At 40.5% G+C, this 101,428-nt stretch overlaps 5 protein-coding genes across 13 annotated transcripts; 3 read left to right on the plus strand and 2 right to left on the minus strand.

Moving 5' to 3' along the window:
- The first annotated feature begins 2,892 nt into the window (after positions 1 to 2,892).
- On the plus strand, positions 2,893 to 19,725 carry esrra (estrogen-related receptor alpha). Of its 7 annotated transcripts, XM_071461351.1 has the most exons (10): positions 2,893 to 3,171; positions 4,896 to 4,997; positions 8,269 to 8,367; positions 8,456 to 8,570; positions 11,857 to 12,240; positions 12,827 to 12,943; positions 13,097 to 13,210; positions 14,072 to 14,239; positions 14,617 to 14,886; positions 16,346 to 19,725. In XM_071461351.1, exons 5-10 carry the CDS (start codon positions 11,862 to 11,864, stop codon positions 16,597 to 16,599), a joined length of 1,302 nt encoding a protein of 433 aa, XP_071317452.1. In that variant the 5' UTR covers positions 2,893 to 3,171; positions 4,896 to 4,997; positions 8,269 to 8,367; positions 8,456 to 8,570; positions 11,857 to 11,861; the 3' UTR covers positions 16,600 to 19,725. The 7 variants fall into 7 exon arrangements, with proteins under 7 accessions (XP_071317452.1, XP_071317449.1, XP_071317455.1 ...); XM_071461348.1 differs by lacking the exon at positions 8,456 to 8,570 and having other exon boundaries at positions 8,269 to 8,396; XM_071461354.1 differs by lacking the exon at positions 8,269 to 8,367.
- Positions 19,726 to 20,319: 594 nt separating this feature from the next.
- prdx5 (peroxiredoxin 5) lies at positions 20,320 to 24,437 on the plus strand. The gene is made up of 6 exons (XM_071461355.1): positions 20,320 to 20,772; positions 22,022 to 22,156; positions 22,243 to 22,374; positions 23,561 to 23,599; positions 23,687 to 23,751; positions 24,073 to 24,437. Exons 1-6 carry the CDS (start codon positions 20,677 to 20,679, stop codon positions 24,176 to 24,178), a joined length of 573 nt encoding a protein of 190 aa, XP_071317456.1. The 5' UTR covers positions 20,320 to 20,676; the 3' UTR covers positions 24,179 to 24,437.
- Positions 24,438 to 25,399: 962 nt separating this feature from the next.
- On the plus strand, positions 25,400 to 30,500 carry banf1 (barrier to autointegration nuclear assembly factor 1). The gene is made up of 3 exons (XM_071461356.1): positions 25,400 to 25,550; positions 27,304 to 27,468; positions 28,288 to 30,500. Exons 2-3 carry the CDS (start codon positions 27,343 to 27,345, stop codon positions 28,432 to 28,434), a joined length of 273 nt encoding a protein of 90 aa, XP_071317457.1. The 5' UTR covers positions 25,400 to 25,550; positions 27,304 to 27,342; the 3' UTR covers positions 28,435 to 30,500.
- Positions 30,501 to 30,579: 79 nt separating this feature from the next.
- Positions 30,580 to 65,968, minus strand: LOC139608123 (uncharacterized). Its single transcript, XM_071461608.1, has 6 exons — positions 65,671 to 65,968; positions 48,938 to 51,051; positions 48,022 to 48,324; positions 46,510 to 46,771; positions 34,012 to 34,111; positions 30,580 to 32,334 (listed from the first exon to the last, which is right to left on the minus strand). Exons 2-6 carry the CDS (start codon positions 51,033 to 51,035, stop codon positions 32,206 to 32,208), a joined length of 2,892 nt encoding a protein of 963 aa, XP_071317709.1. The 5' UTR covers positions 51,036 to 51,051; positions 65,671 to 65,968; the 3' UTR covers positions 30,580 to 32,205.
- Positions 65,969 to 74,191: 8,223 nt separating this feature from the next.
- slc8a4a (solute carrier family 8 member 4a) lies at positions 74,192 to 95,335 on the minus strand. 3 transcript variants are annotated; one of them, XM_071461308.1, is made up of 9 exons: positions 93,448 to 95,335; positions 93,020 to 93,095; positions 89,242 to 90,654; positions 88,593 to 89,110; positions 81,149 to 81,255; positions 79,761 to 79,879; positions 78,577 to 78,676; positions 77,286 to 77,558; positions 74,192 to 75,990 (listed from the first exon to the last, which is right to left on the minus strand). In XM_071461308.1, the coding sequence occupies exons 3-9, from the start codon at positions 90,583 to 90,585 to the stop codon at positions 75,611 to 75,613; spliced, it is 2,841 nt and encodes a 946-aa protein (XP_071317409.1). In that variant the 5' UTR covers positions 90,586 to 90,654; positions 93,020 to 93,095; positions 93,448 to 95,335; the 3' UTR covers positions 74,192 to 75,610. The 3 variants fall into 3 exon arrangements, with proteins under 3 accessions (XP_071317409.1, XP_071317411.1, XP_071317412.1); XM_071461310.1 differs by lacking the exons at positions 93,020 to 93,095; positions 93,448 to 95,335 and adding exons at positions 91,492 to 91,580; positions 91,695 to 91,825; XM_071461311.1 differs by lacking the exons at positions 93,020 to 93,095; positions 93,448 to 95,335 and adding an exon at positions 91,492 to 91,770.
- Between the last annotated feature and the right edge of the window lie 6,093 nt (positions 95,336 to 101,428).

A 101,428-nucleotide genomic window follows, 5' to 3' on the forward strand; every position in this document is an offset into this window, starting at 1 on the left:
TTCATCTGGCCTTTGGAAATCTGACACGTTTCTGCAGGAAATGTGAAAAGAAAAGGCAGCGCTCTGGCTTTGCGATCAGGAAGTCAGCAGGCAGTGATGATGTGCAGTGGCAGTGGGTGACCTTTTACTGGAGGACACAAGCTCAGCTGCTATAACGTCATCACCACCGCTGCTGCAGTTGCCTGTGCTGCCACTAGAGGGCAAATAATTGGCAGTGTTTGTATGTGCTGATGTAGATTACACTCCTGACTTGGAGTTAAAGGGAAAATCCATCCTGAAATAGAATTCAAACATGTTATTACTACAATATTGAATTCTGGGTTTGAACAAGGTTCAGGTGAACAGCAGAGACACAGACTGCAGTGATCATGTTATTTTTAAAAAAACATACTGGAGCTGATCCATAATGGAGACATTTCCTCATTCACAGATGGGCACTCTGCCTGCGAATCAAACTGAGCTGCATGCAACACCTTAAACAAAACCTCTATAAGCTCATGGAGTCATCTCAGTGGACTGATGCTCCCACAAATGTAACCTGGTGACATTATCACTTCTTGATGCTCGGATATCCAATTGTCCATATATATATATATATATATATATTGACCTTATTATGGGTAATTATTATACTATAAAATATTCTAAATCCTATTTTTTGGGCAAATGTACCCTTTAAATTTCATATAAACATGGTAAGTAATCCGAACATGTGTAAATGTTCCAACTATGACATTAAGCTTTTGTAAGAAATGATATTTTCCATTGTGCTCCATTCATTTTCTGTCTGCTGTCACCTGTTCACCCATTTGTCAAGTCCTGTCCTTGTTCAGCTGTTTGGACCAGGACTAAATACTTAAAGCCAATACTACACTGTGTATAGTCCAGTCAAAGTGATTACATGCTGATCACGACGTTTATAGTATAGGTGGAGACTGTTCTCTATCAGTGGTGCTATCTATGACTCAGTGCATGTGCTGCACTGATACAGTGCCCCATACTTTTTGTGTATCACAGGCACAAAAGCTTCTTGGTATTTACGTAGCCTATCAGCTTACACCTGTCTGAGGTCACGGCCTGCTGTAAGACGCACCCTAGGGACCCCAGCTGGTATTCATAGCGTCAGTCAACTGGTTCACTCCTCATAGTTTCTCATCGGCAACACAATCGTGTCTTAGGCAGCTGCACTCACGGTGTTATATCTCAGCAGCCTAGATCTCAAAACATAAAGTATTTCCAACAAATCCAATTTCCCGCTGTCCGGGTGAACCCAGTGAACATAGCACGGCCGCTTTCGCCTCTAACCGGGTGATAATGCAGACTCTGCACCAGCATGATGCAGCCCCGCAGAGTTGCAGTGTCTGCAGCAGAGACGGAGTGACCTTGCTTCAAGGTCGCAGTGACACCGCCGTCAGTTTTTCCTCTCGTGCGCGCACCACGGAAATCCTGTCCCGAGCCCGCTGCACACACGGATCACATCAAGACATAAACACACAGTTGTCCTGCTCCTCTGACACGGAGAGGGGAACGCAAGCGAGGCTTTAGCTTATTGGTTTAACAGACTAGACTAACGTTTAATAGTCTATAATTAGTGCTAGGTGATTCTGGGGTCTTTTTTTTTTGGGGGGGGGGGGGGGGGGGGGGGGTGCGCAGTTGTCCAAATCATACTCCGGCTTCTGTATTTTCTTTGTATCCATCGCCCTGACCATTATTCTTTATTATTTTAAATCAGTGCACAATGTTGTTAGATCTTGTCACAACTCCTCTCCCCTCTGTGCCAGCTGCTGCCGGGCATGTTGGAGAGAGCAGGGGCAGCAGGCTACAAAGTTAGACAGGAAAACCGCTGAATTGTTATTATCTGTGTGTGTTAAACGGAGCCTACACAAAGGATCTCCGAGACATCTTTGTTGGCATCACTTTTGCTATGAACGCATCTGGCACTGTGTAGCAGGTTGCTGGTTTTTTTCCCCAAACTGAAATCCCTTGATTATTTGCCTTTCTCATGCCATTACACTGATCTCCTGATCTCCTCCTCCTTGGCAGCTGCCCAGTGTAGTGGTGGAGGGAGCAGGGTCAGTGTCACAAGACCGACAGCATGACTACATTTTCCATAGAGGTGTGCCGGTCTTTCAGCAAGAGTCCCCTAAAGCTTTTGTCATAATCTATCTCATTTTGAACTGTATGGTAAAACATTTTCAAGTTAAAATACCACAACAAAACGCCCATACGTTATAAGTGGGCAACACGCACAATAAAGTCAAGAGAAATATTTAAATATTATTTGTAAGTCCCACTGGGAATTTCATAATTTGTCATTTTTCTGTGGGGGAGGGTTCGGTTTCGCAAGGATATCCAGATTGTGGAGTTGCACGGCCTAACATCTGTATAAAACTGATCTGAAGGCAGCACTCTTTCAGCCTCAGATAAATTAATTCAGCATACTTCGACTACATTGGGATTAATGTAGACTGGGTCATATTTTTTTTTTCACGACCAGCAGGCCATTATTATAATGCTGCTGACGCTGGTAGAAGGTGCGTACCGACGTAACGGAGACACATCGGACGCAAATTGGAGAGAGGGAGGAGGAAAGGCACGGGATAGAGACCTACGTCACTGCCCTGCGTCAAGTTACCAAGGGACACATCAGGAGGAGCCGGAAGCCGTACAGTTTGAGCTTCTTAAAAATAAAAGCGTTATTTGTATTAATTTCAGTAACATTGTGATTCTGAAGAGTATGTGGCATATTTTAGCAGTAGATTGTGAGTCTTTAATATTTCGCTCCGTTCCGCTCTTGGACGTTGTTTAGCTCGAGACAATTTAGTGTTATACGAGTCGATATAGTTTTATTGTGAAACTTTTTTTTTCTTACCGGAAATTCTGTTTTTCTTCTTTAAGTCTTGACGTTAATATCCAACTACAACCTCAGTTGTGGTAGCCGAAGACGAAAAATTATAACAGCAGGGTACGGAACCGAACAGGCGGATAAGACAGTGTGTCGCCGGTTGTTGCTGCCGCCTCATGACGCGGTAACGTAGGGATGCGATGTGAGACACCCGGCGAGCCTTTGACAGCGCCATTAAACCGGTTAAACCGACGGTGGACTTGCCAGCCGCGAAGACTTGACTGACTTCAGATAAAAACAACCCTGCGATGTTTCTACATTTCACAGTAAGTAGCCTTTCTTAGCTGAGACTGCGGAGCCTGAGCGCAGAGTGGTTGAGGCTGTCACCGTGGAGCTGCCGTTGGCCTGATGTGCATGCACGGCTCGCCTGGCAGAGCGGGGGTCTTGTGGCCACGTTATTGGGGGCAGGGGGCTGGATAAACAGTTAGTGCACTGTGGATTTATGTGCAGTACAAGCTTCACGTCCAGCTCAAATACGCCATTCATACGTTAGCCCCTGGCTGATTCACGCCTAAATAAATGCCTAACTCTGTAACGGTGAATGCTGTAGTCGCCTGTAAAATAGCCACAACATTTCTTCACTAAACGAGATGCATGGCCTTTTATTGAAGAGTGCAGGAACATGGCGAAAATGGATGAGGCGCATAATTGTAGTCGTATGGCTCACCGCATGTCCTCACTTAAAAGACAAGTCCTGCATGGGCAAATAACACACTTCTTCAACTGTGCACACTTTACCCCCCCACCACCTACACACACACACACACACACACACACACACAGACAGACAGACAGAGTTATTCTTCTTTCTGTGTTAACACACTGAACTATGCAAGTCACCGAGCCTGCTGGACCAGGATTGAGATCACTGATCTTAAGTCATAATCCACTTTGGCAATTAACCTTTCACCGGTCCGAGATCAGTAGGCAAGGTCACCCCTGGGTGCTGTTCTCGCCGTCTCCACAGTGCGCCGCATTTAAAAGCCTCAAACTGAGTTTTATGTACAGTCAGTGTGATGCATTGTGAGTGACAAAGGCCACTGGTGCCCCCTAACAAAACTAAGATAAGCAGCTTTCAGGACTGATTCATGTGCTGATATGTGACTTTTGATGCTTATGGGGGGAAGGTGTACACAGAAATAACATTTAATACAAGGTATTATTTGAGTTTATGCCAGTTACTGGTTTATTTAACAATCTGATATGATTAAAATCTAAAGTTACATCATTAATTTGAATTCCTTCTCTTCTTCTTTGAAATGTCACTTTAAAAAATTAAGTTATCAGTTCTGATCACTTCCGAAGAATATGACTAAGGCATCACAGTTTGTTTCCACATATAACAGCCTTGTTGCTCAAGGTTAAAGTCCTTGGAATAAACTGAAGTCCCCTTTGCTGCAATTTGATATTTAATGTTGTTGACTTTTTAAATGTCCACAGGCAGAGTCATGTTTACACTTTAAAGACTAACTAAAATGTTTTTTCATGTAATGTTTTAAAAAAAAATTAAAACTAGCCTCTTTAATTATTTACAGAGAGTTATCACCAAACTTCAGCTTATGACTTTGAGTAAGAGACAAGGTGTTGGCTTTACTCTGTCTGTCCTTCAAGCATTCCTGTGGCTGTGACCTTTGGAGTGTGTCACGCAGTGTAAGGGGGAGGGTACTCCAGCAGCGTGCAGAAGTCTGGGTAGATACAGTGCGTTATGTATTTTGGGAAGGAAAAGTCATTGTTACCTGTATACACAACTTACCATAGAGGTAACAAAACTATTGCCAATGCACATGTTTCCTCTGGCACATGTGCACATTGGCACTGCTATTATTAATAGCTTTTTAATAATATAATATATACAGCTACTTCTCAGACATCATGGTCGTTATTAGATTGGCCATTAAAATCACAAATGGGAGGTTAACATGAAAAGTAACCGCCTTGGCTTATCCATGGGTTCTGTGCCGTCATTAATAAACCTTTGCTTATTTTGCAGGCGTCCTGAAAACTGCAGACTTCAACCCAAGCAATAGCACTTTGTTAAGCTACTGCCAGGAGTGAGGGATATATAGGCTTCAAACTACAGTTCACCAAACAGGTAATTTGTTCTCACTTCACCTTTTATGCTGATGGAATATTACTCTATTATGCTATGCCTCAAAAGGGATTATATCTGTTATTTGTATTCTGCAGCCAGGTGCCTCACTTCCCTCTCTGTTTGTTCTTATAACAAGGCTGTAATGGACTGGCAATGTTAATGTCTTCTTTAGAAAAACTCTGATTAGATGTAGCATAATGCAGCTCAAGCAGTAGAGAATGGTTTTAAAGGTGTTGGCCTCCCGTGTCACATCCACAACATTAAGAGCGGCCAGTGGTAGAATATAACATGATTTTATTGCAATCAAGATATTCACAGGACATGTTCCTGTTTGAGAAGAGCAGGACCAGTCAGCTGCAACACAGATATGAGGAGTGTGAGGAGAACGGAGCAATTAAAGTATCAGTCCAAAGAGCTCAGTGATGCCATAACTTTGAGGTTCTTGGTTTTTGGGATGCTGTGTACAGCGTAGGGAAATAATACAATCTTTCTGCAGCAAGTTTTTATTAATGAGCAGAGTCAAAATTTGTGCCTAACACAACGTAAAGCCTGATAGCTGCAATTTCATAATTTGCAGTGCAAAAAACAACTATAAAATGAATACACTCAGTGGTTACATGTGAATCCGACTTCCATTCATCATGAGGACTCTTGCATTCTGTCAAGTAAAAAGTTGATACTTTGGATTAAGGGCTAATTTTCTGATAGCAAAGTTATTCACACCATGCTTAATATAGGCATATATCAAGTTTACAACTGGGAACGAACATATTTCTCCAATATCACTTTTTAACAAATACCTGTGATGATGTTCCTCCATCATGAGAGAGAATGAGTAGGCTGCTATTTTTTATTTCTGTGTGTGTGAGATTGTGTGAAGTCAGTATTCATTCAAAGCCATGTAAACAAATAAATCTCCACTAAAAGCTAGTTATTTTTACCAGTTAAATAATGCAGCCCGCAGAGTGCTCCTGGCACTAATGTGTTTTAGCTACAGTGTCCATCCTTTATCATTTCCCAGCTGTTGAGGAAAGCCGATTGTAGCCCGGCCCATCTCCACACACAGCCAACACGAGCTAGCGGGCGCTGGCAGCCTGGAAACTGATTTTTTTTGTCAGATCTGTGCCATGTTATCACACCGTGGAGAGACTCAAGTGCCGTACTAGTCACCGTTGTCAGGTAAGATGCAGCCTAGCCCGGGTTAGAGCGACGAAAATAAACCTCGGCCCCAGGAGGAGAGAGCTGGTCAGTCAGGATTAACGCTAGCTACTGCTAGCTTAGTTAGCTAAGGGGAGGGCTAACCTACACTTATCATAATGTGTTCGCGGTTAAAGCTAATGCTAACGCTAGTCCAAACATGCTGCCACATCAGGTTAAAGTACACACGACACGTTTCTGTGCAGGGTTACGGACAAACCAAGCAGTTGAGCCAGTCTCACCTGGTTTTACGCACACTTTAATCTGCTTTCATCTAACGAGCAAGAAGCCATATAGCTATCCTCGTTTGTGCTTCAACACTTTATTCACTGAGTCCCTTGTTCCTCATTCGCCAAAGCAGATGTCGAACTGGCCAGCGGTGCACATGGCGCATACAGGGGTCCTTGCTGGTCTTAAAGTCTGAGCAAACTGAGTCACATAGTTTATTATCCGGCCTCATGTATTATTAGTCCCAGTGACACTGGCTGAGCCATTCACAGAGCTTGTAAACTCAGTCCAAGTAAGATAAACTTTAGACAGGTTACTGTGACGTCCTTGCTGCTTGCCAAAGAGTGTTACAATCAGGTCCAGAGGGGACAAACTCCAAAGAAAGTATAGGACTACCAGCTACTATAGGACTGGGTTATTTGCTGTAGCAATACATTTCATAAAGGCATACTGGGTTTGTAATTAATGATATCTGGAGCAAGTATTACGGTCTTTGCTCAGTGTCTTGAACCCAGGATGTAAGGTCAAAAAAGTCTTTATCTATAACCGTATTTCATTTTATTACACAGTGTATGTGTAAAGCACATACACAGTGAGATTTTGTTTGCAGGCTGATATTCAGGGGCTTAGTTTTCCTCACTGTCAAAGCATTGAGAGCCTCTGCCCTCTTCTTTTTCCTCAGTGGGTCTTGAACCTTGTTTATATTGAACAGCTATGATTGTCTTTCAGATAGAAGATGATGATAAAGGCACTTTTTGATGTGAAGTGTATCTGAATGTAAAAATGTCAGTGGAAGGCTGGTCATTATAGATATATACAATGAATTAGTAATTCTGCAAACTCACATAAATTAACAGCACACAGCACATGTTGGGACTGAGTTCTTATTGAATATATGCCATAAACACAGATAGTTGATTGATAGTTTTGCAGTCAGAGTAAATAAAACAGAAAATCTGGCCACATTACTCAACAAACCCCCCCCCCCCAAATATTGAAATTTAATCATATCTCTATATACACACCATGAAGTCAACACAATGATAAGAGCCTTTTATTAATTATGCCGAACACCCATAGGTTTATTTAATTAGGCCAAACCAGTGTGTACTGAGCACACATGCACGTAATATAGTCATTGTGGGCAGGGTGAGGGACTAGAGCAGTGAGCAATGCATTTTCAATATTGCAACACTTTATATAGGCTGCAGCTGAATTATCAGCCCAACTAATGAACAACTAGACAAGGTCAAAACCTAGTATATAGCTGGAGCGGGTATGATCAATGTGCAGAATTGAGGATGTAGTTGAAAACTGTTGTTTAACCGCTGTAAACAACTGCTTTCAATCGAAAGTAGCTAAAACCTGCTGGAAAAGTCACTAAATGTCGGTAGATGACGTGATACCCTAATTGGTACATTAATGATGTCATTGTGGTATTTGTATTCTGCCTAATGTCAACTGGTTTCAGCCCTTTATCCGTTAGCTTCTTTCCTACTCTCTGTGCTCACATATGCAGTATTTTAATACAGCTGAATTCCCAATAAAGCTGTTCTTATTTTCATTTACACGTTTTCTGTTTCTGTTGTCACACAACAGAACAAGTGTGAAACAGTAACTGAGAAGTGGCACATTAAGACTACATGTTAACCAGCAGTCACTTCCAAGCCATTTCCAAGCTGCTGTCCTGCTGCTGAAATCCTGATTTTATAACCACAACTTCATCTGTCAAAATCATTAAACACATGAGCTAAAGACAACGCCTGTCTCGGCTACTTGTAAAATGATCACTCAGAGAGAAAGGTAGTAGCGCCAGAATATCTTTCTTATTTTGTCTCTCACCCAGTGCACAGCTGAGTAACAAACTGCTGCTCCACCTCGCTGTCTCTCACTGAACAAAGTAGACCCAGAGAGAGGTGTCCCTCTCGCTCGTGGGCCAGAACTGGTGACTATCTTCTATGGAAAATTGCAAAGGTTTGTTTAAAAAGTCGCTAGATTTGTTGCTACATGTTTTTTTTTTTTTTTTGAAAAAGAAAGGTGCTGAAAGACTAGACGACCATGGTGTAACTCACTCACTCACTCGCTCACTGACATTCAGGGATGTATTGCTGGACCGTGGCAGGTCCAGCCACAAAGGGAAAAAAAAAGGTTAGTGATTGCAGTGGATTGCCACTATGTATGCATGACAAAATCACAAGTCACTTTCAGGTCTTAACTGGATTGAGACTATTTAGGCTGCACAGATCCCATCTCATTGTCCTCAAGCAGTGATCTATTAAGGTGGAACAAGAGCACAATCGTTCAAGTAAAGCTCAGCATTAATGTATCCACTGATGAGTTGATGCCCAGAGGCAGACACGGCACACGCTACAATTTATGCTCCTACTCCGTTGATCCCCTTTTCACCCATTTTTCTGATCCATGAAGTGTTGTTGATAAAGTCAACAACAGTGGAGGCTACATTTACAAGTGAGCCTCAGACAGTATGATGACACATGAACAATTTGTCTTTGTTTGGCTATTCAGTGTACCTTTATAGGGATGCAATTACAGAAGTGGTACACCTAAAGAAGAGTCTGAATTAATCACCCTGGTTTTGGCAGTAAAGAACAGTGGTCACTTTGCTCACACAAACATTCACCCACCTGCCTGTTCAGTTGCTTTAATGCAAGAAACCGCCCGTGTCAGAGAGGTCAGACTGCTCTTAGGCTAATTGTCTTATACAAAATGGACACAATGTATGATTGACATTAAGGGTCCAGACATTTGGCATTAGAAGTAAGTTACTGAGAGCTGAGTAACAACTTAAAAGCATGAAACACAATTATTCATGGTGATCTAACCATACATTTACGCTCTGGGCTAACAGTCGGACGTGGAGGTGGTGGAACAGTACACTCAACTGAGAAATAAAATCTTTTCTTTTAAGTATCATGATGTATTTTTGTCATAAGTTTTACTTTTAGGCAGTATTTCAGATGAATTCAATGTAATTAGAGCCTCTCTGTATCTTAGTATTGCTCTTAGATTTTCACATTTTTGGCAGTCTTGACCTTATCTATATAAGAAATCTGTTGTGTGAGAGAGTTTGTTTTTAAAGGAGCTATGTGTAAGCTTTGCTATTGCTAAAGGCCAACGTTAGTATTAAAAGATGTTTAGTTAGTAGTCATGCCAAGAACTTAAGTCATCATAGCATTTACAGGAGGTTATCATATGTCCTCTAAGCAGCCCTGCTTCTCCAGTGCAAATTGGATGCTGCAGTGACCTGACTTGAAACAGGCCAACAGGGCCAGGCTAGTTGGTTAGCATGCTAACTTTAGTGGAAGAAAAAAGTGATAGAAATAGAAGCTAAACAGAAGAATTGTTTTCCAGTGCTGGAGACAGCTCTTGGAGAATAAAGGAATGAGATGTGATGCTGAAACCAACATTTGTTCTAGACTAGTAAGTAAACAGCTGTTAATGCCAACGTTGGCTATGTAGCAATAGCAAAACTTAGATATAGCTCCTTTAAGTATTTTCTGTATTCTCAGGAATATTTGTTTGTAGTATGTTGTTGTCATTTCTATTGAGGCTACAAAACTGTAATATTTATTAAGCGATTAAATGTAAAATCATCTCTGGTGAGATGATCGGAAAGTGGCAGTGGTCTCCTGCGGTCTGCAGTGCTGAAATTGTGCCAAGATTTTCTTCTTCTAAGACGTTATGGCTAAAATCTATAATAACCATCATTTTGGACCCATGATTCCATTCTTTGTTTGTATTTGGATTGTTCTGATAATTGATTAATTAAAAGATAGTAAAACAATGCTAAATATTTTTAGCTACCAGCCTCTCAAATGAGACGATTTCCTGCTTTTCTTTCCCATGTATCATAGTAAACTAAGTAATTTTCAGGTATTTCGACTTTTGGTGGAAAAAAAGTTAATCTTAGTAATTTGAAGACATAATGTTCAGCTCTGAAGTTGTGATGCATAATGGCAATTTTGTAATGTTAAAAAACTATTTAGCAGATTAATCGATAATGTGAATAGCTGCTAATTTCACCCCTAATTTGGAATCATAAACATATTTTTCATTTCATCATCAGCAATATTTACTGTGATTGCTTTCTTTGTGCTTGTTTATTTGTGGTAGATGGCCATAGTTTATGTAATTAAAGGGAGAAGTTCAGCAGCTATGTTAAGTTGGCAGGCCGACAGTTTGCTGCAGCACTCGAACATTACTTATGTGTCTGAACTGGGAAGCGCCGGCAGTTTATGAGCAGAGCAACCTCCATCTGGTCACCTTGGCTATTTTAATGTGTAGAAATGTCACAGACAAAGACTTCACACTGTGGAGATGATTCAAGTACTGTATAATTTTATTTTAGGCATGAAAGGTCCTGGTTTGGTGAATCTAAGGGTTTTTTTGATCGTTTAAAAAGCCTAGCTGAGGAAAAAATAGCACAAAACAACACAGGGACTAAGTTCTGCTCAAGAGCAAGAGAGGGAACAAGCAGGCCCTTTGTGATGTTAATACAAAATTTGAGTGCTTTTCACAGTCCATGCCTTCAGGAAAGTAAAGTGACCACAATTTTAATGTGATGTAACCAGGATACTTGGATTTAAATAACATTTACACTTCAGGTCGAATTGGAGTTGAGATTTTTTTTCCTTTTATGTTTCCTGTTTCCTTCTGATTCCTGTGTTTACACTCAAACCAATGCAAAAAGTGTTAAGTGCAAACAGTAAAGGTTAGTGTAAACACTTGGAGACAGGTTTTTGGTTGTAGGGTCATGTTGCCCACGATGGGGCACCACTGGCACTTCTCCACTCTCTTAGCTGGAAGATGCCAAAGGAGAAAAAAAATCCAGACACAAATAAGTGAATTTCATGGATTTTGATTATGAGAATGCTAATTTGTGTTGAGATAAAAGAAAAATTGTATTGAAAAAATCTGACTCCCATAACATTTATTTCAACTTAAAAAAAGAATTCAAAAACAGTCTGAAGGCTTTGCAATATCTGAACTCAGTTTAATTCTATTTATTTTTATATATTGATTGGGTCTCTCTTTCTTAGTTTTGTTCTTGTACTATTGTTTTTGATGGGCTGCATTCAACAAGCACATCTGGATTATATATACTTCTATGAACTTTTGTGTCCTTGACGCATGGTTAAGAAGGCCTTATCTCAGTTACTTGTATCCCTCCCCCAGGGTGTGTATGTGAGTGTGGTAGAGGTTATGTTAAAGTTGGGTTTTGGGCATGGGTTTTTATGTGGTTTATATGTTGTTATAAAAATTATGTCAATAAAAATCAAGAAAAGTAAGCAGAGCAGAAAATGTTAGTCTGTCATTTTATCTGGTGGCATGAAGATGGCTGAAAAGACAAAGATGTGAGCTTGTGTTCCTTTATTTACTTGACCTTTCTTTGTTGTTTATTCTTCCCCTCTAGACATCATGTCCTCCAGGGAGCGTCGGTCGGACGTCTACATAAAGGCAGAACCAAGTAGTCCAGAGGGAGGTGGGGGAGGTCGGACCAGCCCCGGCGGCGCCTCCTCAGACTCCTCTCAAAGTGGAGGTGGAGGAACCAGAGGAGACAGCACTAAACGTTACTCCCCGCCCCTCTACACACCTGCTCTGCGTTGCCACTTCAAAGACGAAGGTGGTGATGGGGCAGAGGAGGGCTCCACTGGAAATGGAGCAGGGCGATGCAAGTATGCCCTGAGCACACTACCCAAAAGGCTCTGTTTAGTATGTGGAGATGTGGCTTCAGGTTACCACTATGGTGTGGCATCATGTGAGGCCTGCAAGGCATTCTTCAAGAGAACCATCCAAGGTGTGTATTGTGGTGAAATTTAAGTGTTTGCATAGTAGAACAACCAGTTTACAGCTGATGTTTTTCTCTGACACCTTCTGTAATGTAACGATTTGATGGGATTTTCATACATCAAATGTGGTCCTGGAGACATCAACTGTAGCAAGAACTACCACAGAGGCAGTTTTGAGTACTTTGGCAAATGTTCATAATGTCTGTGGACAAATTGTGTCACAGTGATAGCGTCTAAGTTATGCAAGATACAGTTGTGTACTTTACATCAAAATGAAGGCCGAGTTTGAACGTGTGTGTGGTGTGATTTAATGTAGTAATGACTACAGAGTACTCGTGGGCCAGTACATCTATATACAGTATTTCAGTGAAGAGCCACATGTTGTTTTTGTAAATTGATTAGGTTTAATGAAACTGGCAAAATATACCTTCATCAGCTCTGATCTGGAACAGTTTGAGGTATCTCTAGTCGCTATAGTGGTTAAAATATTTGAGGAAATCCAGGAATGGACCAATGCAACAGTATCCTATCACCACAACCACTGCATCTGGTTTATACTGGGTTTTTTAATACTGGTATTTTTTTCCCATAAAGGTAACATTGAATACAGCTGTCCAGCTTCAAATGAGTGTGAGATCACCAAAAGGCGCAGAAAGGCTTGCCAGGCATGCCGCTTCACTAAGTGCCTCAAAGTAGGCATGCTCAAAGAGGGTGAGTGTTTATGTTGTGCAGAGGCTGTGTAGCCAGTCTGTCATACTACATCTTAAGAGTCATTGTACTGATCTTTTAAACATGGTATGTTTGTTCTGTGTTTATTTTCGCGGCATTACTTATACAGTAACTACTTTATGTTTCACCATGTAGGAGTTCGTCTCGACAGGGTCCGAGGTGGAAGACAGAAGTACAAAAGGCGCCCAGAAGTGGAGAATGCAACATACCAGAATGCCCCTCTACCACTGACAAAGGAGAGTGAAAAAGGTGGGTTTTATATTCCTGTCTTGCCATTAGCTCAGTGGTTCAATGGTGACTATCAGCCCGAGCTAAAAGACTGCAGGTGCCACGTTTCTGTAGCAACTCTGTAAAGGTGCAGCCAGCTCACACATTCACTATATTTGACATTGGCCTCTGATTAATGAGAAAGGGTTTTGCTTTTATTGGCAGTGAAAGATGTCCCGCTGCCGCTAGGCAACGCATTAGAGGCTGTTGATCAACCCTTTGCTGGCAAAATACATGTATGTGGCAATGTTCAGTCAATTAAAAACAGTAATAATGAGCAAATCTAAGCTTTGGGTGGTCAGTTTATTCGGAAGGTCCCTCCTTTGGCGATTCAGACATAGATAGTGCCGCTCAAAACATGTGAGATACGATGGATAGGTAAACCATGAGGTGTCCTGAGCATTCAGGCAACACACAAAACACTTTAGAGCCATTGGAATTGATTAGTAAATAGCGCCCTCTACTGACAGAAAAATAACACACTGAGTTCCTTACTTTTCAGTCAGCAGTGCAAGAGTGAAGTAATGTAAGTGTGATAATTTGCACAAATTTAGATGAACTTACTTGGAGCTCTTGATTCTTATAAATCTGGCTGAGCAGTTAAACAAAACTTTCATTTGCAGTCATAGAAAATAAAGAAATGTGTCTATTAATAAAACTTGCATTATGAGCACAGCGTGGTGTATAACACAGTGCAGATCAACATGTTGCATGAATTTCATGTATTAGTTTAGATAATGACAGATTTGTTATTTTGGGGATCAGTATATCCATGAACGTATGCTACAGTTTTTATTTGTGCATCATATTAATTCACTGTTTTGTGTATATTCTGCGACATAGGTTCCTCCAACATCATTGTGTCCCACCTCCTAGTGGCAGAGCCAGAAAAATTATTTGCCATGCCCGACCCTCTGCAGCCCGACACAGCCCAGCGGACGCTCACCACTCTTTGTGACCTTGCTGACCGTGAGCTGGTTGTCATCATTGGCTGGGCCAAACACATTCCAGGTAAGGGATTCACAGAGGATAAGGGAGGAGAGGAGAGGTAATGACAGCATGGCAACAGTGGAAGAGATGGAGTGGTCCAGTCCCACTGGCCAGGAAACTTGCGTCAAAAGAAATTAAAGTAACTGGTGTGTATGGTGTGTTCGGAAGAAGACACTGAACCTCTGCTAACAGTGAAACTGAACTGATGTAGTTCTGTATTACAAGCTAGTGTTGGGTCACCAGCTGCCAACAGTATGTAGCTCATTATTTGGCCACTATAAAGACATGGGTCCTGTGTTTGCTGTGTCAGTTGACGCCATAAATGTGAACACGTGGCCAGTTTGCCTGCTCTGCATTTAAATTCCTCTCTCTCTCTCTCTCTGTCTGTTCCCCTGCAGGCTTTCTGTCGCTGTCCCTCGCAGACCAGATGTCTGTGCTGCAGTCAGTGTGGCTGGAGGTGCTGGTGCTGGGTGTAGCGTACCGCTCACTTGGCTGTGAGGATGAGGTGGTGTTTGCAGAGGATTTTGTCCTTGATGAGGAGATGTCACGTGTTGCAGGACTGACAGAGCTAAATGCAGCAATTAGTCAACTTGCTCGCCGTTTCCGTGCACTAAATGTGGACCGGGAGGAATTTGTTATGCTAAAAGCCATCGCACTCACTAACTCAGGTACTTATTGTTGTATAGTTGAACAATTATGCAGGCATATAGATTATACTCAGTATTTTGACCACCTAACATTTACACAACTATTATCGGTGCTGAACTGTATGTTGCAGGTTTTCATATTACTTTCGGTGATTAGACCAAACAGAAACTACTGAAAGTGTTCTCTAGTGGTATTACTTAACAAATCAGGCTTTTCTGCAGCTTCTTATGATGGAGTCACCCCATCTAACCTGAAATTAAGAGTGACTCTGCTAATGTCAGAGGAAATTAGCATTTTTCTGAAATGTCTGAAATGTGATATTAGGCTTTTCATAGCTGAGTGCCCACCACCTCCGCTAACCAATTGCTTGTGGGGAACCTTGCATATAGTTAAGTGTAAAGCTCATCAACTACATTGAGTCACAAGTTTCTTAGGTACATTATTAGGTAATTTATTAGCTAAAACTAAGGCAGACTAATATAACAGGCCTTCATTGAATTCTTCCCTCATTAACTTTTTGTTCAAACTGTTGTAGACTAGTTTTTTGTCGCTCAACTGCATTATCATTTTAGAGTCTGCAGTTTGTGGTACTGTTAAAATACAACACCTTCGAATATGCACTCTACCTTTGCTGATTTAATCTTAGTGCAGTGCAATATAATTCAAAAGAACTACAAACCACAATCACCAAAATTACCAGAAAAAACTGAACAGTTCTAACAAAGCGAACCGTCATAAAAGTAGGATTTACTGCAGGGTCGTTGTGTTAGATTTCATTAGTTTTAGCTAGGTGTACATAATAAAGGTGGCAACTAAACGTATGTTTCCATGTCTTAATCATACGTCTTTATCATATCATATTATCATATTAATTAGGTCTAAAACTGTGGGATTGGATGTAGTGTATTGTGGCATATGTCAGTTGGTTAATCAGTTCATTAGTCCTCTGCTAAGTATGACATTGGTACCATAACAATAGATTAGCTGTGAGGGGGGCACGCTGGCTGTTTTCCGGGTTTTTAGCCTGATGGGATTATGTGCACGTCAGCAGCCAAAGGTCCTTGACAACAGGAGAATGACTGTACTACCAGTGTAGGTGCAGTGGAGGTTTTTTTCTGGGTGGATGACTACTGCAAAAATTATATATATCTAACGATCTTCTAGTCTTTGGCATTCAGATCTACCAAGGCAGAAACATACTGTGCAGAACAGAAATGAGTCTAATGGTTGTGGCAAGTTTATCCCACTCATAACCTTTATGTAGACATCCCTCAGAGAGCCACTCAAGATTACTGTCAACAGCAGGTCATCTATCATGTCCTGCTTGGGCTACAGAGCCACTGTTTGTTTTGTAAATAAAAGCTGTCATTAGTTTGTATTTGTGGTAAGTTAGTGTGCCACATTTTTCTGTGACAAAAGCTGACAAAATCTAAACGCCCTACACACTGGCTTACCATGTGCTCCCTGCTGTTCTGTCAGACTCCGTTTACATCGAGGACATGGAGGCTGTGCAAAAGCTACGGGACCTTCTCCACCAGGCCCTGCTGGAGCTGGAATGTCAGCGGCGCCCAGACGACCCCCAGCGGGCAGGACGTCTCCTTTTAACATTGCCTCTCCTCCGACAGACTGCTGGTCGTGCTCTTACCACCTTTTACAGCATCAAGACCCGTGGAGGTGTACCCATGCACAAACTATTCCTGGAGATGCTGGAAGCCATGATGGACTCTCCGTAGAGCAGAAAGCAGCAGAAGTAAAGAGGATGCGGAGAAAGACCCAACAGTGATCTCGTCTTCAAGAGTGGATGAGAGGTTTATGAGAAAGGAAACTTTTTGTTATAGAATTAATAATGAGGAAAATGGTCCTTTTACCCTTTAGGCTACATGAAGAAAGAAAAAGAATATGACTAAAGAAAAACCTCATGTATTGTCTCTGTGGGAATGCTTACAGTAAGATGTAAACTGCCAAACTTCAGTTTTAAGGCTTCAAGATCCAAGAGTGAAAACATTTAACATGAATGCCAGAATACTTTCAACTATTTTCATGGTGTGTTCCTTCACAGCATTATCCTGCAGTTGCATAACCACTGAAGAACAACTTTTAGGTACTCAAGAACAGACTGCAATCATGTGGCTCTTGAACTTTTTAAAATAATGCAACATCTACTTATGAAAGCCATTATAAAATATCTGGCAAAAGACTTGAGGGTCCAGTGTACGGTCAGATTGACATGCACATGGAGTGCTTGTATTCACTATAGTTTAGTGTGCCGTTGTAGGCAAATTCATAGGAATTACTTGCAATATGTTAAAAGCAATATAATGACTCGATTATTGTCTGTCACATTTAAAATATGGAGAAAATGGTGAGACATCTAGTTATGTGTGTATAACAGTAGTTCTCCACTCTCAGGACCCCAGGTGCTGATTTTAAAATTCTAGCTTCTAGTTGAGCCTGGTTTGGGTTGGAGATGCCAGATGAGTAGATCTAGGAACCTGGCGGGAGAGAAAACCAGCAGCACTTTTTGGGGTTATATACTGGACTTGGGAACCACTGGTGTACATAGTAGGTGCAGGATTCTTTATAAAAAAAAAAGGGTGTGCAATTGATTTGTGGTCCAGGAGAGGTGCCCATGAAGATTGTGTGCTGATAAAATGCTCAACTTGGAGGGTAATGAATATGTTCAGTGTTGTATGTAAATCCTATTGGCACACAAAGAACTGGCTTCCAATACAAGCAAACGTGTGTGTACATGTGCAGTCAAAACCAATGAGCTACACTGAGATCAGGGAAGAACACAGCTCTGACATTAAAGCCAGTGTGGCAACATCAGTGGTTAGAAAAGAAATGCATATGCCTCATCTGCTTTTTTTATGCTATCCTCCTAGACCTAACCACTACTTTGTCTTCAGCAGCTGTAATGGTCTGACCCGTTTTGACCCGTTTTATTTGTGGGCTATAATGTATAACACTAACCCGTATGTATGATTGATAGGTTTTTGATGAGATTTTGCTGCATTTTCTGCAGTGGTGAAGAGCGCTGCATAAAAGATCTCAACTGCTCCAATGCAAGGTCCCTCCTCTGTGTACGTACATCTGTTAAACTTAAACTTGTAAGCGCCCGTAAAGGGCTCAGGGCAACAAGAAATGCAACATATGCAACATCTTCCTTTTGGATGTTGAAACCTTGTCTGACAACATCCTGAAAGTCCTACTCATTGTTCAGCAGGTTTGTATACTTACAATATAAATGATCATTATAATAAGCTTTATGTGCAATGCGAAGCTACAGTATCTGATGTCAAAATCAGATCCCTAAAAATAATAATTAGTGGCCAAAGCGCCATTAACCTTTTAGCCATGTACAGTTCCATTTAAATAAAAAGAATCATGCAATTTATAGAGGAAGATAAGAAAGCCAGCAAATGTGATACAAATTCCCCATTACAATTATATTTGTGCAGCTCACAGTGTACTGAAATTTGTAAAGACTTGAAAACTCCTTTTTCATACATTTTCCTTTCTAGGATTTAAGGGTATTTTATTTACATTGTGACAGACTGTTGGGGGTTTGGTATTGGAACGAAGCTTCAATTCATGATATTCTTAATGCTAATTGTTTGGGGTTTTTTTTTTTTGGTTCTTTTTATGTATGCAGTTGTGTGTTTTCTAAAGCTGATTGTCATTTAGGGATCAATTTACATGGCTCTATAGATCCAGCAGCGTGGTGAGGCTACAGAGGGCTACCTCAGGAGGCAGAGCAAGCCAGATGGCCAGATAACTGTGGAGACGCATGTAATTCTCGATCTTTTGACGCGCAAATTAATTTTGAATATTAGGTATGTTGAATGTCCTGCAGTTGTGCAAACACCTGAGATCACGTTTTCTTTGTTTTCATAACTCTGAGGTGTATATGGCTCATTAATCATGCTTTACAAGATGGTGCTCCATGGTACAAAGTATCTCACGCTGGGGGGCAAGCCTACAGTTCATATGGTTTCACAGGATTCATGGTGGAGCTTGAAAACACCGAAGGCCAGTTCAAATTGAAAACAGCTCATCTTGTAACACACAGGTGTTGCCACAGCTAGCACTGTGGAGCAGGGATTGATATATCTGGCAAAATGTGACTCTGATTCACCCGTTTGTTTTTCTTTTAATAGGTTACAGCTTACATGTTCATGTCATCTAAGAAGTTTTTGCTCTGTGATTTGTTTACTAACCTAATTTCTTCAATAGTGATCAGATTTCTGAAGCAAACAAATAAATATAGATGCCTGGGTCGAACTAGAGCTTTTAAAACTTTGTCATTTACCTAAAGGTAATTCTTTTCATTAGCATTCAAATGTTTTAGGTACGGTGGGTTAGGGTGAAGGCAGGGTCATTTGCAGTGTCACTGTTAAAATTATACAGTCATTTGTAGTTTCTATTAAATATGTGTGCATTAATATAAATGAGCAATACAATAAATTACCAAACCTCACACATTTCCTTGTATAGCCACAGTGTACATTTAACATTGCCAGTTATAATAAAGAATAGCTACTAAACGTTATATTATTTAGAGGTTCAAATCAATGTTTGTATTTTGAAAGACTATTTAAATGATTAAATTCTATTTTTTACTCAATTTACTGTTGTTTGTTGACACTGCTTTATTTTTGTGTGTGATATTGGCTGTGAATTTCTGTGTGTAGTTTTTTTTTCCCATTTAGATAAAAAAAGTTTAATGTCCTTGTCTAAACATGTCCACATAAAAATCACTGTGAAAAGAGTGAGATCTTCCACTGCCTGATGCAACAGGGAGTGGATTATTGTAGGTGCTTTGTGTTGTGTAATAAAACGGACACACCACCACCGCATATCATTGGTCTCATCTCTCCCTTGTGGATGTTTATGTGTGTGCATTTGTGTGTGTGGTTGTGTATTAGATGGGGGTGAAGACTACTGTTGAAACTTTCCACTTCATGATTTACATGTTTTCAGATTTAGACACATTTAAGTGAGGATTAGAGACACTCCATCAAAGTGTGTGCAGACCCTAATCACTGAACAGACTACACAAGCAGTTACTGAGCATGAAAAATTTATACTTCAGAATAAAGCAACACATGGATGATAAAAAAAGAATGTATAAACATAAACAGTTTGCCTCTGTGTGTTTGTGCACTGATTTTGCCCATCGCCTTTGCCTGCAGCTTCACTTTTAGGGGCCACATTATCCAATGTAAACTTTTTAGGGCTGTAAATGAATGTGCTTAAATTAGGGCATTGGATAGGCCCAGAATAAGCCAACAAGGGTTTGCAATTAGCAATAACACAACTACAGCTTATGATGTAACTGTTTTTTTTTTTTTTTTTTTTTACATGCCCACTAATGTAGGTTCACATGGCCACATATATGGACGGACGAGCAGATGTTTGCATGTCTTGGGGAGTTTATTTAACCAGGCTGCCATGTCACCGCCTGCAGTTTCTAAGTCATGTTAAACGGTTTGGCCGCAGTCCACAAAGTTATCAACCAGTCTAACAAATACTACATTAGACATGCGGCTTCTTGCTAGCAGATGGCGCAGTAAATACAACGATTTAGCAGGCCCAAATCTGGAAGCTAGGTTAAATCCCCACAGCCAAACTCAACGTAGGACGCTGCTGTAGGTATCTGGAGTAAGTTGGAGTGAAAAAAAAACAAAAACGCTAAGTCAGTGTGTGAGTGTGTGTGAGGAAGCAGACACGCAACTTGCGACACACCACGTCCCACAAACCTCACGTAAGACTGTACCCGGGGCTAGCTGGTTGACCAGCGGGCTGAAATGCTTCCTATCGCTGCCTCCCTCATCAACAGCAGCCGTGTTGTCCAGTGCGTCCGGCGGCTCCACGTCTCTCCTATCGCCAAGATGCCGATTCAGGTGAGACTTACGGAAGTTTAGCGAACCTTAGCTGTAAATGCTACATGCCTTGTGGCTGAGACGTGAAGGTGTTGATGTTTTTTTTGTTTTGTTTTGTTTTTTTACTGTAAAGTAGCTAAACTACGCAGTATGTAGTCGGCCCTGTGCTATCTGTGCTAGCCGTCGCCATGACAGCCGTTGGCGGGGCAGTCGTTTGTTTACCTTGACCGTCCTGTCGCCGCTGGACCCGCAGCCTCCTCAGCACCTGCAGGACCCGATTTCAGCATGAAGCAGCCTGTCAATGATTATATTAGCTGTTGACCACCTACTGTCAAACATAGCTACTGACCTGACTTTAAAACCTTTTGGAAGGCCTGTGTAGTAAATATTAAAGTTGCTGCCACGTCTCTGTGCCCTAATATAGCGTGAAATGTAATAATGCATGTGTAAGCACAACTTTGTCCTTCAAATAACAAATGAACTTACAGTCGCCTGGAAAGCGAGCGCTGTCGCTCAGACAGTAGTTTATTAAAATATCCCCATGACAGTGGGAGCCCTGTCCAGTGTCTGCGTGGCAGTAAATGTTAAATATATATTTGATAGAGCTTGTTGGAGCGAGTGGTACATGTCTTATTAAACCGTCATTGTCACTCTTACATTTAGAGAGACACTCGGCCATTTTACCGAGACATGAGTCTGAAAGTGTAGCTGTGTCGCCCTCCAGTGGCCACCGCCCTATAAATATCAATCCTGTGAAGATTATCTGATTATCTCTGCATCGTTTGCTACAAACACCATGCTCTAATCTAAACATTAATGGACGCCTTACTGGAGACTTGTATAGTTTAGTGACCCCTGTGGTTAAGTTGAGAAAATGTGAGATATTTTCATATATGTTCTGTGCATATCTTTACTGCGCGTTCAGTCCTTTGTGATTGTGCATGATAAAACGAGTCCTAACTTTGGTTTGCTCTTTACAACAAGCATTGTTTTCTACAAAGCTCAGCAACAGTGCTGCATGCAGTACATAAAGTCGTCTATACAAAACGCTACCCATGGTGAAGTCCACAGTAACAGTACTGTTGAGAACATACAGAGTTTGCATCATTTAAGATGCCCCGAGCAGAAAGCAATGTCTCGAACACATACTGCCAGTGAGGAAAGCAATGCTTTCAGTGCCGATAGGGACAAAAATATTGGTATCGTTAGCTGTAGTAATTCGAAAATGCAAGTCCACTTACTTCTGCATTGCCGTCTCAATCTCCACCAGGTTGGTGAAACTCTCCCCGCAGTCGAGGTCCATGAGGGGGAGCCAGGAAATAAGGTGGCGATGGATCAGCTCTTTAAGGGGAAGAAAGGAGTCCTCTTTGCTGTACCTGGAGCTTTTACCCCAGGTTGTTCCAAGGTGAGCCCACACTGTCAACTCTGCTGCTGTCTTGTGCACAATGATCTTTGCACCAGATGACCATATATTTGTTTTGTTGCTTTCAGACTCATCTCCCAGGTTTTGTGCAGCAAGCTGAGGACTTGAAGAGTAAAGGTATACAGGAGGTCGCATGCATTTCTGTCAATGACGCATTCGTCATGGCTGCGTGGGGAAAGGAGCACGGAGCGGATGGCAAGGTATGGATTACAGCTTTTGTATGTGAGCAATTTCTGTGAAATATCATCAGACCACATATTGTCATCATTCAGAGTAATAATAATACTAAATATACTATAATATACATATATAATATACTATTGCTCACTTATCTTAGATATTAATCTAGGCAATTCCTTCCTTCTCTTTTCAGGCCCACTTCAGTTTGTAGTCCCAGCAATCTGCTGAACATTATCACACAATAGAAGCATTTTTGAATCACACTCTCAATCTCACTGATATTGTCTTTGTGTTTGTGATGTCAATTTAGGATGTTGGAGAACAGTGCATTGGGAAGGTATTCAGACCCTTTGTTCACATTTTGTTATGGTGCAGCCTTATGCTAAAATTGTTTAAATTAGTTTTTTCCCGCATGAATCTACACTCAATGCGCCATGTTGATAAAACAAACTGAATTTTTGAACATTTGCAAACTTATTAAAAAAGGAAAAAACTGAAATAGCACATGTTATGACACTTGACATGCAGCTCAGTTATCTCCACATTTCTCTTGATCAACTTTGAGATGTTTCTACACCTTGATTGGAGTCCACTTGTTATTCAGGTGACTGGACATGATTTGATAAGGCACACACTTGTCTACATAAGGTCTCACAGATGACAATGCATATCAGAGCAAAAACCAAGTCATGAGAAGGAAGGAACCGCCTGCAGAGCTCAGAGACTGGATTGTGTCAAGGCACAGATCCGTGGAAGGCTATAAAAAATCTGCTGCACTGATGGTTCCCAAGAGCACATTGGCTTTCATAATTCTTAAATGGAAGAAGTTTGGACCAATAATGAATCTCCTTAAAGTGGGCTGCCCAGCCAAACTGAGCAATTTGGGGAGAAGGGCCTTGGTAAAAGAGTTGACCAAGAACCTGATGGTCACTCTTCCTGAGTTCCAGTGATCCTGTGTGGAAGAGACTTCCAGAGGGACAGCCGTCACTGCGGGCCTTCACTGATCTGGACTTAACGGCAGAGTGGCCACACAGAAGCCTTTCCTCAGTGAAAGACACATGAAAGCCGCTTGGAGTTTGCAAAAACGCACCTAACGGAAAATATGAAAAGAGGGATCTGAATACTTTAAGGATGCACTGTACATGAAATACACCATGGTAGCTCAGATCTTGGGAATACTGAGCTTACTGCTACTTTCTTCTGCAGGTTCGAATGCTGGCTGATCCCACTGGAGCGTTTACAAAGGTAAAGCTAAATGTCTGGTGTATTTTGGTTCTGTTTAAAATATTGTGACTGTGTGTACTCATGAGTCTTTTTCTGTCTGCTTTGTAGGCAGTTGACCTGTTACTTGACAGTGATCAGATTGTGCAGGTACTTGGGAACAAGCGATCTAAGAGGTAATGATTGTTTTGTCTATTTTGGTTTTGCAGTAATGGATTGATAGCATGTGTTAAAGATTGTACGTGAGTGGGTCATTAATGGAGTGATACTGAGGTGATCACATAAAGACTTGATTAGATTCATGACATTATCAGTCAAGTTTCTAGGCAAAAAGGTTTGCTCTAAGGTGATTACTATATTGGACTCAAAATCATAATCCACAAATAAATCTTTTATTTGATCAATCTAAAGCAGTTGAATGGGTCTGAGTCAGTCTGGCTTTTACCATTATAGTTCAAGTTCATAGTTGTAAATGAGTGTGCACTTCTTTATTTCAGATATTCCATGTTGGTTGAAGATGGAGTTGTAAAGAAAGTCAACGTGGAGCCTGATGGCACTGGGCTGACCTGCAGTCTGGCTTCCAATGTTCTGTCTGAGCTGTAGACTTATTCAGAGCTGAAGAAACGTAACTGCAAACCTGTTACTGTTAAAGTTGCACGAACAAACCCAGTCCCAACTCCTTCAAGCTTCCTATTTTTCCCAAAGATGGATGCAAGTGTCATGTGGATGCTTGTGTCAAAAAACACAGCTGGAAAGTAATTAATGCGCACAACTATGACATGAACGGCAATCGAAAGGACCTTGCGTCAACCTCTGTATACTATTACTTGTGACTAAATAAAATTCACCCTGAAAGCAATAATTAAGGTTTTCTTCTGTGGTTCATAATGTAAGTTATTTAGTGAGAAAAATGCCCAGTGTTATATTCTTTAGGACTTTTTAACCTTAAGTAAGGATGCATGGAATATAAAAATCAAGTACAACAACCACAGTGGTCATCATTGGCCATCTGAAAACAAACTATTAATGGACTAATTGTGAACAATATTGAAAAACACTGAGTTTGATACATCCTACACACTGTGCAAAGCTGAATTTTAAGAAGTATATTGCCGCCATCATTTCTTGATACAAACTAGGGATGAACAATTAATCTTAAATATCAAAATTGCAATATGGCCAAGTGCAATATCCAAATTTTTGCTAAATTGCGTCACAGCATACCATAAATGAAGCATTGTGGTGCTACAGAGATGCAACGGCGAACAAATCGTACTCCGAAGACATAAAGGAACATGCTTGTTTGGTACAAGACCCGACAAAAATCATCAACATTTTTTATATTTTTTCAGTTAAAATAAAATACAAAAGTAACAATTTCAACTGAAATCCTGACTCATATCACAATCACAATAATAATAAAAGATTTTTTTTGCATATCATTCAGCCATAAGGCAAACTGTATCTCTCACTGCATTAGGACTTCTGAAGATTGGCAGTACACATTTGCTGAAATGCTTATTGACTCATTTGCAAATTTGCTGTATTTAACTATAGAAGGTTAATCTTTGATATGTTCATTGTAGTTTCCAACACAATTTGGATAATTGTATTTATCTGAATGCCACTGATCTATGTGGATGTCATAGGCAGAGCTAGGCAGCTTCTGTATATGTAAGATCTTCAAATCAGTTGTTGTAATTACTCAATATAACTTGATTTGCTGTAATGTTGAGCAGCTGTAAAGCCACTGTTTGTGCTGAGGGCTGGTTTGTTTATCCTGTAAGTCCTTTTTGTAAATCCTGTAAGTCCACGATGAGGGGAAGAAAGCCGCTCTACGTCACCCTATGACGTAAGGCGCAAGAGGCAGGCGCATTGCATTGTGGTCGCTGCCGGCAGCTGGACAGAAACAGAAACTACACGGTGGCTCTTCGGCTTAGCACGACAATACTCAGCCTGGATAAAACATTAAAGGGTAAGTTAATACACAGTGTAAGTAGCTAAAAATATACTGTGAGCAGAACGTAGCGTAACACAATAACCAGTGGTAAATTTTATGCGTGGTTAGCCAAGCAACGTTGAAGCTACATTAGCTTTAAGTTAAGTCGAAGGCGCCTACATTTTGAGCCGCTACTCTCCATCTATCTTCATAGCGCTGATTGCATAGATTGTGCTGCGGCGAAGCATGTTTGAGGAATGCGTGATCTAGAAAGCCGGCGACCCCTCAGAGTTACTCGTAGGGAAACAGGCGGTCCGGCAGTCTGAGGCTGAGGTTAGCTTGTTGTGCTAAAGCTGTTAGCACTGGAAGGTATTGCGCGCGTAATTCAATACTGGGAGCGTATCGCTTTGATGCGAACTAGTTAATATCTCAAAGAGGGTAAACAGGCAGGGTTGTCTTATGCGGCGAGTGTAGGATTGGAAATATTTGGATACTAGGCAAATATTAAAATTAAATAATAAGCATATCAGTGAAGCATTAAGCTGTGCCCGCTGGTTCGCGGCTTTCATTTTGGTTGTCTTATCGATAACGTTAACCTTTGGATACCAATGAAGTCTAAACTACTGGTGTTGATTTAATGTTCCGACTACATCTTTACTGGGGGCGTATGAATTGAGTGAAATACGTTTATCCGTTGTTCAACAATTATTTACATTATACTGAACTACTATCGTAGCCTCCCCATTCAGTAGACACTGTGGATCCTGAACAATAACGTCGTACAGTAGAGTCAAAGAATTAGGGGATGTGTTTTTCAATGTGTTTCGCACTGTGTTTAAAATGAAAGTGACTGTGAGGTTAAAGCGACCACATGCAGCGTTAAACGACGATACACGTGGACAGTTCTCCTGCAGTAAAGACTTTCACAGACAGACATTCACCAAAGAAAATATTAAGTGTCTATTGATATCTGGATTGAAGACTTTTGTCATTCATTGGTTGTGAAGAACCAGGAACAGCTGTACATACTAATTAAAGATTATAGTAACAGTAATGAGGAGAAGCACAAACTACAGGTGTGAGAAAACACAAGGTTAATGACATGCAGTGGTATGATATAGATAGGAAGGGAGGGGAGAGAGAGAAAAGAAGTGCTCAGTGCCTTGAGCGTGTACCCCAGCAATCTAGGCCTATGTTAGCATAACTAAGGGACGGTTCTAGGTTCACCTGAGCCAGCACCCAACTATTACTTTTAAGTCTAATCTTAAATGAAGAGAGCCTGTCTGCCTCCCAAACTGGGAGTTGATTCCACAGGAGAGTGCCTCCCAGTCTACGCTGTGAAACCATTGGAGCCACAAGTAGGCCAGCATTTTGAGAGCAGGTTGTTCTGTTTGTATAGTCATGTACTATGAACTCTATAAGATACAATGGTTCCTGATTGTGAAAAGCTCTGTAGGTGTGGAGGAGGAAGGATTTGAAATTCTATTTTGGATTTTTATAGGGAGTCGATGCAGTGAAGCTAACATGGGAAAGATATGATCTCTTCTCCTAGTTCATTTTCCTAGTGTATGTGAATGTGTCAGTAAATATGTAAAAAAGCTACAGCTGCTACGTTGTTCATCTGATGGAGATAAAAAATGTTCTTAATTGAAAGCTAAGAGTCATCAGCTTAACCTCATAGTTAAGTCCATATTGTCCAATCAAAAAAGAAAAGAAAAACAAAATGTGTAAAACATTCAAAATGTAAAAATTTACTATATTAATTTCCATTGTGGTCTTTGTTTTATAGCTCAGTTCTTGGTGATCTGTGACAACCTACAAAGCAGCCATGTCGTCGACATCCCAAAAACATAAAGATTTTGTGGCTGAGCCCATGGGTGAGAAGCCTGTGATGGCACTTGCGGGCATTGGAGAGGTCCTTGGCAAACGACTGGAAGAGAAAGGTTTCGACAAGGTGACATACTTGATTTCATTTTTTAAAAAGGCAAATATATGGTATATCCAAGAGAAGGAAAAATCAGTACATATTGCTTGTGTCCTGATGTCCTCAGAGTAATTTCTTTATTTTCCCGAAATTTATAAACTAAATAATGAATGAAGATGTTAAATAGAGCACTTAATATAATTGTAATCTTAGTTAAGTGATTATTTTGTATTTTTTTGCTACACACTGCCCCACTCTACCAAAGTAATATGAAAATTCTGGTCCATGTAGAGCACCAGTGTAAAAGCATTATGTTCATCAGTACAAACCAGTATATGACTTTTCACCTTAGCCAGCTTATCATACTTGTGATAAGGTTGAAATCAAAGCACAACTGGATTAGCAAGTTTTTAAAAAAATTCTTTTTTTTATGATTCAGAGAACTGCAATGATAAATGTTGAGTACCCACAGATAGATAAGTGCTTTTTGGGTGTTAAGACTTGCCTTAAGGTTTCGGGGGAGTTAGATTAGGTTTAGGCTGGGGAATGCATTCTGTCTACTGGAAAGTGAAATCATGGTGAAACTGAAACAAATCTGTGGGTGTGAGTGTTATCTTAAGGTCTATTGTTACGGTACTCTAAGTTGTCAGACCGTCCCCTTTCCACATACCAATCTATTCATACAATCATCAATGTAGATTTCTAAAGAAATACTCACCCATGCTGTTTTTCAAGTTCTGATTATAACGCCAACTGCTTCACAGTTATCACATTGTTATGAAGTCCTTTAACACGTGGATTTTGGTTTTAATTAGATTTTCCATTGTGTGTTCATCTGTACCTCCTCAGGCGTACGTTGTCCTCGGGCAGTTTCTTGTGCTAAAGAAAGACGAGGAGCTTTTCCGGGACTGGCTGAAGGACACTTGCGGGGCAAATTCCAAACAACAAGGTGATTGCTATGGCTGTCTCAAAGAATGGTGTGATGCCTTCCTATAAAGCATTCAGTCATTGTTTTCAGTGATCTTGACTCAGTTCAACTACACCATATGTATGAAGTGACACTGTACACACTGAGGTTTTATGAAAGTCAACTTGTTTTTAAATTATACTGAAAGCTGTAACTATTTCTTAAATCCCGTAGTCCCCAAATGTAACTGACGCATGGCCTTCTCATGGTCTTTGACATGTAGCTTGGCAGCTCTTTCTTTCTTCAAGTTCCCATTAAATTGGTAAGGTGGGTGGAGAATCACAAAATGTGACAACTCTATCTACTTGGTGCAGCTATTTTCCATCAGTGGTCATTTGTACTGCAGATATTTTGACTTGTCATTGTAGTAAAAAAAACAAGCAAAACTAATAACGTTATTGATAATTTCTTTCCGTTTAGGTTTACAATTGAGTCATGTTACTGAGTCAGCATGCACATAATCAGGGCTGTGACTCAAGGAAACCTAAATGCAGATTTTAACAATGTTATTACTGATATGTTTGACTAGTCAAAATGTCTGCTGTATACACAAGCTGCTTATGTTCATAAATTCATTCTAACCAAACTCTTTGTGACACTGCATGTACTCTCTGTTGGATTTTAAATTTATGGTTCCCTTTGTCAGTCATGTACTGAGATTACCCTTTTAAGTTCAACATTGCCAATTTGTTCGATGTTTAAACATAAAACCTTCAGAAAAACTATGATCTGTTTCAGTTCACAACACATTATTCTTTTTGTTTAATGTGATGTTTTACCAGCATTGTCCGCACCAATATTTGTACTGTCCTTCAACTTGGCCTTCTTGCCCCATTCGGCTGTTTTTTTAAGCCTTTGAAGAGCTGCTATAAGCTGTATTTTTTAAAAAGCACATCATATCACATTTGGTATCATGTACTTATCCACCAACAACTGTTGTATGCTGGATTGTTGGTTTGAAGTGTATTGCATTGCACTGAATGTGACTGATTTATGTAACAGAAAAAGTAAACCTCAAAAACTGGTGACACTGGTCTTTGCAGAGACATTGAGTTTTTTTTTTCTTTTTTAAATGTAACATGAAGATTTTACCATTTTAACTTTTAATCCTGCTAATAAAGAAGCTAAATGGCCAAACTCCGCTCAAAGAATGTTTGATCCTGAAGATGGAAATGTATATAAATAAACATGTCAATGCAACAAACTAAAAGAACACTGTCAAAAAGGTCTCAGCCTGTTGCCAATGAGACTTGAGCCTTCACATTAAAAAAACTTACAAGTCTACTAAATTATCTTGACAATGCTAATTTTGTTAGAAGTAAACAAAGCATGTTGTACCTGCCTGAAGTGCTACAGGCTCAGGTATCCCGTGTAACAGACATGCAGATTGATGTGACTGGTTGGGGTGATTAAATGGCTGCCATGATGGAGGGAAAACGTGATTTGACAGAGTCATGGAAGCCATTGTAATCAAAACCAATAACTGATACATCAATCAGCGCCCTGTGTGTCCGTTAGTGGCGTGTTTAGATGCTGTAATCGTATGATAGAATGTATTAGAAGCTCCAATATAAACTAACCTTGTTTCTCATTCTGCAAATCAAAAAGAGTGAGGCACAAATCATCCATTCTGGTACGCAGGAATAAGAGGTCTGTGATTTACCTACAAACATCAAAAGGTAAATCAATAATCTGAATTTCCAGTGGCTTTAAATGAAGACAGAATCCTACCTACACTTTGTATTTTCTATCACCAACAAGCCTGACTGAGGTCAGGTCTGCGTAGCTGAGCTTGATATTATCTTTGACTGTATTTCTAAACATAAGATGCCTTAATACATGCTAGTTTAAACATTTTATCCATTCAGATGAACTATAAAATCTACAGCAGTGCATGTCTAGGCTGTATCACATAATCTTGATGCTCTGTATCGCACTCATTGATGCTTGCACCCAGCCTTCACCAGCTAAATGAAGATGTAACCATTGTGTAGCAGCTCCTTGTTAAAACACTGGCTGATGTGTTTGTATTTGACTGTGAAAACTCTTCGGTTTTTATATTGTTATTATCAAAAAAATAAAAGCAAGTGTCAGATTGGGGCGTATATTTCCTTTTCTATATGTTCACTATATATTCCATTTTTATAAAATAAAATCACAAATGACAGAAAACCTTTGATGACAGGAGGTTTTATTTCAATACTTGATATTCCATGGTTGCTTTTTCGCCAAAGCTCCAAATTTGATATTTGCAAGACTTTTAAAATACATTGTTTAATTTCTGAAAATGTCCAGAGCAGGTGCTCGCAAAAGTTTCACCATGTCAAAGATGCTTGAAGAAGAGCAGTTTCCTTTTTTTTGTGGATATGATTTATCAGAACTTAACAGTTGCCTGTGCTGTAGATGGAGAAATAACCATGGAGAAAGTGAAACCTTTAATTAAAATGGAAAATCCCAGGTCTTTTCTCATCTGCCCTCATTTCACACGAGTAAGTAGAGACGTTAGTCTTTTCTGGAAACCACTGAAACACCCCTCTGCTCTGGAGAACATCTCAGACCTGATCAGCTCAAAATGATGATGTACACCTGTCTGTAAAAGTACAATATGACTACTGTATTTATTTTTAGCCTTAAAGAAATAGAAAGCTGTCCATGTGACAGACTTCTAATAACCGAATAGCTGATTTTGCTTCAATGGCTTAGATTGTAAATTATATAACCATAACCCCTGGAATGTTTTTTTTTTCTTTAATTTGGGTCTGTGTGCTATTGAACTATAAAATCTTGATATGACAGTGATCAGATGCTCAGAATTGTTGCTTAAGTTTCACAGTAGCACCTATGCACACACACACACTTCCACATCCACACTACAGCAACAGTATAGAAATGAGCAAAATGCTAAAATCTTAATAAAACCTTGAAAGAAAGTGATTATATGATAATAATCCACTCATAAATAGTTGTTTTGTTAGATACAAGTAACTGCCAAAACAGAGGGCAAAATGAAGAAGGAATACAAAATATATGAACGATAGATGCAACTCTAAATGTTAATGGAAAAAACATTCTGTATGAAGACCTACTTGTAAGTACAGCATTTCTCTTCTGATGGAGGATGGATGTTATTACCTGCATCACCAAATGGAAACGGTGTCATTTATGGGAAATGCCATACTTAATTACCTAACATAGGCTTGTCTTTTTCTCAGTTGCCAGATCTCATATATGGTATATGGACAGTTTATAAAGGGGAGAACTTGCAGCCCTGACCTATCAGAGCAGCATCTGAGACATGTAGCACCACCATAATCCATAGACCTAATGTGGGAATCCAGTGTCCCAGTTAAATGTTTCAGATGCTGCAGGATCCGTGTGACTGGTGCAGCCTGTTAAGACAGTCGATGCTCAGAAAGTCTTTTTTGGCAGTTACCTGTATGATATATGAGCATGAGATGTACATGATAGCTGTTCTTAAAATTTCTTTTCTTCAGACTCCTAGTCTTGTTTTTTTTGGGTCTTGATTGTGATAACTCTCTCTCTTTATTGATTGAGCTTTTAGGTTTCAAATTCCCATGTTATTTTTGTTCTTCCCCTCTAACATTGAGACAGATGTTAGCAGTTAAAGAATTTAGTTCAAGACATTTTGTAGTTGGTTATGTACTGTACATCGGCAGCTTTTATGCAAGGTTACTATAGTACATTGATGTCTTATTTCAATTGGAAGTACGTGTACACACTGTACATACATGTACATACTGTACAGTTGTACTTTTAATCACAACAATCCCTGATTTGTCTCAAAGCAGAGCGCAGAAGAATTTCTTCTCCCTGAAAGGGTTCTCTGAGGTGGGCACGGGGGTGATCAGGGGGTCGTCACAGGCGTGTGCGTCGCAGTACGCCATCAGGTCGGCAGCTGCCTTTGATACCTGGAGGGGAGGATCATCAGATTTAGAATAGACTAGAATAGAATAGAATGCCTCTATTGCCATTGCATATAAACATGGACAACAAAATTAGCAGTGCTGTATCTGTTAGGTGCAAAATAAGACAATCCAGCAAACAAGTAGAGGAGTTCATGAACACGTTTTCAGTGGAGTATAGGTTTTTCAACCATTAGTCCATTCCACAAATAAAGTCAAAGTTCATCCTTCGATTTTATTAGTCTATCAGAGGTTGAGGAGCGTTTAGAGACCTCAAGAAACAAAGCTCTCCACTTTTAAAAGCCAACATTTTCTCTCCTTTTAATCATCAGTGATTTTTACAGATTGAAAACCTTCATCTTGGTTGTTTTTGTTGTCTCCGGCTGTGACATCATTTTCATCTCAGGTGTGGATGCACTGTTGGGAGAGTTGTTCATTTAAGCGCACATCAACACTAACAGTGTATACAGGGTCATACCCTCATGAAGACCACTCTCTTAGTTTTAGTAAGGATGGATGTTATTACCCACTTGATTCCCTCAGTTTTCTGTTGTTTTTTGTAATGTTTTTTGAGCATGTATTCATTCCTTTATCTCTGTCTGATGCCTGTGTCTGTCAGTGTAATGATATTTCACTGCACTCAGATGTAAATGTGGCATGTTTGCTCAAAACTAAATGATTCACTGTACATCACTCAAAACCAAGTTATTGGCTCAAATGTTTCTCTACCAAAGCTGGAAAAAATAGAGAATGTGTCAAGATGGACATACTACTATAAATAATACACACACAAAAAAAAGAAGATGAGAGGATGAAACTTATTGATCCGTTTCAAGAAAACCGGATATCTGTGGCTGCAAAGGCATCTTGATACAACAGTGACCACAGGAGTAAGAGAGCATGAGGACAAAAATAGACAAGAAGCTAATAACACTAAAAAACTGAGTGAAAAGTAGGAAATGTAAAATGATTTTAAGCCGTGCATTTAGTGGCAAGACACAGTGTGTGTAACATATGTTATAAGCCTGTTTTTATTTCAGTTATCAGTTCTAAAAGTTTGGTACTAGACTCAGAGCAGAGACTTCCTGTCAACAGGAGGAGGTGCCTCTTTGCGACTGATGAGGAAACTTCATGTTTCTGAGCACAGCGTCTGGTTCGTTCACACAGCTGTGTTGTCATTTAAAGCTCTCACCACCACGGTGAAAATGTAGTGACAACAGTTGAAAACTGTCTCTGAAAACATAATGTTACTCACATCAGAAGGTTTGTCCTCTGCTTAATTTCTGTACTGATGAATTGTTCTTTTTAAAGAGGCAAGGTGCCTCTGCAAGGTGTTTTTGATGTCATTAGGAACATGATAGAAACTAATACCATTTGGAAACTTTCCAGTGGGAAGCATTGACTTAAAGTGCATCTGAGAAGGTCACCAGTGCTTCTCTACACCGCAAACCAATGTGGATGATTGAAGTTTGTTCAGATCTTCTGTGCTGTCCTTTCCTTCCTGGACTGTGGGATTATTTTAGCTTTTCAGAAATTCAAATTTAGATCGAAAATGTAATTTAATCCACTGTATTGTTTTTTAAGATATCAATTTCTCAGGTTTTTACAACATCATCATATGCGCTTTGTAGTGTTGCACTATCATAATTTACATGCGAATCTGAGGCGTTGAGTTTGTCTTACCTTTATCCTGCAGAAACTAGCCTCTATCTTCAGTTGCTCCACCAGTTTCCTGGCTTGGCCGACACTCATGGTGCTATTCACTGGGGTGTCTCCTTTCATCCTGACCACAAGCACAGCAACATTTATGGATTTGAAAAAGATGGAAAAAATGTTTTAGTACTTTTATTGTTTCATCAACTCTTAGTTTTTATTTAATTGAATAAGTTTCTTTATAATTTTGCCCCCCCATAGATAATCGATCCACGGCTGTTTGCCCTAGAAATATAATACTTCACTTTGAATGTATTTCTAAAAGACTAAAAATGTATAAGTAATCTTCATAGGTTGCAGTCAGTTACATCTGAAATGTACCCAGGTTCACTTATAGCAAAATTAGCTTTTCAATACATCCATCCAGCTGGCAGATCAAACGAACGTGTGAACTCTGATAATTAAGACAAAGCCCTTATGTAGCACTATTCTGTGATATATATCAAAAGCTATGTTCAAAAGTTACAGTATTTCATTGCTCATTTATATATTTGGCAGCTTTGCCTGCAAAGCAAGCATGAAGCCAGTCAGTCTCCAATAATGAAGTATAAATATCAGTCAATATTGTGTCATACGATTGGCACAGCTGCCACATTATGTCATCATATGTGGCAGCAAAACACAGTTTTTTTTCAAAGGAACATGTAAATTGGGCCAAACGGTCAGATTTATTGACCATGGCCCACAGATTCTCCCACTACGAGCAGGAATAACCACAGAGATACCAAATGTAGAGTGAAATAAGCACTGCAGCCACACAGACGTTCATGAAATGATGAATAAATATGCATATGACTGGAAAAAAAAATGTGCCACAGATGGAAAATAAATGAAGTCAGATGGATTGTCAACAGGGGAAAAAAGCAGAGCAGCAAAGGAGCGAATCTATTTGAACCATTCTGGACCTTTCCCCATTGTCTTTTTCCTTCTCCCTCCATCCACCCCCTTTTCTCCTTACCCGTATTATATTCCTCTTCAGGTGCAATCTTCCCCCCTCTTCTCTCTCTTTTTTTTCTCCCCTTTTTTCTGCCTCTCTGTGTCCCTCTGTGAGCTTGTGTTTGGTGGTATCAGTGTAGCCGGACCCCACCCCTCACAGACAACAGCCTGGATGGTACCCTGCTCTGTACAGTCCAGTGCACTGCAATTCTGCCACAATGAGCACTAGATTTGTGGTGGATGGATAGGATCACCCCCTCGGCAGAGAGTGGTACCTGCCAGACAGAGGGAGGGGGAAGCCATTGGTGCAGGTTTTCTTATGAGGGTGGATTGTACCATATCTGCAGAGAGGAAATTGGGGCCAACTAGAATCTCTCAGGTTTCAATCTCTGACACAGAGCTGGATGGTCTATGTGGCGTATAGTTTGGGATTTCTCTGCTAAAAGAGTATATACAGCTCAGGATGTTTACTCCAGAAGCCTGAATCACTATGTGTCTCTGTGCCCTTTTGTGATGCCCACCCTCTCCTCTGTTGCTATGGGGACTGCTGCAGTCTGGTTTAATGGTTTACATCACAGTTTAAAGTGGGAAATTTCTGCTGGTATTTATATGTGAATATGTATGTGCTACAGATGAAAATCATTTCTTATTTTTTGCTTGTGTGAGTGCAAAGAAAACCGAGATGTCAGAGTGGCTGTGTTTTTGTCAGCGACCAGGCTCTCTCATACCAAACACCCTGTGGAGGAAAGAGGTCCTTCACGACATCTTCCTCCTGGTCGTAACGCTGTTTGAACCAACAGCTCTTTTTTTATGCATTTAACTGTTCAATAAAGATCGTAGTGTGGAAAACACATTGCATTAAATCACATTAATACGCCACTCTCATGCTAAATTATTGTAGACAGTCCGTTAACAACCACAATCAATTCATGCCTCCAAAACTGCCCGACTCCATCTTTGCTAAGCTAGTGTTTGCTCCGCTTTAATGGCGCCATGCTGCCGTCTCTCACTTCTCCTTTTCGGCGGCGACTTATCTTATAGTTTTAATATCTCTGGTGGAGAGGAGGCTGTTTCGCGTTCCAGCTAAATTGTCCTTCTCGCCTGCCGTATTATGTTTCACTGGCTTATTGGACCTAAAAGACCTAATTACAGGACAACATATAATGAACGTACAGTTGTGGTTTTCTGTTCGGGGTTGAGGTTGTTATAGTAAATAACAAATAACCAGAAGAGTTTACTGAAAACCGAAAACAAGGTTTCTGGTGAGGTTACTGAACAATATAAACTTCACTGTCAACTCTCAGTGGTAAATCCTAACTTTGTGAATAGAAACTATTGTGCGACTCCTCCAAATTTCATTAAATGTTAATGTAAAACAATTGAGTTCATGTAAAAACCAAATGTAAAAAAAACGTAAAAAGTGCAGATGGAAGCACTCTACTTTACTGTAGCACATTATAAATTTATTAAAGACAATGTAAAAAAAGGAGTATCAACAGGGGCCCCAACAATGGGAGGACCCTCAAAAAGATTATTTAACTGAAGTTTTTAAAGTAAAGTATGTTGGCTGAATGGGGGTTGAAGCATGTTCAAATTTAAGATTGTGCAGTTTCTAAACACTTTATTTCGGATAAACATAATAATCAATACAATGCATGCAGTTCCTTGTTTCAGTTATTTGCAGAGGTGTAGTAAGGTGGATGTATTAAAAAGGTAAGGGGTTCTACTGAGGCTAATGAATGGAGCAAACCATATTATCATCACCAACATGGTGATGAAAATGAACTTTTCCAGTGTGCCGTAAACACCAGAGCACAAAGAGCTGCATTGTATTGCGTAGAGATAACAGATTTTCGTGTCGATTCCCCTGTCAGGAGCTGCAGGAGCTGCGGCTGAGCCTTGCGAGGACGGCAGGATGGATTAACTGTGGCTGCAGTTGAAGGACTCCATCTGCTGGATGATGCTGGCAGGTTTCACTGCATCGTTGTCATGACGTGTGAAGACACTACTCACAACAAGCCCACTCATAATGAGCCAGTCAGAAGATGTGTGAAACCCCAGCTTCTATTGAGGTAAATATTAATCAAATGATCCAAATTCTTAAAATAACTCGGTTTACAGAACTGGCAAGCGGAAATAAATGACAGCACAATTTTACAGAAAATGTAAGGAAGGTAGTTAAAAAACAAAACCATGTGATTCAAGTAAATCTCTCTCTGAAGCCAATTTCTGTCATATTAGATATGTCATTCATTTCTGTCGTGGTGAAATGTCTGAATGGGGTTCGCCTGCAGTTGGGCAGCTTTTATCATGATGACACAAGTTGATACTGAGGCAGGAAATCAGGGATCTTGGAGCGAGTAACAACTGAACTGCACCAAATACATGTTGATCTCAAAATATATCATCAGCTGTAAGAGCCTGTTTGCTTTTCTAGTAACGTATATATTTTAAATATACACATTGACAGAAACACAGTTCACATCAAATAGCATTTAATGGCATTTGGAGACCACCATCCAGCTGAACTCTGACTTTGCTGTATTTCGTGTTAGGACATGGCAGCACCACAGTGCACTTTAAAAACCAAGTGAACCAAGATGTAAGTCTCTTAAACTTGATTATTTACACATTTATGAAACTAGCGAAGACATATAATAGATGAATTTAAATATGTTTCATCAGGGCTACAGGTGCTGACAAATACATTAAGAGCTAAGTAAAAATGCTTTTGCTTCTGCTTCCAACTACATTACAATGTGTTATAAACCATGTATTAATGGTTTATGTACTGTTATATTGATTTGACTCGCAATATAATATAGATACCACTATATCTGAGTTTTGAAATGAGGTGATTCACAAAGAAAAACAACAATGTCTCCCAGCTGTTACATAGCAGATATTTGTCACTGGTTTTCAAGACTGTTTTCAGGACTAGTTTCTGTCATGTCTTTTTCTGCTGAGCAGGCTGATATACTGCAATAAAATTAAAACTGGTTTGAAGCAGCACATCTGCGGTATAAAGCAACATTTTAATTCAGCAGGGACTTGGCAGCATTGCTTGTAATTCAAGGTTTAAGGGTTGTTTTTTTTTAGTCCTGGCACAAACTCTGAAAAACACTGACAGCAGGTACAAACCAATACATGACTGCAAGGGCCGTGTCTAAAATGCTCACCAGATGGTCCCCAAGAGCTCCTCTTTCATCTCTGCAGGTTATACTCTGTTGTAATTAGTGTGGGTGCATGCCATCCAACAGGTCATTTAAAAATATGCTGCCATGATGACAGTGTTGCAGTTGAAAGTGTAAAAGGTAAGGTGATGCAATCCAGCAATGTTTCGAGCAAAGAACATAGACTGAATTTCAATTATTAACTCAGTTGTATGTCTAATTATCTATTATACTATAAATATTACAATTAATTAACTGTTAGGAAATTTCTTTTTACTTAATGAATCACCCTTAATTAAGCTGAACTTAATTAGTGCTGTGGCTCACTGGGGCCTTCAAGTCTGGAGACCTCAAAGCTGAAAAACAACAGTGGAGTCTTCTTGGCTGATTTCTCACTCACATGATTAAAAAAAATATTTTAGCTTGTGACACAAATACAGTTGCATATTTAGATAAATTTAAGTCACTACAAAGTTTAATTGTCTCATAAAATAGATGAAAGTCACAATGAGACCTGAAAGCTTCTTGTCTTCTACCTGTCACACACACACGTCTGTCTCAAACAAACTGCTGCTTGAGATAAAACTTACATGCAGCAGATAATGCCGTTCACTGCCTCGAGGTTGATGTCGATAAATATCGAAACAATGTTGGTGAAAGATTTTCATTTTAAACCATTTGGGCCATTGATTCCATGATGTGGGACCCGATGGTTAATAGACACTGAAATGCTGGATGCGTTTCAAGCTCAGCAGCCTCTGTCATATTGATATTGAAGAGCGAAATGCATGATGCATCGTTGAGCGCTGAGCCTCAATGCCTGATGACTGGAGGCTTTTTAACAGAACTGCTGTATATATTCTCCAGAATTGAACATATCCTATGTAGCCATTCAACCACAATAAAACATCCACTGTGATAAGCATTGGGTGATGTGTTACAGGCAATCGTGCAGCAATGACTGATAAGTGACTGTAAAATGCCGGCACTGTGATTGTCCAGGAGATGATAGCTGTTAGTAATTTCTTATTCATAAATGCAATGCAGTGAATCAATGAGTTACACCAGAGGCTGTGTACTGTAGATAGATGTGGCAGCAGTTGAGATGCTGGTGTGTGCCAATAAAACATTACTGCGAAAACATTCGGGATGATCTCCAGCTCCTGTTTCATGAACTCTATATGAATTATTGCAGAGTTAGATTGTTGCTGACATTTCTTGTGCAGCCTGTTTCCTATATAATACTAAAAGGTTTTGTATAGTTCAGAATGTTTTGGAGGAAATGTTGTTGTTGCAGTTTGCAGATATGTTCACTGTGAACATTTTGTGACTTTGTAGATAGATTTGTTAAAAAGGTTTCCTGATCCTGTCAAAAAAAGAAAAAAAGTAATCCAGGCGGCATTACTTTGGTGTCATTGTACTTGCTGTTACAAATGTAAACACTTACTGACCCACAAATACCTGTTTGCTTGGCTCCAATATCGGACAATAATGTATAGATATCGACTGGGAATGAATAAATATGTTTTATTCTGTATTTGGGCACAGCCGTGCTTGGAGCTATTCTCACAATCTCAATGCTAACATGCTGAGGACTGAGGCTGATGATAATGTCATTAGCTCACCAATGTTTGGTCATAAACCAGTACTGATATGATTTCAGGACTGTAGTATTGGCCTCCTGGTCTCTCTAGATGAAAAGTGAAGGATCACTGGTTAATTATTACAGTTCATCCTGAGAGGAATATCCATCTGATGCCATCTCTGTTAAGATATTTCACTCAAAACCACAAATATGAAGCACCACTCTTGGTATTTATTTGCAGTAGTTATTGCCAGGCAGATACTGAATTTGTTTTAACCTCTCTCTGATCGATCCACCCCCCCGGGTGCTCCACCACACGGCTGTGAATCCCAAACCAGCTCTTATGTAATGATGAGCAAACCAGATCTGGGCGGGGTGATCATCTGAATCATCAATTGCAATCGGCCGTTTGTATCGACGGTAATGTAACTGCTCAATACTTTCCAAATACACACTAGTGACTTCATTCAGAGAGTGCTGGGGATCAGTCAGCAGAGCGAGCTTCGGCCTATCACAGTAGATGATTTGGATTGGAGTTCAAAGCTGTCAGCGCACTCACACACACAAAAAAATCACAACTAATTTAAAAAAAAACAGATACTCACAGAAATCGTTATTTCTGGGGTTTTTTTTTTATTAAAAGAGCCAGTTCCAGTGTGTTTACTAGAAATGAACATGGAGAACAACTTCACAATCCAGCCATCAGGTTTTGTACCGCACACTTTAGGATGCTATTATGGTAACATTATCATATTCAGCTATAACCAACAAAAGAGAAGACAAGACAGCAATTAAACCACTTGATGGGAAATCTTCAGTCATGTCACCAACACAGGAACCAGATTAATCAGAGCTGCTGCTAATCAGACATGGAAGAAATGGAAGAGGAAGTACATGTGTGAACTGAGTCTGTCAGTCACGCAGAGCAGCGACTGTCCACAGAGCACTTCCACATTAAGACCTTGTTTTTCAAACCTCTTTATGCAGCTAGTGTGCCTATTTATTGCACAACCGCTCTGCCTGGGTGGGAGTTTGACGTCATGCCAACAAAGTATAGTCACATCTAAACCAACAATCAATTTCTACACTCACATCTACATCACTTTTCTTGTCATCTACATCCTTGTAGCTTTCATGGCGTAGGTGCTGCTGCTGTCAACATCTTTTGTACAGTTTACTTTCTAAACCTCACACATTCCAAGCCTCGTTCCTCGACGCACGGAAGGCCTGTGTATTTTTGAGACAGTAATCTTGACACTGGCTTACTTGCTAGCTACAGATTCTCTGAAGAGTATTTCAGTTTAACTCCACTTGACTTTTTGCATATTACTTTGTGCTACAAGATGATTTATAGATGCATTTTTTTTTTTTTTGGACTTCTATGTTTGAGATCTACTCTCAAAGTTTAAGCCCCAAAGCCCATGTTTGCTACAAATATATTTTGCTGTATAAGGAGACAAATTAAACCAAACAAGTGCAGTTTTTCATAAGCTTTGACTTCAGGCAAAGCAAACATATAAAAGGCAAAAGGCCCATAATTCACCTTTCTCTAGCCTATGGATGTGGGTTTATACCTTTGTTTGTATCACTGACATTGTAATAGGCATTATTGTTGTTTAGTATTCATTTTATCAACCAATTCTATTTTAAAAGTACTTTACATCACATTATAGCATGAGATCAACTACATACAGTGTATATAGATGCTATAGAATTTAAACAGAACATTTTATTCAGTCACATGAAAGGATTTCTTCAGGCAGAGTGTTTTTGTTCAACCAGTCAAAAAAACAAAAAAACAATCATGATACGCAGTTTTAGCCTACAGAGCTAAACTCAACTGAAATCTTGCAACTGAAACATATGCAGGCTGTGAATGTATGTTAACATTTGCAGATTGTATCACAGTAATGTTAATATGCACAGCAAAATTCACTTGACAAACATCCCTGCAATGCAGACTTTGTACATTTTACATACATGCATACACATACATGTGTGTATGTCTAAAACAAGAGACCACAGCCATGCTAGCGGCCTAAGAACAGCAGTGCTTTGGGTTAAATGCTGATGTCAGCATGCCCACAGTGATAATACTAGCATGTTTAACTAACATCTTAGTTTACTCTGTTAGCATGCTAACGTTTGCAAATGAGCTCTAAACACAAAGTACAGCTGTAGGCATATGGCATTAGTTTTGCAGGTATTTGATCAAAACCAAAGACCCTTGATCGTGTTAGATGATCATCCTCTGGGTGCCATGAACGTCTTAACCAAATTTCATGGCAATATATCCAAGAGTTGTTGGGATTTGAGATGAACCTCATGGTGGTGCTACAGGAAAAGTCAGCAGAGGGAGTCTTCCTCTGGGGACCATGAATGTCTGTACAAAGTTTATAGACAATCCATCGAATAGCTGTCAAGCTGTTTCAGTGTGGGCCGGAGTGGTGGACTGACTGACTAACAATGATCCATGTTGCTAGCATGGCTAAAAAATTATTTAAATTTTTCTGAAATATTTGTTCAAGCCTGTGTTTATTTCCTTTTAGTTGACGTGTTATTCACTCAAATAGTGACTGAAAGCATAAAGCAAATCTTAACACACTGTGGACATGCACGTTGATTAGACGTATTAACATGTGACACAAATTCATCTTGTTAAAATTTCAGTTGCAGGATTTATGTTTTAACTCAACAGTTTTTAAGTCATTTGATCATTTTTCTGAAAAGTGCTGATATCTGGACGGCATCTGGACTGATGTCAAATATTTCTATGTTTCATGTATATTTTCTCATATACGGTCACTAAAAGGCTAAAATTTCTGTCAAAATTAACAGTGTTGCAGAAAAAGCAACATCACAGTTGTATTCAACCACAGTGACCAATGAAATGAGGTTTTGAAAAAATCTTACTGCTACATTTTACTCTCTCTCCATCCTGCTTGTAAGGAAGACCAACAGGAACAGCTACACATCCTACAGTTGTGCACACAGACACTCTGAGATTAAAACACTGCACTGAGGCAGCACAATGAAGCCTGGACTGAATTGGAACAACGAAAGCAGGGCTTCTGTATTCGAGCCCACTTTTCTATCGGTCACCTTTAGCGATACGCGCCACTTTGCATCTGCAAAATGTGACATACAAAATAAAAGTCCTTGTGATATAGCAGCATTGTATTAGTCACAGTGCACCTCAAAGAATTATGAAGAGTATAGTCAGTACATGAAGGTAAAAACTTTGTCTAAATACAAGGAGCAGTTACTACAATATGAAAATATTACATTTGCTTAAGAGAAACAATCCATTATGAAAAGGGAGGGGGCGACTGGAGAGAATCACAGGTTAGATAACATGAGTTTTTGGGTCTCTGAAGGAGGCAGGGCAGCGGGGTGAAACAGCACAGCATTACTATGATAGTCATACCTGAAGAGTTCTTACCCCCATTAGAAAAAGAAGGAGGTGATCTGCTTTTTTCTTGAATCCTCTCATCATCATCATCATCATCATCATCATCATCATCATCAATCCTATGAATCAACGTCCTTAAATTCAATATTTGGTAGAGGAAATAACACAACGTTTAAAAGTCAGCAATAAAATACAAACAGGAATAATTAAGTTCCCACGAATAAGCAATGCATGGATATACAACGTTCTCAAAAGGTTATCATACATACAGTAACAATGTTCCTCTTCTCAAGTGCAAAACACAAACAAAAGATTTTTACACTCACGGAGACACTGGCCCTTCAGTTCATATGAATTAAAGAGAAAATGTTCAATTTCCTTTCGATGTGTCTCTCGATTACAAACGTCTGAGGTGAGCACTGACTCAGCTGCACAGCAAAGTCCAAACAGTGTGGAATTAAAGAAATTGCTTCGACAGCCATTTTGCATATAAAGTCTGTATAAAAATCAAGGAGCAATAGCAACAGGAACTCTTCAAGGGTTAACACTACACCTACTGCGAGCTGAGCTGGAGAGACTGGAGGAGTCCACAGCATGTTTGGTTAAAGTCTCCCCAGCTGAAATACAGGCGAGAGGTAAAAACAGGAATACGGTATGTTGACCCACGTTTACTGAGGTCTGATAACAGTGAAAGTGTAATACTGCAACACAAAGCACAGCTGAAGATCCGTAGTGTCACTGCAGAGCTGGAAGATGTCATTCTGTTCAAACAGCCGTTCGTATAAAAGAAAAGATTCATGTAAAAAAGAAAACGGTACATACACAGATACATGTGTATACCCAACATGATGAAGCAGTTTGACGGTAGAAAAATATATAGCCTTTATCAAAGTCACTTAGCCAGAAAATAAATCAAGCAAAATTCAGGATCATTTTACAAAGTCATATTTCTAAAGACAACACTGGAGAACCAAATTACACCAGGCTAAACTGAAGGCATTTTGGTTTTAGGAAATTGTAGCAGGGTATTTTGTTAATCACAGGTTAAAATGCTGGACACGGGTCAACTGCATTTTCATTAAAATATTACAATAATAATAGAAATACTAACACAGTTTTGAACTTTTAACTCAGGGGTTAAGTTTATATTCGGTCACATACTCTGATTTTGATTTGTTTGGGTTTTTATGGACACAGAGGCTAATAAATTCCCTCTTTAACCTGTCAAATTATCTAGTAAAACATGTGTGCCAAGGACGCACAGGCAAGAGAAGAGGGCACAAGGAAATAAAATAATTAGAGCACAAGTGTTCCCCTCTTTTTACACCCTTATAAAAAACAGATTTTTTCTTTACAAGTAGGCTACGTCATATTTTATACTGTTTAACAATTTATGCTTTTTTTTTTTTTTGCAAATGTTTACGTTACAATATAACGTATATATTAACAGCATGCTGTCAAAAAAATGTGTATGGCATCAGTTTAGAAAATGTGCAAAATAATTCTCATCCTTAGCTATCAGATTAGAAAACATCAGTTTTCCACTAATCACTGATTCTTACTATAAAATGAATTAACTGATATTATATGGAAGCTATGATACTGTTAACATCCTGCATGTCAACTCAATCTGCCCTGACTTTGTACATTATAATTCATTTACGAGCCTCTTGTGGAGAATTAAGTTTTGTAACTGTTTTGTAATAAGAATGTTTGTATTTTATGTGTACTGAATAAGACTCGGGATGGAAACCTTAACAATAAAGAGGAAAAAATCACAGTGAATCAAGGAACCTACTCTAATCGAACCAAAGTCTTCGCAATAAAAAAATAATGCATAGTCATGATGGACACAGTTAAGAAGTTCAGAAAGGAGAATAAGGCAAAAGAACAGTTAGGGAGTAACAACACAGACATTAGCTAATCAGCTAAGACATCATCTCTAAAAAAAACTGTGATGTTTTCTGATTCCTTCACAAAGGCATCAAAATAATAAAATATAAAGTAGATTTGGCTTTAAGTGTATTCATGATTTAGGTAAGATAGTTTAGGTCATGAAAAAATACATTTTTCAAAGTAGAGAAAACATCAGAAGCCAGTAAAGATCAGAAATTAAGAGTTAAAAAATAAAAACTTTCACACTTTTTTTGCCATAACACAAGATAAATGGTTTGGCTCCATGTTTCTGACCAGAGAGGTTAATTCGTAGTTAAATGTTGCCTTGTGTGTCTCCAACAAACAAACTGCCATGTGCTATTTAAATAACAGGTTTGTTTTCAACCTGAACATTAAACAAGTTTGTTTTTTTACATAATGTAAAAAATGAATAAAAATAATGCATCTCTCTCATGAATTAACCATGGAATAAACAGAGCACAGTTGGAGAAGGTCTGTTGTTTTAAAGCACATTATATCAACAGGACAATGGAGGACCTGCCAACCCACTCCTCCAGCCAAATATATTGTAAATCATAGTGAGTATAAAAAAAAAAATCCATTCTTCTGACTGTTCTGTTGACTTGTGTTTTCAGCTCAGTCCTAAATGTGTTTATAATGAGTTTATATCAGTGGATTAACCTGTGAGCACCTCACTCATGAGAGTGCACGGCATCATTTCAGACTTGTGATGAAATAAAACTGTCCTAAGAGATCCCCATGACCTGTTTCTGTCTTGTTTCCCAGGTTAATGCTACTCACATCACGACTAGGTCCATGCTGCTGTATTGCACAGTTTTCAAACAGGAAAATAACCCACAGACATGTTAACATTGACCAAAACAGTGACTGAGGTCTGTGTAACAAATTCTTCTCGCCCTTGTGACCATTCAGTTGGTGATAGACAAACTGAAGAAATGCATGGGAAGTAAAGTGCATTGTTATAACCTGTGTGTTGCTACATGTGATGGAGACATCACAGTGGTGCTTTGGATGAAGTGAGACATGACCAGTGAATACTTTCCCCGTTTGCGTTGTCAATCTGCATGCATTTGTGATTAGTGACAACTGTATTTCTGTGTGTGGAAATGACGGGGACAAAAAGGAAGAGGCATCAGAAAAAAAAAAAATTAGATATTGATCTATACAAAATATTGGCACATTATTTTATAAACAGCATACTGGATGATGATCAAGTTGTCTAAGAGTTACTACTTAAACAAAGAACCATCCAGTCTTTTGTCTCATTTTCACAGCGTTAAAAGTGCACTAATTGCCAAACACATCATCATTTTCCATTTGTAATTTTCTCATCTCTCTCTCTCTCTCGTAAAATGTGCTGCACTCTTCCTTTAACGCTCATAAATGCCACTTGAATCTCTCACCTGCGGTAACCCTAAGTGCTCCTAACCCCTGTCCTTTCTCACACCTGCGTCTCCACACCGTTAAGTTTAGGCATCAGGATGCGAGGGGTCACCCCAGAGTTGAGGTCCCTCTCGAACTCCAACAGCTGGCCCATGAAGTTTAGATTTGGGGACACTACCGGCCGCCGGCTCCGCACGTATTTGTAGGCATCTGTCATTGTCATGAGGGTGTGCTTCATAAGGTAGGCGATGACGATGGTTGCAGAACGAGACACGCCTGCCTGGCAGTGCACCAACACTCCCTGTCCACTCTGATATGCCTCCTCTGTGGATGAGAACAACAGAGCAGATGAGCTGATTTCAAGAAGGAAAAACCGACTTAATGCTGCATGCTGGCCAGCTGTGAGCATCTTTGAATATAAAACATTTGTAATTACAACTTACAACTAACACACATTTAGCAAGGCCTGAGACATATAAAGAAGATAAGGAATAAAGAAATAAAGAATAAATAAAGAATTAAGCCCATTTACACCCAAAACGTAGGATGGATACATGTTACTTGTTGAAAAACTACTCTACAGCAACAGTAATTAGTCCCATTACCATTATTACTCTGTCCAGCTCAGTGAACAGTGCCTCCACACCATTACCTCAAATCTTTTGTATATTTATAAAATGTATTTTTATATTATTCATAAAAATACAAAACAAAACATTGTAGTTAAGCAAGCTGCCAGCCTTCAATTTGGAGGTACAGTATTAAGTGAGAATTACTGACTTTTTTTACACACTCTTTTATGTGCTTATGAGCCATAATCATCAAGGGTAACAAAAAATGTAGCATACTACTGATTTACAATTACAATTAAAGAGGAATGTCCATGAGAGATATCATGATATGCAGCAAAGGGCTACGGGTCAGATTCAAACCTGGGACGCTGCAGGAAGGACTAAGACTTTGTGCTAAGGGCTCTGTTGTCCTTATCTGTAGAAGGTAAGCATACGTGTAGTTTCTCACAGCACACAAAATTCATCAGTCTAGTGCTCATTGATAAACTTCTCCAGTCTACTTGGATGTGACTGGTTTGGTACTTGACATTATATTGTTCACAGCACTTTGAAGACATAGTTTATAAATGAAATAACAACTTGAATCCTGTATCGATTCAATACAGGATGCAGCATTTTCTTTTCAAATTTGGGATAACAGCGAGCTTAGCTCGAGTGACTGCACATGTAGTTCCAATTCTGAGCAAAACCAGCTGATTCCTGAATGAACCTGAATGAACAACCAATAACTTCAGAGAGTTACTGGGAGGTGCATTTTTCTTCTTTTGGTAAAGGCCTGCCCCCCACACTGCCTGCCCCCCACACTGCCCGCCCCTAACCCTGCCAAGCTAACACGCCCTGGACTGCAGTCTTCACTGAGCACGCAGAAAATTTCAAAACAAAATCATCAAACTCCCAGTAAGACCGCAAACAAGCTGACCCCCAACATGTCAAACGAACGCTCTATAACCCACCATATACATATTCACAGATATAACAATATATCAGAGGTGGGACTCTCACCAATGAACTCAAAAACCTCCTCAAAGTACTGTCGAAGGTTCTGCTTGCTGTTGTCGGTGGCTGGCAGCCTTTTGTAGCGCAGTCCAGAGTTGACATGGTAGAGGGGAAGGTGTGTGGTTACGTTGACCACGTAGCCGATGTTGAGGCGCAGCAGCAGGTCCAGGTCTTGGGCGTCTCTCTCGTTCCCCAGAAAGAGGAAGGGCAGGATGGGACTGACCACGGCGTTCTCTGCATCAGGAGTCATCACACTCTCATCTGACAGAGATGCCGGCAATGAGGAGGAGAGTGGCAGAGAAAGGTGCACTGGAAAAAGACAAGACAAAGTGTGTAGAGATGTTGTCTATGTCAGTGGTGAAGTCACAGTTTAAACTGCCGTCAGTGAACAGAACATGAAAGGACAAGATACTTGAAAACATGTACAGGGAGACAAAAGACAAACAAAACTCGATCTAACTAAATCACTAAATCAAAAGTGGGTCATTTTAGTCTGTAAGCTAATTAGCAGTATTTATTGACTATAAAACAGGCCTGGCAATGAGCACTTTGCTTATTTTATGAAACAACTTGCTGAGATACAAAGGAACTAAATGTTCCCAAATGTGCATCTGTCAAAAACACTGCAAAATTATTTAACACATCAAGGGGGACTGGGCTCAGAACCATGACAGCATATGCCAAGCAAAAACAGGTTGCACTCATAAAAAGGTACAGCAGCTGAAACTAACCGTGAGGGATCTTTTGATGGACATCTATCTGTGTTATATAAGTGGCTGAAAAATACAGCAAAATGGCATTCAACCTGCTATGTGATTGTAGTTGAGTTTTAGTGTCTCCAACATCCATTAACATTCTGCACTCATTTTTTACCTCTATTTTTTTTTTCACTACTTGCATGTGAATTGGAAGAGATTCTTACTTCTACTGTTCTCCTCATCTTGCTCTCTGTTCAGAGAGTTCAGGGCCAGGTGAAGGGACTGAGCTGATGGCAGAGAGTGTCCTCCCTCCCTGTCTCTCTGCCAGGGTTTGGGTTTGATTAGTGTGCTAGGGGCGGATGGTGGGGGCGAAAAGGACACGGGCGATGGTGGGGAGGCAGAGCGGGGAGAGGGGGAATGTGGATATGCTGTATCTCCATCTTGCTCCAGACCATCGTCCATTCCTCCATCGTCTGCTTTTTTCAATAGCCTCTTCAGCGAGTTCCGGCCTTCGTCATACCCAGATCCTGACCTGTAGCCCATAAAATCGAGGGCAGCCATTTTGCCCTGCTGAAGCCGGCGTCGTCCTGCATGATCTGTAAGCTGAGGCTGTGCATATTCTTGGAGGTTTTGACAGTCCAGGAGGACAAGGCCTGTTCCGTTACTGCCATTTTGGGCCTGGCTTGCACAACTCTGCCCGACTCCTCCTCCCATCCCGGCACAGTGATTCTTTTGGGCTTTAGAATGGGTCATCTTCTTGGCCAGTTCCTCAGGCCAGATAGTGCGCACGCTGTAGTCATCGTCATCGGCTTGGAACATACCCATCTGATGAGCTGCTCCGATGCCTCTTCCCGGGGGTTTGCCTCGGCGAGGGTTGAATGTGACCACTATGGGGTCGCTGCTGCAGTAGCTGCAGGTGGAACTACCTGTCTGAGAGGCTTTGGGGTTGCAGCCCGTGACGCAGCTCTGTATTGCCCGGAGTGGGGCTGAGGAGGACAGAGGAGCACAGGGCAGGCATCCCCCTACCAGTTTTTTGCGAAGGATAGCAGGACTCTCAAAGTTTCTGGCCTCACCAGAGCAGGAGGCACAGCGGAGAGGTTTGAACAGGCTTGCTCGGCAGTCAGACACAGTGCTGTTTGAAGAGGAGGTGTTGGAGGTGGAGGCGGTGGAGAGACATCCACCCAGATTTCTCAGGCCCATTTCTTTGCCTCCCTTCTTCACTGCTCCAACATTACGAACACAGGAAAATGAGGTGGAAGAGCTTCCTCCACCTCCTTGGCAGCTAGCAGAGTGCGCCTTACACCCTCTGCATTTTACCAGCCTCCAGCAGCCGCAACTGAATGGGTGGGTGCAGTCGATGGTGCAGGTATGGTCAGGGCTGGGGAACCCTCCAGCGTGCGAGGAGCAGGGAGAGAGGGGCAGACCATGAAGAATGTGGGGGCGGTGATCCCTTGCACGGGACGGGTGTGACTGGCTGAGTTGCTGAAATGGGACTGGGACATGGGTGGGTTGGGAGGGAGGGGATCCGGGATAGCTGGAGTTTAGGATGGCAGCATGGGGCACAGGGACGGAGTTGGGGTGGTAGGGCAGACTGTGACTATTATGGCTTTGATGGACAGTTCCCAGTTTGGAATTCTTCTTGTGACCTAAAGAAGGAAATTCCTGGTTGCTTCTGTTAAGAAAGCTAGCGTTTTCCTTCTCCTTTTCACTCCTGAACTTATGCTGCTGCGCCTGAGCGGGGACGAATTGAAGGACCCCTCCAGGGGAAGTTGACAGCTGACTATGGCGACTTCGCTGTGACTTGTGCTCAGCTCCACCTGGCCTCCCTGCGGTTCCGGTTTTTCTCTCACATTGTCCTTGGTCCAACTGTGATGAGGCACATTTCCCTCTGCCACTTTTTACACTTCCGCTGCGTCCTAAAGAGTTGCTGAATCCTCCTGTCCGTCCTCTTTTGTCCACAGTCACCCTGATATCAATAGTATGCGTGTGGGAGGGCAGCCGTGGGCCAAGTGTTACTGTGCCATTGCTATGGCAGTGGCTAGGTATGTGTCTGACACCTGCTGGGATGACAGGCTGGTCGCCCTTGAATTTCTGCGCACGGGAAGATCTGCGCTTGCATTCCAGAGTCAGAGATTTACACGAGGGTGAGTAGAAATGGGACTGAGAAGGGTGGAGATTAGTAGGGTGGGCGAGCTGTCCATTGGAGGAGGCTGATATTTGAGAGGAGTGCTGCTGGATGGTTTGTGGGGAAGCCTCACACAGAGCTAAGTTTTTAGGGCGCTGAATGACCACTATGCGCTCGTCAAGAGGGAGGGGAGGCATCTGGGTTTATGCAAAGCTGTCATTGAAGAGGGAGAGAAAGACAGAAAGAGGGTAGTCAGAAAATGACTGTAATTTCACAAACACTGAAAATGTGGGGCACACTTTACTTTCCATCAGTTTAGACAGAAACAGCACATGGTGCAAAATTATTAACAAGGCCTTGTAGCGATTTAAATGATGCACTGCATAGTTGTTTTTTTCAGATACAATATTATTTAATTAAATTTACAAAGGATGAATTTCATTATTTGTGAAATGTAAAGTAAAACCCCACATCTACAACAATAATGACAACACATGTTGACAACCATAATAGATTTTTATGTTTTGCATATTTTTGTAAGTCACCTCTAAGGTGTCTTCTCTATACCAAAACATACAAATACAAGAACAAATACGAAACCGACAATCGATCGTGTAACATCTCAGCTTTGACCATCAACATGTCACACATAAAGTTTCCTTTGACATTTTCTGCAAATGAAAGGAGAAATAGAAAGAGAATACCCATTGTGGTGCATGTTTGATTTGAATGGATAACACTGTTGTGATTACGTTTGGCTGAATCCATTTAAACATGCACCTCCCAGTCTGATACCTGCTTATACCACGGCACCTTGCCAGACATTTAATGCTCATCTGTATTTGTCAGAGTTTGACATTTATTATACATTGAGACTGTTTTCCAGTAGTATCGTTGCCATTAGCCTGTAAAATCCAAAATCCGGGGGTGCAAGAGTGTGTACCTGTTTGCTGTTAGCAGCAAATAATCCCAGCTAATCCTGATGGCAGTGAGGCTTCTTAAAGGCTCAGTCACAAGCTGCCTCAGATGAGCTGCAACAACCTTCATCCCTCTGAGGAGTCCTCATTCATAACATGATGCATTCAGTCACATTAAGTAATAAGCCATACTGTAAAACATAGCTGGCCTGTGCACGTTTACTGCTCTTGTTATGGATGTGCACTGTATAATCATGGTAAAAAATTAAAAACTTGCTTAACCATGCTTAACACGCTTAACCATGATTGCTTTTCTACACGATGAACTACAGGCACATGTGTGTGATTGCCTTTCAACTACTGTAATGGGAAAATAAATATTTTGTGTTGCTATCTTTGTACTGCTTTGTCTCTGAAAAATAGCACAGTGACTCTCACAGTTAGCTAATGGCTCAGAGGGATTCTTCACTTAATGCTGGAGAGCCATGAGATTATCTGAAATGAAACACTTCCTGCCCCCAGCTATATCTAGCCTGTTCATCCTGCCTCTGGTATAAACTAAATTAACCGAATCCTTTGGGCCAATTTGAAATGAGCATTTGTCCAGGCCATGGTATAAACAGAAGGTCACCACATACACAACAATACAACTCAGCTGGAGAGAAAGCTTTCTCACCATGACACAGCAAAAAGAGATTAACTGAGTGTATCTTATAAATATGCACGTTGTGCTAAAATACATATAGGAGATTTTTTTTCTTTGTATCATCAAATTTCTTTTATGATTAATGTTATTAATAACAGGTTGGTACAATTACTGCAGGATTTTTATACTCATTTGGTACATTTCATTATAAGGCTGTTCTCAAATGTTAAGATGAAATATTATTGTCGTTAAAGTGAAAATCCACCCTCTGATACACACACTGTTAAATAAAATCAATCTGAGATGTTCGGTGCACCTATGGGTGTTTGGTTGATGAAGTACTTTAATTTACTTTTTGCCACATTACCAGTATGGCTGTAGGAGTGGCTATACAGGTTAGCTGTGATGATGTTAGCATTGCTAATGTTAGCATTAAGGTCAAAACACAGCTGAGGCTGAGTTTTTTAAAATAGAGTCTGAGATGATGCATCTCACTGCGGACATGACAAATGTACAGAGTTTAGCTTTGTGGCCTGTTGAGCTTGGTGTCTCTGCCTCGTGTTAGATGGATCGTTCACCTCGTGATTATAAGGTTGATACAAACTGGGGAGTCTGGAAGGAAGCAATACTTCATTGATTGAATCAGGCTGACACCACAACCTGAGGTGTACCTTTGATATTTATAGATCACTGAAAACCATATTAAATTTAAAAGGTCACTTAACATTTCAAAGAGACATTTTTAGCCATGCTAGCAGCATGGCCCTAGGGTGCCAATGTCGTCTGTCAGTCAGTGGGTCCACCATTTTGGTCCAGACTGATAGATTATCATGACATGTTTTTTAATTTCTTTTACAGACACTGATTGTCCTCACAGGATTAATCTTACTGAGATGATCTCCTGACTTTTCATCTAGGGCCACTATGAGGTTTACAGGTGGTTTTGAGTGGACAATTATTGAATGGCCATAAAATTTGGTGCAGACATTCTTTTTGTTTTTTTATCTAGCACCATGATGAGCTCCAATTTTTGGCCTATACTTTGGTTTATGACCAAATACCTGCAAAACGTAAGTCAGTCCTATCAGCCTAAACTGTAGTCTGGATGTAGTGCAAATATTAGCATATTAATACACAAAACTAAAATGGCGACTATGATAATACCTGCTTAGCACCAGCGTGCTAGAATTATCAGCGAGCGAGTCAGCATGCTGACGTTAGCATTCTCAGTAGTTTAAAGCACCACTGTGTATAAATGCAGCCTTATGAAGCTGCTAGCATGGCTGTGGTCTTAACTGTTCTAAAATTACACAGTCATTTGACATTGAAAGGCCCCATATTTTTTCATGCACTTCTAACGGTATCTAGCCATGCAGATATTTTCAGTTTTATTCGCCTGAGATTTTTGCCGTCACCCAATTATAGAGAATTTAGTTTGTTTCGTTTCTTTTAAATATCTCCAAAGACCTTGCTGTGAACAGTTTTATAGCAATAACTTTTTACCAAAGAAATAGTCCCAGTCTCCATTGTCTCCATTGTCATATTCGGTGGAGGCAAAAATCTTAAAGATGGATATCTCAAAACCTGGACAAGGACGACACAGTCTATCTACACGGCTACATGCCACCTGATGTAAGTAAGAAAAAATGTTTTTTAAAGATTCATTTAGGTATAGCAACCCTTTAAACTCCGCAATAGCTAACGTGGAGATGCAACAAAACATCACCAACAACAAACTGGTACATCACATATTGTTTTTTCACACAGTGCTAGTTAGGGTGAATTTTCATTTTAAGCTTAAGACCTTTAAGCCACGTTTATTGAGAATCTCTCAGGGAGTGGAAGACCAAAAAGTTAAAAGCGGGACTGGGTGGAACAGATACTGAGGACAATGCTGGCTGACAGAGATAAAGGGGGGTAGAGAGAAAATACAGGGGGACAGATTATAACGTGACACTGTAAACCACAGACTACAGGGGAGGAAGGAACACGTCAGAATAATCTGGGGATGCCTTCAGTCCCAACACAACACAGTTACCGACCCATAGAGAAAGCAAACCACGCTGCTGTGTCCCCATGCTTATATCCACGCACAGAGTCTGGTGATGGTGTCCTCATCTTTTTTTTTCTTTTCCTTTTTCAGCCTTGCCTGTGGTGGAGGGGGGTGGGGGTTACATTGACCCAGTTTTATCATGGTGGAAGTCACTATCACTCTGATCACTTTTCTCTCACACACTGTAAACTGCAGGCTGGCCAGTGGCCTTTTCACTCACTCACTGTCATAGCCTCAACACACAGCAGGGACCGCAGAGAGAGAGAATTTCTCTGGTAAATGATGTTCCACAGCAAGAAATACTAGATGTAATTATTGTAAACAGTCATACCTGCAACAGAATGTATATGGGAAAAGCATTACGATTATCTCCTTTGTCAATTCATCTGGGACTGTTCCCTGAAGCTCCAGTCAAATTTTCTGCTAAATCTTCATAATTATTCTCATTGGGGTGAATTCAGTAATGATCCTTCAAAAGCAACACAAAAGGTTTGTAAAGTACATTTTTAACTTTCCTTTTTAGCTAATGTTCATATTCTTGATTGCAATAAACATAAATTGTTTGTTGAATGTGCTGTGGCTGCTCTTTACAGTATGTTAATGTAAAAATCCAAACTGTAATATCAAGGTACATTTAGTGGAAAACTACTGTTTGTCTGAACCCTTGCGGTCTAGTGGTGGAAATTAAGTACATTCACTCAGATACTCTTCTTCAGTAAAATTTTACGTGAGTATTTCTTGTTTTTACATAAAAATTATCCCTGATATTCACATAAATTACAAAGAATAGTTAATGACTTACAAAAAACCTGTGTATGGATGGAGCCCCTTGTTATGTTTCAGATGTCTGAGTTGTTAGCAGTTCTACCAATTTCCCCCCAACTTCTTAGATTTAAATAACCATGATGATCCAATATGCCACACCCCCCCCCACAAAAAAAAACAAAACCACAAAAAGCACAAAAACAAAAAACAGAGATATTGAGAAAAAGACAAAAGGACACACAGATGAATGCTGTATATAAGCCAGTAGTTAGAATGAAGTCCACCTGCACTAGTCACCTACTAACGTATAACACAATATATAATAAATATAAGAACATTTATATACATTTTGTCAATAATACTTATGTGCTTTTGAGAAGGATGTTGAATGCAGGACTTCACTTGCAATGGAGTATTTTTACATTGTTGAAGTAGTACTTTCACTTAAGTAAAGTACTTCTTCCACCATTGTTGTGTCAGCAGGAAAATAAAAAAAAAAAAGAAATGACAGAACAAGGCAGTAGGATTCACCTACGAGGATAACACTGTAAAAAGGTGTGAGCTCTGTTGATTAGGAGGTTAATTGAAATGGCATATAATTAACTTTGTTTATGTGATATCACTCCAGTTGGTTGGTCCTAATTAAATCTGTGTTTCTTACACATTAATGGAATCTGATAAAAGGCGGTGAGCTGTGCGCTCCGCCAACATACAGTACACGCTGAGTGCTGTTGTGAGTGTTCGCAGTAATTGTCTTTCAAAAAGAGCCGCCTGTGTCTGCCTCAGCCAAACAAAGTGTACAAAGCATATAGGCGTGTTTGATTCTTGTCAAATGAGGAAACTGCTGCTTGATCAAAGAGAAACAGACTTCTTTCTTTTCAGTTTGTGATTTGACAGTTTTTCATAATTACCCTCTTGTTAATAGCTTCAATTGCCAGATCCCAGTTTGCATCTGAGGTGGCAGCAAATATGACAACTTAGAAAAAACACACACAACACAGTAAAGTGGCAGAGCATAGAGACAAAAGCACTGGTTCAGTGCTGACTTGGAAATTGTTAATGATCCCTTTCTAGACACGGTTTTAGACTCAGCTCTGAATCCAGTTTGTGTCTGACATGGTTTTCCAGGGAAAAGTTCAATGGCCTCTTTAAATTACGTCTACTCCCTCTCTTGTTTAAAATTCACTCTGAATATTGCCAATTTAAAAAAACTACAAGGCACAAGATGTCTCCTACTCCTCATTCTCAGTGTAAAGGAGGTCTCGAATTTTCACATCTCACATTAAATAAGCCTCTTATTGGACCATGACCGGCTTCCTCACCAGCTGTGATGTCACAAGATCAGACTGTACGTTCATGCTGTAAACTGAGACTTAAGGTGAGAACAGAGAAACTTTCCCCAGGATGAGATGTGAAAACAGCCCAGTGTCACAGTGAAGTAACACTTATCCAAACACTTTGCAAAAGGAACTCTATGATCAACTGAATGTCCCAAATCAATGTGTTACTGACCCAGGACCATCAGACCGTCTATGATATTTAGCTGTGTAAACGTGTAACAGTGTAGACTACGACCGAGCACATTAATAAAATAATCCTAAACCTGTGTACTGACACTTAAGAGATAGCTCATCCCTTTGTAAGAGTCACAGCAAGGTACTGAGTGCATAACTGCAGCATATTATATATCAGACAACTCATATCAGTATGTGAGATTGCATAATATATCTGGTAGGGATATCTGACTTCAGAGGTCGACAGTAAACTGTAAATAAGTTATGAGCGTCTTTCAGAAGAACTGAGGCGTAACAGCTACCGAGGATCTATATAAAACTTCTGACAGGTCGCTACTTATACCAAACTGAATAAACAAATGTCGCATGGTGGATCAACGAGAGGGAAGGCAAATGCAAATGTATGCACATGATTACGGGTGTATTAATATTTAAGGAAAAGGCAAACTTATGCTAAGCTTTGCAATCACGTTAGCTGCTTCTGAATTCGAGCTCATGAAAGTGTAATGAGGAAAAGAAATATCAAAAAGAAAAAGAAGAAAAAAGAAAAAGATAGAGGAGTGCCACTCAATTCCAGTTGGTGAGAGCTGCAGGAGCCTGAGGGGGAGATCATGACGCCCTGCCTCAGCTCACTGCTACCCCACCAGCAGAATAAAGATAACAGCTTTATACTCACAGGCAGGAGCTCGAGAGAGGAGAAGGGCGCACATGCTAATATTTTTCCAGATGACTTAACACTCTCCCAAACACCTGCGTGAAAACTGCAACATTATTTTGTTTTTATAGTACTTTCAATCTTTTCGTTTCTTCTGCTGAGGCCCTTTGTCATATTTCATGAATCAAATTCAATCAGAATAACTTGATGTGGTGAGGATGATAATGGTTAATACAACACGCTGCCTCACATTCAGGACAGGATAGTGTAAGACTGCTCTACTATGATGGATGTCACCTCACCCTACAGTCATCATTCAGTGTGGATGGAGGCAGCATGAAGTACAGACCATCTCCAGCTGTGGAGGTGGTGCAGTGAGTGTTTTTGGGGACAAGCTGTTGAGGGGGCTGGTGTTTTTGGGAGCAGATGGCTGCCTGGCGGTGCAAGATTGATGACGATCTCTCTCTCTCTCTCTCTCTCTCTCCCTCTCCCCGCCTCGGCTTTATGCAGCTCCTTCATCAAAAGGCACCTGACAGCCGAACACCCACGCAGCAGAGTGGACAACGCCAGAGCAAAAACCAGGCAATAATGTGAGGATGTGCTGCTGAATTTCTGGGGCTTCTGAGACTGTCTTCCTCTGCTGAATGGAAAAGCTTTTTTTTCCATCACCATAGAAAAAGGCTTCCCAAGATAGTAGATGGCAGGAAAATTAGTCATCTGAGTCATTTGTTTCCAGGGGCTGATGAGGAGGCCATTTCTGTCAGAGGACAATCCACATCTCCACATTTTTGCTCGTGTTTGGCTCTGAGTTGGCACAAAGTGACAGGAGGCGGTCCGCTTCTCTCTTTATATAGTCATTCACACACATAACCAAACTGACAGATGGACAGCAAGAGCTATGGGCGCTGGTTGCGAAAGAGGAAGGCAGTAGTATGCACACAATAATACACCTAACAGCACTGAGGGTCAAACAGTTGTTGCTGCAGATCCACACACAGACTCAGGAGGTTTCCGGCAGAGCTGCTGATTGGACTGAAAATCAGACAACAGGTTCTGGCAGAGAAGGCCGCCATGTTGCCATGTTTCAAGTGTAAAAGAGCGTGTTGACTGAGTTAAAGTGTCAGCAAACTGATAAGGTTCGGTGACTGGGTCTGTGGCTCCAGAACATAACGTCTCGAATCAGTGTCACTGGCCTATTAGGGCTCTCTAAACAAAGCAGGTCTTTTAGCTCCAACACATGAAGCCACACAAGACAGGGACAAGTTGGGATATTAAAGCTGATGTTAATAGTTTGACATTTAGGAAAATATGCTTATTCTAATTCCTGCAGAGAGTTACACGAGAAGATAAATACTGGTCTTAGTCTGGACAGAGCCCAGCTAGCTGTTTCCCTATGTGTCTAGTCTTAATGCTAAACTAAGCTCTAGCTTCATATTTAATAGATATGAGAGTGGTATCAATCCTCTCATCTGCTGGCAAGATAGTGAATGAGCATAGTACTAAAATTCATTTTGGCATTTCTTTAAGAGTTAGATAAGAAAATAAATTATCTTACTTTTATACACAACGTCTTATAACAGGTCATAACAGTTGTCTGTCAGATGCAGTGATTGAGCTTCACCGTGAGGCCGAAAGCTTTGAATCACTCACCACCTAACACAACCTTACTGACTGTTTCATTTCACTTTCAGTGTAATGTGGTTTCCCAGTAGTACAATGTAATTGAAGATGGATTCAGCTCTGTCTGTGCTCATTGTGTCAAAGTGTTACAGTGAACCAGTGGGCCAGATAGAAATAACCTGTGTAAGCTGCCTTCAGTCAGTTTTCTGCTCATTAGCTTAACCTGAGCTTGATTTACAGTGAGGAACCTAAAGGAAAATGTTAATAAAATATTAATTATAGTGCTTGTATTTTCATATGCTGGTACAGTTTTCAGGAAGGTTCAGGGATCTTAAGTCCACCATCACATATTCTAATCTATTGCCGAGACATAAGGCAGAATTAGACAAATTATTGTACACACTGTGATTGGAGAGTAAGAGCCTTCAGCTGTGAGCAAATGTTGCTTTCATGAATGAAAAGGAAAACTTTCCCCGGCCTGTGCAGATGTTGATATCAGAGAAAAAGCTAATTTACAAATCAGCAGAGAGGCAGAAAATGATTAGGATTATGAAGATTTAAACACTTGAACCTGATTTGCATGCTGACCTTTAACAAGCCCAACAGACTCTCTGATATATTACTTAACCCTGGAAATACATTTGGCTGACCACCAAAGCTTTGTGGGTAGCATTTGAATATAGTGCCAAACTCACAAATGAGGTTAAAGTCTACTTGTACGAAACACAAACAGTCTGCACAGCATTGTGTTGTGCTTTGACACTGGTGTCACAGCAGCATGCAGAGTCTCCTGTTTAACATCTACCAGGGAGGACACGTTGACTGTAACTGCAGCAGAACGGGCTGTAGATGGGGTAAAGCAGCAGAGAGTGCAGCTCCTCCTGCCTGTCACACATATGATAAAAATGATAATGAGAACTGAAGCACCCCGTAGAGGTGGCTGCTTGCCAAACCGGGTGCAAATCATCTTTGATCGAGACATTTAACCCCCAAACTTCTTTACCTGGAGAAACTCAGTTACCAGAAGTCAGGATGTGATAAGCAGGACCTCGAGTTTAATGTGTCGCTGGGTGAATGTCAAGCGATTCTGACAGAATTAAAGATCAACTTTGTGACCAGCTTTATATACATAAGGATTAAACAAGTTACATGCCCACTGCAGCTCTCAAACTAAGCTTTGGAAGGCAATTTAAAGCCCCAGGTACATTAAAAAACACATTTACATCCCCGTTGTTTCCATAAACTGACTTGAAATTACTTGAGTGTGCCAAAACACATTGAAAACTATTTCAAGATGGTGTCAAATAAAGTAAAATTATGGTAAAAACAATCAAAACAAAGAGTCAAATTTAGGATTGTCTGATATTATGAGGCAGCAGTTTTCTTACTTACCACAATATGATGATACCAAAGTCACAAGAAAGTATTTCACAAATTAAATTACATTCATTTCTCATAAGAAAAAGCAAATTGAATGTTGTGTAGGGAGACAACACAAAACAAATAAGCAAATGAAGTTAAAAAAAACCTTGGTTGTAAAAGAGAATTGCCCGCCTGCGAAATGAACAGAGATGTGTGCTTAAGTCATCATGGCTCATACTCTAATCAGGCTTAAGTCACACATCTAATGATGTAAGATTTACTCTGGACAAAGGAAGTGACTTGCAGCTCTGCTGTGTGTGGTGACCTGGTCGTGACTCAGATGCCCAAATGAATGTGTGTTTTGTCAGCAATGGCCTGATAATAGTACAATAATGACACAGAGGAATGAACCTTGTGTTTATCACTAAGCACTGAATGTGACTTTTCAGCACTTCTGAAATACTGGTCCTCTTGTTTTCAGTGATTCAGACTGATTCAGATTCCACATCACATCGCAACATTGCATTAATCCTATGCCAATAAATCTCCATGGTTGTTGCTAATCTGTGTTAGCCTTTTTGCAAAATGTAGTTTTCTCTTTAATCTGCTTAGTTTCACTGTGCTCACACCACTACAGGCTACTGAGGGCGAAGTCAAAATAATTACATCACCTAATCTCCACAGTCAGCGGACAGAAAGTGATGGAAGCAGCAGCGCAAACTGGCCAATCAGTGAGCGGCATGATAGGAACTCCATGTACAATCAAACTGATTTTACACTGAGAGAAATACCTGGTTATTTGGACACTCTGTAGCATCACCCTCACACATCTAAGGTTAAGTCATTATTATTTTCATTTTATTATTTTTATTTTATTATTTCACAGGTGTAAAAAAAAAATAGGATTGGTGGCACTTCAGCTGCAGAGCAATAATTCTTCAGTATTCCTGGCTGTACCCCTGGTTAGACATATTAAAGAATGAAATATTTAATTCATGAAGCAAACTATTGCTCATCAGTTACATATAGCACCTCTATCAGCACACTGGTTTCTGTTACTGCTCCTAATGAGAGCTGTGCCGGCCAATGTAATGGCACATTGTAATGTTAAAAATAATGACAGTGCAATTTAATAAGAAATGCAAAAAAAAAAAAAAGACTTCCATCTGAAAATAGAACACTAGGAATAGAAACTGAGAAAAGCAGCTTGGAAAAGGTTTTTGTGGTTGGTTGGGATTTGAACCCTCTGCCACGTAAAGATAAGAAGAGCAGTAATGTGCTTTGAATATATTTTAAAATCTTCAAAGAATGATTTCTTTAAAAAGCAGCAGTCATGGTTAATGATTCCCATGCAACTGTCATCAGCTGACAGTGGAAATCCCAGATCTGAACGCCACCTCAGTGCGGCCTGCCCCTTGTGCCTTTCAGTCCACCAAATGTCCTCCCAAAGTGTAACCGACTCACACCCTGGACCCTCCAAACAAATTGTCACCAAAATATAGGCCTGATCATTCAGATAAGGTAACAACTGAAGAAACGTGGTCTTATATTGCACACTGACAGCTCTTGTGTGAGTGTGCTCTGTGGCAGTAATTGATCAGGGTTTGTTTCAGGGAGTATTTTGGTCTGGATCTGGATCTGAACCAGGGAAGGAGAAGGTGGAAACTGCTTAAGACCTCAGCCACACAGGAACCCGGGACTTGTTAAATCCAGCAGGCACAGCTTCCTCGGTGTGATTTACAGGTTAAATGTTTCCCAAAACAATATTGTCTCCTGCAGATCTTTACCCTCAGGAAAACAACACCAAACTATCTGACACTTTTCTATTTGACTGGAGGTTGTTCAACTTGAAAAAAACAAAACAAAAACAGCAACATCTGTTAGCTGCAGTGTGGTAACAACAGTCTGTTTCTGTTTCCCCTCTGGAATTTATGCCAGACCATCTTCATATCCTCAAAGAAAACCTCAAAGAAAGAATGAGTTTGCATGAAAACAACAACATGGGACACCCTGCGTCTCCCTCAGCATCACAGCCGGCCTGCAGCATCAACATTTGCAGGGAGGGATGCTTCATGATTATTATTAATGGTGGGAGAGATTCTAAGGTAATGTTCAGAGTTTTGCACCTCTTACAAATCTCTGCTCTGTCTAATCACATATTTTACTGTCTAATTTTAACATCAGAGAGCTGCCTGTTCATTACCGCTCACTTAAAAAGCTAATTGTTAGCTTGTTTGTCTTTCTTGTTACAAATTGCTGACTTTTTTGTGCTTTTGTACTTAAATATTTTCATTTAAAGTCTTCAAACTAGTTATAAAGTATACATAAAATATATTTAAATGGCACTTATCTCCTACATTCACTTAGGTTAATTTGCATTCATTAACTCATGGAGATGACACAAATTTACACACATTAAGTGGTTTTTAATTGAATATTGTACATGTGGAAGACAAATAGCTTTCTACCCCTAAATAATGCTAAATGCATCACTTTTATTTCAGCTCCTGAGCACCACTTCTCTCACACAGTCCACAAGTAATTCATCTATTGTCTACCTGCTTGATCAGAAGCTGTCTCCAAATTCACTCCCTCATTCACTCATTCACTGCTCCCTGTAGTGAATGGGGGGTTGCACCTAATGACTGTTTTGTCTTTATTGATTAATGTTAACTGTGTGGCTTATAAAACAATATAATGCACAACAATAGTTTTTGCAGCGGTAAAATGCAATGCATTGTGGGATTGTTAGCAGGACAAATATACTGTACATGCCATGTGCAAAGATTTGAGGGCAATATGTGGTTTCTATAAACAGCGTAGTGCATTGTATGTGAGGAAAATAGGGAGTGGACATAGCAAGAGTCATGTGGGGCAGGAGACTATCCCAGCATGCACTGGGGAATGGGCAGGGAACCAGGACAGGTCACCAGTCCATTGCATGGCACACATAAACAAACAGTTGAATCTCCAGGCACTTTCCCAACCTGTGTGTCTGTGGACTGTGAGAGTAAACTGGAGCGCTGAGAGAAAATGGTAGAATCTGCAAACTAGAGCTGAAACACTTTGTTGATTAATTGGCATATCAAAATTTTCTCAGACAATTTCTGAGAAACCAAAATGGCAAACATTTTGATGGTTCTCAAACATGGAGATTTGCACCTTACACCACAATAACAAAAAATCTTTTGGTTTCGTACTTTTGTTGAGACCAAAAAAATATATATATTGGTAATGCCTTATTGGCCTTTAAAGTGTGATCTTGGGTCATTGTGATGGACATTTTTCACTATTTACAAAAGTTTTACAAACCAGACTAATTAAGAAAATAATCTGTAGATGAATAAATAATGAAAACTACGGCACTCAGTAGAGCACAGACCTCCACCAAGGCAAAACAATCCTACACACGTCTGTCACATCCAGATTATTATCTGAATCTGCACCAAACTGTACAAAGTCAGATCTCAACACCATTAATATGTCTGATTTTCTTTTATATCAAGATCCATACAATAGTTCCTGAGAAACTGACAAAAATGTCAATAATGCCCTATCTTGCAATGCTTAGGGAAGTGACAAAAAAAATCTTGGATCCTCCACTTTCACCAGATCTGCCCCAAAATGTAATGTGTTCTTCCCTGGCTCATGCATCATCCCATGCTGCAAATCAATTTATTAATTTTTGTGTAATCCTGCAGACAGTCAAACAAACATGGGTGCAAACATAACCTCCTTGGTGGAGGTAATAATCATTAGTTGCAGAGCGACTGGGAGTCTGCACTCCTCACAGGGAAGAGGAGACTGTGCTTTCCATTGAGCCACCACACTGTCACTCTAGAAAATCAATAACACTGTGTCTGATCTTGACCTCTGATGATAGTAATTTTTTAAAGTAATGTCCATATTTTCAGGGTTAGTATTTCTTCCTGGAGAATCCACTTCTTTCATTGTAAACATACAGTTGCATTGAACTACAGGTGATTAAGAACAGATTTTAAATTTCACCTTCACGGGCTTGTAGGATGTAAGATCTGATAACGATCTGAATATTTAATTCCTGTTACACTGAAACATTACACTGTCACTGGACTCTGAAAGCAGCTTCAAGCAGCGAGCTGCAGAGTTGGATGATTAGTCTCAGCGGGGTGATCACTATGGTTGACCCTGTCACATTACACAGCCACATTAACATCAACAACATTTCTCAGCGTGGGTTTAAATTGGCTTGTATCTGTCCCCTACATTGCCTAGCCAAAAAAAAAAAAAAAAAAAAAAAAGTCTTCCTGCAAATACACTGCAGTGATTCTTCTGTGTATGTGTCTTACTTGTGAGGTCCCTGCCTCTACATGAACAGCCGACCTGCTCCCACTACTACGAGCTACTATTTGAGCAAAATAAACAAATAAGCTTCAACCATACATAAACTGTATGTCTGATTTCCAAATGGAGCCGTCCACATCGCTCTGCACAGTCAGTTACACGTGTGTCTGCCCCCTCATCTCTGTAGAACTGGCATCCTGTGGCAGGCACATCCTTATACTCACACTAGCCTTTGTTTCCTGACAATGAAATGTTAATGTCAATAAATCACTGGTTGTTGCCATTTAAAATATTTGTACAATGTGCTCATGTGCTGCACACCTCTCCTGTTCTGCCTCTCAGCGGCTCTGTGATGAATCTCATCAGCACCACCACAAAGCAGAAACAAACCAGATGCTTAATATTTACATTCCTCCTCTGCATTGTTGTTTATAGGGCTACTCTGCAGGCCAGTCATGGAAAACCTATCAGTTCCCGTTCATACAGTCGCTAGATGGCGCATTGCTTAATGTCCCTATATTTTAGATCGCGTTTTCCTAGCACAATCTTTGAACCTCTATCATAATGAGAAATAAAGCTGATGTGTGCGACAGGGCCCCAGCCACCAGGCCTGGACCCTCACCTCCTCACTCCACTCTAGTGTTGTGGCTGGGTGCAATTAGGGTTCACATATTATTCTCTACTTGGCACCTTCAAATGTCTGCAGTTATTTGTCTCAATAAACAAACAGGCAAACAGTCCTGATTGCTGCCGTGGTGAACAACAAGAGGACTTTAATGTGTGACAGCGAATCAAAATGACGAGAAGCACCAAGACATCCAGGAGACATCGTGTGCTGTTCGCCGGACCTGACCATCGTCAGCGCAGCGCTGTGACAGCCGCTGCAGCGAGCAGCGGGCTGCTGAGGGGGGGCTGTGAGGCTGCAGGCCGGCCGCACACGATAAGTCACACGTTACTGAAGAAGAAAGATCACTTACATCAAGAGTGGCAGTCCCGAGGTGTGAGCATCATTTATGCGCAGCGGAGTGAGAGGTCCTCATGTCTGTGCTGTCCCGAGTAGCACGACCCGACGTGTTGGTACGATCCAGATGTGTAACACCTTCCCTGCCTGCTCTTTTGTTCATGCCTTTAAAACACAAGAAAATAATAATAATGATAATAATAAAAAAAAGGAGCCGGTGTAAGTAGAAGATGCCCAGCTCTGCCGGGCTTAAAGTAGCCGGGTAAATAAATACATGTCATCAGAAGTGCTTGGTTGACTCAGCTGGCGTCACGTCTGAGCGTGTGTCACTCCGAGCCGCGGTGCGTGTGTGAGGAGACACTGACGGGGGAGGTGGGCTCTATTGTCTCTACTGTGGATGACATCATCCCAGACCAATGGCGAAACACACGAGACGAGGGGGCTCAGGGGCGAGCACGCAGCACGTGCGGGGATGGTGGGGGAGGAGGAAGAGGAGGAGGAAGGAAGGAAGGAGGAAGAAGGAGGGAGGAAGGAGGGAGGAAGGAGGGAGGGGAAGTGTGATGAACCAACACACTTGAACTCACACACAGTTCACATGAAACATCCCTGAATACACATTTCTTAAAGTGGGCGGAACATCAGCCCAGTCACATCTACTGCTTCAGTAGAAGTGGCTCCAATAATGAGCTTTATTCATGTAAAAATACTCTATGATAAAAAAAAATCCCCAGCATTCACAGTCCTTTAGGTAGAAATACAGTATTAAGTAAGTGCTTATTATTAGCAAAAATAATTTAGCCCGTAGAGTATCAAAGAGTGGCTCTGCAGATGAATATCTTATTATTATATATGACACTATGATAATGTCAAGTGATATTCATGTGTCAGGGCATAAGCAGCACTTCACTGTATCAGTTCGAGGTGGAGCCAGTGTGAACTTTTTTTATCCACAGGCAGGTTATTTAGTTCAAAGGTTCTCAACCTGAGGATCAGGCCCCCTCCCATGGGTCACAGGATAGTTTGAGGGGTCATGAGATAAATGTGGATTTGAATTTATTTCATTTAATTTTCTATTTTGTGAAATATTAGTTAATTTTGCCACTTAGAGGTAAAGTTACAACCATCTTTTTTTCAAGCCAAAGAAGTTTGGAACCACTGGCCTTAACAATGTGTTGTAATTTATAACTTTCTGTTGCGATGTGATGTAGAAATGGAAACACTCAAGTAAAGTAAAAGTAGGCTACCTCAATATTAAACTTAGGTACAGTACTTGGAAAAATGTAGTACCTTCCACCACTGCAGCCTACTGTGTACTTTGACACATGTTTCTTCAGTTTTATGCTACTTCATACTTCTGTTTCACTTTCTTTTGTTTTATCTTAAGTTGCCTAAATATCTGAGTATTTTCTTCATGACTGTTAGTAATACAGCTGTAATAATGATACTGTATCTAACATATAAATCTGTTATCTATTAATCTGCCTGCTGGTTTAACAGATTGATAAATCATTAGTGGAGGAAGAAGTGTTCAGATCCTATTCCTAAGTGACAACAACCACAGTTAATATAATAATATTTGGTTACCAGTAAATGCAGTAATGCAGCAGAGTTATATGTTTATATAATCATATTAAATATGCATTAACAACTAAGCAGAATTGTAATCTTGTAGCTGGCAACTGACAGTCACTAATTTCAGCGAATGATAAATTTTAATTTGATCAAATAAAACATTTTTCGATTTGTGTTAAATTATGAATTTGAAATAACTGGTACACAGACTTTTTATTTGCTGTTTATATGGATGTTTTTGTTAAAGATGGTTATAGCTTGTTATTTTCCTGACAACATTATTTTTTCAAAACATGCATTTTTCATCAGCTTCGTCCCGTTCACTCTGTGAGACCTGTAACGTGTGCACACTCACACTCACACCATTAGCTGTGTCAGTATGTTATCTATGGCAAAGCTGCCTGGGCTTGAACTGAAGTCCACACTGCTCTCTTCAGAAGCAGGAGATGAGAGGCGATTACACAGATGTCACGCTGACCAGGAAATCATCATCTCGTTGTGAGAAATCATTGAAATACAATGGAGCCTTCATTTAAGGCTATTTTTTGCTGTCGCTGATGCTGAGAAATGTAGCAAGCACAGACATTAACACAGAAGCGTAACACATTAGCAGGTTTGACAAAGACATTATAAACTGTTGCCAGACAGCAATGTGGCACAAGCTGTGTGCTAACCAACCACCACTATGACCGCCTGTGCCCATTTGCAGTCTTGGAAGAAAGCCCTGGCTTAAGGTCTCTGAAGCTGGCCCACCCCACGCTGACCTCTGCATCCACAGCTCCCATCACCTCAGCTCGCTCATCGTTAGAGAAATAACAATCATTTCCCATTCTCTCATGGTGTAGCTACACCTGAGCTGTGTGTTTCTAACATAACCTCTGAAAGGTGTGTGAAATGAGAAGACTCACACCTCATCCTGTTAATGTTGCTACTACAAATACCAGCTCACAGCTGTGACTGTGATGTGTAAAGAAAAGTCTCAGATTCCCAAAGCTCGGGCCAGGCAGCAGTTCACATCCCTGCGGGGAGGTTAGGGATGTGCTTACACCTGCTGCAGTTGGTAATGTAATGATGTGTAAATCTCACATTTGACACCTGCACTGTAAATGAGTCAATGTGAGTGTAAATGTGCAAAACCAAAACACTGCAGTGATGACTAATGACGTATGACTACACAGAGAGCTTCTGTCCCTAATATTTGAATCAGTCTTTATGATCCACTCTCTGTTGCTGAGATGATCTAACATCCCCTCACGAATTTGAGCTTGTCCTGACGTTAACTGTACGACAGAAGATTTAATAGCGAGTGGTTCACACTCACTCGTTCTCCTTCATTTCCGAGCAGCAGGCGTAGAAGGACAGTGTTGAATTTCAATGTGCGTCTCTAACCTCTTTGTATCTGTTTAAGAACTCACCTCATGACCTGCTGGTTCATCTGGTCCCCAGAGGTGTCAGTCACATCTCCTGTGAGCCTGTCGGCACTGCAGTGAAGATTTTGGATGATCTGTGCAAAAATATTTTAGTAAAAAGTAAAAAAAAAAGCTTTACGTGCTTAAACTTAAACATAAGTTAACAGATATTTTGCAGCGCTTGAAGCTATAACTCGGGCATTATCCCCTTGTTGTTGTGGCGAGCTTGTTAGCAAACAGCTGCCTATTTACACATCCAGCAAACATGAGGCAACATTAGCATCATTAGCATCATTTTGAATCGTGTATTCGGCCACCTGGTGAATTTAAGTCCAACATTCACTCTTCTTTTAGCCTCCAGAAACTCACAAGGGAAACATCAGGCGTCCCTGTGTTCACCAGCTACATGCTAATTTTGTCTGTTATTTGGTGCTGCAGGTCGCCAACAGTGGGTTAATCAGAGTTCATTCACTGAAGACAGCTGCCTGCCACTGCCGGGAAACACACAGGAGAGCGGGAGCGAACCAAAACAGGAAAGCATAATGACACTTAAAAAGCTCCGTAGCTCAGATGAAGAGAAGTGTTGGGTGATAACGGTCTGTTGGGTCATCACCACAAGCAGCACCTTTCACCTTAAATGTAATCTTTGATCCTTTGTTAATATCGAAACATTTATTAGTGCAGCTTTAAGCAAACCTAACGTATCGAAGCGTCAGACCAGAAAACTGTTAAATGCATCTGTTTTGTAAAAGTCACCCAGGCTGCCGCTCTGTAGCTGACCCTAAGAGAACCAAAAGGACTCAAGATCAATTATGTATTACATAATTGTGGTGGGGGTGGGGAGTGTGTGGGTGGGGGGGGGGGGGCATGGTTTCTGCTCAGCTGCAGGGGAGAGGGTGGTAGAGTGGCTCAGGGAGCGGTGCTGAGGTGAGTTCATAAGCGCAGCTGTATCTGGGTCGGTATCTGACTAATTACCCTCCTCTCCTTCATGCAGTAGCGTGCTGGGACTCGGGGCCTAACAGAGGTGCACCATCGAGCTGCCTTGGCAGAACTTTTCAAGAACAGATGTGATTTGTCTTTGGAGTGGGGTGCGCTGAAGACACATCCAGAGCGCTTGGGCGCCTGTGTTGATTAGTGTATGCAGAATGAAGAGCCAGTTCATCAGTTCTCTATCAGCTATTCTCTTTACCTGCTTATTCCTTCACAGGGGGCTGCAGCATATCTCAGCATGCACAGCAAGTACAGTGCCCGTACAGCCCCAGCATGTGTATGCATATTAAATCCATGGCTCATATCCTATTCAATACAGCAAAATGGGAGAGAAAGGGAATATGGATGAAAAAGTAATAATCCAATACGTATAAGCTGTGATGAAATGCAACTCTAATACTAAGTAAAACAGTGTAAACAGCTTTTAATAAATGCCATTAAATCTTAACAGGCCAGAACAATCAGTTATTTTACCTCAGATTATTAAGCATTTTTATTTCAGTTATTTCATTTTAAAATAGAAATATAAAATTCATGGGCGGTACGGTGGTACAGTGGTTTGTGCTGTCACAGCGAGAAGGTTCTGCGTTTGAACCCCGGACCCTGGGACCTTTCTGTGCGGAGTTTGCTTGAGTTTGCTCCGGGTTCTCCAGCCTCCTCCCACAGTCCGAAGACATGCACATTAGATTAATTGGTGACTCTTAATTACCCACAGGTGTGAATGGTTGTTTGTTTCTACATGTCAGCCCTGTGATAGACTGGTGACCTGTTATGGTGAACTCAATGTCAGCTGAGATTGGCTCCAGCCCCCCTGCGACCCTGTATGGATAAGCAGTATGGATAATGAATGAATGAATGAATATAAAATTCATATTTAAAATAATCTGCTTCTGGCTAAATGTCTGTACAGCACTGCAGTGTTTCTGTTAGAAGCTTTATATTGTTTTAGTTATTTTTGTCGAAACTGGGCCAGAGCTGGATTACCAATAAGGCAGCTGCCCAGGGGCCCTAGACCTCTTGGGGCCCCAAAAACCAGATTTACTCCATATTATTTGCATCTACATAATTTGATGAATTACAAATTTATCAGAAATGTGTACTTCTGAATATCAAACTATATCAATTATGACAATATCATCCTTCATCTTGTAGCCCTGATCTTGTAGAGGGACTCTAATCTTTGTTTAGTTCATATTGAGCTTTGTCTTTTGTGAAGTTGTGATTTATCAAACTGCTTCCACTCTTCTGTGTGAAAACCTCAGCCAGGATCATATTATTCCATCAAAGACATACTGTAAGACTGCAACCAATAATTATTTCACTTAATACATCTGAAATTTGTTTCTTTTCGACTGTGAAATGTACAAAATGTCACATATTCACATTTTCTTTTTTTCACATTTTTTTTTCTGAGCAGCAGTCAAAAACCCAAAGATGGTGAGTTTACTGTCTCAGGAAACTGGAAAACCAGCGAATACTCACATGTGAGAAGCTGCAACAACTTCTTTTTTTCCCTTTTTTGCTTAAGAAATAACTCAAAACCATTAATAAATGATTGAAAATGTTCTAAATTCATTTTCATGTTAATGAACTAATCGTTTGATGACCTGTTAATTTCAGCTCTAGGGTACTGTTTGGTTTCTGGATGTCTGAGGAAATAATAAAATTATGATATATGTGAGAGCCCAGCCATGCTCAGAACTGATGATTCTTCTTCTGAAAAATAGTAGAAAAAAAGTAGAGGCTCTGAAGCTTTTGCCATATTCAGCCTGTGATGGCCACACTTGCAGCCACACATTAAAAGTCGGTAACCCCATGCACTGACATCTCTTCAGTTATTTTAGGTTTTCTTTACACTTTACACTCATATGGCACATACATGTAAACACATAAAGAAGGACACATAGTTCTTTATTTCATATGACATACTTATGGTTTATTTCATATTTTATTATTTAGTTTAATTGGCAGTACACGTGTTTAGTTAACTTTCTCTACATTTAACATTTGTGTTTATTTATATAAGTTGCCTTAAGATGTGTTAATTCTTCTTTCTTTTTTGCCGGTGCTCAGGGTCTCCTTACTCTGCTGCCTGGGTCATCTGGCTGGGGTCGAGCAAAGGACGCTGCTAAGGAAGCTGGAGACTTTTATAGTGGATGTGTTAATTAGGACTGAACTAAGTGTCCAACTGTCCTGTTTGTTTATTTGTTAGTTAAATCGTTAGTTTTTATGTTATCCCCCTGTGTGTCTTAGCTGGTCTGATCAGCCAGTATATATGTTCCCTTGTGCTCTTTGTCTGGAGGTCAGTTGAGTTAGGTTGAGCTCTAGGTCAGTTTGCCTCAGTTAGTTTTATTACTTTGACCTCTTTTATGGGCCCAGACTAGTTTGGTTTATTTTTTGTAATTTGAACTTTGTTAATTTGGAGTAAATCAACCTTTTTTTGATAAAATACCTGTGACTCCTCATCGCCTTACAGCTCGGTCCCTCACACAGTCCTCAGATCTTTGTCTTCTACAGCACGAGTGACCTTTGATACAAACCCTGGCAGAGAGTTGTAAGGAACTCTTCTCTCAGCTGTCAAAGAATCCATAAAATGAAAATTCACATTTTTAAGTATTTGATGAGAGAACAAAGTAATCACACGCTCCAAAAATTCACAGAAGTGACAGTGTGCCTGTATGAAAAACTAATAATCCTTTGACACGGTGGGTGTTCATTTCCCTGCCAATACATCTGGAATTAGTACATCTTTATGGCTGCAATTAGCCCGGGGAAAGTGATAAAACTATTTCTATAAATCAAAATCCTGTTTTCTCTCTTTCTCATTATTTTCTGCAATTTGTTTCTGCTGCTGCGCATCAGGCTAAACAGTCAGCGACATGATGAAACCTAAACCTAACACTTTTAAAATCACCCAGCCAGAGCTCGGAGGTATTTTTTGTTGATTTTTCATCAGTGGAGCTCCAGTCTCTCTTGACTGTGGTCTTCATGATAGTAATCTTAGCTGAGAAAATCACAGTCACTCAGTGTCCTGAACCTCATGTCCCACAGCTTCTGAGGAAAGTGGAAAATAATACGATATTATTGTATATTATGTAATTACGTAATGATGTGATTGAGATGTGGTGTCCAGCTGCCCCACTCCCACAGACCTCTCTCTGTGACTGTGTTTGATGATTAATGTGTGAGTCTTGTTTATTATAGTCTGATTTACTTTATGTGCTAAAAACAGATACGACTGAAGATTATAAAAAAATTCTATTAAAGCTGTAGTGGGAAGTAGTCCAACTAAATACTGTACTGTAGTACAGCAGATCTATGGCATAGATGTCTTAATTTAAATAACTTTTCAAAGTCATAGTTGTAAAATCATATTTTTTTTTCACAAAAAATAAAGAAATAAATCCAAAGATCAAAGACAAAGTTGTCATTAATCGTCTCATAACCCGGAGGCTTGTTATGTGGACCCTTCGAGGGTCCTGCCCCCTAATTCGGAAACCACTTAACAGAAATACCAAACTGTTTAAAGTAATTAGGTAATTAGTAGGTTCACCTCTGGACCTCAGGTCTCCCTGCTGGAGCGGGGGATCCATCTAATAGCACACAACAAATGTAATTACTCGGCTAAAGGCAATCACACCACAAATTGCTTCCAAATAAAGCATATTTCATTCATAATAATGTGAATACAAGAGATTCACATACATGTTATTTTTCTGGGTTGTGTGAAATCGTTGAAAATAATACAAAACGAATCTACACACCAAGGTGAATTGGTTCAGTCTTGACTCTTGGTTGACGGTGTGTTGACAAAATGCAATATTGTAATAATTAGATTCTCTTAAGTGTGTTATTATTTGTGTGATGAAGGATTTGTGCAATTAAGAAATTTCATTCTCTATTTTATTTGTATTCTACTTTATTAGACTAGTTTATTTCAGTTCTTGTTTCTGTTCTTGTTACTGTTCTTATTGTATTTATGATTATATATAATTGTATATGTTTTTGTCATACAGGCTATAACCACTATTGACAGTGACTCTACCGTCACATGAATTGATGCATCAGCAATAACATCTAATCATGTAAAACATGTAATTCTGCAGAATGAAGCTGCCATATACATATTGCTGATAATATGTCTGTACGTTTACTAAACTGTGGATGCAAGACTTAAACTTACAATGGAGGATTTTTACGTCAGTGTACTGGTACTTTCACTGAGGGAAAGGATCTTAGCGCCTCTTCCATCACTGTCAGACAGAGCGCTGCAGTTTGAAGAGTTGTTGCAGTGGGTTGCATTAACTTGTCAGAAAATCCTCTTTTATCTGCTAAGGTGTTTCACTTTTCAACCATCCACCTGGTTTTGTAAAACCTCACTTGAGTAGATATTTTCCTAGATCCTAAATCCGAATAAGATCACATTTGTGAGGTATTCAACCCAATGCTTTGAGGCTTGTAGAGACATAATCTTGAAAGATTCCCTTTAAAAAAACAGTTTTAATGTGAGAGTTTTCACTGTCTTTGTCTCTTGACATGTGAAATCAAGACAACAAGGCATCTTACTGCATCATAAATCAGCAACATTTATTTCCACTTTTTATACATTAAACGTGCATATCAATAAAACTAAAACTGATCATATAAATACCTCTACTGTAATACTGTTACAATAAATATGGCTCTACAGATTCTAGGTTAAATAAAAAACAAACTTAGATATCAACTGCTGTGCAACACAAGGAGACACTCTCAGGAAATACTTTATATGTTGTCTCTTTTAGCACGTTTCCCATCTCACATGATGCACTTGTTTGGTGATTGTGCTGTGATGAGGGCCTCGCTCCTCCTATAGTCATGTGAAAAGTGGCCCTTTTGCTCTCTGCTGTGCTTCTTCTAAAAGTGATGTTGCTGAAAAATGTTCACAGTGTCAGCATGACAGATAAGAAAACTGGTGTCCTTTCCGTATCCGTACTCAGACTGCACCTTAACCATTTGTGATAGTGCCATGCCTTTCAACTAATTGTGCTGGAGAGCAGAGGAGCACACACACAGACACACACACACACACACACACACACCCAAAAATCATAAATGTGCTTAAAGAATTTATACGTCATAGTACGATTTAAAGCAGCCACTCTGCTCCAAGTTGACTCGTGTTCTTAAAAGGCATTTGTAAACCCTGCTATATCAAACATAATACTGACTGACTGAGAGAGCTTTGTGGGAAAGGGCACCAGGCAGTGAAAAGATTATGATACAGCTGTGATTCACATGTACAGGAATACATCAACACATCAACAGCCATGTCAAAATATCACATACAGTACTTTAAAGTAGATTTACCAAGAAACTCTGATCACGTGCAAAAATAAACACACGTACTCTTTCACAAAACCCCCACGCACAATGTTCATCTTTTACATGATACACAATGAATAATTAATGTATAGATTGAGTAATAAATATCAACACACGGCTATGTTTTATAGGTCATTTCAGCTTCAGTAGCGTCTTTCCCTTTATGTAAATGTCAAGTATAATGTCTTCCCATGCACCGTCTTTAGTTTTCTCAAACATCCTTCAAATCTTGTGCTTTCCTAACACTTAAAACTCAAGTAATTGTCCACAGAGAGAGGACATGACGCCAGAAGTTTCACATGTCAAGTGATGGAAGGTTTGATGCTGATAGTAATGATTAGATAATAATGTTCTGTGAAGTGTAATGTTTCAAAAAAGGAAGAAAAGTTGAGAAGGGGTTGTATTTCAGTGGCTAAAGCTATCCTTCACAGCGTAGTGGATGGTAGCAAAGTTCCAAAGTCGAAAAGATTCAAAGTCAATCAGATACTGTGTGGTATCAATAATAACTAATGATACAAATAGTTATAAACTTTTGTGAAAATAGACAAAAACAGAGAGAAAACACATTCAGTAGACTGTAAAAACAAGGAGAGGAGTCGTGTCTGTGCGTTTCCCTCTGTCTCAGAAGCCAGGCACGTGGCAGTACGCCTCCAAGGAGGACAACAGGATGTAGATGAACCAGAGGGAGAGGAAGAGGAAGAAGGTGAGGAGCTTGGCTGTCCGTGGGCCCCCGAGCTCTCCGCCCGACACGCTGGGACGCCGGCGGTAGAGCAGCACCAGGACACAGAACAGCGCCATGATGGTGAAGAGGGTGACGGAGAAGGCCAGGGAGCCCGGATGCACCTTGAACACCTTGCCTTTGGTCTGCCAGTAAATGGCGGCGATGGTCCACGCCACCCCGATGCCCAGGAACACGTTCACCGCGTTGCTGCCAGTCACATTCCCGATGGAGGCATCAGCATATTGGTCCTGGATGGCAGCCACTTTACTGGCAAACGTGTCTGTTAAAGAAGGAGAAGTATGAATGAAGCATAAAGAGAGACTTCAGATGGGTTGCTGATGGAGATAAGTGGTGAGCACAGACTCTGACAGGGGCAGAATTAAACAACTTTAAAATGTCACTCTGGGGCACAAATGGTGTCAGACAATTTAGAATAAATCACGTCATACAGAGCTTAAAAGCTGTTGGTGATAAAAACTTTGTGTCCAGGCAGCCTTTATAAATATTTGTCACAAGTAAGTAATGGCTTATATATATAATTTTTTATAATTTCTGGAAGAATTTTGAGCTTTTGTTAGACAGTGATGGTAGAGACATGGGTAACAAAGGTCCGTGGCTGGATTCAAACCAGAAACACTGCGATTCATGTCTGAACTAACAAGCCCTGGAGATGCTTACAAAAGTAATGCCTTTATTTGTGAGTAATAAATAATTTACGAATGCTTTACAGCTCTGTAAGCAATCTGTCCGCCATTCATGGCACATGTTTACGGTTGCCAGGTTGTGAAAAATCCTGTTGTTAATCCCCTGTTAATTAGTGAGCTTTTGAGGTACTGATAGGCAGACTTCATCACCTCTGTCACGGAGCCAGACGAGCTTTCATCCTGAGATTAATGATTTTTTGAGACGTGTCAGTCAGAAAGTTATTAGTGAAGGATTTGTTAACCTGAAAAATAAATCCATACAAACCCTTTAAAAAAGGATGCTTTATGAGAAAATGGTTATGTTTCTCAAACTCATCATGAACAGCCCTACAATATTTATCTGTGAGCAACTTTTACATATTAAACTAAAATATCCTAGAAACATATTCTTTAAAGCAACACAGTTACACTGATATCTGCATTAATAGATAATGTAGTTAACTCATATCTTAGGTCAAACCTGCCACTACCTGAAGTTAATCTAATGCTGTGATTATTATCACACTTATCCATGTTGGGCAGTTCCCAGTGTAACTAGTCTGCCAGATTAAAGGAGAGTGTGTGCAGGCTTACTGAGCTAAAACCTGTCAAAACCTAATTTTCATACGCTCATTTGTGCCTCTCTGTGGCAGTGTTTAGGACACAGTGAAATGGGAATACAATTAGGCACCATGGAGCGAATAACAAGTGAAACAGTGTTTTTCTCTGTTTACATCTTGTTAATGTTCAAGAGCTTTGGAGAGAATTCCTGCAGGAGGAGGCAGAGGTTACACATGTCTCCTCAAGCAGCTGCTTCTACTGCACGAGCAAACCCCCGAGGAAACCCGGGACAAGTTTAGTGTTTGAGCTGGTAGACGGTGCACACGCCCACCTGGAACTGAGGTGCCGAGGGCCACGAACACCACAGCAGTGACAGAGTCTTTGAGGCCGATGGTGCAGCCAAAATGAGAGGCCAAGTCCCCGGTCACAGCCGTCAGAACGCCAATCAGGGAAATGGACACAAAGAAGCAGGCCCAGCCGTTCCAATACTCAGTGGGTGGGACAAAGGCGAAGAGGACTTTCCAGAAAACTGTCAGGAAGTGCATAATGTAGTCAAAGCAGGATGGCAAGCGCTCCTCCCCGCTCTCCTCCTCGTCATCGTCACCTGGCAAAGACAGAGAAGAGATGAATGGCCTGCAAAACACATGCACAGAATTGTTGCTTGACAACCATATCCTGCTGTAAACAAACCTGATTTAGACATTTGGTTTTGCCACATTTCAGTTTAGAAGTGCTTATTCGAATGCTACTAAATCATAAAAAAGTTGGTGAAACAATGAATAGATCCAGCGTCATGCTTGAATCAAACTTGAATAACATCTCTGACAGCAAAATCCAGCCAAGACTGTCTTAACGCAGCCACTGCAAATCCCTTTGACGAATGTGTGGGAGCTAACCTTTTCAAATCATTACATTAAATCTGTAAATATAGCTATGACTCAGCGATTGAGACATACACATAGGCAGGAAATGTGTTATCTATTTATATATACACTCTGCATGCAAATCTGAGTGACCTCAACCAGAGAGAGAAAGAGAAAAGAGAGTGAATTAACAAAACGATATGTCTCTGGTAAGTCAGCTTTTAGCCCAAATGCTTTGTGCACCAGTGCAGAGCTAAAAGGTTCACAAAGCCAAATGAATGACTTTCAAAAGGGCAAAATAAAAAGGGTTCACCATACCACATACAATATACTGACATAAATTCTTCAGAGCCATTAATTGTTCAGGCAGAGCTGGCCATTTTAGTTTTTATGGTGCACCACATGAGGAATTCACCACATCATGCATTTTTAATAACCTGCGTGGATTGAAAGGAGGCTGCGAACAAGTGCAGAACAGACAAAATATGTTAAAACAGGCTTTGTTTGTGTAAGCTCTTTCATTCATTACGCTAAATTGGGCTTTTTTTTTTTTTTTTTAATGCAGCCGATGTCAAACTGGAGCATTTGGGATTTTATTAAAAAACCCCAAAACACACACAAAAAATAACCCAAAACCAAACAACAGTGAGGCTGGTGAGAGGCAGCAGGTGGGCCAGATCTGGCCCGCAGGCCCAGTCTTCCACAGGCCCGGTCTCAGAGGGATGGACAGATGAGACACTTCAGGACGCTGCGACTCACCTGCGCTGACAGTGACAGCACTGACAAACTGCTCTCTCCAGCTGCTGCTCCCCACCACCAGAGCCAGGTTCGTCTTCTTGATCAGCTTGTCCACTGTGCTCTGCAGGTGGCCACAAAGACACAGACGGCAAAAAGAAGAGGACAGGTTGGAAGCCATTTTGAGATGAGGTATTAAGACTCTCACAGGAGACTAGAGATACTGATGTGGTGAATTAAGGTGGAATTAACTGTGTCTCTTCTTCTCCCACTGTGGTGCATAGTGAGTCACCAGAACAGATGCAGGGGAACACAAAACCCCACCGTCCCTCAGGAGAAAGGCACTTTGCCAGGGTAAAGCTGCTTTACACCAATGCAGAGAATAGAGCCACGAGCATCAGCACATGATACTGGAGCTCTGAGTAACAGTTATATCATGTTACAGCTTAACTTTGGTCTTAAAGGGCCACTGCACCAATTTTTACACATACAGTTACTTAAAAATTTAAAAAACTTGTGACAACAGTTGGAAAACAACAGAAAAATTAACCCTGATGATGTCACTCAGAGCATCCCACAATTTGCATTATGGGAAATGTAGGAGCCAGCACTATTTAATTATAAATCAGGATCAATGCAACAACTTTTGAGTGTTTTTGTCTCTTGAACACTTTTATGGCAGTGTGAGACAAAATCAACAAAGTACCCTTTTAAAACTACAGTACAGTTAAATGACAAAATTTTCTCAACTTATTTGACTATTGCAGGCTGGATAACACGACGAGTGAATGACTCTACTGGCAGAGTCATTAGTTACATGCACCTAACGAATAATTTATCACCCATCTCTGGTTACATCAAATATTCATCTCCAACAGTCATAACAGCATAATGTGAGATAACATCTACTGATGTGTTTAATGAAAAATATTGACGTTTTATTTTGTCTCAGTCGACCATGAACAAATTGAATGAGCTTGAAGCAACTTTGGAGGTCAGGATCAACACTGCGCTGATAAATAATTAAGAGAGAATACTTGTTGATATCATGTTGTTTGGTTTGTTTATTTGCTCTCATAGTATCTGTGAAATAGTTTAAAGATTTGAAGGTCTCGATCTTCTGGCGCTCATCAGTCCTCGACAGCTTGTGAGATGGTCCAAAATGCAGTGTGTGATAGGTGAGAGTAGTTCAGAGGTATTTGAGTTACCTTAAATTCATAAGACTCCTCAATGACCACCTCCAGCTTAGTGTGCTCTCCCAGACAGGGGCAGCCCATCTTTGACACGTCCTCGGGTCCCACCACTGTCTTGTTATCGTTGGTGTCTCCTGCAGCAAAGGAACAGGTGAGCAAACTATCAGCCAGGGGGATCAGGAAGAGATTTGTCAAATAATATGCAGTATCTAATGATAATGAAAGCCAGTTTTGAGTACTCCATACATCTATGGATCTAATGTGAAGGCTTTTGTCCGAATCTCTAACACCAATCATAACTGTTCTAATAATGTCCTCAGAGGCCAACTGAAAAACAAGTGTGAACCTGAAATAAATTCACCATGGATTAATAAAACACACCCTCACAGGAGAAGAATGAAAGTGAAATAGATAAAACATAGAATAAAAAGGTGGAATAGAGTTTTAAAATAATACACAGATATTTATTTATTTATTGTATACTGATTTATCTTGTTTATTTATTTATTTCAGGGCCAACTTATGAATTTAATTTAGGGAGAGATGTTTTTATTTTTGACTTGATATTTATTTATTTATTTTCTTATTAATGCATTTTAGCGCTTATTGATTTCATTGTCACTGTGTCCATTAGTTTATTAAATCATCTATTTTATTAATATGAATAAGACCCATACATTATTTGATATAATGCTGGCATGAAAAATGACCATCTTATAGGTCACCAGTGACATCAGGGGTCATATCAAAACATGTGCAGGACACATCAGTTACATTTCCAACTACTGCCTGTTTCATTTGGTCTTAGATCGTGCTTGACGTCTGCTGTATGACCTGAGCAAGTCTGATAACTGTGTCGCTTTGACAAAGTTGATTTAATTATTTGGAGATCTTGTGGAAAGTACGGGCATGCTGATTATAAATTCAATGATACATGTTTGATTCCAAAAACAATGATGCTATTCATGTCAGCACTGATATAAGTAAATGAAATAACAAAATACCAAATCTGAAATCAAGTATGTTTCTATATTCTTTCATAAAATTGTCAGGGTCTTTACAGTACATTTTAAAAAATGATTGATGGCTATGATTTTTGTTCAACTCTATATGTAGCGAAATACACGACTCTTTTCGCTCCCATCCCTTTCAACCCTAACCCTGACCTAAAGCACAACAATTAAACCTTCAGTCCTCCAGTATGAAGCCTGACCATTAAATGCACCAAAGGGACAAAAGACATCACAATTTAGACCTTAAAATTCACTGGGTATAAACTGCACAAGCCTAAGAATTTAAATAAAATATGAAGGAGAGTGGATGCTGATTAAAATGTATTTCCAACCATAAAATAATGAGGCACACTCTGCTGGTGTAGTGTGCCGCTGCGGCCTTCAACTCACCATGTCTCTGTCCCACCTCCAGCAGGATGGGCTCCTCCAACACGATGGTGAAGGTCTTGTTCTTCTCGTACTCCTCATCGTCGATGATCTTCACATTCAACAGCTTCCTAAGAGCAGAAGGACCAAGAAACAAGAAAAGGAGGGAGCCAAAGAGAGATGAATTCATAAATGAGCTTTAGTCAGGGAATAAGAGTTAACCTGCAGTGAGCCTTTGTTACCTCAGACCAATCAAAAATAGATCTCAGGCAACCAGTGAAAGCAGTTTCTAATGCTAAGCCCATGCTTTTGTACACACTCGAATAAAACCAGTGTAGCCAAGAGGTAGACTGCCTACACAATGAATCATGAATCAGAGCTGTTAGATAAGAAGATGGCAGCTCAAGATTTTAAGAAAATTAACAAATATACTGTAGTGCAGAACACTATGTGCTATATGAAATATTGAAATCTATTTTTTTTACCCAGCATCCCACAAGAGGGCGAGCTCCTTCTACACCATTAATTCCATTAGGGTAGTAGAGAGTGAAATAACCCACACCCCTCCCACACACTTCAACTTATAAGTCATGAGAAATTGAATTATTTTTATCTTATTGTCTGTGCAAATTAAGCACTGCCTATGTACGGCTGCATGCAGGTTAAAGCAAACTCTTAACCTGACAAACACACGTGAGGCTGTGGTGTCAACCTTGTGACCAACATGTTTTCCTCAGCCCGCTTTGCTCTCTTACTCTGTCACAGTGAGTCTTTCTCGCCCTTCTCCCTCCATCTCCCTAATGATATGTGGGTGGCTGTCTATTTCTGTCTACACATATACACTCAGGATTCGACAACACGCAGGAACAGCTTTCGCTTGGAGAAGAGAAGAAGTTTATTTTAAACATGAATGATACGTCACTGGTTGTCAAATGTCAGAGAGAGTCGTGCCAGTGGGAGCGAGAGGGAATCGCAGCTTAGCCTTGAGTCCTTACAGTGGAAACAAAAGACTTCATCTTCTAAACAAGTGTTATATGTACAGTTACAAGGTGAGTTTACTTTGAAGCTTCATGGAGAGGCCTTAAAATAAAATATGACTGTTCAGTTGCTATGGACCGTGTTCTCACAGCAGCCATTTTGACATTACATCACACTTGGGGCAGATACTGTTTGTCCTGCTGCAGAGGATCAAGCTGAACACAATGTAACTGCCAGGGATCGGACGAACATTTAGGCTACATTTTGGAGACCTCCGACTAAAATACAAACGAGACATGAAAGGCTGTCAAAAAGCAGCAGGGAGGTAGGCTCACACTCTGAATCAGGCTGATTAGCTGGTAATTTAAATCTTAACCTCTGTCGGAGTCTAGTGCTCATTTGCTCCCATTGAAGGTTGGTGATAATATCACAAAAGTCAAACAAATCAAAACTGACCCAGATTCAAAGCTAGAGAAAAGAAGGCTAAGGCTAACCTATTAAATATAAAAAGTCAATTTTCAAGTATTTACAAGACTTGAATGAATAAGTTCACCTCATTGAACCATGAATACAACAAATCAACAACTCTAGGGAAGATTTTTTTTAAATATCTTCTTCAGTGAAATAATCAAATACGTGATTCTCATGGAGCCTCTGCCTTCAGCTAACGGCAGGGTGAGGATAGCTGTGCAGTGTGTAGATTCAATAAATAATTCAGTTTTCCACGAGATATGAATCTATTGTGAATAGGGACTCTGGCCTCATGATGTTGTCCAGTGAAGTCAGTGAGGCTCATGAGTGGTAAAGTATATCAACATTGGGTATAAGTAGTAGCAGTACTGTTGTTTAATTACCTACCTCTGATTTCAAAACTGTATCTCAAGGTCGGGCCATGCAAGACTACCAGTAACAAAACCTTGGTAGCTACCTAGTAGCCACTGGGCTAACAAACTAGTTTTAAGAATAGTTCAATAGTTCAATGTGTCGTCTTGCAGAGAGTTGGATAAGAAGGTCAAGAGCACTCTCATATCTGTACGCTAACTATAAAGCTAGAGCTAGCAGCTGGCTAGGTTAGCTTATCTTATCTTAGCTTAAGAGTACAAAATCAACAAACCAGCAGCTGAAACTATTTGCTGACTTCTAAGAAAGAAAAACCCCTGTGAAACCACAATTTAGCATGAAAGCAAAAAAAAAAAAAAAGCGAATTTTTCAAAATATCAAACTATCCTTTAAATTTGGTTATAAATATAACAGGTTGTAGTTGCTTGTCAGGGTTGTCCCACACGTTAGTTTGAAATGGTCACTGTAAGAATGGGGCTCATGGATAGCACCACTTAGCTCTGCCTCCTGAGCTCCTAATCTCTGCGGCTCATTGCGACAGTCGCAGTCAGACATTAAAGCCCTCACTCACCACAGATCACGTTTCACAGTGTATCGGACATCTCTCCAGTGCTGGGACAGTTTCTGAGAAGTCATACTGGGTAACATATGCTGCTATTGTGTCTGTCACACACACATGTGAGGGAGAGGACTGTGTTGTCTGAGCTCTGAAAACTAATATCTGTTCTACCTGGAGCAGTTACAATCTCTGCTGTATGTGTGGAAAACCCTGCCGACTGCACAAAGTCTGGCTGGCTCTTTTTATAAGGGCTAATAAAACTGTCGAGGGCATCTCACATTTTCTGAGTGTATTGAATTTGTGTATGCTTCATTTGTAAATTAATTAGCTGGATTAACTTGGATTAACCCGAGAACATTAGCAGGGGACCTAGGGTTGTGCGGCTCTGTCATCCCTTGAAAAAAGAGGCCAGACGGCTGTGATTCTTAAAGTAGCTCTGGACCTTTTTTATTTGGAGTTTCCCTCTCCTCCACATACTGGGTTGGTTTGGTAAGGATGCTCCAGTCTCCTCCCACGGTCAAAAGAATAAGTCATGAGGGCTGGAGACTCTAAACTGCCTACAGGCACAATGTGAGTGATTTTATGCCTCTATGTTCACCCTGGGAAAGTGTCTCCTCTTTCTACCCTCTGCACGCTGGGACTGACTCCAGCCCTCCTGAGACCCTGACAAAAATGAAGCCAGCATGGAGAATGAGTAAATGCCTATACAGTATGCATGGCGGTATGTCAAATGCACAACACTGAAGGGGGCAGTGCCATTCACTTACCATGGATCAAACTCGTGTGTCAGCACCTATCTGCCATGCTGAAGTGTCTTTTAGCAAGATACAGAATTTCTACCAGCTCCAGAGACACTGCAGTGGAGCTGAACATGAAGAAATATGTTTCTCATATCTGCAGCAGATAAAATGGAAACATTATTTAGTCTCCACTGTAATGTGTAGCTTGGTTATTATGTACAGGATATTTATATGGAAACAAAATGATGTTGACGTTGATAATGATATATGATCCCACCTCTAATAACTTGTATTTACAAAACTATGTGGCAACACAACAGTGAAGGGCTGCTTTATGATATGGGAACTAATGAGCAAAGGAGGGGAGGAGTGAGATGAGAGGAAACTCATATTTTCACATTTTATTCTATGACATAAAATACATCAGTTAATACCCCAGTCACGATTTCTTTTAGCGTTTTATGTTTCCTAAAAAGGGGCACTTGCTAACAAGTGACTAAATGAGACTACAAAGGTTTTCGGAAAACTGATCTACTCACCAGTCCACCTTTACAGCCTTGTTGTGTTTATAAGAGGTGTTTGCAAGAGGAAAGACAGAAGAGATCAGAACTAAATCAAACTACAAGTTGGAAGTTAAGTGGTGGTGACGCTGAAGTCATGCGTTGGTCATGTAATTTATTTATAGTCTAGCGTCAGCTTTTTAGTTCTGCCAATTGTATTCAGGCTTCAAAAATCATAAAAGTGGTGTTCATTATCCTGCTCAACAAAACGTGTAAGTATCATAAACTTTTGTTTGTCAGAGCTTATTTTCTGCAGTAATCCTAAAGCCTGTGTAAAAATCTTATTGGCTTTTTGTTGAGGGAACCAGGGTGCTGGATCATCCCTGCAGCACTTTATTACTTTAGATAACAATAATGTTCTTTAGCTCTTGTTTCACTCCAATCGATCTGATGAGAATGTCTTTAATTTTACATGTATTTAGTAATAAATTTAAATTTAGCGGGGCATGAATGTCTTTACTAAATATCATGAAAATCCAATCAATTGTTGTTGAGCCATTTTACTCAAAGCACAAATGTGAACCTAGAAACTAGAGAAAAAGTCAGGGGGCTGATCCTTGGGATTGTGACAAGTCTAGTAGTTGGTGAGATATTTCACAGGATAGATGAAAATTATGACCTTCTGGTGGTGCTAGAGGAAAACTCAGGGGATCACTTCAGTCATTCAGATTCATCCTGTGGGGATCATGAATGTCTTTGTTACATGGCAACAGTTATTTCAGACTGGATCAAACTGGTGGACCGACAAACGCAGCCACCCATTGAGCTATGTTGGGCAAGGCAAAAAAGTGTAGCCTAATTATATCAATTAAATGTGATGAAGTGCTGTGAGCATAAAATGTAAGATTGATTGTTTGAAAATGAAAGCTTCATGTCAGTGCTGCTTAAACGGAGCGAACCGTCTCCTCTACCCTGATGAGTCTACAGGGGAAGCAAAGATTTTAAAACTGCCACGAATGTGTTGACGTTATCCAACCATGAGTCTGCTGCTCCTCTTTCATCCGTGTTTGTCAGGAAGTTGAGGATGCTATTGATCCCGACCACATTAGGCATGCGAAATAAAGAATATCAGGGTATTGATTTCCCTTTTCAGAAGTGATCTCCTCACATCTCTTTCATCTTGGCTTATGTAACTGCCCCCGTTATCCACTTCTGCCTCAACTGGTGTGTAGTGCCACACATTCTGAGGCGTAAAAAGAGATACAGGAGGAAGCTACACACAAGCATCAAAGGGCCTGTGCAGATCTTCTTCTAATCCATGCACACAGAATGTAAAACGGTTCTCTATGTCAGCCTGTTTATTTTGGCTCAGAGGTTTGTGTCTGTACATCATAATCTATTTACTGCACTGCAGAATTTAGATGGTAAATTATTATTAAACTGTACACCCACATTTTAAACCATTCTTCTTGGCTCTGTGTCAAAAGCTTAAAATCTTGGCTTCCTCATCTTTTGCTCCTCTGCATGCTCAAACATCGACCAGGACAGGCAGATGTACACACACACACACACACACACACACAAGGACAGACAAATCCAGAGACACTGTAACAAACACACAGAAAAAGAGACAGAGCTGTCTGCAGGGCTGCTGCTGAGTGTCAGCTCTTTGTCCTGAGCGCCCAGGGAAACACTTGGGTAAGAAAAGCCAGCTCTGTTTGAAGGATGAACTTTGGCAGCCTGCTGAGCAGTAAGGAGCACAGATATATATATTTAACACACAACATGTGCTCGGAGACACAAACAGACACGTACCTACAGAATCCAAAATGCTTTGAGATGACGATGCAAAGACACACAGCCATGGGGTTTCACCTGCATCTTTTCACAGGACAGACTGAGTGCTGCAAATTAAACTACTTCATGAAAAATTCAGTCTGGCTCTAGCATCTGAGTAGCATAAAGTAGGAACAAAATGTAATCTTGTTGGAAGGCTTGAGCTCTTAAAAATCTGTTCAACTGGGGAACTTTGGCTCGATGGCTCCACACCAGCTTTGATGAATGTCTTTGTGTTGCAAATAGAGATGAATAGAGTTGAATGCTGCTGAATGCCTTTCTATAACTCTCTAATACAAGGTATTTTAGACTCAAAATTCAGCTGGATGTAAAGATAAGTAAGCAGCTGCGGCTTGATCCAGCTGGACCTGGCAATTCTGACTCAAGGTCTGAGTCAAACCTTCCTACCTAAGATCAGAGCAACCCACTCCTGCATTCCCCCTTGAGTCTGCGCTTGCTATTCAAAGGAGTACAGGAGCAGCTGAGCACAGTTTTGGCATCTCCTGTTGCGTTTATTTTCATCAGTTTTTGCTGGCAAACTGTCCTGCTCCGCTGGATCCTGCTCTCCACAGGCCTTCGCCTCCTGCTGAATGGCAATTGTCACGGAGAGCCCATGTGCAGACAATATAAAGTGTGCAGATGCTTGTGTCACTGTCAGCTTGCTAGAGTCTGGCAAACAGAGTGTTGGGTGAGTAGGTGAGGATTTCATCTAATGCTCAGTCTCCATTTGAGCGCAGATACAAGCTGCCCACCTCTCATCTCACATTGTTATACACCATTGTCTCATTAACTGCACCTTCTGTAGCTTTTTGCGCCAAGTTGAGAACTTTTGGGACTCATTTAACCCCTCTCCACTCTCTTTAATTGCTGTGGAAGCTCGAGAAGCTCTTTTTAGTGCTGCTTTGGAAAGACATTTTGTTTGATGTGGGTTTGATGTGGGTTTAAAGTGGAATCGGCACACAGACACACACGTACACCCTTAAAAATACACAAAGGCAAACTTGCAAAAAGCAAGCGAGCAGACTGACAGAAAAGAGACAAACAACATATTCAGATCTCACCTGCACTGTGAGAAAAAAAAGGACAAATAGGAAGATGTGCATTCTCTTTGACACCGTGTATTCACCTGCCTTTCCTCCCACTCCGCCAACCTACACAATACACCTACACACGATCCCTGAAATCCTCTTCATGCAGACAGATTCATCTGACACATTTTATTCCTTTGTTTTTGCTGTAAATCATTTTGTGATGAGCTTGATGCGGTTGAGGGAATTTTCTTTTTCAAAGAAGAAAAAACAACATCACAGCTGTGGATAATTGCCAGGTTCTTTGCTCATCTCAGCATAAAAAAAAAACACCACAACAAGTGTAGCCTGCTCTTCATTCAGCTAACCTTTCCACACAACGTTCAAGAGAAGAGCTGAAAAAACATCATACTTTCACCCTTCCTCCCTGCTCTTTTTATCAGCTGCTCTGCTGCTGCCTCCATGAACCCTATTGTTAAAATGATCACACTGGCTTCATCACATGCACCAGTTTCAGTGGCTGCTCAGCCCTCACTGGTCTGTTATTCTTTCCTCTGCTTTGTCACTCACACACACTTCCTTTGTTTCCTGCAATGGAGGTTTCACTGCTCTGCAATACAACCTCCACAGAAATACCAAAGCTCTGCCTGTTAATTCTGCATTCATTCATAGAAAGCTGCTGCTGTGCTTCTTCTCCTTCTCCTTGTTCTTCTTCTTTTACATCAGCCACAATGTTTCATTATCTGCCTCACAATTACATCCTCTTATCCTCCCACATCGTCCCTCTGAAAGATCTAAACTTGTCAGAGTGAACGTATCTGTGACTCATTTAAATAGTCTTCTTATCCTTTAGGGGTGAATAGACAACCTACAGTAATCTAGCAGGACTGTTTAACAAACCAATGTGTGGGCTGTGATGTTTGATCAAGTTATTAGAAGCAACAACAAGACATCACATCAAAAAAAAAAACACAAAACCCCACTCACATGGTCTCATCGTTCTGAAACTCCAGCTTGCCGGACACCTCCTCGTAGTCCTCCCCAGCCTTGGCAGTGCCCTCAACGGTGTGGTAAGGCACTGCCACCTTCCCCCTCGCCCCGGACGTCCGGTGAACCTTCACCTGCATGTTGCCGATGCTCTCGCTGACCCTCGTGGAGTTACTCTCAAACGTAAAAATGCCAGCGTGGTCGTCATCGTAGATGGTGACCGTGGCGGTATGAGCGTTACCCAGGGCTGCCTTTGGAGGAATGTGGGAAGAGATGCCCACCGTGCTATTGCTGGAGGTGATGGAGCTTGGCTCCAGGATGGCAACCTCAGCTCGGTGCACGATACGTGGGTTACTAAGGCGAACGTAGAAGTGCTCATCCTCTTCAAAAATGTCATCGTCAATAACGCCTACAGTGAATTCTTTCGTCGTCTCGCCAGGCTTGAAGACCAGAGTGCCCTCTGCAAACTCATAGTCTGAGCCTGCATTGGCCGTCCCATCCTCTGTACGGTAGTCCACCTGTGAGGCACAGGCAAAGAAAGAAACTTTATTAAATATTTAGTAACTGGGGTTATAATAAAATGCTGCATTATTAATATTTTAGTTGATTTTAAATTGACCTTGAGCATTTACAATATTCCTATCATTACCTTCACAGTGCAGCCGCTCTCTCCACCATGCCGGCTCACTGACAGCTTTAGTGAGCCACAATTCTCGAAGCACTGGTAGTGAGAGGGATCAAACTGCAGGTAGATGGTGTTGGGATCTTCTTCTTGCCCACTGGCCTCATGGCAGCTCACCACCTTCCTGGCCTGGTCAGCGGCGTGCTTTTTCAGGATGTTCCCAGCTCCGATCATCATGCGAGTGGCTTGAATGCGATAGAAGGCCCGACTCTTCTGTTGCTGGACTAGAACTTGGTAGTTGGCCATCTCAATCAGCTGCTCCATGTCCTTCTCCGGATGCCTCTGCTTTAAGTCTTTCAGCGTGCGAGCCATCTCCCTTCGGGCCTCTTCCTCTTGATCTTGCTCTGCGCTCATCCCTCCACCTTCCTCTACCCCCTCCAGCATCCCATCCAGAGCCTCTTTGGGGTGAGTGTGGGAGTTCACACCCTGACCGTCCATCTCCAAGTCCATTTTAGTGAACATGGCATCTCCCTCTGACTCGATGATAATGCCACGGGTCTTGTCAGCACGATATCGCTTGTTCACGTACTTGTAGAAGAGCAGGCGCCGGTCTGCGATCCAGGCTTGCAGCACACACAGAGGGAAGAAGAGAAAGGTCAGGACGGCCTCCCAAATCTCCACCTCTCCGGGGGAGAACACCGACAGGATGAGATACAGCCAGATGTAGGCGAACACGCTCCAGGCAGCAGTGACGAAAAACACTCGCAGGTGCTTTATCTTGCGTGTTTCATTTTCGGGCACCACATAGACACAGATAGCGATGATAATGAACATGTTGAATGCAGCACTTCCCACGATGGTGCTGGGACCCAGAGCTCCAGACTCAAAATTATGGCCGACCACTTCTATGACAGACAGCAGGATCTCTGGTGCTGATGAGCCCAGCGCCATCAGGGTCAGGTTGGATACCGTCTCATTCCATATGCGCACAGTAGTTGTCGTGGTCTCACCATTGGGCTTCTTGATGGTGATCTCCTTCTCCTGAGAGGTGATAACCTCGATAGAAGACATGAAACGGTCCGCGATGATGGACATGCCCAGGAACATGTATATAAGAGCTGCAAAGTAAACAATGGCACGTGCCACCTTGTCGCCCACCGCAGGGTTTTGGGGGTTCCACATGGGCAGCACCACACCTTCAGAGCAGTTGTTTTCATTGGAGCAGTTGCCTGGTGTGCTGCCAGCGTCTTCATGGCTGGCACTGGCCTGGGAGAAATGAGTGACTCCCGGGAGCAGAACCAGTAGAAGAGGGATGAACATACATGGGGTGACACGTGGAGAGGAGTTCAGGATACGTCTGTGCAGCAACATGGTGAGCTGATGAGGCTTGGTGTCTTCTGATGTTGAGTCCACGTCACATGTGAAGGTTTATACAAACATCTGAAAGACAAAAGAAAAAGAAATCATATCGTTACACTGATTACATCAGATGTTCATCATTTAACGTTCTATTCTTGCAATAACTCTACAAGGAAAGGGTTAACATCACAGGAGTCTTCACAGTCATGCTCTTTTGTATGCAAATGATGTGGGATCCAACCGTTTAGTTGGTCCAAGTTTGGAAAGCCAAAAATATTGGCACCTACTGATCGTTGAGTCACTGGTGTTGAACTACCATGTCAAACTCCCACACATATAATGTGGTCATTGTGTGCTAAGCAGCGGTAAAAATGTTACCCTCTGCACCTGTACCTGTAGTATTGAAGGAAACACTGACTCAATCCACCATGTACTGTCAGGTTAGATGGGATTCCAAAAATAATCTTCTCTGACAATGAGTATAACAAGAAAAGAGCAGTTGTTCTGAGGCAGCCCAGACCTCCTGATACAGATATTGTAAGATTATTTAAAAGAGAAATAACCCTGGTCTCTCGTGGAAGTGCAGCACACCTTTCAGCTCTAGTCTGTAATATATTGTTTAATACTAGAAACATGTAGCAACCATTTTTCCTCATTTTATGAAAGCTATTTAAACTATGTCAGGGGACAGCTTAAAATAATTTCACAGTGGTTTTCTTGGCAGCAGCAGCATGACCATCTTCCATCTTCACAGTTTGAGTGAACAATTGAGGGAGAAGCATCAATATTCTCCAGAGGATTAACATCAGCATCAGTGTGAACAGAGAGAAAGAGAGGAAAGAAACACCAAGGAATGTAATCTAGTGCTTCCTAATTAAAATTTTAAGACCACCTCTGTCTCAAAAATAGGTTGCCTACCTGAAGCAGAAGGGATGTGACAATGCTTTACGTACAGCACATGCTCTCATTGACATGCAGCTGAGAAAAGCTGCAATCTCCACTCTGACCTGCATAACAGGAGTGCACGTTTTCCATCAGTTTCCATCAAGGCTACATGTCAGGGTGAAGCAGTGCAGCACGGCTGTAGAAATTAAGTTGTTGATTTTTTTTTTTCTCATTACCTTATAACTGAATGACAAACAGATTGCATTTGTGCAACTCAACAGCTTCATGCAACAACTCAACACTTGTGTGCTGAGTGGAAAGATCAGCACCATGGACAGCAATGCCAGAAATTCCTCAAGCAGAGCTGGAAGCTTTGAAAAATAAATAAATAAATAACATTAGAGCCGACAGTACAAGACTATGTACTTCATGTAATTTGAGAGAATGAAATATTCCACAGCACTATGTCATGTTGATTCCTTCATTTTCAACTATAATATAATATAATATAATATAATATAATATAATATAATAAAATATAATGCTTTCCTCTGGCAAACAACCCTGCACAAATTTTGAGTGGGTGACGTTTCTATGGTAAAAGCAAGCTCTCCAACTGGTGGGAATGCAGGGATGAAGCTTTTTTTTTTTTGTCGATACTATAGAGACAAAATGTGTCCTTTCTATTGGTTTCATCTACTGCTCACTGATACGCATTCCTTGCTAAGATCACCAGGTAGCAACAAGCTAACAAGGGAACTCACTTTTAGAAACACTAAACGAAGAACACAGTAATTTCTAGTCGACACAACAACTACTTTTTACAATTTATAGTGCATATCTTTAGTCTTACGAAAGACATTTCATGGGTTCTGATAGATTCTGTAAACCATTCTGCTGGAAACTCCACACGTCCAAAACCACAGTTCTCTGCACTTTTAATAGTTAACATTTGTTCTTTTTTAAGAGCAATCTCACTTCAACTGTTCAACTGACACACCCAGCAAGATTTCACCTTTCCATCTCAAACTGTCTCTCATTTAATCTTCACTCATTCCACAATGACCAAAATATAAAATAAATGCCCGTGATTCAATCCTCAGAAGTGTTCCTGTTTGGTCAGCAAGGGTCTCAGGCTGGCAAGCAAACACATAATGAGTCATACTTTTGATGCCAGCACTGGTTCTGTGAGAGAAGGTGCCTTTTTGGTGGCAGTCTCAATTAGTAATGAGACTCCTCATAAATGTCACATCTACTATCTTGGGAATAAAAAGTCATCAAAATAACAAACAGAATGAAAATGAAGCAGAGACAACGTGTAAACAAAAGAGGAAACTGGCTGTTAATAGAAAACATAATTCCTTATGTTGAACAAACACCACAATGAGTAAACAGAGATCTAAGCAAAGATGACAAGTACTTTTGGTTTGTAACTTTGCATGCAGGTATGAGCTTCAGAGCCCAGTATAATGGGGGAGAACTCAAGATGCTCATGCAGGGATTTGCTTTATGTGTCAGTTTATGTTTCCTGTTTTTAATATTATAAGAAAACTATACTCACCTGGGTGCAGTTGTCAGTGAGTCAGCTCAGTGTGGAAGTTGTGGCCTCAGAAGATGAACTTATCTTTCATATATATCTGTGGAAAGACAGCTTCTCTTAAATTAACGAAGAGAGTTTTAAATTCAGCACGGAAACTAACCGGAAAGGATTCCACATCAGAGAGTTTTAGGAAGCTTATTAAAAGCCAGATATGTGTGGCCGTAGATTTAACAACTGGAGTGGAAAAAAAAAACAAAAACAAATGAAACATCACTGTTGCAGACTAGAGGCAATGCAAAAATAGTAAGTTACAAATGGGCTCTGAGACAACTAGATTATTAGACATTACAGATGCAGGGGGAAAAGCCGATTATCCCATCAGCAGGCTGAGCATGAGAGACAAACAGACCGGTCCATGTAGTGCGCACAGCAGTCCCACGGATACTCACAGAAAGCCCCGAATCTCAGCTGGACCCTGGTCACAGCGTGGCTACCCTGCACCAGTTCAACAGAGGAAGACACCCCGTGTGCCATTCACACAGCAGGCTGGTGTAATGGTGTTGGCTTGTTGCGCTGGTGTCTTGGAAATAACGCGTAGCTTTCCACGGTGCTTCTTCGCTATTTTCTTCCCCCCTGACAAGTACCTGTACCTACCTCAGCAAACTTAACACTGTCGGATTAGTTCCTCTTATTAAATTCCCCTTGTTCCAGCGCGGCGACACCTTCCGCAAAGCTAAGTAATTTCTCAAAAACCACAGTGCGTTATCAGCTTTATCCTCTCCAGGCTACGTGCGATTGTTGATGCGTAAAATAATAAATTAAATTACTGTGTCTGTCCTCATTGGTCCCGCTTGTATCAGTCAGAAATTCTTCAAAATTGTCATTTTATAAAAGGCTTTAAGGCTCTTTTTCCTTATCCGAAAAATAAACTGAGTGAAAAAAAAAAAATTCCCTTGCTTTTCTGTCTGAGCTGGTTAACGCAAAGAGCCAAACTGGACTGCACATGAGAGTAGGCGTGAATGAATGGTGAAGGATTGAGAGGACGCAAACCACACAGCACACGGATCAGGACAAGATGGATAGCAGAGGGATGGTGGCAGACAAGAGAGAGGAGTGTGTGGTGGTTATGCAAATGGAAGTCTTGTCTTACTCTTGCGGTGGGCAGCATTGGCACAAGAAACGATGGGCGAGATGGAAAAGCAGTAACACTGCAGAAACAGGGGAGGAGACGTTCAGAAAACAGCGCTACACGCACGGCAGGTCCTCCTGACTGCGCATCAGGAGTCTAGGATGAATGACCATTTCACTCCTAAACCCTCTTTATTTTTTGCCTATTGTCGCTATCAGCCATCAGCACAGATAACCTGCTGTAAAATAAAAAACTACAGATCTGATATTCGTTTTGAGATTCAAATCCCAGATGTTTCCTGTAGGTCTGTTGTGGGTTGGTGGTTTATTTTTTGTTGTAGTCTGGATGGTATAGACAGAGATGTAGGCTACTACAGAAAAAAAACCACACTGAGTTTCACCCTGAAATTATTCTTTGCTATGTAAATGCACATTATTATAAAAGTCATAGAAGTTAGGAACCGGATCAGTTATTTTGGAGAAAGATTCCTGCACTGATGAAAGAATGATTCACAACTTTGCCATTTCGATGCTTACCAGTAGTGGGGTGAAAAATGAAGCATACAGGTCAGTCTCCTTGTCATCAGTTGACTAATGTCTTCTGAAGATCTTCTTTCTAAAGCCGGAGAAAATAACCCCGATGATGTCACAGTGATGTCATCAGGGTTTTCTTGAGTTAGGCTTGAGCCTTCAAATATTTGACAGGAAACCATGGTTGTAAGTGGAGGGATTGAATTCAGAAGATGAAGGCGTTCACCAGTCAGAGAAGGTCTAATGAAAGATGCAACTAAGCTGCATTATGGGAATTGTAGGACCAGAGTTTGAGCGATATTAGGGACTTATAGGCAGGACACCGCCTCTTCTTTATAGATTTTGACCCTTTTGTTATCAGTACCCCATCTGTAGAGAAATGCAGTAATAAAATACATGTAAATATCTTTATTGTCACATTGAACGTTCATTAACCTATGGCGTACACAAGCTAAGCTATTCTTTTAGCTGAATCCTAATGTTAGAATGCTAACAGGTAGTAAGTCAACATGGATTATGTTTAGAGCCATTCAGTGTAAACATGTTGACATTTAGCATATTATCATGCTCACATGCTCATTCATTTGAAAGTACATGTGAGAGGGACAGGAATTCGGCCTTCAGTCATTAACTGAAATATAGGGCAAGTGGAAATTTTGACCTGTCAGGTGATCACCAGCATCATTAGGATTAATCCTCTAGGTGCCATGAATGTCTGTATCCAACAATTTGAGTGTTAGACCACAGTGTGGAAAAACGGCATTGCCGTTCCTAGAGCTACACTGCTAGTAAAGCAAAAAAATATAGCTTTCATTTGGATAAAATTCATTTAGTTTTTATTGGTGGATGATTGCCTGTAATAACAGTGAATTGGAGGCTACAGATTACCCAGCTCAAGGAATGATTATGGCAAACCTCAGAGAGAAATAAAAAAGATTACACTGAGATCTGGAGGACAGAAAGCACCAGAGGAGGGGAAACACCCTGAACACCATGAGGAGGAGCAGCACACTGGAATCTTCTATTCCTGCAGAGAGGACGGTCAAACACATGCTGGTAGGTTTTGCATTGTCGCCTGTGGAGACTGTGTTCACTTAAACCACTGTGTTCATTCCCACACGTCATGTACACTGTTTATAAAACAGACAACTGCACAATACAGTCACCTAAAACCTCCCTGTCGACACGCAGTGTTTCATTAAAACAATTCACCCTCACTGATTTCAGGTCATTGACCCTCCCATTTGTGTTGTAAATGTATGTGTTGCAGCAGAAAGGTTCATCTTTGCAAGAGCTTCCTTTTGAAATACTAAACAGCACCACTGTAGCTTGTTTATTCATTCACTGTGAAGTAGAGTCAGATGGTGATAATGTATACATGCCCATAGCTTGAGAGAGAAGTAGGTACTGCTCAGTGTATCACATGATACTGATTGGTCCTTCTAGACATGCACATACACATGCTTTACCACAGTCTTCAGTGTGTTCAAATGAGCAGATACAATATGTCTATCACAGGCCACTCCCTGTCTCTCCTTCATATTTCAGTCCTTGAAATTCAGCACCATGGACAGCGCCTCAGACCTTCTTCACGACTGAATGATGATAAACAAAATATGTGGCATTGGCTGGAAACAGCAGCAAACCTAAAATGGTTTCAATTCTCATGTATGAATCTATACATGTGATGTGAAGAGCTAAATTAAGTTATCACCCATAATTATCTCTCTAATGCCATTATTGATGAGAAAAAGATTTGTTGGGTGTGGGAGGGACAGCATGAGGGTCCAATAACTGCTGGAATATGTGGACCCCAGTTTTCTGATGTAATATAAGAGAAATTCATGTTGTTGCAGCCACCAGCTCAAGTGTCCATGATTTATTTTCTGCAAAGCAGCTACTTGGTCTTCTGTGATTTCCACTCCATCTGCGCCCTCTGGCCATGGACTCCAGCACTTTGATGCATTTTGTTGGGCTTCTCACTGCATCAAAGTATATGAAACAATATTGTTACAAAAAATGATTTTGTTGTTTCTTGCAGAGACACAAAGTCTGGTCTTCTGCAAAACTTTTTTATGAGATAAACATGCAAAAGTCTCATCAAAAGTGTGTCCCCAAAAACCTCTTCTTACAGCATGTACTTTTACTGCCTTTTAAGGGGCTATTTGTAAGTGGGTTCTTGTCAGGAGTGGGTGGTGGTGATTGTCACTTGACAAGAGCTTCAGCCATCGTTGTCTTTATAATACAAGAGGTTATAATACGTCCTCTGAGCAGCGCTACATCTTCAGGGCAGAGTCGAGGTTACAGTGAGCTGCTATTGGAAAGTGACAAGACAGGCTGGAGCGGGTCTGGGCCAGGCTGGTTAGCACATTAACTTCAGCAGAAGAAAAGGGGTGACTGAAATAGAAGCTAAACTTTCATGCTAGCTCAGGTGGTGTTACGTTGACATTGACCTTTGACCTTTGAGGAAGAAGACAGTGGACAAAGGATTCATGACAAGTTAAAACCTGATCTTCAGAATTTTAGAGAATGATATATGTCTTCACAGTTAAGGATGGCAACAGATGGCTGACCCTATGAAAAAATGTATCTTTATTATCCCCAACAAAGATGGAAACTGTCCACATTTCTCAAGTAACTTTAGAAAAAATAATTCAAGATGTCACTTTTTCTCTATGAGGCCATCACAAATCGTTTCAGCTTGCAGATGCTGGAAACAGTGGCATCAGGGCGAGATGGAAATGAAAAGTAAATTACCTAAAAAACAGATTGTGCTTTTCTTTGCCAAGTGCAGTCCATGAAATTCACTGTGGTGGGATTTATTTTTGGAGACAGGTGCTGGAACGCATTTACTAAATTATACACACTATGATAATATACATGGCATCTAAATTATTGCAGTCCCAGTACAGTGTAAAGTGTGATCATGCATCATTTTTATTGTTTTTTTAAAGGGTCACTGAGTGCGTTCTCAGGTAAGTTTCATCTAAAACAATATAAATGATGCTAGTTAAGACAGGTTACTGCAAAATAACATCAAACATCAGAAAACATGAAGATATCTTCCAGGATTGTCTGAATTGTATTAAAAAGGCAGAGAGCATTTGATTTCTGGTTAGAGGCCAAAAAGCAACCTTCCTGGAGTTGTTTGTGTTGCTATGGTAACAGTTCTCCTACATTGTACCAATGGATGTTAAGGATGTTTTATTGTTGTGGTCCTGCTGAGCTACTTTTTGGCACACAGTTGTATAATAGAAAATTTCCACACACTGAGATCTATGCAGTGTTTTCATTTTATTTTCTGAGCTTTCAGCCTGTCAGGCCTTCATCAGACGTACGTGATGAGATGAAGGTATAGATAGATCCAAGTGTGGAAATCTTTTTTTCTTTATCATTTTGAGCTCATCCATACTTCCAACACCTTAGCAGGGAACTGGTTGGGTGAAACAGTGGTCATCAGACACTTTGGGCTAAAGCTAATTTTTTTAAGCTTGTAATAAATCAATTGAATGTAGGATAATATTCAGTGAACCATTTACTGATGCTTTCCATCACTGTCACTGTTGCCTGCCATCATCAAGGTCAATAAGAAATCTCTGATATTATTCAAAGCACACAATGTAACACACCAATGTTTGTTTGTGTCTTTTTTGTTTATCTGACACAACAATCCAGCAGCTTCATTGCTTTTGCTGATGACTGTACAGCACGATGGGCAGATAGATAATGCATCATAAGCCTGCTGTATCACGGTGATAAAGAGGATCGGGTAAGGACTTCTTGTATCCTGTTAGACAAGAAGCTCTAAGAGGCTCCTGACTTGTTGAATCTGTGCACTATCAACCCAAACAGCTTCCTGACCACATCATAAAGCTGTTTGGTGTTGTAAACTCATCATTGAGGTGCTGTAAGTCTAAATTTATACTTTAGGTGTTAAGCCTCCATGCCACTTTGCACCCTCTGAGTGCTTTGTTACATGACTTCGATTTTTTTCTCATCCTTAAAGTGATCAATAAAACAGTTAGAAGAAAACATTTTGTTTAGGTCCAAAGGTGCAGCAGGACAGCAAACATTTAATTGATCCCATCTTGTTTTTTACTGTTTTGGTAGCATTGCTTCCACACCCTTCTGTACCCTTGGGATGGGCTTGATATCTGATGATTGTTGCAATATCCCACTAAACACTGCCCTCAGCTGTTCACTGCACTGCTGCAGCTGTGGCCAGGCTGTGCCTTCATTCCCTCTGAGGTAATGTGACTGGGGTTAATGAGTTATCGGTCCAGCTTGCAGTCATAATGCCCCTGTTGTAGATCTTCAAACCTAGATGCAGATCAAATGACCTGACCTTTACACAAAACAGTTATTTTTTCACAGTTCCTCTTCTGAAAGATCAGAAATGATTCTTTCTCTCCTTCAGTTGAGTTAACATACCTCAGAGCCTACATGCACAGCAAACAAAACCACTGGAGGAATTTAGATTTCTGTTTTGACGATGAGTCATTTGTTCATCAACGCCGCTGTTAGACACCTAATGTGACCATCTGTTGCTGCCTCTGCCTTTCATATGTTGCCATCTTGTGGACAATTTAAAATCTGTCAGTCTTCATTTGCACTAATACACCAATTAAAATGTTCATGGGCTCACTCATGCAGATTTGAACCAGATGAGTTAAATAGAGGACAGCGTCAGTCTTCATCGCTGTGGCCATCCACGCAGAAGATCCTCGAAGATAGATAGATAGATAGATATGACGAGACCAGCTGGACATAGGCAGTTCTAATAATATGAATTTTATTCTGCGTCAATACATGTGTCTTTTGAGCTTTTTGATGTCAACTGTGTCAAATCAGCTTTTCAGTGAAGACACCAGGCTAATGTGAGACTAATGGATCAACATTATCAGGATTTTGAAATCTGCATAACTGGCTTAAAGGCTGAAAGGCTGTGGTCAGTGGTAGTCATTACATTTATATTATCATAAAGAGGTAGCTAATATTTTAGTTAGTACTTAGTACACATTATTTGGCACACAGACTGTATATTTCAAAACATTTTCATTTCTCTTGATGTATTAATCACCTGCAGTTCTCAGCTGCTTTGAGTAAAATAAAAATGGAATAGGCTTTCATTCATAGAAACAGCATTTTCTATCACTGAAATATATTATTTTAATATGTACTCCTACTAATATATATATATATATATATATATATATATATATATATATATATATATATATATATATATATATATATAAGCCCCATATATTAATATTAACATCAGCCCACATTACAACATATGTTTTTATCTGTGTTATACTGACATTTAGAAAAAGTATTTTTTGATTCCACACAAGCTCTCATGTCATGTCTTTGCAGTGTGACCAACAGGAATGTGAAAATACACCAGGACTTGCAGTCACTTATTATCACCACTTGTGGGAAGTCTAAATCCAGCTATGAAATAACAGTGAGTCTCCAGATTCTATGTTCATGACTGCATGTACCAAAACAACCTTTTATGTTTCAGCAAGAGGTTTGATTCCTCTGTGTTTTGATATAACATGTACAGTAGTTATAGTAAATGATGCACTGCACTGAGGATTTTTAGATAATCAAATTATATTTTTTCTCTAGGTTAGTGTACAGTTTTCAGCCATCTCTCCTTCATCAGGCTGGAGTCTGAGGTTGTTTTCACATTTCCTCATCCACAGTCTGCTGATCAGTCATGTGACCAACAGATCACCAAGAAACAACATTGGCATCATCTTTTTAAAGGTTTTGCTTATAAAATACTATATTATTTATTTCCAGTGGACACACAGACTTCATGAAAATATACAGTAAATAGTCCCCAACACAAAAACAATAGATATTAAAACCAAGTTTTCAGAATTCAACCTCAAGGGTCAAAATTGAAATCATTTCTCTTCTAAGAAAGCAGCTCAGAGCAGGATACATTGAAGAATTGCTTTAGTGTGGTTATACAGGAGTTGCATAATTATAGAAATATTAACTGACTAGAGTTCAAATTAGTTTTAATGAGAGCAAAAACTGAAAATTAAAGTACCACTCTAGGGGCCGGAGGACTAACCCTCTTGGACTTCTTTTGATGGTGTTTATGATTTCTGAGCTACTGGCTGAAGATGGAGCAGAACCCTCTCAGCCCAGGGACGTCTGGCAGTCTTAAGCAACTATGACATCTAACTGCAGTTCATATGAAGAGCGAGGTCCCTCTCTCAGCTGTCAGACACCAAAACACTGAGGGGACTTGTTAAAAGAGGGGATAACAAGAAACTGATAAGCAGACACAGCCTGAGGCATAAGGGAACAAGGGGCCTGCTTAGGGCCCCCAGTGGCCACCAGAGGGCCCCCAAGAGTGCTTAAAATGTGCTTGAATTTTTTTTTTGTTTTTTTGGTGATATGTAATGTTATGCTAACAGACTGGCTGGCTAATAAGAACTGGTTGAATCAATTCCTGCTGTCAGAGCAACACAGCTACAATATGTTCATGGGTGTGTTAGATTTACAGTAGGTGTGTGAAGTATTGACAATAGTCAGTAGTAGTGGCAGCACTGAGGTGGTGGGGGGCCACCAAATCAAATTTAGCTTAAGGTCCCATAAAGGCTTGGGCTGGCCCTGCTGATAATCACACAACGTCAGGTGAGTCACTGTGGTACAGGTACCAAACTTCATTAATTTGCTGGTTAAACTAGCCAAACTGCTTTAGCAATAATACAAATGAGACAGTAATTTACACTGAAAATAACA

The sequence above is a fragment of the Trachinotus anak genome, unplaced genomic scaffold (genome assembly GCF_046630095.1).
Source record: "Trachinotus anak isolate AG129_WGS33_773 ecotype Australia unplaced genomic scaffold, CSIRO_AGI_Tana_v1 ptg000024l, whole genome shotgun sequence".
Taxonomy (NCBI): domain Eukaryota; kingdom Metazoa; phylum Chordata; class Actinopteri; order Carangiformes; family Carangidae; genus Trachinotus; species Trachinotus anak.

Excerpts from the sequence above, each read along its gene's own strand:
- LOC139608123 (XM_071461608.1), bottom strand. The coding sequence starts at position 51,035 with ATGCCTCCCCTCCCTCTTGACGAGCGCATAGTGGTCATTCAGCGCCCT. Across the intron at positions 48,325-48,937 it reads AGATGAGGAGAACAGTAGAA|TGCACCTTTCTCTGCCACTC; the intron begins GTAAGAATCTCT and ends GTCTTTTTCCAG. Across the intron at positions 46,772-48,021 it reads GGAGGTTTTTGAGTTCATTG|AGGAGGCATATCAGAGTGGA; the intron begins GTGAGAGTCCCA and ends TCTCATCCACAG.
- prdx5 (XM_071461355.1), top strand. The coding sequence starts at position 20,677 with ATGCTTCCTATCGCTGCCTCCCTCATCAACAGCAGCCGTGTTGTCCAG. Across the intron at positions 22,375-23,560 it reads AGCACGGAGCGGATGGCAAG|GTTCGAATGCTGGCTGATCC; the intron begins GTATGGATTACA and ends TTTCTTCTGCAG. Across the intron at positions 23,752-24,072 it reads GGGAACAAGCGATCTAAGAG|ATATTCCATGTTGGTTGAAG; the intron begins GTAATGATTGTT and ends TCTTTATTTCAG.
- esrra (XM_071461348.1), top strand. Across the intron at positions 13,211-14,071 it reads GACAAAGGAGAGTGAAAAAG|GTTCCTCCAACATCATTGTG; the intron begins GTGGGTTTTATA and ends TCTGCGACATAG. Across the intron at positions 14,240-14,616 it reads CTGGGCCAAACACATTCCAG|GCTTTCTGTCGCTGTCCCTC; the intron begins GTAAGGGATTCA and ends GTTCCCCTGCAG.
- slc8a4a (XM_071461308.1), bottom strand. The coding sequence starts at position 90,585 with ATGTTGCTGCACAGACGTATCCTGAACTCCTCTCCACGTGTCACCCCA. Across the intron at positions 81,256-88,592 it reads TTTCAGAACGATGAGACCAT|GAAGCTGTTGAATGTGAAGA; the intron begins GTGAGTGGGGTT and ends TTCTGCTCTTAG. Across the intron at positions 78,677-79,760 it reads AGGAGTCTTATGAATTTAAG|AGCACAGTGGACAAGCTGAT; the intron begins GTAACTCAAATA and ends GGCCACCTGCAG.
- banf1 (XM_071461356.1), top strand. The coding sequence starts at position 27,343 with ATGTCGTCGACATCCCAAAAACATAAAGATTTTGTGGCTGAGCCCATG. Across the intron at positions 27,469-28,287 it reads AAGAGAAAGGTTTCGACAAG|GCGTACGTTGTCCTCGGGCA; the intron begins GTGACATACTTG and ends GTACCTCCTCAG.